Here is a 128770-nt window from a genome sequence, read left to right on the forward strand (position 1 = left end):
TTAATGAGAGTCGGCTGCTTTCATAGCTACGAGACTTCATTGTATAGGGGGCCGTCTACTATTCATGCCGCCTCTCTTACTGTCACACAAATAAGTGGAGGTAATCCCTGAAGGGAGACGGTCTTCAATTGGTTACTGACTATGCTGCCGGGTTTAATAACCTTAGGCAATTTTTTTTTTTTTGTCATGGGAAAACACACAATGGGCCCCGGCTTTTTAGTGTTCGTGTCGTATCCAGAAGACACAGTCGTCTGGCCGGCTGGTACCAGTTATGATGGCGCCTGCTTTGGCTGCTACGAGGCGGCCATCAAGGCTGGGCTGCGCTTCCCACTACATTCGGCTGTTCAGCGAATCTTGGATGGGTATGAGTTGGGGTTATGACAAAAAAAATTTTTGTCGAGGGAAAATCATAATAATGATAAGGACCAATGTAGTGTTATTTATCAATGCCAAACATTGAAGTGCCGACCACAAAAGTTCAGGCGTCTACGAGGTGGTACTTGATTTCATTGAGTCATCCGACCACTAAATGCCGACTGTTCTTGTGACCATAGAACTCTTGTTGCCATAAGAATTCCTAAAATTTATCATGCTTGGTTATAGGCCGGCTGTTACCATGATGTGCCGGTTGGAGTTTGAGCTGCCGCCTGCTAGCCTATTTGTGAGGACCAATGAAGGTGCCATCGAAGTGCCGGCTACCCAAGCTGAAGCGTCCACGAGAAGTTGCTAGATTTTATTGCGCATCCGTTCACTAAAATAAGAGCAATAAAGGTTCTGACTTAGCAAGAAATTGCCGGTTGTTCTCATGATGATTTGCTTGATGATCTCGGCCATCCATGCTTATTATGGCTTGTCTAACAAAATACGAAGGTTGCTCTGTTTTTCTCATATCCAACCAATAAGGGCTGCCCACTTTAGTTAACCACTGACTTTTAAGTGAGCATGTGCCACTTGCTTTGTAACATTGCTAGCTCCATTGCCGGTTAGTGGCTTTCTTGCTTTCCTTGCTTAGCCAAGTTCGAAGGTTAACCACCTTACCGCCTGTTTACATGTGAACAAAGGTGTCGTTTAATCATGGCTTTGTTCATTGCATCACAATACAATAAGCCATAATGTAAATGCCGGCTGAAGCTAGGTGATTAGCGCATGATGCCGGTTGCATGCTATTTACGTGCTTGGCATTATTTAGACAAAAATGATCATAAGACTCGGCCCCTATTTAAAAAGTATGAAGACCCACTTTTGCTCATGCCCTTTCAACCAAGTGCCGGTTGTTTAAGGTGAGTCTAGCTGGGACTGGGCTTGAGTCTTGAAGAGCACTTGTGGCCGCATGTTTTCATTAACAAGGGTGGCCGACTATTTGATTTTATTGAGCGTCTGAGCACTGAATGCCGGCTGAAATAAGAGCAATGAAGATTCCCTAACTTAGCAAGTTGAGTTATATACTCTTGGGCTCATAAATTTGGCTTGGATGATCACTTCATGCGGCTCTTCAAACACATGGATACACACTTGGTTGGACGAATGGATAGCTTAGCATCTACTTGGCATGTACTTGTACCCAGCATCAACGTCAAATCTCAGCATGATATTTGAACTTAACACGATAATTGTGTTTCATGTGCCGCATGTTTTACTATGGCTAGCTTCTTTGGTTGCAAGTGCCCCCTGCTAGCTTGAGCTACGACACCTAGATGCCGCCTTCTCTCGAATGCTTCGACCATCTGAACTCAGCCAAGCCGGATGTGTTTTAGAGCCGCCTCCTTGCTGTGTTGCTAGGACTAGGCCAGCTGTCTATAGACATACAAGGGACTTGCTGTTGCGTGCATACACATGGTGGATGTTTCTTTACAAACAATAGCAATGTGTCGTTTGATTCTTGATGTTTACCCATGATACTATGAAATTTCAAAAGACACTCATTTTGAGCTTACATGGTGCTTTGGTAAGGATGCCGAGCTGCTCTTCTCAATGGAGCTAACTTTCAAAATTTTATTCGGCCACATGATGCCGTATGATCAGCTTGCCGCTTGTTTTAATTATGTTTTGATCGTGTTGGGCATTATTTAGACCAAAGTGATTCAAGACTCGGCCCTCATTACAAAACATGAAGACCCATATCACCTCACGCATTGCTTGATGCGTTCGCTGTGGATGCCGCCTGCTTTCATGAAAGACAAGTGGTTTGTTGGATTTACTTGATGGCTAAACAGCCGGTTTCAATGCTTCCCATACATAAATACAGCTGCCTATTTTTTACATACACACGAACTCATTCGTCTCGACCTTTTGAGTTGCTTGTTCTTGAAGTGATCAATCCGGCTGTTTGGTGGCTCGGATTGGGATGGCTGCTCATTGAGTCATGATGCCGCTTGTTTGCATGGAGCTTCATACTCTCAGATTGAGCTCACTTGTGATTTCAAATGAGGGATGGCGGTTCTTCCCAAAACAATATATTATATTTACTAAATATATTGTATAATGTATACTTGAGTAAAGCTGCATGAAGCTTGACCGTCTGACTCTTTGCATTCGGCCGTATGACGCCTGCAGTAGTTGGCCGCCTGGCCGGATGCTCGGAGGCTGGTATATTGCCGGTTGTACCCAGTAGTTTCATGCGAGGCGCATGTAACTTTAATCGGGGTTGGTTAGACCTGGCCGACTGCTTATATTGCCGCCTGGTCTATTAATTTAGCATGGGCAAGAACTATGTCGGCTGTACCCTGTGAGTGTTAGCACACTTTTGTGAGGGTGAGTGCCGCCTGTCTGACTCTTATGGTTAGATTTTGAATACCTCATGGAGGTATGGTGGAGGCTGTCTTGAAAATCAGACGTAGAGGCCGACTCTGATAGTCGGTCATTCTTCTTCTGCTCCAGCAACATTCGAGCATCAGAGAATGTTCTCTTTGACTCGTCCGGTTGAACATAACGGATGGGCTTTCTCTTCCCTTGTGAAGGGAAGTGATACTTCGTTTAGTCGATCACTGGCGACTGCCTTACCCCAGGCTTTGGCTAGGGGGTCGCCACACGATCCTTAACAAGTCTAGTTCTCCCGGGGTAGGAGGACGTTCTGGCCGACTGTTCCTTTGCGGGAACAGGCGTTCTCTTTTTGATTAGCTCCTGGATTTCTCCCTTGAAACCTCTCATGAAAGACATGAGTTCGTTCCTGGTAACAGGAGCAGACCCCTCGATCGCCTGTTGATGCTCAGGCGGTGGGACGGGTACGTCGAGCTCTAAGGGACCCGTCGGGGGTCGTGTGAGTCTCGACATCGATTTCATTGTCGGTGTCCTGGTCCGACTGAACCAGGGGGTCGTCCATGGGACGCTTGTCACTTAGAATCGGTACAGACTGTGATGCCATCTCAAAAGTACTCTCCCCACAGATGGCGCCAAAATGTTTCGGGGTTTTCTGATGTCCTACGGGAGAGTTACAATTCCGGGACTGGTATCCTTGCGCCTGTACCTGCAAAACAACGGAGACTCCTTGTGGTGGGAGCTCCGCCTCCAACGGTCAAGTTAGTACTTGTTTGAGGAGTAATAAATGCAGAAAGTAAAGGTGGGAGATCTGGTTCCTCTAGGGGAGGAGTGATCAATGTGTTTAGACTTCTCTAGGTGAGAGTCATCAATTGCTGAATCCCCTTTAATGAGGATTAATTAAGTATTTATAGTCTTGAGAAGCGTGCCAATTTTAGGTTTAGGTTAACCAGGGAAAATTGGGCTTCTCTCGGACTTTGGGCCTTGGTGGCCATTTTTCCTATTTGGCATATGGGAGGCCACGTGGCGTGGCGTGATTAGTCCATGTTGGACCTCTTAGGGTGACAAATGGCGGACGCTGATTGGCCCACGTGGTGGACACGTGGCAGGTCCGGATTGGTCCATTTGTCATGGGTAATTTTTTACTTTCCGCATTTATTACTCCTCAAACAAGTACTAACTTGACCGTTGGAGGCGGAGCTCCCACCACAAGGAGTCTCCGTTGTTTTGCAGGTACAGGCGCAAGGATACCAGTTCCGGAATTGTAACTCTCCAGTAGGACATCAGAAAACCCCGAAACAAATAATAATAATAATAATAAAGATTCATGTCATTTGTATTATAGAAAATATGTAAAAATTATCACCAAAGATTATATTATTCCATATATTGCTAATATAATTTTTTAAAATACATATAAATTCTATACATAAAAATGACAATTATAATTTGTCAGCAAAATTTACTATCATCACCTTATAGAAAGATTATATCAAATATGATGATTAAAAAATAAATATCATTTCTAACAAAGTATATTACATGTTGGATCACATAGTGAAATACATACACCAAAAAGAACGTTGTAAAAGATGCATATGAAACTTTGCAATGCAAATATATAAGTAATGTTTTATTTTTATATTTATTTGACAATATAATTTGTACTTTTTACTTATAAACATTATTGAATCATTCAAAGTTTTAAAATTAACTGATGTAACAATCAAGATAATTTAATTTATTTAGCACTTTATTAATAAAATTCAAGGAAGTTTGACATACAAAATTGAGTACAAATCGAAAAAATTTATTATAAACTTTTTATTGTTGTATAAGGTTTATAATATATTTTTCAATTTTGTACTCAAATTTTTATGCATATTTTACATAAATAAAGCTTGATATATATTGCTATAATTTTTTTTTTATTATTTATGATTGAGATAACAATAAATAAAGTTTTAGTAATAACCGTGCATGACACAAGTTCTAAGCTAGTTTTCAATCAAAAAAGACATATAAATAAGAGTTAACTCAAGTGGTAAGCGAATTGGTGATGCATTTAAAAAAACAAAGAGAGTTATTTTTATTATTATTTTTTTTTTAATAAAAACCTAACAATCCTAACTTAACTACGGAGTAAAAGACCTCTAGTGAGGAATGAGGATCTTTCCAAAAGGCAAACTACAAAAACATCAAACCGAATCTATAAAACAACCCCAGTAAATTATCACGCAATCAAACATTCAAGCAACACCCTCCTAATTCCTAACCAACAATACAAATTCACAACAACAAACAGAGATTCTAATTTTAATTGAAGAAAGTTTAAATCTTTGATTTAGGGTTTTTGCTAAATTAGGTTGTTAGATAATATGAGAAAGAGGGAGAGAGAAAACCCATGTTTGATTTGTGGACATTACCACAAGTATGAAGAAGGTGAAGTTTGTGGGATTTGCGGGCATCGAATGCCGGAAACTTCTGATAAAAGTTCCGTTCAATCGGGTGCTTTTCCTTCTGAGATCTTGCCTGATTTTCTCTTTCTGGGTAGTTATGATAACGCTTCTAGGTCTGAACTTCTTAAGGCTCAAGGAATTTCCAGAATTCTCAATGTAAGTTTTTATTTTTTTGGATACCCTTTTGATAAATTTTCCCTTTTTTCATTGATTTTGTTTTTAATTGTATTTGTTTGCTTCTTGATTTGATGAGTAATTTGAATTTAGGGTATTATTGGTAAATAATTATTTTTGGTTTATTGTGTGTATGATTTAAGTGTTGTTATATAATGCTCTTGAAAATTCAATGCTAGAAAATAGACTGTACTTTATCTTGAGGTTGGGCCTTTACTCAAATTACAGGATTGGGGTTTGTATGTAGCATTTTGTAGGGCTCAGTGTTGAGGATGTAATCAATGGTGAAGGCGAAGTTTGACAAATGTTCATATTTTTGGTAGTTTGGGATAGAATTCAGTATTCGAATTGTTGCCGACATTCGTGATGGACTATGTTGTTAAGAGGGACAAAATTTTGGATGAAGATAGAGACCAAGATTTGGGGACATATATGGAAATTATTTATCTTTATAGTCATCTTGTTTTACTTCTTTGACCTAATTAATGCAATCTGTGAATTCTTTAGGCTTGTCATGTCTCAAAGGTTTCATCTTTTTGTTTCAAGGATGCATATGAATTCCTAAGTACGTTATGAGACTTATTGACAATGTAAACAGGGATTGGCTGAATTAGTTGTGATCCAAGGGTGCCTTGAAGGTGCCAATATTATTTGTGACGGGAAGGAGGTAATTATCCTAGAAGGGCGTAGGGTAAATAGGTTGATAAATTCAAATGCAGTATACAATAACAATGATTATGCAACTAATGAAGATGGACAGAGACAATAAAACACCTTTATCTGTTGAGGCAAATCTATTGTCTACCTTTGTACCTAAGGACCCCTCCTGTGGATTTTAGAAATTTTATGATGGTTGACCCTCGGGATATTATATTTGTACCCAAGTAAAGACATGCTCTTTGGCTGTCTGATAATTTTATCAATAATGCAAGTATTGAAATTAATAGTAAAGGCAATTGGATTTGGTGGCAATATGTAGCTCTCAAATGGATCTTCTACATTTTCCTTGATCTTATATAGCTGTATTTAGTATTGAATTACTTAAGCTAATGCAAACAGAGTGATTTGATTAAGGCTCTTTGATGATTGGCTTGAGTAACTAATCTGTGTGAAAGTTTAAGCTCAAAACTCAAGTGATGATTAGGTGCTGAACTTCAGCCCAATACCCAAAGGCTTCAGAAACACCTAGCCTGTGAAGGAAAATATTTGGGCCATTGTCTTTCAATTAAAAATAAGGATTTGTTAAACATCGCCCACAAATTACTACATAAAGCCCACAAAATTCACTTGGTTTGACAATATTGCCCTTGACCTAAAAAAAAAACACTCACACTCTCATCACTCACACTCTCATCGCTCATCTTCTTTCAACCTCTCTAAAAAAAAAAAATTTCAAACAACGGCAATGTCGAGGCGGCAAGGCAAGGAATTGGCGGCGGCGGCGGAGGGAAGGAGGTCCCAAGGAGGCAAGGTACAATTTGTAAAAAAAAAAAAAAAAAAAAAAAAAGGAAAAACCGCCGTGACGGAGGTGGGGCGCCCTGGCTGGACGCCCAGCCAGCGGTGGTGGCGCCAGCTGCAGACGCCGCCACCAGTAGGCTGGCGCCTGGGCTGGACGCCATAGCCACGGTTGTGGCGTTTATTCAAGGCGCCGCAGTCGTGGCTGTGGCGTCCTGCCCAGGCGCCAGCCCACTGGTGGCGGCGTCTGCAGCTGGCGCCACCACCGCTGGCTGGGCGTCCAGCCAAGGCGCCCCCCCCCCCCTTTTTTTTATATTTGTTTTAAAATATTGTTTTTTTTTTTTTTTTGTGTAATATCTTTTTGAATTGTTTTTATATTTTGTTGTTTATTTTTATAAATTTTTTCAATTTTGTTGTATTTTTTCTATGTTTATATTTTGTTTACAATTATTTGTTTGTTTTTTTTGTACATTTTTATTTTTATTCCCTATTTTGATTTGTTTTTAAATTTTTTTTGTGACTTTGATATTGTTTTTGGTTAGTTAATTTATTTTAAATTTTATTATTGATATTGTTTTTGGTTAGTTAATTTATTTTAATTGGGAATGAATTATTTATGTTTATATATATTCTTCTCTGTTGGTTTTATTCCCTTTCTAAGTGTATTTTTTATTCTATTATTTTTATTTAACTGTTTTGTTAATTTCTTTATTATGTTAATTTGTTAGTATGTTTTTAGTTTATTTGATTTGGGTAGTGGTAGCTATTTTTCGTATAAATTTTTGTATGTTTATATATTTTAAAATTTTGTGTAGAATTCACTGGGTCGTCATGATGCGGGGAAGAATGTAGAGTTTCTTAGTAGAAGCTATTCAGTGGAGAGGTCGGGGCATAGACATGTCAGATCCCGTGGTATTTCGGCCTCAGCTCGTAGAGAACGTATCCACCGTCGGGATGAGGATGACGATGATGATGCTGAGGAGGGTGACCAGGAGGAGGAGCAGGAGGAGGGCGCAGATGAGGATGAGGATGTGGACGATGGCAGTGGACCGTATGATGATTACGGTCCATTCAGTCAGAGGGTTGATGACATGTACGAGACGCATATGGTGGAGGTGCGTAAGGGTAGGGGTGGTAGGTTTGTTAGTAGATCTGACACATCATCTGCGTCCACTGTATCTGGGGCAAGCAGGAAACGGTCGAAGGCGGGTAATGATTCTTGGGTTGTTAGGAGTGAGGTGCCCGGTGGGCCTGTTGACGGGAGTGTGATTCCTAGCTTTCTAGGACACATAGCTGCCCGTATTTGGGAGGACCAGGAGAGGCCTTCAGTTACGGGGTTAATGAAATGTCATACCCGGGAAAAGACTTGTAGCTTTTTGCGTACATGGGCTGAGGCTTGGCCGGCGGAGAGCGAGATGTTCGAGCGACTGGAGGGCACTGGGGTGAATCACGTTCCTGCCACCATGCACGATAAGATTGACAGTACGCTGATCACGGCTTTCATTGAGCGATGGCAGCCGGATACAAACTCTTTCCACCTTCCGTTCGGTGAGATGACGATCATGTTACATGACGTCGAGGCCATTCTGGGGATTCGTGTTGAGGGTAAACGACTTTGTGCTGTGGCTGATGCGGATCAGGCAGATTTGCTGGCGGAGTTGTTGGCGGTGGACAGGGCTGCACTGTACACCGAGGCGCTAGGTGTTTGGGAACACGGAGGTGTGAAGATCGCATCCGTGTTGCAGCGGTGTTTGTACCCCAGTGCACGTAGGACGCACGACGCACAGCTGAGTGCTTATGTGTTTCTACTCCTCGGATGTACCTTGTTTCCGGATAAGAGCGGCGGAAACAAGCTCAGGCCACGCGACATAGTAGAGGCGTGTGACCCTGACAGTGTAGGCCAGTTTTCCTGGGGATCGGCTACCTTGGCGTATTTGTATCGCCAACTAGGATTTGCGAGTCGGGCTGACGCGGCAGGTATCACTGGGTGTCTGACTCTATTGCAGACCTGGATATACGAGTACTTTCCTGCATTGCGACCACATCGTGACCCAGTTCCTATTGATGAGGGGATGCCGCGTGCTTGTGCGTGGAGTCCGCGCTCGGAGAAGAAGTCCGTTGACCGCCTCCGATCGATACGATTATTGCTGGATAGGCTGTCCCCCTTAGAGGTAACGTTTATAAATTGTTTCTACATTTTATTATTTGCACATATTATATTCATGTTATTAAATTTTAAAACTATGTGCAGGTGAACTGGATGCCTTTCGGCCCGAACCCTAGTGTTAGGGTACCCAGGACCCTGTACACGGGACTCATTCAATATCGTGACATCGTCGAGGCGTACATGCCCCAGCGTTGTCTTCGCCAGCTTGGATTTGTCCAAGTTGTCCCTCCTCCCCCGGCGTGCCCGATGAAGGCGGTCCGACCTGCATCGTCGAGGGAGTACGTCGTGGAATGGCCGGATATCATGACCGGGACGTGGGACCAGTTTCCGATGGTGGCTCGATTATGGACAGCGGAGTTGCAGCGGCCGCCCTCTGGGGTTACTCCCATGTGTGACCATTACTACATGGAATGGTTCAACCGGTATTCGCACCCGAGGTTGATCGCTGATTTCGACCACAGCGATGATGATTATGTGCCACCGCCTACTGCCACGGAAGCGGTATGTCTTTTATTATATTTATCGTTGTCTTTTAATTAAGTTTTATTTGTTGTTATTGTATTTCTTCTTTTGTTTTTTGTTGTATGCAGTGGATGGGAAAGATAATGCAAGACGTTCAGAGACTCTCTCTTGAGAAGGACAGCATGAGTGCAACAGGGAGAGCTGTTGTTGATAGTCTGGAACAGACCCTTGCGCAGTGGGAGTCGTCGTCGAGGAGGGATTACTGATGGTTATTGTATTTTATTTATAGAGCACTTTAAATATCATCGTTTTAATTTATTAAATTGGACATTATGTTTTAAGTTTGTAACATTTTAGATTGTTGTTTTAGCTTTCAACTTTGACATATTATCATTGCTGTTTTTAAATTTTGATATAACCGTTCGTGGATCCGCGCAACTTACCCATGCAACATATAGAATGCAGTAAGCAATACAATATAAAAGATTAATGTTCTCATTAAAAGAGCAACGTACAAATAAGATTACAAGTGGTTCGATTCTGGAAACAGCTCTGCTATGGGGGCAAAGAGACCTCCCTCACAGTCGCTGACGATGGCTGCTGGATGAACATTAGGCCCGATGTAGTTTCTCAGCTTCTCCAACACCCAATAATAACTTGGAGCCGTTTCATCCTTGATGATTGCATGACTAATCAGAAAGTTCTGGTTCGTTGGAGTCATCCCTATGATCTCAACCAGTGGGAACTTGTACTTGTTTGTCTTGTACGTTGAGTCGATCAAAATCACAAATGGCCAAGACTTGATCATATCAGCACAATCAGGATGCACAAGGAAAAGATGAGTCACCTCCGCTGTATCTTCATCAGAATCAAACCAGAACAGGTAACCACGTGATTGTGCCTGGTGTAGCAGTTGCTGTATAGGGTTCCTTCCCTATGACCGTTCAAACCTGAGTTGTTGTCTGACGTTGTAGATGTGTCTTCGGTTTGGATGGTCTTCTAGAAATTTCTCTAACACAGATGCTAATATTTTAGCAGGCTTGACTTGAGCATCACTCATTTCTTTCACAACTAGTTTCGCAGCAGGACTTAAGCCGCTCAGCTGTCGATGACCCTCTTCATATACTATCATCTCATGGTTGTGATACCCCCATTTAGAGTAACCAATCACTTCCCAACCGTCACGACTCCGTAGTTGTCGAACCTTTACTCTGAACTCACACCCACAACCTTTCCGCTTTGTATCAAACCGAGTGGCTGTACGAAAATCTCTTTCTTCTCTTTTGCGATAACGGTCACATCTCAAAATGCGATCCATTCTACCATCCCGTTGAGATTTATGAGTTACTACTACCAAGCAAAATTCAGCTCCTATTGCAACCTGTTTTGCCCAATCAATCGCCTGTTGAGCTTCTTCGAACGGACCATCATGTCCAAATATCCCACTGTAATCATTTCCGTCTCCACCATAATCCTGCATCAATTATATATTACAATAAATACATTTAACGGATAATACATTTAATTTCTATATTTACACAGAATTAACACAAAAAAAAGCATAATTATATATAATCAAACTTAATTTTTATAAAAACCCAATTCGAATTTTCAAACTAAATTTAAAAATATACCATTTCGAATTTTCAAACTTAATTTTAAAAAAACCTATTTCGAATTTTCAAAATTAATTTAAAAAAAACCCATTTCGAATTTTTTTAAAAAATCATTTTCGATTTTTTTTTAAAAAAATAAATAAATAAAAAACAACAACAAAATCAAAAAAGAAAAAAAAAAATTAATTTATAAGGGTGGCGTCTGCCAGGGCTGCCACAGCTGGACTGGCGCCTTGCAGGGCCGCCTCAGCCAGTAGAGTGGCGCCTGGCCAGGACGCCAGTCTGGTGGTCTGGGCGTCTGGGCTGGACGCCACTCTGGTGGTTCTGGCGTCTGGCTTGGACGTTCAGGCTACGGTTTGGGCGTCCATCCTAGGCGCCGGAGCCACTCCGACGGTAAACCGTGAATTTTAACGGTGACTTACCTCGTTTTCCGTCGACGACGACGTACCTCCGGCGTCCCCCGCATCTCCGGCCTGCCCTCCGGTCTCCCTCGGCGAGCCAGTACGGCTCCACATTTTTTAAACCGAGATTATTTCAATTTTAGAAAATGGGCATAATGGTCACACCAAATCATATTTGTGGGCTTTATATGGTAATTTGCGGGCGACTTTTAGCGATTCACTAACTTAACTACGGAGTAAAAGACCTCTAGTGAGGAATGAGGATCTTTCCAAAAGGCAAACTACAAAAACATCAAACCGAATCTATAAAACAACCCCAGTAAATTATCACGCAATCAAACATTCAAGCAACACCCTCCTAATTCCTAACCAACAATACAAATTCACAACAACAAACAGAGATTCTAATTTTAATTGAAGAAAGTTTAAATCTTTGATTTAGGGTTTTTGCTAAATTAGGTTGTTAGATAATATGAGAAAGAGGGAGAGAGAAAACCCATGTTTGATTTGTGGACATTACCACAAGTATGAAGAAGGTGAAGTTTGTGGGATTTGCGGGCATCGAATGCCGGAAACTTCTGATAAAAGTTCCGTTCAATCGGGTGCTTTTCCTTCTGAGATCTTGCCTGATTTTCTCTTTCTGGGTAGTTATGATAACGCTTCTAGGTCTGAACTTCTTAAGGCTCAAGGAATTTCCAGAATTCTCAATGTAAGTTTTTATTTTTTTGGATACCCTTTTGATAAATTTTCCCTTTTTTCATTGATTTTGTTTTTAATTGTATTTGTTTGCTTCTTGATTTGATGAGTAATTTGAATTTAGGGTATTATTGGTAAATAATTATTTTTGGTTTATTGTGTGTATGATTTAAGTGTTGTTATATAATGCTCTTGAAAATTCAATGCTAGAAAATAGACTGTACTTTATCTTGAGGTTGGGCCTTTACTCAAATTACAGGATTGGGGTTTGTATGTAGCATTTTGTAGGGCTCAGTGTTGAGGATGTAATCAATGGTGAAGGCGAAGTTTGACAAATGTTCATATTTTTGGTAGTTTGGGATAGAATTCAGTATTCGAATTGTTGCCGACATTCGTGATGGACTATGTTGTTAAGAGGGACAAAATTTTGGATGAAGATAGAGACCAAGATTTGGGGACATATATGGAAATTATTTATCTTTATAGTCATCTTGTTTTACTTCTTTGACCTAATTAATGCAATCTGTGAATTCTTTAGGCTTGTCATGTCTCAAAGGTTTCATCTTTTTGTTTCAAGGATGCATATGAATTCCTAAGTACGTTATGAGACTTATTGACAATGTAAACAGGGATTGGCTGAATTAGTTGTGATCCAAGGGTGCCTTGAAGGTGCCAATATTATTTGTGACGGGAAGGAGGTAATTATCCTAGAAGGGCGTAGGGTAAATAGGTTGATAAATTCAAATGCAGTATACAATAACAATGATTATGCAACTAATGAAGATGGACAGAGACAATAAAACACCTTTATCTGTTGAGGCAAATCTATTGTCTACCTTTGTACCTAAGGACCCCTCCTGTGGATTTTAGAAATTTTATGATGGTTGACCCTCGGGATATTATATTTGTACCCAAGTAAAGACATGCTCTTTGGCTGTCTGATAATTTTATCAATAATGCAAGTATTGAAATTAATAGTAAAGGCAATTGGATTTGGTGGCAATATGTAGCTCTCAAATGGATCTTCTACATTTTCCTTGATCTTATATAGCTGTATTTAGTATTGAATTACTTAAGCTAATGCAAACAGAGTGATTTAATTAAGGCTCTTTGATGATTGGCTTGAGTAACTAATCTGTGTGAAAGTTTAAGCTCAAAACTCAAGTGATGATTAGGTGCTGAACTTCAGCCCAATACCCAAAGGCTTCAGAAACACCTAGCCTGTGAAGGAAAATATTTGGGCCATTGTCTTTCAATTAATAAGCTGTTACTTCTAAGTTTAAAAATAAGGAAATATTTTGCAGGCCATAGAAGCTCGTAGTTTTTTCTAATTTTTTTTTACAGTGTAAAAAAATGCTAATGTTCAAAGAATTAAGTCAAATTTTAAATCTAACATATATTATCTTTTTAGCATAATTTAGTACTTAGCCAAGCTAATTCAGTTTTTTTTTTTTTTTTTTTTTTTTTTTTTTTTTTTTTTTTTTTTTGTAAAAATTTTGTTGTGTATCTTTTGATCTGAAGTTGTTGTAGATAACCAGGACTTCCATCTCACTCAGAATCTGGTCTGACTCTTTTTCTACACACTATTTGTTTGATTCTGATGTTAATTTCAAAGTTTTTGCATTTGGTGATGGGTTTTCTGCTTTGTGGATGTAGACCGTCCCTTCGTGTCAGAATCTCTACAGAAATTCGTTTATTTATCATTCCCTTCAAGATGATAAAAGCTTACAGTTTGATGATGCTATCCAATTTTTAGGTGAGTATAATCGTATCGGCTGTATGTTGTTCCTTTAGAATTTTTATGGTCTATTCTGTTTTGTACATGCTTTAGTATGACATGAAGTGTTCATTGCCATTTTTGCTGTTTGCCTTTGTTTTATACTGAGAGGATTGAATGTTGTTCTATAATACATACCAAAAACATGTCAGAGAACTGCTAACCTTGGTAGTTTCAACATATATTGTGAACGTTTTGAAGAATGATGTTTTTAGCTGTTTATAGTCATTTCTATAGTAATGGTCTATCTTTCAAGCTAAATTTTTTACAATTTATCAGCTGTATCTTGCCATTTATGGGCATATGTGGGGGTCAAGATGTACCCAACTTTGTCTCTAAAACTGACTGAAAAATAGTCTAACTTTGTTGTTGTTGTTTTTTTTTTTTTTTTTAAATTTTTTTTTCTCTTTCTTTTTGTCAGCTTAATTGAATCACCCCAGTGGGAAAGCTTTTGACCACCCTTATAAGGCCCTAGTATTAATTCCTTCGGATGCTACTATAAGTTTTTAAGAATTTTGGAGGCATTTGGTAGTTCCCAATTCCTTCGGATGCTACTATAAGTTTTAAAGAATTTTGGAGGCATTTGGTAGTTCCCATGCCTATAATACGCTTGTTATCTTGTTTAAGCATCAAATACTTAGATTTCAACTTTGTAAATTGTTTTCTGGAGATTCTTTGATCTTAGAAGAATTATCCGTGATTTTTAGAGGTCATAACATGGCACATTTGGATATTCTATGTTGTCCTTGTTTTTACACATTTAAAATGTGGAAAGGGTCAGTATGAACGTCTATGCCTGTAAAAAATAAGATTGAGATTGGTGATTGACCAAATTGGAAGTGTTGAGGATATGGCTTTTTGTAAACAGCTAAGAGAAAAAAATTATCTATTGGGTGCTTCATTTTTTTCATCTTAAGTAGTCTCTTTCTTAGAACTTTTTAATAGCAAATCAGTTGCATTGTTAGATTGTAGTGGTCGAAATTACTGTCTTCCTCTCTGAGATTATTTGGAGGTTGAAAGATCCTTATGAAGATGTTTCTTTTGGGTAGCTGTGAAGGAAAAGATCCCTGCAGATGATGAACTCAAAGAAAGAGTTTTCTATATTTATGTGTTTTCTTTGTGGCACTTAAGTGAGGTTCCAACCGGCCAAGCGAAAGATGTTTCCGTGACTGTGAAAGTGCGAAGAGGAATTCAGAATCTAGTTCTTTTGACTACTTGGCCGCTTGCGTATATGAGAGGAATTAGGCCAAGCATTTATATATTATTAATTCAAGGTCTTATATATTTGGCGTGAAGTACCTTAGCGGCAAGGCTGGCAACATCCACCTTTCTTTGAATTTTCTTTGAGGATCAAGCTTGATTCCATAGATTGAGTGCTCTAATTATTGTCTGTACGTTTTATTTTTTTGCTTAAGAAATTTAATTGGCTTAGGAACATGATTTTCTTTGAACCCTAGATGGCCATCAATAGTGGGTTGGCAGGCACCCCTATGGCGACCTTTCAAATAATAACAATTAAGCAATGTTGTCTATCAAAAAGAAAAATTATAGAAGCTGCCTTTGAAATTTGGAAGTCTATAGCCTGATTTGTCCACCTGTCCATTATCCTTGCACTCTTGATAAAACTCAACATCAGGAATATGGGAACTGTCTGTCTACTCCTTAGGTGATTTTCCTGTCAAAGTTCAAATTCTTTATCAACTATGTACTATATAACCTTGATATGATTATAGTTTGGACAGATCATATGGCTATCTTTACTGCAGTAAGTGGTTGGAAAGTTATGCATGGTTCAGGGTAAGTTACTTGAACCCTTTTGATGTTCATTGTGGATTGATGTTCAACCTTAAGAGAGTAAATGGTGGTTCGCACTGATGGAAAGTTAAATAGTTTAGGTTTAATCTATACTATATACTTCCTCCATTTCCATTTGATATTTTTGCACAAATATTTAGAAAATATGAGTGGGTGGGTGGGGTGTAATTAAGGTGGTTAAAATAAGAATCGGAGTGTAGAAAAGTGGATGGTGTAAGAAAAAATGTGGATAAAATAAGAGTGGTATTGTGGGTAAGAGGGGGGTTAGGGGGTTTGCCAAAAATGAAATAAAAGGAAAGTGTTAAGAACTTTAAGAAATTGACCATATTGAAATTTGAAAAGTGTTAAGATCATTTAGATAAGGAGGTTGTTTTAAAAAGTGTTCTTAACCATGTGGCACATGAGCGCTCTTATTTAGGAGTCTTTCATTTCTTGTGTTAAAAAAATATGAATTGTTCACACTGATGGAAAGTTATTTTTTAAGCAATTTCCATGTTTCCTAGGGACTTCAACTAGTGAAAGTGATTACATGTTACTGGAGACTGGAGAATGTTTGGCTTCTACCCTAAATTATGTATCTTCTCAGGGTGTTAATGTGTCACAAGTTTTGCTTATTGACTTGTTTCTTTTCTTATTGTGATTCTAGTAAATTTCTCCTGACATGTCCATTCGGCCTTCTCCCAACACCTTCTTCCTTTTGCTGTACTAGATACTCCTTAGTTGATTTAGAAGAATAGACACTAATTCTTAGTAGTTGTTTCTTCTTGGGATTGATTTGGAGCATATGTTTTGAATGGTGAATGTAGATGGCCATGATATACTATGTTGCTCACATCTGAATGTGTCTTTTTAATTTCCTTTTCTTTTTTTATTTTATATTTTTAATAGTGTTAATATACTCTTGTTGAATTGCATGTAATGAAAGCTAATTATTCTGTTTATCTGGCAGAACAATGTGAAAGGGAGAAGGGTCGTGTTCTTGTACATTGCATGACGGGAAAGAGTAGGTGGGTTTTCAGAACTTGTAGTATTGTACTAAGATTGTATTAACCCTGTTTGCCTATGCCTGCCATACTGCACTAGAAATTATCAATAAGAGCATTTGATGAATAAGAATATGAACAATAAGATTTATGAAAATTGTGGTAACTTGCAATAAAAGTTCTGGTCATCAGTTCGGTCTCTCAGTTCCTCTGTTTGTACCTGGAGCTGATATCCAAATAAAATTTTAGAGGCTGACGAGGTGTCAATCCTCTTTTTTATGTTAATCAATTTAACTTTGTAGCATGCCAATGACTTCTATTTGTATTCTAGGCTGATTTATTATATCTGTATATAAGGACTGAAAAATCATGGACGTTCTCACCCCTATTGGTTCCGAATGAACGCAACCCCTTTGTCTCCCCATTTCATTACACGTGCTATGCACATATATGCGTTCCTAATTTTTGATTCGGATACTAGATTGTGAAGTTTCTCATATTGCAGGTCACCCGCTGTAGTTATTGCTTACTTGATGAAATGCAAAGGCTGGAGGCTTGCACAGAGTTACCAATGGGTGAAAGAGCGGAGGTCATCTGTTGAGCTTACTGAAGGTTAGTGCATATCCTGGTTTATTGTTTTGCTATTTTCTATTGACAGTATTACGTTTTTGTACTTGAACAGCGTATGAGCTACTTATTTATTTATTAGTTCATTTTAGCTCCCTGTGGCCTCCCACACTTCAGTTAATTTTTATAATACGCTGTACTGGACCGCTGAAAGTAAGTTCTATATAAATGTGGAATAAAGAATTCATTGTCAATGAGTTTTTAGTCTGCAACTCAGTATGCGTTTTTAATCTGAAACCATTGAACATCTACCCTCATTTCTTAAAGTGCGCCTTTTCTTTTATATTTTAGGGATGATTGTTATTATGAGGCAGTTTGGTTTTGTACGTACATTGCACACGTATGCGTGGTCTGTAGTTTAATGCTTTGTGCTGATAATATGCATTATATGGTTGACCTGCCATAATAATCTGGTTCAGGTGATGATTAATTTGTTGTAGATTCTGGTTGGGTTGAGTCTGGTCTATTGGGTGGGTCTCTGGTCACCTAACTTATTGGGTTGGGTTGGGTCTAAATCAGGTCATGTAATTTCGTTTACTATTCAGGTATGGGTCAATGCTAGGTCTATAGGAGATGGTCTTTACAACATGTGGTGTTACAATACTGACATGTTTTTTTAATTGTTTATTTAGCTATTTCGCAGCAATTGCAAGAGTACGAGCACAAGGTATTTGGGTCTAATGAGAATACAGTTCCAGCCGAGTCTTTCAGCTTTGGGTTTGCAAAGAATGATGCAGTTCCTATACCAGCTTTCAACACAGGAACTGGTTCCTCTATCTTTGACCGTCCTTTAGAAGTTCCTACTCAACAATTTGCCTTTGGAGCTGGTCAGGGTATGAATCAAGCCAATTCCAGTGTCAGTGATGTTTCAATGGGTGGTCCTTGATGCCAGAGCTAGGTTTACCTTTCTAGAACTTTTTTTTTTGTGATACAAAAGCTTCATTCAGTACATCAAATACATTTTGATGTTTTCTTACATTTGCTACCCCTTTTTTGTTGGCGTTGTTTGATGTCGAAACCTCCTGGTGTAAAGCTTGTGATTGGTTCACTGATGCCCTAATATTATATAGATATTACCAATGTCTGAAAAGGTTATTTTCATTCCTTTAACATTGTGGTGCTTGTATATTTAACATTTGTATGATAGGACATCCAATTAGTACAAGTATAATTATTCAAAAATAGGTGCTGATCCCCCATTCTACTGGACTAGAGGAGATGAACATGAGCATTGAGCCATTGAGTTCCATATGGATACTATCATTTAGTATATGCAAGCTCACTTAACATAAACTATGGAGGAATTGAGGGTTTTTTTTTTGGCCCAAAAGACACTCCATGATTGTACAAACTTTACTAGCTTACAATATTCTGCCTTTGGCCTTTACCTAATGTAATTTGACACACTTTGTATCGCTGATATGAGAGACATTCTCTTGTTTAACCAAATCTGTAGTGGTCAATGTACAACATCATGCTAAAAAGTTCACCTAAACCATAGCAGACACCAAGTCTTCTACTGATCCAACACCGACATCGGTAGCTCTTCTTGAGCTTAATGGTGTACAAATATCAACCTAATATTCAATGTTCTCGGTTTCATGTGTGAAAGCATAAAGCTCCTATTCAGACAACCAGCATCTTTGGGAATTAAAGACGATATACTTGTTAGACACACATTGCAAATTTCATTATCTGAGATCTGAATTACCGTGAAAGATTTGATGCAAATTAACGCTTTTACCATACAACTAATAAAAAAGGTGAAGAATGTTCAAGAGAACCGATCGTGATTGACGCTCATTTTATGCATTCTGATAGTTTCAATGTTTCGTAAGTAATCAGCTTTATTCACATCTCATGTAGCAATGAAAAAAATTATACTACATCCCTAGTTGATACATATTCATAGTTTTAAAGCAATGCTTCCTAAAAGGCTGTAAGAATTTTGTATGGAGGGAAGGCCATTCGACACAAGCTTTGATCGACTTATCGCATGGAATGTGCTTGGTGTGCATCTAGAAACGAGTTACTGTCAACACAGCATTTCATCATTGCCCCAGATTGTTCCCTGCATTACATTCTGATACAATTTTGGTATACGACAGCAGTTTTGTGTATTTGTAAAAGCCGACACAAAATCATTAGCATCTTCAGTCACTGTCGCTATCATACATAAGCATATGAAATTTGAAACATCTTGATGAACTGGAAGTTCGATCCTCCACAACTGCAAGAAGAGCTCCAACCTGAATGGAAGAACTTAATAGAAAAAAAGGAACCAGGGTTTAAACTCTTGATTGTAAGTTTAACAGGACCTTGACCCTTGCTCGCTTCTTAGAAGTTCAGTCAATGCTCCATCCTAAAATTCAAGAGATGTATCATCACCAAACTGAGAGATCAAGGACTATCTCCTCAAACAAAAGATAAAAGAGCTCCAACACAAAACAATGTTGTAGCATGTTGGACACCATAACTTTGTATCAGTTTACAAAAGGGTTGTAAGGCTATCCTCGGTCTGTATTCAAATTCAACACAATAATAAGTAAATGATTCAAACATATATGAAGTATACCAAAGTCACCAACCAAATAGTTATCTTTTATTAAAAGACTTAGGCATCTTACATACTCCATAGTGTTGCATCAGTTACAATAGACTCAGAAGAAACTCTGATAGCGGACAAGCAACTATATGAGAAATCAATAGTGAAAAAATTACAGGTACATATAGCTTTGCTTGTTAATAGATCAAATGTACAAGAACATGCAAGCAGGATATTTGCACAAACACTTGCCAGTATGTTTTGGAACTTGTTACAAATGCTGATGTATACATGTAGGCACGGCGCTCAACAATTACTTAGCAATGCTACTCTCAAGAGAGGATTTCGCAAGCCACAGCAAACCTGGATCATTCCTTTTCAACACCAAGTAATTTTCAGCCTTTCCCACTTCATCAGTGACAACTTCTTCACTGAAACCAACCAGTTTGAGAACTTCCATGGCAGCTGTATCCAAGACAATTACCAATTCAAATTTTAAGATTAACAGACAAACAATTCATTATAAACTTCATTGGGAAGCCAGGCCAATTTGATCAATAACAATCCATGACATGGAATCTTTCAATAGATGGACATAACCTCCAATAAGATATTTAAATTTTTTGGAGAACAAACCTTCATGATATGCAACGTTCCTTTGGAAAATAGGATTGGCCTGCAATATTGGGGGAGTGTGGCAAGGAAAAAAGATGGTTAAATAATTGGATTCAAAGTATTACAATCCAAACTAGTTTAACAATTTTATTGGGTGGAGGCTGGGTGATTTTATATCTCTAATCTGTCGTAATTTTGCATTGCTAGTTTTTCAGTCCAGTGACAACAGTTTGCATCGGACCTTCCTTTCTGATGATGTTCAGAAAGCAATAAAAAACTGTTTACATAAACATTGGGTAAATGTCAGTGCATGATCTTAGATAAAAATCACCCCCCGGCCCCCTCTCAAGAAAGGTAGCCTGTTGAAGATTGAGGTGGTGTAGTAGTGGAATCACTCCCTGCCTCAGATCCCTATGGTCTAGAGATCAAATCATGGGGCTCATTTAAGGGACTTCCTTTATTTCCCATTTATGGACAACATTATTAATCAACATATACACTTGCAGAAGCACCACATATGCAGATATCCAAAGGTCTCTAAGTCTATTAAATGTTATGTTTCAGCACCAATGGCCAATTGGCCACTGACAGGATAGGAAGAAAGAGGGGAGTAAAGAGAGAAAGAAGAAGAGGCAAATAGAAATGTTGGGTCATGGCAACTTAAACCCGCTCGAGTTTTTCCATTAGAGGGAGAAGTTGTAATATCACATGCTTAGATTTAATATATTTATGCATGGGCCTCAGAAATAAAATCTGGAATTTAAGTTCTTAAAGTTATCGACATAAGCCTCACTTATCTTATACAAAAGAGAAATCGTCAATGGTTCATACACATGACTTTCAAGGATTACACCAAAACTCAAAGTGCCTGAAAGGAAAAGGAAAGAGAAAAAGAATATTCGCAGTATGAAGGGACCATACCTTGCGAAGTTTTTTGTACTTCATTTCATTAGGATTTTCAGATACATTTCTGCAAATGAAAGGCATCATTCAGTCAGCATAATTCCTCTGCAAGCATGAAAACGAGTGAGTCAATATTAGTTTTGATTGACTCACTCGGTATCTTTTTTTACCAATAAATTAATTTGGATAAGATCCTTCCCATGTTCTACATTAAGGATATGGGGCCTATAGGGACATGGATGATATTCTTACAAATAAAAGACGTTACCTGATTATTTTAAACAGAGTCTGTAGGACTGCCACAGCCTCCAGGGGGTTCAGTTCAGTACGCAGCAACTCAATGGCTTTGTTAAGCCGATTGAAAAATACAGCGGCAGGGTCTTGGATCCTCCTTAATTCATCATCTGGATCTGGCTCATCAGCCGTGAGTTCTAAAGGTTGCAACAGATGGTCAACTTTATCATCAGATTCAGGTTGGGTTTGCCCTGTAATGTTTTTTAGACAATCATCTGGATCTGGTTCCATATGAACCTGGATTAGTTGTGATTGATTAGGTGTTATGACATTCCCTAAATCATGTTGTGCTTCAGAATCATCTGGATCAGGTTCATCAATATTCCTCACTATCCTATTTTCAATGTTATCTATCTGCATTGACGTGAGGGAAATAGTAGAAGCAGCCACTCCTTTTTCAGTAACTTCTGAATCATCAGGATCAGGCTCCTCACGTGGATTTGCATTATCAAAGCTTCTCCTTGCAGTAGATTGGGAGACAACTGCTTCCATTCTAGTATCATCAGGGTTGGGCTTCACCATAGGTATCCCTACCAACAACATTTCAGTATAAGGCTCTGAATTCACAGTTCCTCTCGCCTCAGAATCATCAGGATCAAGTTCCAGCTCATCTTGATGAGAATAATCATCATGTTGATTCCAAATAAACAGCTCTTCCTCATTCAAGGTATCAACTGGGCTTGAGAGCCCAGGAGCATCATCACCTGTATAATCATTAGAATTTTGCTGCCCATTTGCAGATCCATGAGAAATGGAAGAAGAATCTGTCAAACGATGTAAGGCGGCAGCCACAGAAGCCACACGAGCACCAGCAGACATAAGAGAAGCTTCTCCTCCAAGCTTGTGAGGCAAATTGCTATCCAAATCAAAGTCCACATCCATATCATCATGCCCAGAAAATCGAGAATCAGCCAAGGTATGACTCCTTGATTTTGTCCAGTCTAAAGCGAAAGCTTCTTGATTCAGCTGCAGAAATTAAATTTTTGCAAGAACAAATATCTTATGCGGAAGCTGTAGAGGACCACCAATTCAGCATATATATAAAATGCATTGAAGAAAGAATTTACCTGTCTATCAAGAGCATAAAAGTTTGCATCATGTTCAGAGTAGACCATATGAGCCTGTAACATGTAAAACACAGTAACAACTAAGTTCCGTGCATTAGGTAAGACAGCAAGTATGCAACTCCAATTCAAACTACACATGCAAAAGTTGCAGTGGAAAAATTCTTCTTACTGACGCATTGATCATAGTTAAAGGAGACATTGCACAATAAAAAAAAATAAAAAAATAAAAAACATCAGAAAAGCCACACTTCAAAAAAGACTACTGCAGCTAAAGCTCAATATGGAAGGCCAAAACAATCCAATGTCTGCACCTGTGATTACTAAACAAATGGTTTCTTGTACATGTACTCAAAATATTGGACTAAATTGCAGAAATAGAGCCTAATATGAAGCCAAGCCTTCAAGGCCCAGCAAACTCCAATTGATCATGAGCTTGCCAACCCAGGCTTACGCCTTTAGGCAGAATAATTGAGGTCTTTGCACCAACAAACTATTTCAGTAGAATGTTCTATGAAGTACTGTTATAGCCGAAGAGACTCCTAAGAAGGCAAATGGAAGGTCTTGAGATAAATACCTTAGGAAAGCAGAAAATAGTATAGGTGTATTTTAACTTATGAGGAAAAAGCCATTGACATCCATTGCATAAATAAAATAATCCACCTCTACGTAGTAAGGCTATATAAAACCCAAAGAATGTTGTCTCTATGTATCAACAAATAAAGTGAAAAGAACAAAAGGGGAACATCATACTTTAACCCCTTCATAGCCCCAAATGAACTTCAAGACTGCCTATTTCCAAAGACCAAAAAGCTAACCCACGACAAGCACCATGTACTAATTTTCTACATATAAACCAAAAGGTTTACATCATCTAAGAAGCATTGATTCATCATATTATAGGCTTTCTTGAAGTGTAACTTAACCTTATAACTCTAAACTCATATAGACATCTAACACTACAATCAGTCAATCACGATATTTAAAAAATTACATTATGAATTTCCAAAATATATCCAACTGTCACAAACAGACTCTAGGTCAATTGAAATGATCACCTGAAAACAATTAAATAAATTTCACACTAAAGAGCCTATCATAAACAGCAGTGAGGAAACTAATAGGCCTAAGATCCCAAAACTCTGAAGACATCTAATTAGAGACAATACAAGAGTAATGAAAAAGATGGTTCCATGCACTTCTGCCCACAATCCCAATCACAAAGAGTTATGAAAGACCTTGAGTAAATCAATCCTCACTCTCTAGACTCTACACTAAAGGAAAACTATTAATCAATGGTGACTCCTAATCTGAAATTTAAGTAAAACTATGGTAACTTATTGCCCACTACAATAAAGATAAAGTATAAATCTCCTACTCAAAGGTTTCTTATCAAGTGTTATTGACAACATAGTAGGAGAACTACTAAAGCCCCTCCACCATTAGCTTCCTTTACCTCAATAAAAAAACCTTCAAAGAAAGACATGGTCTCTAAAACAAAAATATCTTGGTGTCTAACAGCCATTCTATCACCTTCAATTAATATATGAAGCTCAGTCTTCCTCCTAACATTGACTAACTTGAAAAAGAGTTAACATTGTCCTTGCTTTCAATTTTTAATTCAATCTCCTTTCTGCAATACAACTCTACTAAATACTTACAAAGTTAATACAATCACAGTTCTTAAATAGTCAATAAGTTTTTCTTTCCAGGCCACCAGTCACTGTCATCGCTTCTCAAGGCTGTAATATCTCCAAAATCCAAAGACCTTTTGTACCAATACTTAAGCTAATCTTTCAAATTTCAACTTTTGGATAAACATTTTCTATCTTTACCATATAGGATATCAAACGTATTTCTTTAGGAAGGGAGCAAATTCTATCAACTTCATATAGATGAATAATCCACATGTTTTAGAAACAAAAGTGTGTAGGAACCAAAGAAAACATTACACCCACATATAACTGATAATTGACGAGGCAAGTCAGACAACCTTATCACCTATATTCTTCACCAAGCTAAAGACCTCCTTAGCCCAATCATAAAGTAAAAAGAGAATGGGTTAATCAAATATCTGCATACCTTGCCAGCCACCATTCAAATAAGCTGAGTATTCTCAAGAGGTTGATAAAGAAGGCGGCAAACAAAGAATCTAAGAGATAAAGTCTCTTACCCTTAAGCAGATGATAAAGAAGACCTAGATCACCCCTACTTTATCACCAAGCAAAATATCCCTTAAAACAAGCTAAGTAGAACACATGTCCTTCAAATCTAAGATCTTATTAAGGAGCTCTAATATTAACAATATTAGAACCACTAGTTCTTTACCATTGAAAGAAAATTGACAAAATATAACAAATAAATCATTAGAGCTTATGCATCCTTTCAAAAAAAAAAAAAATTAATGACATGGAGAAAAAAATTTAATCCTAGAAAAGCTTCTTCAATTCTTACAGCAGTGAATCCAAAATATAATACTGACGTATATGAGAAAAGAAAGTGTTCAGAAAACGGTAATTACTGCAACCTCTATGTCTACTTGCAGGATTGAATAAAGTGTTCAGAAAACGGTAATTACTGCAAATTTTAAAATTATAAATTTTTTATCAATGAAGTAATAATTCATGAGAAGAGTGCTTACAAGTTCGTGCAACAAAGTTTTCTTGATGCTTTGATATTTTCTGAAACCCTTTAGATCATCAGTGCGTAGACGAAGAGATATTTCCTCTCCTTGATTCTGCAATCAAATAAGCAACACATTAGAAACAAAAGAAAGACACAAGCTAACAAAAGCCAAGACTGTTTGATGATCAATTATCAACACATAATAAATTAGTTGAGGTGTTCATATACCTTGTTTAAACCAAGAACACATCTGGGGCTAACACCAACATAACCAACAGGCGCCATCTCTGTCATGATCCCCACTCGCCAACGATACTTCAAGGAATCACAATCACATGTGAAAATAAAGTCCAAAAAGATGAGAGCATTAGCAAAAATCTAACCTCATCACTAAATCACTACCTTGTTCATGATGGCAACAATTCCTGGGTCAGCTGCAAGCATATGCATTCTCTTCATAGCCTCTGAGGGAGGAGGATATAACTAGTAAAAGAAAAAACGGAAATAAGACATATTTGAAGTTCCTCAAAAGATATTCATTATATACTTCTTTGCATTTAAGACGACTTTTGCTGTTTGACCATTGAAAGTTGTTTTTTTAACTTAAAGTCTGTAACTACCGATACTTTATCTGCACGAAACAAGATAGTATAGGAAAAAATAAATACCTCAACTCCAGGCAGTTCAAGTGTACGAAAATTGCAGAAGATGTAAGGTCCTTGCGGGAGTTTCAATGAGGAATGGGATCCCCTGGACATCCGTTGTTTCATCCTCTTTTCCTCTTCTTCAAATCCAGCAATTCTTAGGTTTGCTTCGGCATCGTTAAGAACATGATCAATCTCATCCTTGGAGACTCCCATCATTCTTAAAGGCTTCCCCTGACAGCAAATATACATATGAGTCCAAGTCCTGCTCAAAATATTTTGCACCAATGCTTCATCCATGAAAGAAAATACTTCCTCTAATCTTTTATCATTGCAACATGTAGGGGATGAACAGTATTTAAGGAGCTCATGGGATGAGGAGAGGGATATAGAAAATTAAAAAAAAGGGGCCCATGTGATGAGAAGAGAATGAAAAAAAAAAAGAATTGCAAATAAAGTAATCAATTAATATTAAACTTCAACAAAAAGGAGAATACTGAAATTTATAAAAGGTGAAGGAGCCAGTCTAAGCACTAATATTCCAGACATCACCAATTAGCCATAATTGACATATTAAACAACATAAATTAATATATCTATCTAAGACAAGAAATTATCTATACACTTGTATAGTTGTATGAATAAAGGTATAAGAATCAAGATGTGAGTATAGACCTCTACGATTCCAGTATCTTGTAGCCTTAGACTGGAATGCTCGTCAGAGAAAGGCATCAACAATTTTGAGCTTTTGGTGGAAGGCAGAGAAATAATCAATCTAATTGTATCAGCTTTAACATCAGTCAAAGTCTGCAGTTCCTCCCCCAACTCCTTGAGAGAGGCCTCTGAATTTATTTTTACCTCAAACTTCTTTCCCCTCCATATAAAAGGAACAGTAATAACATTTTGATGCTGCACCATAGTTTTCTGTAAGGAGATGGAATAGTAAGTCAGTGAACAAAGCTTCCTATGACAGACACTTGATCAAGAAAAAAATAAAAGTAGTTAAGCACTAAGAATACTTTGAAGTGCATGTATGATAAACCAGCAAGCAGTCCTATTTTTCAGACAGCCAACACGCTGCGCTGAATGATATTTGGTTTCTTTCAATACAAAATCAAGAAAACATGATCCATTTAACACCAATGTCGATATATCCAACACCAATGTCAATATATCCCCATCTATAATGGAACAAGGACAACAAATTAACCAGTTCTCAATATATCAACAACAAAGCCTGGAGTTAATCGATTCCATCAATATAAAACAAACTTCCCATCAATTTAAACCTCATTTTCCATCATGTCCCTGGTTTCCTTTTTACATGCTATGTGTACTTAATGAGGGGTACGAGATAGAAATTAACCACACTGACAAATCTGTCATTCACTCATTAGGCATGACTGCAAGGGCTTTGACTCCAAGATGTGCCATCTAATAGTTGGTATCTTCTGGTTATAAATGGCAGTACATAAAATTACATAAATCCAATAACTTGTGGCTAGAATTAATGCAACTGCCACAGTTCTCCTCTATATTCCTGCAGTCCAGCATGTAAGGCAAACAAGTTTTCAATACTTGCACCAAGCACATGGAGGAAACACCAAAGTTCAAGACAAATAAATGCAATTGGGTTGCTTATCAGGTGCAATTGATCGTTTCAACCGCTCTTATCAGTGCATGCTTTACAGGAACTGAAAGCTTACTAGCATTCTAACAGGACTGTAAAAGCCTAACATTATGCTATGTACAAGTAAAGCATGGGAAAACGGCAGCACAAATTCACAGAGGAAAAGGGATCGGCAAAGTGCCACCCCATGGGCAAGACCGCATTAGAATTGCGTAACCCTTGTTTTACTTCTACATATATCAATTCAAGCACGGAACTAATTTCTACCTACAAACAACTATAAACAAACCAGGTGTCTACTCATTATGGTTTACTATGACAAATTGAGACGAAGTCGATTATACACCTGGGTGTACCATGCACACAGTTCCTAGCACCAAGAAGGTACCTCCCCAACCTATAGTTCTATACTTCCATTTATAGACTACAAAACAAATCAACAGTTCATAGGAATCCCAAATAAACTCAAACTCTCAAAATCCCTAATTCCCTTAATACCCCCACAAATTGCAATCTCAAAGGTTCATAATTCAAGAAACCTTGCACAAGAAGACACCCAAAATCACCCATTTCAAATTACGAAATGAAACCCACTAAACAATCATACCCACAAAACATAAAAGAAATTGAAACAGATGAAAAAGACAAAATTAAAAATACCCAACTGCAGAACAACAATTAAATTGCCCATAATTAACCGCAAAATCAAATTTTAAACAGCAGAAATCACAATTTATTCAATGATCATCATTTTTGAGAAAAAAGATTGGAATTTCGGAATAGAAATGAGATAATTGAGAGTGAAGGAGCAGATACCTGTAGAATTAAAGTCGGTGAGACTGAAGATTGAGACGTCGATAATTCTAAAGGTAATCAGAAAACTGAGAAATGAGAAATTTGAGAATTGAATTGAATTTTCCTACAATATATAGTGCTTGTTGTTTTACTTATTTTAAGTTGTTTAAATATTTGGGTTAGAATTAATTAGATAGGTGGTTAAGGTGGCGGTTATGGCGTATGAGTGATAGTCAGTTGTGATGTCATTGGTGTTGTTCTACAAAGTTCTGTTTTATTTGGTTGGTGCTCAAAATTCCAGATATACTTCCAACTTTCAACAATAAATTTGTGTCCTCGAGGATTACCGGGTTTATATTGGATCGGATTTAATAATCGGGAAGCTAACAGGGTTGTAGATTATGACATTGAGATTGTTTGGCGAACAACTTTTTATGTTTGGTTAATTGGCTCTTTGGTTGGCTAAAAAGCCAGCTTTCCCACCAAGCCAAAAGCTAGTGAGAGTAGCTTTTTTGGGTTGGCTTTTGGTTTAAATGATAACTATTATAATTTTATCCTGATTAACACCTATTACCATTCTTATCAATTACCTTTCTCTCTCCTAAAACAAAAAAACCCCAATCAATAATATACTAAAAGACACACCAGCAATGACACGTATAATTTTCTGGTGTGTCAAAAAAAAAAAAAAACTATTTAGGAAACAAATCTTATATATAAATAGAAGATTAAAAATATTTAATGTATCCTTCCACTCTATATATTGATACCATAAGCTAAAGTTAAAAAAAAAAAGAAAATCAATTTCTTAACATAATTTGTGACATACATAGTGCTATATACTACTCTAACCATTTTACAACAAGGATTATTTTTTAAAAAAATATTTGTGTATTTAATTATGTTTGAAAAGCTTGCTAAGAAAGATATGAATTTTTTTCTAAGCTAGTTGATTATTGAGAAGAAAAATAAATACCGCGTAAGAGGGAATGGATTAATAGTGTGTAAAAAGTAAATCTATTTACGAATTAGATACATAGTTGAAAGATATTCATTTGGTTAAAAGAAGAAATGATATAAATTAGTTAGTGAAATATATATAAATATACATATATGTGTATTTTAAATTATCTATTTTGCTAATAATAGACTCTTTCATAATTAATTCATTTTACAAAGTAGTAACTTAAATAGATTTTTTTTATAATTAAATATAGTGTTAATAATTATAGAGTAGTTATTGAAAATTATTGTGCATGGCACGGGACCTAACCTAGTATACTACTAATACACTACAGAGACAATTTGGGAGAAGTTCAGGTGAATGTGGAGCGGCGAAAGCAGTGAAGCATAAATTCATAATCAAGTTTCGGCAACTGCATGATTACATTATTCGGTAACTTTGATTTTTTTTTTTTTTTTTTGGTTATTAAGTTTTTTTAAATCTGTAGAAAAATGCCCATTTAATTTGGTTTAATTTGATGTAGAATTTACCATGAAGCTCTTCAATTTTCTTTTAATTAGAAAAGGATTAGCATAAATAAGAAGACTTATTGGTTAGTTTAAACAAAATTGCTGAGATCTCAATTTGTAGATGTATGGGTTCTGATTTTTTTTTTATATAAAAAAAATTAAAAAAAATAATCCAATCTCATCAAAAAAGTGAGATCCCAACTAGCTTAATGCATGAGAAAAATGAAGAGAAAGCAAAATGACGTCTTTATTAGTGTTTGCTCCCCAGAGTTACTACTATCACCCTTTTTCACCCAAAATTTAATATACAAAATTAATTTGTACAGTAGTTGCTAACATATATTATAACATTGAATTTATAATAGTATAACAAAATTGTTTAATATTGTGGATTTTTTTTTCATATATATAAGTATGATTGGTGGTTTGCTTAATTAATCTCCTAATTACTACATAATAGAAATATTAGTTTTTTTTTAGAAAAAAAAACATGTATTTGATAACTGATGGTGTTGTTACAATTTGAGCTTTTTTAGGAAAGAATTTGCAATTTACATCTTTCATATGTCCTGTCTCTGTGAGTATTTAATTTTAAGAGTTTGAGTTTTAAACTTTCTATTCTATACTTTAATTATCTTGTTGTATGTAATTGTTATTTACATCTTTCGTATCACAATTTGGTGTTTCATTTTGCTATGTAGTATATGAGCTGAAATAGTTGTGTAATGATGTTTTTACTTACTTATGTTAGATGGCCCCAAAGAAAAACAAAAGTAATCACATAGGGGAGAAGATAAATGACGGAGAAATCCAAGAATTGGTGAATGTAAATCGAATAACTTGGTCCAATGAATTAATCCACATACTTTTTTTTTTATCTTTGTATTAAAAACACATTGTGGAGTAAAGGAAAAAATGGTGCTATTACTTCACAAAAGTTATTGTGGAAAAAAGTGGTAGAAAATTGGGAAAATACCACAAACTTAGCATGGGATAAAGGTCGGCTTAAAAACAAATTGGATGGAATGAGGCCTAAATGGATACTTTGGAAACAATTGAAATCGAAGGAAACCGACTTAGGGTGGGATCATGAAAAAGGAACGGTTGCCGCAAGTGATGAGTGGTGGGCTTTAAAAATAAAGGTTAGTTTTTTAATGTTATCATAAGAGTGTTGTTTAATGATTAACAAGATGGGGGGAAGGTAAGAAAAATTTTAACTCATTCTTTTTTTGATAGGAAAATGCAAAATTTGAAATCTTTCGTGATGAAGGAATCGAACCTGAGCTTGAATACAAAATGGACCAAGTTTTTGGGGGATGTGCCCAAGGAGCCGAAAAGTTTACTCTAGTGGTCGATCCTCCTACAATAGATGATGAAGCATATGTTCCTTCTCCACCCATTAGTTCTCGTCACGCTCATTCTCCTTATGTTAATGATTATGATGAAGTAGGTTCTAATTTGGGAAATGAATGGGATGCAATGTGGAGGGAACAAAGCCCTTCATCCCCTAACCCCATATCCACCCCTAATGAGATAATGATTAAGGAAAAGGGAAAAGGGTAATAGAGAGTGGTTCCTTTCAAAGTAACAAAAGTGCAAGGTCTGAATAAAATAAAAAATCTCGAAGGAGTGCTGCCCTTAGCGATAAAATTGATGGAATGATGGAAATAATTGCTGAGAGGAATAGTTCCACAAAAGTGTTTCAAACTGCTATGGTGAATATGATGAATTCTATGAATGTTGCAACACCAAAATATAGTGTGGCAGATGCTATGGTTAAGTTGTGTTCCATGGATGATTTTGATTCCAGTTCTCCTGAATTTCACTATGCTTGTAAACTCATTGAAGATCTACAAAGAAGGATAATCTTTAGAATTTCCGGATGATAAGAAAAGACTTGAATACATAAGGTTTATGTATGCACAAAATGTGGGACACAAGTGATATGTGCTACTGACTTTACTAACTACTTAGAATTGCATATGGTAACTTTTGAATTAAATTAAGAATGTTACCATATGCACTTTTGGAGTTTTATGCCAGCTTTTGTTTGTTAGAACTTGCTCTAAAATGGCTCTTTAAGCCCATAATTTATATATATCTCATCGTAAAACAAAAAAAATAGGAAATGTTGTACGCATCCCCAACCCTTATATATGTTTTAGAGAAAAATTATATGGGTGTTAATGGGATTACTTTTGCTACTTTTGTTGGATGATTGAAATTCATCCTTGTTTTGTAAGTTTAAATCTTATATATATCATACTAATATTAGTTATGTTATGTAATTGATTTTGAAATTAAACTTGTTTGTTAGTAGGCATGGATTATAATATGCAACTTAAAATGCTCTTCTTATGCAAAGAGTACTTAGATGAAGAGGATAATTTTTGGGATTTGATTGCTTGCAACGCAGGTTACATTACAAAGTATTATTTGAACCATATATATAAGGAACCTTGTATGACCTCGTATTTAACCGGCCAAATGTGGATGATTGAGTTACTTAACGGTCATGAAACACGTTATGTTAATGCTCTTAGAATGTACCCTCCTTTATTTATGGAATTATGCGCAGATTTAGAAAGCAGGTATGGATTAAAACCATCGTTAAGAATGTCAATTATAGAAAAAGTGGGCATATTTGTGTATGTCCTTGCTCACGATGTCCCAAATAGATTAATTCTAGAACGTTTTCAACACTCTGGTGAAACAGGGAGTCGAGTATTCAAAGAAGTTTTATATGTTATGGATGGAATGTCAAGGGATATACTTGTACCTAGAGATCCTAGTTTTAAGGAGGTACCACGATATTTAGCAAATGATGCTAGATACATGCCATATTTCAAGGTAATACAATTTTCCTTTTGTTAAAACAAAAAAATGGAAATATTTTACAAGTTATCGTGGAATAATATAATGATAGCGTTTCATTTTAGGATTGTATTGGAGCTATAGATGGTACACATATATCAATAATTGTCCCCGAAGAAGACCAACTGCGTTACAAAGGAAAGAAAGGTATACCAACTATGAACATTTTAGCTGTATGTGACTTTGATTTGTTGTTTATATACGTGTTGACGGGATGGGAAGGCTTGGCTCATGATTCGCAAATATTTCTTGATACAATTGGTGATCCAAGACTCAAGTTTCCAAAACCCCCAGAAGATATTATGCATTATTATTCCTAATGCCCCAAATTTTTTAATGAATGTTAAAGCTAATTTTTTTTTATTAACTTTCTTTTAGGTAAATATTATATTGTTGACAAAGGCTATTCGGAAAAAAAGGGGTATTTGACTCCTTACCCTAAGACGAGGTACCATCAATTTGAATTTCGAGGTGCAAGTCCAAGGGGTACCAAAGAAGTTTTTAATCGTGCTAATTCGTCAATACGAAGTTGCATTGAACTGTCATTTGGTGTTCTTAAAGCCCGATGGAAGATCCTAGATAAAAATGCCTAGATACTCATTCAAAGATTAAAACAGAATAATATGCTCTTGCTTTGCATTACACAACTATATTAGACGAAGTAGTGTTGGTGATCCAGCTTTTAGACTTGTGGATAAAGATCCTAACTTTATATGATCTCCCGAGGGAGTTGAGGATATTGAAAGTAATGTCCCTCAATGTGTTCAAGAATCGTCAATTAGGGAGATGACAATTGTTCGTGATAGCATTGCTGCTTGCTTGATGGAAACTAGACGAGCAAAGCGAGTCAGAAGACAATATTAGATCATTAATATGCATGCTTAATTATGATTTATTTTTTCTAAGTTACTACCTATGTTCTATTATTCATTTTAGATTGTATTATTGAAATTCTTTTAAGCATTATTTACATGTGAGAAAAATATCATAAATCTTTTCTAAGTCGTTTACCTTAACACTAATTATTATTGTTGTTGTTGTATTGTTTATAGTAAATAAAGTATCTGATAAAAAGTTTAAAAGATCACTAATAATAATAATAATAATAATAATAATAACAATAGTCCTACTTAACAAAATAGAAAAATTATTACGGAAAAAATTATACAAAGTAACATTGATACTAGTTAGTAGTAGTTGTATATAATAATCCTATTTAAAAAAAAAAAAGGTTATTATGAAAAAAAATATTTTTGAAAAAAATACGGAGTAGTAGTGACACTACTTGGTAGTAGAAGTAAAAAAAAAATAAAAAAAAATATATTCAAATCATTATTATTAGAAGAAAGATAATAAAACATATCAATGCCCTTAAAGGTAATTTTAGTCCCAAACAGCCAACCGCTAATAACCAATTTTACCAAACATATTTTTTTAAAGCCAACAGTCAAACAACCAACATAAAAAGCCAATACAAACTACTTGTCAAACAAGCCAAGAGTAACAGCCAACAACCAATTGCCAAACAAGGCCATTATGTTAACTCACATCTCAATTGGTTATTCCGTATAAAGCAGATTGCCATCAATATATTGATCCAATTGTTGGTTGGTACACCCGGCAGTGGCGGACTTGGGCTTAGACCTGGTGGGTCAAGTGACTCACCAGGCCCAAAATTTTTTTTTAAGTTATTTAAAAAAAAAAAAAAATTAAAATCAGTTTTCCCCAAAAAAACCAAACACGAATTCAGTTCAAGACTTCAAGCCCTAGCCTTCTTCAGTTCTTCTCTTCGCCATTGCCAATTCGCCTCTTCCCTTCAATCCTTCATCAATCATCTGCAACTCCAGTTCTTCACTTCTTCATCAAAGAGTAAGTTTGTAATTTTTATTGTTAATTTCTAATCTTCAATTTAATTCATTCTAATTAGTTAATTTTATTAAACTACAATCGCAATCTTCAATTTAATTCAGCCAATTCGCTATTTCGCTGTGCGGGCTGTGCTGCTGGCTGCTCCGCTGCTCGCCGACGCCTAGTCGCCTCAATCAGCGCCTGCCGCCTCCGGCTCTGTCTCTGAAACAATTTAATTAACTTACCCCCCTCTGCTAAAATGCGCCCTTGATCCCAATTTTCTTTTCTTTGAAAGTTGAGATCTTTCAATTGAAGAAGAAGGAGAAGAACAAGAACAAGAAGAACCCCAGTAAAGCAATGGTTGCAGAGCCTTGGTTACTGAGAATGGGGAATCAGGTAAGTAGCAATCTGAAAAACTCCCTTCTTTTACACCCAACAAGCACAAGTAATAGTAGTAGTAGAAAGAAGAAAAGTAGCAGTAGTAGTAGTTGCTCTAATATTGGTATCTTGTCATTTGAGGTTGCTAATGTTATGTCAAAATTGGTCCATCTTCATAACTCAGCCTCTGATGAAGAGATCTCGAAACTGAAGCATGAATTGATTAAATCAGAGGGTGTTAAGAAATTGGTTTCTTGTGATGATTCTTACCTTTCAGAGCTTGCTTATTCTGAGAGGGTAGATGATTTGAATAGGGTTGCTGAGGTTGTCTCTAGGTTGGGGAAAAGATGTACTGAGCCAGCCTTGCTTGGTTTTGAGCATGTTTATGGGGATATTATTAGTGGTAGGATTAATGTCAAAGATTTGGGGTTTTTGGTTAAGGATATGGATAGTATGATTAGGAAGATGGAGAGGTATGTGGGTGCTACTGCTAATTTGTATGGTGAATTGGAGGTTTTGAATGAATTGGAGCTTGCTACCAACAAGTTCCATTTGAATCATAATCTTGATAGTCGTAGGGCTTTTGACCAGAAATTGTCTTGGCAAAGGCAGGATGTTAAGCATTTGAAGGATATTTCTCTTTAGAATCAGACTTATGATAAGGTAACTCCGGCACGGCAGTCCGGCAAGGTATGTTCATCAAATTTTTTTTTTTTTGTGAATTTTTTATCAAATTTGCATTACTTGTCTCTTAAAATTAGTATATACGGTGAATGTTCATTGAATTTTCATTATTTGTGTAAATTGTGTTTTGACTGTTAAATTGAACTTATTAGTTTATCTGTTTTACTGTTTATGTCATTATTTGAAATTGTGAATATGTGATGCCGGTATTGCCGGACATTGTGTTAGACAACAATTAGACTATTTAACTATTAGTGTAAGGAAGATTATAAATTTATAATTAGATTACAGTGTGGACTGGTTAGAGCTTAGTGGTGCTAGTCGCATATTCGGCTTGAAGTTCCGTATAGTCGTATAGATTAGTGGAGATATTAGTTTGTTGATTTTAGTCTTGTCAATTTTTTAAGCTTGTTAATTATTAGTTAGGATTGTAATTTTGTCAATTTTCTATTTGGATGATCTAATGATCTTTGTAAATAATTTTTCTGGGGAATATTGTTTGATTTAGTTGATTATTCATTCAATTTTCAGAATGAAGAGAAAACGCACTCCAAATGAAATGCAAAACATTACTAGCTTCTTTGCTAAAAAGAATCCTACTTCAACTTCTCTTCCACATCCAACACAAAATGAACAAACTATATCTCCGCCTCAACAAAGTGAACAAACTATATCTCCACCTCAACAAAGTGAACAACATTCATCTCCATCTAATTATTCAACTCAAAATTCCCCTCAAAATGAACAAGGCCAATGTTCTCCTAATGCCCCAATCTTTGGTGAAAGATTAAGTGAACATGAATTTGATAATCTTCCACAAGATCCAGGAAAGAGGAGAAAGATGAGTCAATTCCATAAAGATGATAGAGATTTAGTGAGAAGAATTTACATTCAAAGAAAGCCTTGTCAGCCCAAAGACTTTATATTTCCTCAAACTTCAATTTTTGGCAAAAACCGTCGCTTTTGTGCTAAGTGGTTTGATACTTGGACTTGGCTTGAGTATAGTGCTAAGTAGTATTATATGAACATTTGGTTGTATTTTGTACTGTTTGAATAATTGGATGTATTTTTTAGTACTATTATTTGGTTGTTCGGTAATTTTTTTTTTTTTACATACTTGATTATCGATTGTGACCCACCAGTCGGAAATTCCTGGGTCTGCCACTGACACCCGGGTGTGCGGGTGCACATGCGCATGGTACACCCGTATCAAAGCAGTTTTTTTTTTTTTAAAAAAAAGCGTAAAGAACATAACTTATATTTGTAATAGACATCATCACTTTATAAAAGAACACAACATTGAAATATGAAGAATGTGCTAATTTTGGTGAAACAGTTTTTAAAAAAGATAAATGATAATTACCAATTGATTTTTACCACGTATTTAATGTCAAATCATTTCAAAATATTTAGTTTTCTATAATTTCAAATTTCAAATTTTTCAAAATTTCAAATTACAATATTTTTTTATTCTGTAAGTTCTCTTTCTTTTTGTAAAAAAAAAACTCTAAATAACCAATTATATATTTTTATATTTTGTTATAATATTCATCTTGGCCATGTGTATTTATTATGATGTTCAATATATGATTTTTAAATGTCCATGTTTTTTTATTGTAATTTTAATATACCTTTATTGTCACACAATGTTCATTACTTAAAGTGAAATGTTATCTGAATTTTGTTTTAACCTGTTGGGTAAATATAAATAATGTTCTTTAAATAATATTATCATGTTCTTAACTAATATAACGAATGTTCTTTAGATCTATCAGAAAATCAATCATCAATAGAAGAGGTCCCAATAAAAGTATATCATCTTCTTCAACCTTTATGATCCCGATTTCAAAAAATACATATATACACAATTAGATGATTTTTTTTGAAAAAAAATAGGCAATAAGATTAACATAGTTTGTAATGAAAGAAAATATAGTTCAAATTCAAAAAACATAGTTTGTGATCATAAAGAACATATAGTTTAGACCCAAAGAACATATTAATTAAACTCAATGAACGTTTTCATTCCAATTAAAAAAAAGAATATGGATAAAAAAAACTGAAAAGAGGACATTCATGCCAATCCAAAAGAACTTCATCTTCAACCTCTGAAAATAACACAAAAAAAAAGAACTAAAATAATAAAATAAAATAAAAAAATTACATTTTTTTTCAGTGATGAATTCATTCACAATGATCCATGGACAAATATAATAATCTAAGAACATCATCATCAACAACAAAATTATGAAATATAAATTGAAAAAAATAATTAAAAACTACCTTCTCATTTGGTGACAAAATCTAACATTAAATATCATTTGTCAAAAACATCAATCTGTTGATCATCAAGTGCAAATCGACAATCATAGATCGTGACGAAATTCACCATGAGCCATCATTTTCTCTCTAAAAAATTTCTTTCTTTCTCTTGAAATTTTATTCTCTCTAAAAATCCTCTATTTTTTCAATGACTGATTATGAACAACTATGGATATGGGAAGCTAAAATTATGGAAAGGAAATAACAAAAATCTTTCAATTAAGGAGCATAAATTTAGGAAGCCGACTATTTTTATTTTTATTTATTTTTTTTTTTTTTTATGACAATTTTGATCCAAGTGTACCATGAGCATGGTACACCCTGGTGTACAATGTAAATTTCAATGTTGGTCCTTTTTGAACGGCAAATTTTTATTTTCATTATGATAGTCTTGAGAGAAGACATGTCTAATTGTAATTGTGTACTCTTGTTTCTTTCTTTCTATAAAAAAATGAGTACCAAATGTGACCATATTTTTGTTGCCGAGCGAGGAAGAAAGAAGAAGAACGCTTCGCCCTGGTTCATGCCCGACCAGGCGCGAGCGAGACTCCACTCAAGCAAAAAGGCGGGCCCGACCGGGCGCATGATTTTGAAGAGGATTTCAAAGATTTTTTACTTTGTTTTTAATTAGGATTTTTTTAAGCTTAAGTATAAATGCGCTTTGTTAAGTTAGATACGGGTACCTCTTCTCATTAGTTAATTTCTCAGATTTAGTTTTAGGCTTTGGATTATTACTATTATTCTCTCTCTACACTTTTGGTTTATGCAATTTATTATTTCCGTTTACTTTGGTAACAATTTCTTCCCCTTTTATTTTCAATAATTTAATTGCTTTTCTTAATCATGTCGTGTTTATTTGCTTTACTTAGTTTAGATTTTAATATGTGTGAGTAGATTTATTTCTAGGGTTGTGGGGATCTATAAATAATATGAAGGGGTGAATTATTATTGTTGATTTTCAATGCTTTGATTGATTTCCTATTGATTGATTTATGCTATGCAATTAGATTAGGCTTGGTTTAATTTTATGAGTTTTGCAATATTGATTCGAGATTCGAGAGATGAGAATTAATGTTTAAGCTTAGTTTCAATAGGCAGGTAAATTAATTTATAAATGGTTAAGTCAATGTTTTGAGAATTAATGTTTCGAAAGATGAGAATTAATGTTTAGGCTTAGTTTCAATAGACAGGTTAATTAATTTATTAATGGTTAAGTCAAGATTCGAAAGAAGCGTTTTAATACCGGTAGATTAATCCATGGTATTTTCATCTAAGATTTTAATTATTTGATTTATTGCATTTAATAATTTTAGACTAAATTACAAAAGTTTAATATTTTTTTTTTACTATAATTTATAATGAATTTATTAAATATAAATAAATTGGATATTTTTTCCGTTATATAAAATCTTTAATGTGAAATGATAAATTTTTAATAATTTAAATCCTAAATCATTATTCATTGTTTTACCATATCTTTTATTTCGATTGAATCACCAACCTCGTCTACAACCAACCTACTACATCAATGGATAAATTGAACCGTGAAATGTTAGTCAAATTGAAATTGATATAAATTAAATCTTTACATTTATATAAAATAAATCAATATATTTACCAGTAAATGAAAAATTGTTGCGATATAAAATCAAATCTATGCATTGGAATTTTTCCATCATCTCCAAAAATAACCAAAGCCATCCATATATTAAGTATACAACATCTAATCGTATGTCATTACATAAACAAATAATCGTTAAGTATCCTAAATAAATACAATGTAACTAATAATTACAAATATAAATTTAAACATAAGATTTTAAAAATTAGCCGGATATTGATGATCTAAAACTAACACAAAATTCGCTTGATGGGGTTTTGTATTGATACAAAATTTTAATTGTGTTGTATGATGTGTTAGATCTGCATGTAAAAAAACATTTAGTAAATAAAACATAAACATATAATCGTTGAGTATCCCAAATTAATACAATGTAACTAATAATTAGAAATACTAATTTAAACATAGGATTTTAAAAATTAAGCTAAAAATTACCCGGCCATTGATGACCAAAAATTAACACAAAATTACTAACACAAAATTCGCTTGATGGGGTTTTTTTTTATTGATACGAAATTCTATTTGTGCCGTATGATGTGTCAATTTATAATGGTAGGTATCACAAATTTTAATTTAATTATAATTAACAAATAATTTGTATTTCTTATCATAAATACTATCAAAATTTATCTTATAATGATAGGTATCAAAATTTATTATAAGCGTTTATCATTTAAATATTTTTTAGTATATTTTTTTTGGATTTCTTATACTCGTAGTATTGAATTAAAAAATTTATCTTTTCCTATATTTTTATTTTATTTTTTTCATTAAAATAATTTAATTCGTGGATTATAATCTACGTGGCATTAAAATTTTAGATATATCAAATCCAATTCGTTACTTTTATCTAGGTGGCGACATAATTTTTGAATTCAAAAATAAAATACAAATTTTTCTTCTTATTGGTCGAAATAAGTATTTTTCTTACGTAGCGCTCCGAATGCTCTCCAAAAATGTCTACTTTATATATATATATATATATATATATATATATATATATATATATTAGATTATGTTAATTAATTAGGAATAGAAAGACTTGTTTCCCTGTGGATTCGACCCTACTTTATTATCTGCTTTAGTTAGAGGACTTAGGTAATTCTTTTGATTAGGAGATACGACTTTAGCCTGTCAAAATTTGGCGTCGTTGCCGGGGACAGGGTTTTGTTTTATTTCTAATTATTATTAGAGTCTAGATTATTTTTTTTATTTTTTTTATGAGTTGAAAATATCCATGCTTACGCCACTACAAGAATTATATTTGTTTTATGCAAAACCTGACTACTGTTGTTGTCAATATCGTCTTTATCATGAAAATCCTGAATGCCCTTATAGTGGGTTTTTCGTGCGTGCTTCGGATGATTTTAGAGTCTTTCCATATACATATGATCATATTCGGAGACGAGTAGTTGCAAATGAGAGTTATTGGAAGGCTTTTGAAGAAAAAGTCTATGAACACTATAATAATACGAATGTGATTGAGGATGAAGAACCATCGGTTATAGAATTTGTGGTTGAAAAATCACTGGTTGACGAATCGGTGATTCAAAAATCATTAGTTGTAGAAACGGTGGTTGAAAATTCCTTTGTTGATGATAAGCTTATTCATGAGGGTACAATAATTAAGTCATTATTGGATGATAAAGACAAAGATTACCGCCATATTCGTTCTATTAAATCTAAATTTTTAGCGGAGGAAGTAGAAGGTTGTGGTATATTTTCATCTCTTTCTTTTGATTTTTCTTTTTTACCTTGAGTTTTCTATATGTCCTCCTAATTTTTTCAATGTAAAGATAAGTGTGCTTGCAATTAAGCCCTATCTAGTGCTTAATGAAATGTTTGCAGGAGCGTTTGATAAGTTACTCAAGACGTTAAATTCTTCCGATTGAGGAAGGAGATAACCCGTATCTTATTGTTTTTATTTTAGTTTTTTCTTATAGTTTGTATATATTAATTTATTTTTATTTATTTATTTATTTATTTTAGTTGCCATAGAGGTAATGAGAGTATATCTTATATTTGTGGGAGTGTGATTTTGTGCAGATATGACTAGAAAAGTTGAGAAAAGATCGAAGGGCCCCGTCAAATTAGTAGCACAGGCCCGGCCGGGCAGAGCTCGCCCGACCAGGCGCGGGTTCACGTTAGCATAATTGGTCAACTTCGACAGGCCGTAGCTTTTGCGTTTCTTATTGGATTTTTGCGTGTGACCTATCGTTGGGAAGATATTCAAGTATACATTCCAACCCAATTGGAATCACTACATTATCACTTATACATCAAAAGTTATGATTGAAAGAGTGCACTTGACTTGATTTTGATCTTTTTCCCACTAACACTTTGTTTCATTCTTGCCCAAATTTGTTCCAAAGAGATGCATTGCAATCCTCGAGGCTTTGGTGACATTGATGTGGTGATGATGACAAGTATTCACCTTGACTACTAGCTCCCCTTTAAGACAATGAGGACATTGTCTGATTTAGCTTGGGGGGAGGTTCTCGTGTTGTACGCATGGTATATCCTTCACTCCCTCTCTTTTTATTTTTATTTTTCTTTTGGTGTGCTTAGGTTAGTTTTTATTTCTTTCATAGTATAGATTTTATTGCTTTCTAGGTTAGTTTTTATTGCTTTTTAGGTTAGTTCTTATTGATTTAAAAAAAAAAAAAAATTCCAAAAATACGTTCCAATGAATTATGAATCAATGCTTCCTTGTGCCCCTTGATGAAATTTTTTTGAAATTGTTTTGATTCTTGGTTATTGATGATGAACATTGTGGATTAGTTGGTTATGATTTGATGTTTGATTGCCTTGAAATTTTAACATGCGCCAATTTTGCCCAACTACTTGTGAATATAGTGCTTGACTAGTTGATTTGGTAAGGAATGTGTGTTAGTTCCTGATATGTCAATGAAGTTGTGTATTGGTCTTTAAATATGAGTAATGTTTGTATGATTCACTATTATGCACAACGGGGAGGACGAAGGCGTTTGTTCTTTTAGGTGGCGTTCAGAAAATTTTAGATACATTTGTTCCCTTCTTGCTACCCATGTTGTTGCCTTGACTTTTCATTGTTTATTTAACCACATTACAAGCCTATTTTTCCCTATTGGTTACTAATCCCAAGCTTGGCTTGGGGGAGCTATTAGTTAGTGAGGTGAGGGAGTTGTAGTGTGCGCATAATTTGCACAATGTGGGTGAATAAGAGGAGTAGTTTGTTCTTTTGATATTGTGATTGGAAAAGATGAGAAATTTGTTGTTCAAAGTTGAAAATTTCCAATGTGAGATAAAAAGAAAAATAAAGAGCAAAAGAAAAAAGTTGTTTCAATGTTCAAGTATTCTAATTAAAGGCGCTCAAGAAAAAGAAAGAAAAATATTCAAAAGAAAAAAATCAAATTCAAAAAGAAAAAAAGAGAGTTCAAAGTTTGTTTGTTCACTCAAGTTCTATTATGTTATATTTTGTATATATGAGTGAAGTTGTAAGTATTGAAAAATGTTGTTAATATTGGATTGGTTGTTTTGGTGAATTTTTGTAGAGTTGAGTTGTGTTGGAGATGAATTGGTCATTATTTATTTTTGAGCTTGGTTTTATTTGTTAGGATTTTGGCTTCCTTAAGCATGGCTTTGCTCTCACATTTTCCCAAATAATTCCTACCCTTTACCTAAGCCTTACATTACAAGCTTTGAAGACCTTCCGACCTTTGTGCATAGAGTTCTATGGATGTGAAATTAGTTGTTTATCAATGCAAAGAATGATTTGATGTATTCCGAGTCAACTACTAGCTTGAGTGAATGTCTTTTAAACACACGAGTGTTGTGAGTTGGGAGGACGTTGTTCACATATAAGGGGTTAGGATGGAGAGCGATCGAGTACATCTTTTACTCGCCACATAAATGAGAGTTGAGTATATGAGCACTAGTCTTGAATTCTATATGCTCATGTGGTTTGCTCTATTTGACAATTTTTAGGAAGGATGAGTAGTTAAATGGATTTGTTTGGTTGACTTTGATGCATACTTGTTAGATTTGCTTTGAATTGGTTATACTTGGTTTTAATTGGTTTTGGGGTGAAGAATGTTTTATTTGTTCATTGATGAGCTCTTTGCTTTGGGACAAGCAAAGGTTTGGCTTGGGAGAGTTTGATATGTTCATTTTATATAGTGTTTCACCCCCGTCCCTTGCTCATATTTAGGAGTATTTTTGGCTCTTTAGAGCCACTTTTATTACTAATAGACGTTTTGTAGTGTTTTCGTAGATTTGGTATTGTTTTATAGGAAATTGCAGATTTGGAGCATTTTCCTCTATTAGAAAACAGGCAAATTCCGATAGACTAGTTCCGACGGACACAAAATTCTGTCGAAAAAATTGAAATTTCCGATGGATTTATGTTCCGTCGGATATTTCCGACGAATTAAACAAATCCGTCGGAAATTTCCGATGGAAATAAATTCCGTCGGAATATATGTGTTTTCCGACGGAATTTTTCGTCGGAATATAATTAAAAAAAATTAAAACGTTTTTTTACGAACTCAATAAAATGCATACCCATCCCCTTCTATTTCCGCCTCTCTTTCTTCACTCCTCTGCTCCTTCTCTTTCTCTCTCCTCTTCTCCTTCTCTTTCCCGTTCCTCTTTCTCCAACGTTCTCCTTCTTTCTCTGTTCCTCTTTCTCCTTCGTTCTCTTTCCTCTTTTCCTTCCCTTTATGTCTTCTCTTTGTCGTCGGCGTCTAGATCTAGAGGTCTTCTTTACCGCCGGCATTCTCTTTTTCTTCTTCATTTTTTCTTTTTCCTCGAATTTTCGACAACAAAGGAATTTGTGTGGGCTGGTGGTCGTCAACAAACGAATAATTATGGTGTTTATGGTCAAATTCGACCATAAAAATTCTAGATCTGGAGTTTTTATGGTCGAATGTAATCATATAATCCCAATTTCGAGGTTTTGGAGGTGGAATTGAAGGTATGTCTTCGTTTTCTTTCTATTAATTTGGTTTGATTTTTTTAATTTTTTATTATTATTTTGGGTTAATTTCGATTTTGTGTGGTTAATGTTTGATTTCGTTGATTAATTTGAGTTTATTTTTGTTGATTTCGTAATTTTTTTGTTAAATTTTTATAGGTTGATTTCGTTGTTTTTTGCTTGGTTGTTTTTGTGGGTTTTTTGTGTGATTTTTGTGGGGTTTTTTGTGTGACTTTTTGTGTAATTTTTATGGGTTTTTGGCGTTATTTTTGTGGGTTTTCGAATTGTTGGTGGTGGTAGGTGGTTTACGGGGTGGAGGTGGGTGACTGGGCGGCAGTCATGGGTTAGTATAGGGTAGGGGGGTATGGGTGGGTAGGGGGGCAGGGGGTGGGTACCGTGGGCTGGTGGTGGGGGTGGTGAGAGACATTTTTTTTTTGTTTTTTTTAAAACATTTTCCGACGGAAATTCCGTCGGAAATTTCCGACAGATTTTTCCGGTGTCGGAATTCCTCTTCCGATGGAACAATTTCGACGGTATTTTCGTCGAAAAAGTGTTTCCGACGGAAATTTCGTCGGAAAAGGTCATTTTTCCTATAAAAGGTTTTCCTACAACCTGTTCCGACAAAATTTCCGTCGGAAACGGGTTTTCTGACGGAATTCAGGGTGATTCCGACGGAATTTTTTCGTCGGAAATGGCTTATTTTCTAGTAGTGTTCCCGGACTTATGGGAGCCACTACGAGCATTAGAGATATATGATTATTTTCTGTAGCCCAAGAGCGGTTAGAGTTATCAAATCGGTGATTAAGGGCTCGACAAAGAAGAAACCGAGGCATTGGACCAAGCTATAAAGGCCCCAAAGAGGAAATCTTGATTGGGCCAAGAAAATGGCCCAATCGAACCCCTTTCCCGAGAGCTCGCCCGACCGGGTAGTGGCCTCGCCCTAAGGTGCGCCTGGCCAGGCAAGGAAGAAAGAAGAAGAACGCTACGCCCTGGTTCGTGCCCGACTGGGCGCGAGCGAGACTCCACTCAAGCAAAAAGGCGGGCTCGGTCATGCGAATCTCTGCCCGACCGGGCGCGTGATTTTGAAGAGGATTTCGAAGATTTTTTACTTTGTTTTTAATTAGGATTTTTTTTTATCTTAAGTATAAATACGTTTTTGTTAAGTTAGATACGAGTACCTTTTCTCATTAGTTGATTTCTCAGATTTAGCTTTAGGCTTTGGATTATTACTATTGTTCTCTCTCTACACTTTTGGTTTATGCAATTCATTATTTCCCTTTACTTTGGTAACAATTTCTTCCCCTTTTATTTTCAGTAATTTAATTGCTTTGTTTAATCATGTCTTGTTTATTTGCTTTGCTTAATTTAGATTTTAATATGTGTGAGTAGATTTATTTATAGGGTTGTGGGGATCCATAAATAATATGAAGGGGTAAATTATTATTGTTGATTTTCAATGCTTTGATTGATTTCCTATTGATTGATTTAATGCTATGCAATTAGATTAGGCTTGGTTTAATTGTATGAGTTTTGCAATATTGATTCGAGATTCAAGAGATGAGAATTAATGTTTAGGCTTAGTTTCAATAGGCAGGTTAATTAATTTATAAATGGTTAAGTCAAGATTCGAGAGATGCGTTTTAATACCGGTAGATTAATTCTGTGATTGTAATACGTAGCGAAAGCCCTTTATGATCTGATTAATTGATGCATTAATGATTGATTACTATGTTATGCCCTGGAATATTATTTATTGGTGAATCTATACCCTAGGCTTTGATTGTTATTTTAATAATTCTTAATCATGTTAATTTAATTAGTTCCTTTAGTTTAATTCCCCTAAAAAATAAATTGGTTACTTAATAGTTTAGATTATATTAATTAATTGGGAATAGAAAGACTTGTTTCCCTGTAGATTCGACCCTACTTCCCTATCTGCTTTAGTTAAAGGACTTAGGTAATTCTTTTGATTAAGAGATACGACTTTTTCTTGTCAACATGTGAGAGAATTTGGTTGGAGATACGAATCCTGTAGAGCACGCAAAACAAAGTTGGATGAAGAACACATGTGGAAAAAATGCCAACAAAAAGAAGAATTCCCTATTCAAAGGTACATACAATTAAAAGAAAAAATGCCAACAGAAAGAAGAATTCCCTATTCAAAGGTACATACAATTAAAAAATATTGTACATTATATAAGGCCTAGATATAAGTAATTAGATATTGCACAATGTAAAATTAAAGACTAAATGCAATTAACTGTTGTAGGTATCGAATCGGGGTAACTATTGAGGAAGAGATGAATATATGAGGATGATTCTTTTTGATAAAAGTGTCAGAAAAAATTGTTAATTTGCCAATATTGGCAATGATACAAATAACATAATAATGCAATAGATGCACGGATTTAAGACTAGTTTATATTTAAAATACTAGTATGTGATTGTATTTGCATTGTAGTCTCTCAAAAGTCCAATTCGAATTAATTTAACACCAAGGATTTATGATGAATACTCATGTGATTTTTGGTTATACTCCCTCCGTTTTTTTTATAAGCTAGAGTTACTATATATTTTCATCCGTTTTTTTTTATTTATTTATTTATTTTTTTTAAGCTAGAGTTTCATTTTTGGAAATATCTTACAATTTAATAATATATCTTTACCCACTAATGTCCCCACTCTTTCTTACTTTATCATTTCACTTCTCCAATGGTCCTCACTTCTCTCACACCACGTTACTTTTCAATAAAATAATAACTTTATCTACCTCAATAACATCTTATTTTAATTAAACCACCTAAACTCCGTGCAATCTCATTACTAGCCTATTAAAAAAAACGGAGGGAGTATCAGTTTGGCACTTCGGTCCAATTTCGGTCACGGCATAATTGGTCTAGTACTATGTAAAGTGAAATTCTGATTCTAGATCTAGTTTAGTCTGACTTTAGATCATTGAATAGCCAACACTGCTCCTATTTGTGCGCTTTAGGAGAGATTGTTATATACACCCGGGTGCACATGGTACACCTATGGGCATTTTGTTCTCATTTTGATGATTGTTTTTCATTTAATCATCAAATGAAAAACAATAATTAACTTTGGGTTAGTTGGGTGCATGGTACACTCGGGTGTTTATAAAATATTTCGGAATCGAAATTGATAGATCAAGAACATCAACAAATAAGTACATTATATATTACATGACCTGCTTAATAATTGTATGAGTCATTAGACCAAGATGAACTATTCAAGTAATTATGCAACTTCTTATAGTTTTAACAACAATGAGGGTCTTCATACTGCTTAAGCTTCTTTGAGAACAATATTTTCTTGTTGTTGGAGACTATCATGCCTGAAAATCAAATATGCTCAAATAAGTATATATAAAAATCCAAATCGCACATATAAGGAAGAGAAGTTAGTTTAGATTTTAGAGAAGCTAAGGGAAATGCTTGGAATTACACTATTCTAATTTTTAATGTATTACATTCATCTTTATACCACCATAAGTTTTCACAAGAACTTCTAAACCCTCCTCGCCAGCTAATGATATTAGGTCATTTTATTGTTAAATATTCATTTACATTATTATATTTAGGTGTAAAGAGAGTCAATTACATAAAGCAGTTATGTAGACTTCATTTTAAAAACAATAGTGATGTAATTAAATGAGATTTAATCTCACATCTTGAATTTCACCCCTAAACTTAGCTTTAACCAAATAATAGTTAACATGCACTTCTTGAACGTTTATTTATGGGCATAAATTTCCCATTTTCATAATAAGTTCGAGGTTTTAGTATAGGATCGATCTTTTACACTAGCTTATGTAAATTCGGTTTTGACATACAGTGTATATATATACATGTTTGTGCCTAGGTTAATCATAATCACCTTCCTTACAAGTTTATTAATTATTTTTGACATGCATGAATACCTTGTTTGTTTTTCCATTGCTAAGTTGTAAAACGCTTTTGAAGATAAAGTTGATGGTATGCCATATTTTTTTTTCTCCAATAATGTTCATGCTTTATAGAATTTGGTGTTTTAGGTTGCTCATCAATTCATCATCTTGCTTCAAAAATGAGCATATAGCTAATTGGGACATTGAAAATTGTGCTCGCTCTCAAAGGAAGTACTAGCAACAATTCAAGAGGTAATAAAAAAAAGGGTTTAATTTCACACGCACTATGACCCTTGTGATTTTTTAGTATCCTTGAATTAATTACCAAATTTTCAACACATGCATGACCAAAAAACCAACACTCGTTTACACATTGTAATAATTTATCAAAAACATTTTACTATAAAGCCAAGGTTGAGAGGTATATAGTAGAAAACATATAAGAGCATGTATATTTTTTTAAAAGGCAAAAGCTAACGACCGTCTCTAGAGCGTTAGATAAGAGAATTTAAAGTGGAAATATTAAAGTAAAATAAATATTAATTACACCAATATATGCGTGATTTTGGCATGCTTTCCTAACTTAATAATATTTTTAGTAATTAATTAGTTATCTAACGCCCTGAGGCACTCGTTAGCAATATTTCTTTATAAAAAAGAAATTAAGTTAAACTTACTCATATTTGCGAATTAGTTGATATGCTCCTGTTACCACCATTGCAACACTCACAGAAAATAGTGACCAATTTTTCTACAAATTTAAAAACAACAATGTAGCTTTTCAAATATTGTACTAATTTAATTAAAAACCCTCAAAATTCAAGAGATTTATAGCTAATCATCTACTCTAATTATGCTTACCGGTGTGATTACAGTGCTGTATTTAGCCCATATAGCTCCACTTGTAACTATGGCTAATCATTTTAAGATAAGATAATAATGGAGCAAACAAAAGAACAGTTAATTATTAGTCATGTAGCCTAATTCATAGACATGATAAACCATATAATTAGTCATATATATGAGTTCAAACTAAATCATACTCACCTGCTTGTTGTGGATAGGAAATTTGATCAGCTGGCTTTGCATAATCAACAACGTTAGCTATAGTTACCCCCCATTTAAAGGCAGGTGCCCAAAAATGAACTGCAATAAAGTAATTCTTAAAATCCACAATTGTCATATACTCCGTATTATCTAGTAGCTAGTTACAAAAAAATTGTCATACATACTTTTTTTTTTTTTTTTTTTTTTCTGGGTCTAATGAGTCACTAGGGTAATATAAATTACAAATAGGGGTGACGGATTCGAAACTGCGACTTATTGTTGGTACGCAAACTCTTAATCTTAACCGTTAGACCAATATGTCACATTGAATTGGTAATATAATACATCATATACTCCTTGTGTGACATGATATGCTAGCACGAAAAATTATGGCATGGCTTAATTATGGGTGAATTAACGAAAATATTTTTTTGGGAGTAAAACATATCTAATCAAATTCATTACAATTAAATAGCATGTAACATCATTATTAAAAATTTACCCTTAATCCAAATATGAATCAATTTCCCGTTCAAAAAAAAAAAAAGAATCAATTTCACATTTATGTTATCTCAGTATTATACTATGGTATCAAACATGCAATAAAGATATACATGTAATATTGGCACTCGGATCCAACAGCCAACACACTAATAAGTCATCCCCGAGGACATCTCTGATTCAAAATCTAAAACATTTATAATCATAAATAATAAACGATAATTGATTATTACAAATAATAATTGATCAAATGAAAACATTATATTAGCAACTTTTGATAATCGGATTAAAACATGATTATATAAGATGATAATCAAGGTTAATTAAAAGGCTTACTTGTTTTTGGACCAGCAGGGTGGTTCAAGAAAGCTTGAAACTTGGTTGCTGCCATGGAATTTCTCTTTCTTACCAGTTCTTAATTCTCCTTTCTTTGTATAATTATGTGATGCTTTATTATTTAATTATTTTACAATAGTAGACTTCTAATTTGATCACGTAAGATTATTATATGTACTTGTAGTTAACATTTTTTAATACCTAGCTAATATACTAGTAATTTCTTTTTTGGGATGATTCCTGGAAACTTTCATGCACAATCATACCTTCCTTGGAAGAGTACTTGATCAGTACGACTTTTTTTTTTATTTTTTTATTTTTTAACAACGGCCCTATGGTGGACCGAATCCTTTCACGGGTAAATAAGTTCGACTAGCTACATGGTCAGGTTATTGGGCATGGAGGGAGAAAATTGGTAAAGATAATCAGGTTCAAAAACTTCAATTGGTAGGATCAAATTAAATTCATGACGACAAGGTTACCAATTACACTAAGGGGGCGTTTGGTTGGGGTTAATAATCAAAGGGAAAGGGAATCAGCAGGCCTCATTTCCTTTGTTGGTGTTTGTTTGTCACTTTTAATCATTCCCTTTACCTATTTTTATTTTTGAGTTTACCCAAAATCAGTCTACATTGATTCCCCACCCCTAACCTTTTCCGTTCCCTTTCCTTAGCCACCATTACACCACCATGTCTACACCAGCAATCACCATTCTACCCTACCCCCACTTCCCAGCCACCTCGCCGCCCTTCCCCCGGCCATTGCCGTCCCTTCTCTGCCACTCGTCGACCTCCGGTAAGATCGCATCTCCCTCGAAAATCTTCCCCAACCCCTCGTCGAAACTTGTGCCCTTATTCGCATCTCCCCCACCCCTTGCCAGAGGTTGTCGCACCTCCCCCATCCCTCGAAAACCTTCCTTGACCTCTCGTCGACCAATGTTGCCCCTGTTTCGATTGAGCGAAGTTCGAATTGAAGAAAAACGAGAATTTGTTGGATTTCTTAATTGGGGTTTTCCGGGGTTTGAAGGGTATTGATGATGGATAGGGTTTATGAGCTTGGAATTGACGGTAATGGCTGGTTTAGAGGAGAAGGAAAGGAGAAAGGAATTAGGGGAAGATTTTGTGCGACGGGCTCCGGGGGATTCCGACGAGGTGGTGGCTGGGCGGTAAGGTGGCTAGAGAAGTGGGAAAGTGAAGGAAAAAGGGGTTGTGTGGTGGTGTTGGTGGTGGTGGTGATTCCCTTTGATTTTTTAAAACAAACAACACACTACATGGAATGATTTTTCATTCCATTCTCTTTCATTCCCTTTGTTCATTCCATTCCGTTTACCTTGTGCGAACCAAACGATCCCTAAGTACTACTTGCATGGTACGTAATGGTCTGACTAGTAAGCATGTAACTATGAATTATCAAAAAAAAATTATATTCTATAAAAAATCTTCTTCTTATGTAGGAATAATGAAAATATATTGATAAAATCATACTAATATTATACTTCAGATATCTTTGATTCTTTGTCCAAGTAGTAACATATTTTATTGAAATCTTTGTTTATGATATAGAATAAGAAAAACTAATCAAGTTGATGAAAATAAATACTTCCTCCGTTTCTTTATAGTTGCAAAACATATTTTATCACGGTATTTAAGAGAAATAGACCTCACATGATATAATACACTTAAAATAGGGTTAAAAGGTTGTTAGGAACATAATCAAGTGGGCCATGTGCTTTAAATAAAGATAATAGTACAATTTTCACCATAAAAACCTTTTAGAGGCCTTGTTCTAATATTAAAAAGTGAGTCCCTAATAATAAAAAATGTTTTTTAATATTTATAATTTATTGAAAAAAAATGTCAAAACCGTATTAAAATTACTACGTATAATCGTATATTCGTATCTATTCAATAAAAATCTTATATTACTAGTATATGAAACAAAAAAAAAAAAAAAAAAAAAAAAAAAAAAAAAATCAAACTTTATTCAAATTATGACTAAAGTCCCAATGCTGGATACAAAGCATAAGTAAATCTTATTATACTCCATATTTTTTAATAATAATAATTAAAAAAAAAAAAAAAGAATAACAGCAATGTCGCAGTACATGACTTCAAAGTTTCATCTCCTTTTTTCCTCAAAAAAAGTAAAAAAAATAAAAAAATAAAAAAAGGTTTCATCTCCTTCACCTCCCAAAAGCAACCAAAAATCAAAAATACCCGTATGTAAGAGGAGGTTGGAGCGTATATTAAAAATGGAGAATAGTGGAAATCGTTTGCGATGCCTGCGCACCACGCACTCGGCCAGCAGGCCTCAGCATGCCCACTCACGTGGCTTGCTGGGCTTGCGGTCAGTGCTAGGCTTGCGGCAGCATCAAGCTGGCCCTAGCCCTCGCACAGCTAGGCCGATGCGAGGCTAGGACTATACACTTTGACTTGTTGTTTGACTTATTTGCATGTCTCGTCGTTTCCTAGAATCGTGATGCGGAATATAAGGTAGGGCTAGGTGTTTCGGGTTATGGGTGAAGTGTTTAGGCTAGGTGTTTAAGTGGTTTAGTGTTTAGGCTAGGTGTTTACGTGGGAACAGGGTAAGGAACAAGAACTAGTTCCTGAGAGTGAGGAACTCAAGGTTTGACTAGCAAGGAACACTCACAATACTAATCAAGGATAGGTATGGTTAGAGTTGAACACTCACTCTACTAACCATAAGACAAGCTAACTCCGAACACTCCGAGTTAATCCCACAAACTCGAGTTCAAGTAACTTGAATCCACAAGTTAAAATTAGAAATAACACAGGGTATATTTCAAAATAGATATTTCATTCAAGGTAAGATAAGATGATTACAAAGCTAGACTAGACTTCCTTTTATAGACTAAGGAAGTAGTTACATAACTTACATTGATTAACTGACTTAGCTAATTTAATAAAAGGAACTTAAAAGTCGCCAACAAAAGGGAACTCAACAGTCGCCACAATGAGCAGTCCCTTAATGTAACAGTTCCATGCAAACCGTCATACATTGAAGACTAATAATTGCTGTTGTTCCTTAACGAGTTCCTTAATCAGTTCCTTGGGGAACTCGTTGTAGATGCGCCCAGCTTTCTCCCTTGTAACGCCTGACAGTTACAACTTTTATTACAGCAACTTAAACTAAGCTAATTACTACTATAAACTAAAAATAAAACATGCAAATAAGTAGTAATAAAAGGCAATTAAACTAAGGAGGTTATACTCCATGAATGGCGCCCAAACAAGTGAATAAAAACACACTTGAATGCTTACTTAAAGTGTGTAACCCCCTCTTTATTTCCCTTGTCTTGGCTGCCTTCAAATCAGAAAGGAACAAGGAATATTTTTCCCCCAATGCTCATGAAAATATCTAAGGCAAATTAATTCCATGCTTACTCATCCATCCAAGTCACGCATGACTTGTACAAAGATGAGGATATGTTAAAACCCATGCGTGAACCATGGTCAAGTTTGGGCCCTTGAATGAACAGCTCATGGACAATAGGAACTTGATTCTTTTGGACCCTTGAACGTGTGTTTGGACCACCTGGACCACTTGACTCATTGGCTTGCACGAACTCTTGATCAAGGACCAATTTCGGATCAAATTGACTTGACGTTTCGACGTTCGGCTTCAATGCTCTAAGTTTGGAATCCAACGCCGGAGTACATATCCTCTTGTTTAACGTATTAAGACCTTTGGCTTAATTCATCGCCTTAGTTTGGTTGCATGCTTGGGTGTGACCCGATGGGTTCAGTTAAAGGAAACCTGTGAGATTAATATAATTAATTTCACTGATCGGAGATGGCCTCTAGCCCGACTTTCCGATCACTTGACTTTACTGAATAATTAACTCCGTAATTGATTATGAAATCATGGAGGCAATAGAAGGATATTTATCTACCTTATTCTAATTAAAAAATCTTTTTTCATGAAATATTTATCTACCTTATTCTATTAAAAAATATTTCAAAATAAAATTCTAATTAAAAAAATATCAGTGTGTTTAAAAATTGATGAAATCATGTAGGCAATAGAAGGATATGGCTTCCCTAAAAATAAAAAAAAATAAAAAAATAGGTAGCTTTTAATTTTCTTTAATAAAGGATGGTATTTTTTTTTTTTATTGATGGTAGTTATTATTTTAAAAAATGAAGGTATTTTTTTTAAAAAAAAAATAAAATAAAAATTGAGAGGGGTATTTTGGGAAAGAAAAATTTATCACCATATAGACACCTGATAATGTCTCCCCGAAAACCAAACCCAGTGATAAGTACCTTTCACGTCTTTGATATCGAGTTCGGTGAAGAGTTGAAGAGTCTCGTGAATTCTTTTTAGCCTTGACCATTTATAACCTCAACTAAAGTGTTTTTAAACCAAAATCATTCATTTCGTGTCCCCTAAAATCATCTATTTCGTGTTCAAACCTTAAAAACATCCAAACCAGTTTATTTTGGTCTATAATCTTGGTCCAATTATTGTATAGTTGGATGGGGTTTGAAAAGAGCTTTTCAACGATATATTATAAGCCCAAATCCAACTTATAACGAAGAAGTTATGGCTAAAATACTAAACTGAGTCCAAAACGAGTCTTACCTGCGACCCAAAGATCATGTGGAGGGTCCATTAACCTTAATATCATTCCTAAACCAATATAAGCTTCTAGAATCCTCAAGAAGGTTGTTTTCGATCCTAAATCCCTTAGGATTTATTATTAGCTTCTAGAATCCTCTCGGAGGTTCTAATTTATCCTATTTTCGAAAAGATAAAGATTTAAGAATTTTACTTTGGGTAAAACATCTGTTTTTTAATGATCCTAATCCTGGTCAAATTAGAATACGTATGGAAATTTGATTAATCCAATGCAATTGGAAATCGGATTCCGTACGAATTTAGTCTTTTTAAAAAAACCATCGCCGAGCGACAGCACCATCGCACCGCGATAGGGCTGTCGAGCCATGATAAGCCTGTCGCGTCACGATAGAACCTGTTTTACTTTGATTTGAATTCTGACCCTTCGACCCTCTTTTTTCCCTATAAATAGAGGTCGTTTCACCCCGTTTTGATGAACCAAAATTCATCATCTAATTTTCTCTCTAAGCTAAAAGCTTTTCTCTCTCTCTTCTTTCTCGATTTCTAGCCTTAGCCTAAACAGGTCCTTATAAATCCTTGATACTTTTCCCAATCACACACCATACCTCCTTCACAAGCCTTGAATACTCCTAGCCAACCTTCGACGTGAAAGGTTGATAGTTCTGAGGGTTTGGTCCCAAATTTATATTTCAATTCTTATTTGATTTAATCTTTCTTGAAGTTACTAACGTGTGTGTTGTTTTGATAGAAAGAGATACGAGGCATCAAAGTAAGTAATTCGATTACTTAATTATTCATTTGATGTATTAATCATGCTTAGAATGCTTTATTAATTCCTAGTATCATGTTGGGATGTTTTATTAATTTCTAGTATCATGTTAGGATGTTATTTTGATTCCTAGTATCATGTTTAGGGTGTTAAATTAATATTTCTAATATCATGTTGGTTTCTAGTATTTTGTTTAGGTTAATGCTTTAATTATGATTATTATTAGTGACATGCTAGTATTTGTTATTAATCCGTTTAGTATCATGCCTAGGATCTTGCTAATAATGTTATGATGTTTTGATTATGATGATGGTTTGTTGTGTTAGTTAATTATGTTGCTTGATTATTCAAAAATTATTGTTATTGCTTGATCACGCCCCTTCTTGCCGGTTTAAAGGGAATTTGTACTTGAAATCATGCCTAATAAGATAATTAATAATTTGGTTTAGGCTTAATATGATTTTAATTCAAGTGGTCACCAATAATAGGTTTATTTGTGCATTTATAAGCAACCAACATAGATCAAACAGGTTTAAGATTAATTTGATGTGTGTATGTTGATCGGAAAGCGCACATGAATATCATAAGAATTAAGTAGAGGCCGATTTAGGGCGGGTTCAATCTCTTTTAGGTTGGATTCGTACCATCATCCCCGAATATCCAGTCATGGTTCCGGACCACTATAGAGTTAGCGATCTCCGTGATCGTGAATGGGGTGTAACCTTCACACCCGCACACCCGTGAACGGTTTACAAGTTCCTAAAACTTGTTGGCGACTCTTTTATCTCTAACTCTTTCCCTTTGGACGCCACCATGATTAAAAGCATGATCACAGTGGGGCTCAAAATTGAGTTTGAAAAATTCCCTACACACCCAAAACCCTTTTTCACTTTATATATTATTATAGATAATTGAAAGCTGATTTAATGGGGAAAAGAGAAAGAAGCAATGAAAAAAATAAAATAAAAAATCAATTGGGCTTCCAAATTCGGGGCCCTATGAATTTGGAGGCCCTGTGCTAAGGGTCTGTTTGCACAGGCCCTTAGTCGGCTCTTGACATTTTCCTTTTAGGGAAGTGTTGCAACTACTCCCTCCGTCTTATAATATAGTTCTTGTTTTCCTATTTTGGAGACCCAAAATATTGTTCTTATTTTTTGGATAGTATGTAATGACTAGTATACCCTCATTTTTTTAACTTTATTCATTGTACTTTCTACACTACCCTTGAATTTTGCTTTGTACTTTTTTCCATTTTCTCTCTCTACCTTTTGTCTAAAATTGTACTTTTCACTTTTATTAAAGCACTTCATCTACTTTCTCCTCCAATTTCTTAAATAACGTGAAAAACACAAACAGGAACTATATATTGGGAAGGAGGGAGTATAAAGAAAGTGGTTGCCTAGGTTTATCACCTTGATAAACGTAATGTGTTTATCTTATGGCATTATTGTAATTATTTTGCATTGAAAATTGTGCTATGTAATAAAAATCAATTTTTCTTCTGTTTACGTCAGTTGTCCCAAACGGCTTGATTTTAACGCGGTGAATAACTAGCTGGTCGAACAAAAGACACCCTAATAGCAAAATATGTAAAGTAGGGTCATATTAACCATTTAGGGGAAGGAATGACAAAGATGGCAGTGGTTAATCGCTGCTACTGTGGTTGCGCTGTTGAAGACGAAGAGCCGTAGACTACGGTGGGGTCAATCTGGTAGGAGCGGCGGGGTTGAATATGGTAGGAGTGGTGGGGTCGATCTGGTAGGAGCAGCGGGGTCGATGTGATAGGAGTGGTTGTGCGATAGGGTCGATCTGGTGAGAGCGGTGGGTCGTGTGGTGGTTGTGCGTTAGGGTCGATCTAATGGAAGAAGAAGACTGGTTTGTAGAGGAGAGAGAAGGAAGTGTAGTATTGTTTTTGGGGATGAATATGGTGAATGGTGAAGAACAGAGCCAAAGTTCAAGATTTAAAGCAGCCATAAAAAGAAAAGAAAAAGAAATTACCCTTAACAACACAAATAAAACTGTCAAAAGCAAAATAAGTAAAAGGCCAAAATTCTCCCTACTGTTTATAACGAAAATGTCAAAAACGCTCTTGTTTATCTAATGTTTATCTAGGTTATAAACTTGTATTTTTTCATAAAGAAAAGAAGGAAATAATGTTTTTGTGACTTGGACTAATGGACTTTATTTTACAATTATTATACTCATATAACTAAGTTAGCTAGTTTATGTAAATAACAATAGTTAGCTAGTTTATGTAAATAAACTTCCAGGCCTTAAAAAAAAAATTCAATCATAGTTTACCTTAGCTTCAATGTAACAGAAAATTAATTTAATATTTGTAGCACACCAAAAAGAAAATGCAAGAGATTAAGACAATAAGGATAACTCCTCAAAAAAAAATCAAAAATAGCATGAACATATTAAAACTACATACATTGGTGATTGCCCTATGTTCAAAGGGTATGAATAGTGAAATCATAAATGAATTAATGGTACAAGACGATATAATATATATATATATATATATATATATATATATATATATATATATATATATATATATATATATAGAAGAAACTTTCTTCGTAAAATACTTCGTACAATAATTAAATTCCTTATTCTAATAAAAGTAATTAATAATTCTTTTAAAAAAAATAAATTAATATTACTCAAGAACTCAACGACGCTATAAATTATGAATATTTTCTGTCAAAAATATCATACACAAACCTTTTTTTTTTTCCTTTTCTTCAATTGTAGTGATACAAAGACATGAGAAAATTCAAAACAAATTAATTAAAAAAAAAAAAAAAGGAGAGAGAGATAGTAGGATTAAATACAAACAAAGAAGGAAAAAAAAAAAAAAAAGCATGCAAGATTAGAAATATTTTAGTGTCCCATAACAATCGTCCTAGGGGTATCATCGGAGGCATCATCACCTTCAAATTTAGTCTCGGTACTTTCTTCATTTTCGTCCGATGAAGGGTCATCCGTAAGGTCTACATTCCACTGTTTCGCGCCATCGACAGCCGCCACCTTCTTTTCTTTCCCTGGAGCTTCAGCTTGATCAGATGCATCCATCCCTTTCATTAGGAGTGAGCATACTAAGAACAATCCTAAGCAAAAAACCATTGTTCTTCTTGTGATCGCCATTTTCGACGTAAGAATAATATTGAAGTTTTGGTAATGCTTAAATGGGAAAAATGATGGGTTGCTAATGTTTGTGATTATATACAACATAATAGCGATTTGGAAGGAGAGTTTTTAGTTACTTGACAAATAATTTTATTTTTTTAATTTCATTGGATGAGCTTATTTTGTGGAAGAAAATATTTATGGGAATAAGTTTTCTAATAATAAGCTAAATTTTCTAACAATTACAACAATGCATTTTTTTTAAGAGGTACAACAATGCAATTAAGATTACTTTTCACCTAGGAAGAAAATGATGAGTTAATTAGCATAGATGAGTACTTCATAATTTATCGTTTCTAAAATTTACAATGTTGAATTAGGTAAAGGAAATTTTATGAAAAATATTTATTGATCGGCGACAACCATTAATATATGTTGATCATGCGTGTTGTCAATGCGCTTTTTTTTTACCTTATATATATCTAATTGTATTTTAATAAAAATAATTAAAAAAAAATATTTATATATGTTTTTTCAAAAAAATTGAAATACTTGTATATACTTTATTTAATAATGAATCTTGTTTTTAAAAAAAATAATAATAATAATAAATGGATCTCGCTAACGAGCCTCCCGGACATTAGATAACTAAGTAATATATTATCTAAAATAGTATTTTGTTTTGAATGCCTGCCAAAATCGGTCACGAGTCGATCGGTGTAATTTATGTTTGTTAAACTTTAATATTCCCAATTTTAGTTTTTTTACTAACGCCCCGAGGCACTCAATAGCTTTTTCCAATAACAATTAAAGTAATGATTTTCATTAGTACATATTACTTGTATAGAGAAAGTTTATACATGTAATACCTAGGTACTTAAATTGTAACAATATCCGTTGGGTACTTAAATTGTGTTTAGACGGTAGTAGGGTACCACCTTGCTAATCATGGTATCAAAATACTTCTTCGTTAGTACCGGCATGAATTTTTGCTTTTGTTGGTATCAATATATTGTTTAGTTGGTATTAAAGTGGTATCATCTAAATTAAACTTTATATTAGCTAATTTTATTATAGGTTTTTTTTTTTTTTTCTTTCTCTCTCGAAACAAGTTTTATTATAGTTATTAACGTATACTTTTATATTATATTATTATATAGAATTTCTCGATTGTATATTTACCAAAAAAAAAAAAACCTCAAATGTTATCATGTAAAATTTCGTTTAAGTAGTGTTAATATATATTTTTTTCATAATACCAACTTTTATTAATTTTTAATATTGTATATTTTCATATATTAATGGTCAAATTTATACATATATGGACATCTTATATCAATATTTTTAACCTATAGAGTCTTTAAATGGTGTTTGTAAATCGTACATAACTGATTATCAATATGTTTTTCGAGCTATAATGAATTTAAGATTGTTATATGACTTGTATCCACATTATTGTCATTTCATTTAGAAAATATCTTCTCTATGTTCAAAAGTCTTGTTGTAGGAAATACAGAAAAATTGTTAAATATCTTCTCTATATTAAAATATTAGATTTATTTATATCCTATATTTCTTGGTATCGTATCTTGATTATTGTCATACCAAATATCATCATGCAAACATCTTAAATATTAGATTTAAATATCTTCTTTATATTAAAATATTAGATTTATTTATACAGTAAAACTGTTAGATATCTTCTCTATATTAAAACTGTTAAACATGAATTAAAATATCTTCTCTATATTAAAATATTAGATTTATTTATATCCAATGTCTATATTAATTCATCTTCTTAAAAATTCGAGTCTTGTTAAACTTGATCGGTCAATATATATTTTCAAATCATTAATTTTTTTATCATGAATAAATATGAAGTATTAATTATCAAAGTTTTGTATTTGCAAGTTGCAACAATGAAAGGTAACAAAATAGTAAATAATGAAAATATTCAATTTCAAAAATAAATAAATAAATAAATCATTAAAAGTTTAAATATAGGCATATCAAGAAAAAAAAAAGAAAAAAAGAAAAAAAGAAAAAAAAAAAAAAAGAAAGTTGAGCTCTTAAAGCATCATTTATATGTCACCATAAAATATATAAGCATCCTTTAATTTAACGGTGATCCACAGATCAAGTGATATACTCTCTCCAATTTTAAATACTTGCTCCATTTTTCCATAAGCGGAGTTTTAGGAGAAATTGGAGAAAGTAATAAAATATAGAAGTAGTAGGATAGGTGGAAGAATAAAAAATTATACAAAACAAAAATAGTTGACAGAGTTGGAGGAGAGAGAATAAAGAATTAATAAAATATGATTTATGTTGGGTCCACTAGTTGAGATAAATGAATTAAATATTGTAAAAACTTTCCAAATAAGGAAATTGAGCAAGTATTTAAAAACGGCAGAAAATGAAAATGGAGCAGGTATTTAAAAATGGAGGGAGTACTCTATACTCCCTCCGTCCCATAATACATGAGATGTTAGACTTTTTTTTCTCGTGCATTAGGTTTGACCATAATTTTTTACTAACATAATAAAAATATATTTTATCATAAAATATGTTGTTAGATGGGTTTTAATATAAAGTTTCATAATATATTTTTAAAAATAATTTTCATTAATATTTAATTATATAAAAATAAAGTCAGACTAGTGCATTGACATTTGTGCAATGTATGATTGTGTCATGTATTATGGGACAGAGGGAGTATATACTACTCTCAATGCACACATTTGATGATTTGATTATCAATCCATCACTAAAATTAATTATGTATAACGGGTATTAAGAAATTCATATAAATTAAAGCCTTCTTTCCAAAAAAAAAAAAAAAAAAAAAAAAAAAAAAAAAAAAAAAAAACTAAAAACTATCAATAAGATTTTAACAGGAAAACTTCTTGTGAATATGTTTTGCTGCCTATGCATGTATTAGTGAGTATTCGTGTTCAAAATTTTGGTTTTTTAACCGAAAAACTCCAGATGAGAACATACATAAAAACGTAGTGATCTTTAAATCAAGCACTTAAGTATTAAAGTTTGCCTATTATAAGAATTATAACTTGCGTTACAAAGAGTTCAATGCTCAATGACAATTGTTGTACTACTCATTTGGAACCCCTCCGTCCCTTGGAATGGTAGTAATGATCTAATTTCCCATGACATTGCCCATGGGAATAGGATCATCACCCCCGGTATCGGGACTTTCAGAACTACCACCTACATCTTCGTCTTCTAAAGATCTAGCAACGCCTAATGAATGATCTGCCATTGGCAACATCACCGGCCGTCAGTGTCTCTGCTTGATCAGCAGCGTCGATAACATTCATCAAGACCGAGCAAACAAAGATCATTACCAAGCAAACAGCCATTGTTCTTGTTGCCGCCATTTTGTTGTTTTTCCGAGGAAGAGAATTGTAAATAAAGCCAAGTTATGGACTTATGGTTAATGGTTAGATGGGAAAATTGTCATGTACATGAAACAGATGGCTTGCTGATGTTGGAGATTATATAAAGAACAGCAGCAACGTACTTGAAAGGAAAAGATTTTGTGGTATAAGGGATGTTTTTGCTTTCTTGGTAAATGCCATTTTTACTCTACCATTAGATTTTTTTTTTTTTCTTGACAAAAGATTATGTTAACGAAAAAATTATTACAACCTCAGAAGAATAAAAAACTAAGAAACATATCAAATCAAACACGCAAACAGGAATGAGATTCCTTATGAACCATAGCATAACACCAATGATGACAACCATAGCATAACCACCCGTGATGACCGCCATTTATAAAACACCATGGACTTCGGAGCCGAGAAAACCAACAAAAATATACTGGATCTGTAATTTGGCCCGAGCATTGCCAAACTAACCAAATAACTCGAGATGTATAGATATTGTAGCTTGAACGCAGTGAGGAGAGCTGAAACTTGCCAAAACACAAAAGCAAATTTGAAGTAGAAGCTGTTGAGAGTAGAACCAACCGAAAGATGAGTACCCCTGTTGAAGAAACAAGAACCCTTGACACCACTTCACTCCTAGGGAACACTAAGAATAACTACTTCCTAGGAGCTGGGAAGATAACCAAAAGAGTCATATTTTTTAATGACTCTATGCAGGTTCCCTTCCTGCAACTCTACTAACAGAGTGCAAGAAACTGGAGGACTTTGCTTACCCCAAACATTAAAGTTGGGGAGCCTCCTTCAAGATGTGGATTAACAGCGATGACTGGCTTTGTCATCACAAACACTAACAAAGGGATGATAGCAACTAGAAGAATACTCTTATCATCCCACAACCAAGACACGACAGGATAAGCGAACCCACCTTTTCCCTCAACAAAGAGAAATTGAGACTCACTAGAAGAAGAGTACCATAAAGAATTACCTTACCGTCGGAATCGAAACTTAACCCAAACAACAACCTTCAAAGACCAACGCAAGAAGACCCCTCACCGAAACCCAACCTTGGATTAAGGGAGAAAACCCTAGCCTTAACTTCACCTTTACCGCCGGAAACGCGATTATTAACGAATTTCCTTTCGACGGTGGCTTTAAGAATAGCCTTGGCTTCTTGTTTCGTTGGAAAATCAGAACCTCACCAACACCTTAACCAACCTCCAATGGTATTAACGGAAAATCAGTACTTCAATCTTCCTAGTCTTCTTTATTTAGATGATGAACTAACGGGCAAATTCAAGTTTATCTTTTCTGATTTTTCTTAATACAGTACATTGTAGTTTAGGATTTCATTGTTGATAGCTCTCTATAATTTGTTACACTCATCAAACAGTTGCACAGTCAAAGAATTGGGTAAAAGGAGTCGTTCCCTGATTGAAGAAAGCGTTGATTCAAAACAACTACCGAATATTAAATACATAATACCCCTAGAGGTCGTTACCGTGAATACAAGTCCGTCGTTAGCATAGCTGGCAACACGTGTAATGCGGAAGACTGAACCCGCATTACCTGTACTTACTAATCTGAGCTGGCAAAAAAGATTAACAAAGTTTGTTAATCAATAAGATTAACTGGGCAGCGCCCATGAACTAATATTATAGGAGTAAGTTTTCTAAAAATAACCATAAGTTCCATCCTAACAATGGAAGAGACGAGCATGAACAATGCCAAATCAAGGAGCACAAAACAGGTCAAGCCTAGAAGAAGAAACAAAAAAATTAAATTAACCCTGCATATATATATATATACAGAGCCACAATGAACCGCGACGGAATTACCAAACAAAACATACCCAAGGAAACATTAGATTTTTTTTTTTTTATTACTGATATCTCTCAGAAATTTCAAATGGGACTAAGTATAAAATTGGAGTAATATATTCATCTTTAATCAACTAAACCTTTTATTTAATCAATTAAATCCCACTATCTATTTTAATTCATCTTTTTAAAAATACGAGTCTTGTTAAAATTGACTCAATATATGAAGTATATTTTTATATCATTAATTTTTTTTATCATTAATAAATATGAAATGTTAATGATCAAAGTTTTATATTTGCAATCTTGAAAGGTAACAAAATACAGATAGTAAACAATGAAAATGTTCAATATCAAAATGTTTTTACATTAAAAGTTTATATATAAGCACATCGATTGAGCTAGCTCTTCAAATCAAGTGATATACTCCCCTTGTTTATTTAAATATTCATTTGCTTATTTACAACTCTCAATGCACACATTTGATTATCATTTCATCACTAAAATTAATTATGTATTACGAGAATTAAAAAATCATATAAATTAAAGTCTTCTTTCAAAAAAAAAAAAAAAAAAAAAAAAAAATCATATTGAGCCATTATTTTAAAACTATCAATAAGATTTAATTGGAAACTTCTTGTGTAAAATGAGAGAATAGCTTGAATTGTATGGATGATCTTGGCTAATATGTATAGCCTACAAAAGATAACCTACACAATATAAAACTCTATCATATAAACTTCCATAAATCTGTCTTAGAATATTACTAAGATATATTATCTTGTGAATATGTTTTTCCTGCCTATGCATGCATTAGTGAGTATTCATGTTCAAAATTTTGGTTATTTCTTTAACAGAGAAACTCCAGATGAGAACATATATAAGAACATAGGGGTTTTTGAATCAAATCCACTTTATATTTCAACTATTAAAGTTTGCCTATAAAAAGATTCACAACTCGTGTTACAAAGAGTTCAATGCACAATAACAATAGTTGTACCACTCATTTGGAATCCCTCCTACTGGTAAAACGGTCTTAATAAAAAAAATTGTAATAAATCAACTAATAGAATTAATGATTAGAAAAGATATTATCAAAGATGTTTGCATGATGATATTTGGTATGACAATAATCAAGATACGATACCAAGAAATATATGATAGCACTCAATAGTCAATATATGTTATTAGAGAAATTTTTTTTTTTTTTTTTTTCTTCCAGAAAAATATCTCTAATTACATACTATGTATGTTGTCTAAAAAACTTGTGTCAACCCTGGTTAGTACAAAGATTTGTGATAGGAAAAAAAATCTCATTTTTACAACTTTTTGTAATGAAATAAGAGGATACGAGAGTAAGCTTTATTTATTTGAGAGTAAAAATACAACTAGGTCATCTCATACTCAACAAAATACATGAGTATTTATAGATACAAGAAAAACTATGCACTACATAGCCATATAAACTAGGTGGCAAGAAAATTTCTACCTTGCATGAAATGGTGATGTAACAAATTATATTTGTGGCATTCACCTACCATAAAATTTCACCTCAACACTTTTAAATTTTATATTTTAGGATAATGGTATTTTCCAACTATACAAAATTAAATTATAATTACATTTTTTTTTTCACTCTAAGATGGGATTCACTTTCAGGGAGTGGTACTATGTGACAACGTCCCTTGGAATGGTAGTAATGATCTAATATCCCATGACATTGCCCTTGGGAATAGGATCATCACCAGTATCGGGAGTTTCATATTCACCATCTTCTTCTAAAGATCTAGCAACGCCTAATAATCTGCCATTGGCATGATCACCGACAGTCAGTGTTGCTACCCCTGCATCTACTTGATCAGCATCGATAACATTTATCAAGATCGAGCAAACTAAGATCATTCCCAAGCGAACAGCCATTGTTCTTGTTGCCGCCATTTTGTTGCTTTTTTGAGGACAGAAAGTAAAGCCAGGTTATGGTTGATGGTAAGATGGGGAAATTGTCATGTACATGAAACAGATGATTTGCTGATGTTGGAGATTATATAGAGAACAGTCAACGGCAACTTGAAAGGAAAAAATTTGTGGTCCAAGGGATGATTTGCTTTCTTGGTAAATGCCATTTTTTTCTACCATTAGATATTTAGCTGATGAACTAATATTCTAGGATAAAGTTTTCTAAGAATAACCACAAATTCCTATCGAGGCAAATATAACAATGGAAGAGAAAAGCATGAACAATGGCAAATCAAGGAGCACAAAAGAGGGAAAGCCGAAAAGGAAAAAATAATTAACCCTGCATATTTGTGTTTAGAGAGTCACAATGAACAGCAATTATAGAAAGAAAAAAAAAAAAAAAAAAAAGATATTAAGCGAAATTACCAAAGAAAACACCCCTAAAGAAAAATTACTATGAGACGTTTAAAGTGAAATATTATAGAGGCATAAAGGCTTAAAGCCATAGAAATCAGAAACTTTTCAATCGAACACAACGACAAAGGGACCAGATATATAGGGGTAGAGTACGTAGATTTGAATATTACAGCTAATGGCACCTTCTGTAATGCAATAAAGTAGATGCAGCAATCATACTAGGTTGTGAAGTATATCCTGATTCATCTTGTAGATAACTGTTTGCCGGAGGACTTAAAAGCCTGATAACAGTTCCAGCAGACTTGATTTGTTGTTCTCTTAGGCCCTTGTCTTGGATTAGTTTTCTGCAAAAAGAGATTAAACAGCTCTATCAAATGCTTTGTAAACTATGTAGAATCTTCTCAAAAGTAACAATTTTGAGAGTTTTGCCTATACGGAATACATCACAAGGATAATAAGCCCATGTTTGGCAATCAACAGTCAGAATAAACCTCTAATCTCCGATTTCAGAACCCTACATACTCTGTATCAAAAACTGTAACTGCAACTGCAAATGTGCATGATAAATGGCTCTCTAACACCTAGATAATCCGTGCAAAGGAAAGTTTTGATAACATCAAAATCAAACGAAATAAGTAGATCACTACTACCAGAGATCGAAATAATCACTTCAGAAATTATAGTTAGCAAAAGGTTTATAATTCAATTTAGCCACCAATTAATTACATAGTAGTTACAAAAATAGAAATATCACTGACATGACAGTGTTCAAGAACCTTACGTAAGAGTAGATGCCAAATTTTTGGGAGTACATTTGTCGAAGAGAGCTTCAGGAATGACAGGTGAGTCCAAGAGGATGTTAGGAAGGGATACGTATGGCACTTTGGCTTTGTACCGGATTAACCATTCTGTTAAGATATGGGCTCTGTAAGCAACAAGGCATGGCAATCTAGCAAGTTGCAGCTCCACAGCAACAGTTCCAGAAGTGCATAATGCAGCCGTGCTCGCCTGTGAAATGAAATCATAAACATTGTAAACCAATCAATCAATCAATCAATCAAAAGCCTTAATCCCATGAATGGGGTCGGCTACATGAAACAAAAATGATTATTCCGTTTGGTCGTCCACAAAAATCTTCCTCCTCCATCCCTTAAGATCCAATACCTCACCTTCATGCAAGTCCATATACTTCATATCCTTCCTAACTCCTTCCAACCAAGCCATTTTCGGTCTCCCTCTCCCTCGTTTAACCCCTCTATGGGCCCACCCTTCCACTCTTCGTACCGGTGCACCCTCGGGTCTCTGTCTTACATGCCCAAACCAACGCAAACGATTTTCCCTTAGTTTGTCTGCAATGCCTGCCACATCTACTTTCTTGCGGATAACCTCATTTCTAATTCTATCTCTTAGAGTGTTCCCACACATCCACCTTAACATGCGAATTTCTATAACCTCCATCTTTTTAATGTGCTCCTTAGAAGCCCAACATTCTGTACCATAGAGCAACACTGGTCTAATGGCAGTCTTATAGAATTTTCCCTTCAACTGTAAGGGAATGCTTCGGTCACATAACACTCCCGTGGCCGCTCTACATTTAAGCCACCCTGACTTAATCCTGTGAGCCACGTCTTGATCAATGTCCCAATTTTTCTGGATGATCCCAAGATATTTAAAACATTCACTCATGGTCAAGTCTTTTCCATCCAAACTTACCACATCATTGCTTGTCCCCCTCTGAGTGCCAAATCGCCATACCAAATATTCAGTGTTACTCCGACTTATGGAAGTGGAGAGATAGGGGGGGAAGGGGGGGGGGCACATAGCTAAGGCTACTGTTGCCAATATATGGTAGTTGTTGAACCAAATATGACAAGATCCTAATATCCTATATCCACAACATGAGAACATGTATACAATATAAATGAATTCAGGATAGTTGTCCATGCAGATGCTCTTCCCATCATTCATTCCAAGTAGGGTAATCATTAATCATGACAATCTTACAAAAGGAGAAAAGTTACTTTGGACACCCCAGATTAGTATATATGACTATTATTTCCAACGGAGGTAGTAGTAGAATAATGACCCAGCTAAGTTTCCACAACAATAAAAGTTAAGCATACTTACATTGAATGCATCATATTTTTGGTCTATTGAACTCCCAGGAATCAGTATGACAGGCACAGGCCAATGGTCGATCAATCTAACAAGGTAATCTTCCACGTGCTGATTAGAAGCGGCAAGCATGACTGTTCTCAACTCAGGAAATGAGCCCTTCAAAAGCTCCATGGTCTTCAAGAAGATTGGAACCATACGTTGTACCTCTTGTAATCTGCTACCAGGAAGCAGTGTTATAACCTTGGCTCCTTTGGAGACAAAAACAAATGTTGCCAACAGTCACTGACATTGATTACAAAGCCATTCCAGTAAAACAGATTACACAAGATAATATAGCAAATAGCAAAGATTTATTATTTCGGTTTTAAAGATGTAAAAAATAAAGAAATGCATATGGAAAAGGCGAATCCCATAAATAAGGAGATTTTCAAACAATGCATTAATCTTAATCAGGTGATTAATAAACATCGGCAACAACTATTACCACCAAGATTAATACCTGAAGGAATTTCAAATTTACTTCTGAAGTCTTGACTATTTGTGTGAATCTTCCAGTCAATAGTGTCTTCCCCCTGAAATTCTACCACTATATTAAAACTAATAGAGCAGTAGCTGCAACAGGTTGGTGCAAAAAGGAATATACATTATTTTTATTAGAACAAAAAAATTAAGGAAAAAAAAAAGACCTTCACAGATCATTTAAAGCTCAAAACACCAGATGTTAAGTTCTTGAAAGAACAGAAACAGAATCATATAAAAGCACAAGACACCAATATTGGATTTCAATCAAGTAAATGAACACTGTTGGGCTATTGCCTAACATATTCAAGGCTTCCCTGTTGGGAGGACCTACACTTCAGCAAGGAAAGAAAATAGTTCTGCCCAGAAGGTTTTGATGTGAATCATGGAAACTTTCTATTATGAGCAGAAATATTCTTCATCGTAGAATATCACATGGAACAATTCCATGAATTTAATCCCAAATAAAAATCCGTGAGAAGGATTTCCCCTGTGACTTGAACAAAGTAGAGCTGTTGTCTCTATAGTCTATACCAAATAGAAAACTTAATAACGTATTCTAAACCTAGGAGGAAAGAGAATGAAGAGGGAAAAATAAGGGAGTATACAAATGGGCAAGCATACAAACACAGAAAGAGATAAAAAAGACAAACCGTATATAGTACCACTTTGGAAGTTAAAGCTTAGCAGCTAATTACAGAAACCAACCAACAAGATCCCAATAAAGTTGCCTACTCAAAATCTGGAATAGGTTTTATTCATTTTAAGTAAATCCTCTACATCAATATAGAGCACTAGGGAGGAAACAAGGATAGGCTCATTAAATAAATGCATCCACAATACAGAGAGGTCAAAAGACGTACTAAATTCAGCTCCAAACAATCTTCCAGCACAGGATGTCCCACAAAAGTCGCTGCTAACCCATTTAGCTTGCAAACTTCTTCCTCAAATGGCAAAATACATAAAATGTGGTCTATAAATTGAGAAAGGCCCTTGAGTCTTGCTTCACCACCTCTCCAAGCCCAGAATGATGGTGCAACATAATGGAAATGCATAGGACTATCTACATGTTGCAGAATATAGAAAGCTGCAAAAGGCATTTGTATATTTTTCTATTACAACGGTTATTAGGAGAAAAAAATTAGAAAATTTGAACTCCAAGTGACTGGTCAATACCTCTTAGCTCTTTGAGGAAACGGAAAGAGAAACCCTTTGCGTCCACTGTTACAACAACATGTGGTTTAAACAAGAAAGCAGCTTCCACTGTTTCCTTCAACCTTACCTGAATTTGATAACCAAAACTTCAGAACAATATCAAAAACCCACAAAGTGAGTTGATTTTCATTTGCTGAGCAGACACAACAACATAAAAAGTATTAATATCAAAAACCCACAAAGTGAGTTGATTTTCATTTGCTGAGCAGACACAACAACATAAAAAGTATTATATACATACTCTAATCTTATAAAGATGTGGCAACAATTCCCAAATTCCCATTACAGCGAGATCTTCCATAGGAAACAGAGATCGCAATCCATGTTGAGACATCATTGAACTGGATAAAAGAAAGCTGTATAAGCTAGAATCAAGATGGAAAGCATAAGGCAGACCAGCTGCTGGAAAAACTCTAAAAGCAATTTTAACAACATATTTATGGGAATATAGACCATGGTTCATCATAGAAATTAAGAAGTATTATAAAATGCACACATACAAACACAAGAATGAGGATGAGATTGAAAACATAACTGAGCCAACAAAGCATTTTTAAAGACTTTTTTTTTTTTTTTTTTTTTTAATATAACTTAAATACGAAAGTGTAACAATTAGTTCTTCACTTCTCATCATAGCAAAATGACTTAAAGAAAAACATTTAAAAAAAAAATAATAAGTCCCTCGCCTGGTAAAGAATAGATCATGCAAATATAGGTGTTATAACGGTAACTGAAAGATCATAGACTTACCCACCTACACCAGAAAACTTGACTGGAAACGGTGATAACCTCTTCAATGAAGTCATTAGGCGCGCACCTATTATATCCCCAGAAACCTCGCCAGCAACTACAAACACTCTGAGCTCCCCATCTTTAGCAGCAGAATCAACAACAGCCCTACTTGAACCAGACATAAATCTCCTAATCAAGCCAGTGTTCCAAAGCACTACTTCCCTGCTCAAAACTTGGCTTGCCTTCGCCAACATCAACGACATTCTGTATAACATGATAATAGAGAAAAAAATAAAATAAAATAAAAAATAAAAAATCATAAACCAAATAAAGTACAAGCCACTGTCCCTATTATGAATATAGAATTCTATAGAATTCGAAAAGAAAAAAAATCATCCCCCCTCCCACCCACACACACACACTCAAAACACATTAAACTAATAAAACACCAATTCTAGCAAATTGAACAATGATAATTTGCCATGTGAGAAGACCAGAAGAACAAAAATACAGCTCAAGCACGGAAAATATTGCAAGGCCGAATAGGAGAAAACAATTCCCATCAACAAACACGTGTCAGAACTCACCATTTTACAATCAAACAGTGAGGGAGAAAAATTATGTAAGATTCAACACTTAAAAGTATTGAATACGTTCAACTATCAAGAGTATAACGACTATAGCCTAAATTAATCTAATACAAACCTGCATAGAAGAATACAAAATAGCAATAGACTATAATTAATCATCATTTCAACATTTTATTGACTAATTACTATCGTTGATGCATCAAATTGTGCAAATTCCAACCAATATTGTTATGAACTACAACAAAATTGACAATTTTATCATTGCATACAATAAAAATTTAGAGCAAAACCTAAAGAAGTTTTGATATTCAAACATAAATAGGTAATCAAGTTCAGAAAAAAAAAATGCACAAATTAGGGTCACATGTTTTGAAAAAATCAAACAAATGCCATTTTAAAGTAGTAGCAAAATGAATGAAAATTTGAAGAAAAAAGCTGAAGAAATTGTACCTTCAATGGCTGGATTGGAATTGAATGATTGAAGCATCTATTTATTCGATTTTCTCTTACCAATTAGTTCAGCGTTTGAAATTAGTGAAGTTTTAGGGGTTAGGGTTTAAACTTTGGTCGGGTACTCGGGTGATTTCAGGCGGGATATGATTTATATGAATATCGTTAATTGTTCCGCGAAATCAAAAATTAGAATTAGACGTTGTTATTTCCACCTTCGTTTTGCTAAATGTTACTCCCTCTGTCCCTATGTTTACTTTGCCTTATTTGACTGTGCACTGTCCCTAAAACGCGTCTTAAAACCTCTATATCTTTATTTTCATACACGTAAAAATCATAAAAATGTAATATTAATAAAATATACAATGAGACGAATCTAACAAGACCACTCATGATTATATTATCTTTTATAGATTAACGGTAATTTATAGTTAAAGTTTTTAAAATTTGACCCAAAAAATGACAATGGGGCAAAAATAAAGGGACAGAGGGAGTATTATTAAGTTAGGTCCTGTTCACTTCAATTTAAAATAATAATATTTAGTAAAAATAATTTTAATTTAGTAAAAATAATTTAATTCAGTAAAAATAAGTTCAGTTGAGCAAAAATAATTTCAGTTCAGTAAAAATCAGTAACTTTAAAGAAAAAATATAAAAGAGAATCAATAGAAATAATTTCAGTTCAGCAAAAATACTTTTAGTTCAGTAAAATTAATTTTAGTTCAGCAAAAATAATTTCAATTCAGTAAAAATAATTTCAGTTCAGCAAAAATAAGGTGAAGTGAACGGGGCCTTACTGTACGTCTGTACCAAGCAAAAGTGAAAATGAGATCATGTAGTCCTTCCATATTTATTAAAGCTAGAGTTGGGATTGCGCGGAGTATTATGAAGTTTAATAAAATAAGATGTTAGTGGAATATATAAGATAATACTCCCTCCGTATTTTATTACTTCTCCATTTCTTTATGTGCGGAGTTTTAGGAGAAATAGTAGAAAGTAATAAAATAAGAAGGAAGTGGTGTTGGTGGAAGAATAAAGTGTGATAGTTGGGATGAAAGAGAATTTGAAATTATTAAAATATAATAGTTAGGGGTCCATTAGGATTAGGAGAAAAAAAATTAGTACGTAAAATATCATGAAGGTTTCCAAAAAAGAAAATGGAGCAAGTAATAGAATACGGCCGCAAAAGGAAAGTAAAACAAGTAATAAAATACGGAGGGGGTAAAAAATTGTAAGGATTTTCCATTTGATACCACTGTACTTTTGGCTTTTTCAAATGATACCATTTTTTTATCTTTCTTCCAAATAGTAACATTAAACAATTACAATAGTCTTTATAGTAAACCTACCGTTAAACAAATGTTAAATTATGCTTTAGGGTCGAGCTTCATTTAACATTTTTCATAAAAAAAATTAACAAATTATTTACCCCACCCAGCAATAGAATCTTCCACTCACTTCGAGCACTCCCAGCAGTGAGGAGAAAAGCCCTCACGAGTAAAAATAAGGGTGTAAAAAAAAAATCCGAACACTACATCAGTGAGTGAAAAAACACTCACCGATGGGTGAAAATAAAAACCCTCAAGAGTTGAGGGCTTTTGGTGATGAACAGTAACATGTGGCCCCCACTGCTTTTGTTGTTTTTTTACAACGGTTATATTTTGTATTTGAAATATAACCGTTGTAATTATTTTTAAAAAAAATAAAAAATTCACCAACGACCATAAAATTTTTTTCTCTATAAATAGACATGCATTTTGATATACTTTCAAAAAAACCCATAAATTAGAGAAATTAACATATTTTCCCAATTTCTTCTTGTTATTATTATTATTATAATTATTTCTTATAAAAAAAATTTCCAGTTAGTATTATTAATATTTTTAAACGTAATTATAAATTTTTATTAAATTATTTTTAAACGTAATTAAAAAATAAATTAAAAAATAGTGGAGGAGAAAGTGATGAGAGGTTTTTTTTCTCCTCATTGCTGTGGTGAAAAAAACATTTGATGAGAGAAATTGTATGGGAGGAGTGAGAAAGTGGGTAGAGAGAGATTGAGGGGTTTTTTTTTCCTCACTGCTGAGAATGGTCTTCCCTCCTTTGAGTTGTGCATTCCCATAATTACCCCCACCCATTAATATACTGATTTCATGTTTTTCGATGCTCTATTATTATCCTTTTTCACCTTTTCAAGTTAAAAAAAAGTTTGCTAATTTTTTTACTTGGGCTCAATGTTATGTATGGTTCGTGTTTGTTCATTTCACATGCAATTAACTACTCCCTCCATTTTTAAATTACCTACTCCATTTCTTCATACGCGGAGTTTTAAAAAAAAATTAAGAAAGTAATAAAATATGGAGATAACGGGATTGGTGGAAAAATAAAAATTTATAAAAAACAAAAATTGTTGAGATCCGGTGGGAAACTGTGTTGAGGAGAGAGAAGAGAGGTTTTGGGTTTTATTTTTATTTTTTTTTTTGTAGAAGAGAAACTTTTATCGCTTCACATCCATCCCTCGATATGTTTCTATAACGTAATATTGAATGAGTAAAAAATATATTGTTAATAAATTGTATATTTAACTAGTGGAAGTATAGAAAAACACTTTTTTGAGGAAGTAATAAGTCGTAATCATCAATTTGAGTTGTTAAAAGATAATTTGATAAACTAATTTCAAGTCTGATTAGTACAAATATGTCAATTAATGAAGTTGATGATTTGTTAGCTAGTTCGTAAAAATGAAGTTGACGTTGATTACAGGAACCAAAGTTCAATTAGTACTATCTACAAAGTGCAACTAATTGCTTATAAAGCATCATAACAACAGCTGGGGGTTATTCCAATATGACAGTGTTGTACAATGTAGATGAATTACATCTTGCATCCTTGTAAAAAAATGAATATAGTAAACATAAAAATTCTAATTAGAATAGTGAAGCTAATACCTTTAACAATAATTTATCTCTTTCATCGTTATTGAGTTGATAAACAAACCAAATAGTATACAGTAAATCATCTCCTCTAAACACGCCCAAAACAAAAATTATGGGAAAAATTACCAAAGTGAGTTTCGTTAAAAAACTATTCTTCAAAGTAGACGCGTGGCAAAACTATTTACCAAACTAAGCTTCCACGATAAAACGCCATCCAGGGTGGCATTTTTACCATGGCCATTTTTTTTAAAAAAATCAGTCTAGGAAAAAACGCCAGTCTGGTTGGCATTTTACCTTGACTGAAATTTTCTAAAAAAATTTGGCGTTGGCGGTTTACCGTTGTACCATAAATGCCAACCTGGTTAGCGTTTTTGTATCGGGTATTTCAGGCAGTATATAGTTATTTTGTTCATTGTTCTTCAACAAAACGCAAAACCCCCAAATTCCAAACCCTAACCCGCGCCTCACTGCTCGCCCAATCCTCCATATTTGCAGCAAATTCATCACATCCCATTGCTTAGATCTTCATCATAGTTACTAAAAGTTATTCCTCCTTCTTTGTTCAACACTTTTACGCAGTACATTGATCGAATTTGAGGTATGTATTGAATCTAACTATTTTACTTGTTTATGATGTTTTTTGGGAATTTATGTTTGTAACTTACAATGTATGTACTATATTGTTGTTCAAGTATGCGAAATAAGTATAACTACATAATACATTGTTGTTTAATTGTTGAAATTAAGTATACTTATATGTATGTTGTTTAATTTCAAATCATATATATGAAGCATACATTATTCTTCATACTTAGTGTGTAAAATTCAAGTATGTTTACGAACTACATTGTTGAATTAGGTACATTTAAATATATACTACGTTGTTGATTAACTAGGTAAATAAGTACATTGTTGAACACTAAGTTGTATATACGCTTAGCTTGAGGATTTAATGGAATCGTTGTGGTTTTAGTTGTGTTATGTATTTGTGTCATCTAATATGTGTTTTATTTGTTATGTAGAACATGGCTTCACAATTGATTGTTTTGTTATGCCGTTGGGGGGGGTGAAATTTTGTGTGTCGGATCGAACGTCGAGTATAGAGGAGGAAAAATGGAACCGTTGGCATTGAAACCTTGTATGACTTATAATGATTTGTTGAAGAAGGTTTATACTATAACTGGTTCAAACCCAACGAATGTTGAACTGAACATTAAAATGAGGTTTGAGAGTGTCAGTGGGGTTCAAATCTTACTTGTTTTGAATGACGACCATTTAGAGGTTTTGAGGGGTGTCGTTGCAATGAGGTCTCTTCCCACTGATTTGTATGTGGAAATGATGCCTATATGTACTCAACAGACTATTCGCTTAATAGAGCAACAACCTACATATCTTCCCTTATACAATACAAGCTCGTTACAAATGCCCTCATACAACATTCTGTCATTTGAATATGGAATGGGATCTTTCAGTAGAATGTTACACGACGATCAATTTGACATTCCATTTAGTTCACATTTTACTGCACCTGTACATGAAGGGGCGTCGGTGTCAATGTTGCAGCAACCTGGTCCATCTACCTCAAACAATGACATTTCATCACCGATGCAGTTGCACAGTTACTCTCCTACGCACGAACATGTTCAAGCAACATCGTCTCAAACTTTGGTGAATGCCGAACCTGTTGTAAACAACAAATTCTCTGTTCTTGATATGTATGATGATACAAACGACGAGGGTGAAGGCGGAGATGAGGAAGATGTTATAAACAACGAATTATCTGTTGATGATGTTGTGGCTAGAACTCCGTTACCTTGGTTCACTCAAATAAACGAGAACTATGAGGTGGACATGTATTGGGCTGATTTGGGGAGCCAGACTTCATTTGTTGTCGGGGGAGAATTTGAGAAGGGCATGATTTTCGACAGTAAGAAAGTGCTCCAGGAAATGGTGAAATTGTATTCCACAGAACGGAATCAGTTCTACACCACGGTGACGTCGAATGAGAATGTCCTTCATCTTAAATGCAAGAAGGAGTGTGGTTGGTCGCTACGTGGTACAAAAATAAATCTGACCACACATGCCTTTAAGATCGTATCTTACAAGGTCCCACATCGTGAAAACTACATGAATGAAGTTCCGTCGAGCGATCACCGACACTTGGACTCCTCCATAATATGTGACTATGTGAAGTCGTTTGTGTAGAAAGATCCATGTTTGAGAGTTGAATTCATACAACATCTCATCTCCAACAAATTTCAATTTGATGTTCCCTATCAAAGAGCATGGTATGCCAAACAAAAAGCTATTGCGGAAATTTTTGGGGATTGGGAGAGTTCGTACAACAGACTTCCTTTTTTCATGCAAGCCCTCCAAGAGTCAAACCCGGGCACCGTAGTTTTATGGAAATACAAAGCTATTGCTGAAGGCTTTTACTACAACAATATAGAGGTGTTTGAACGAGTGTTTTGGGCCTTCAAGCCTTGCATCGATAGGTTTAAACATTGCATGCTTGTTCTCTCTATTGATGGGACACACTTGTACGGGAAATACAAAGGCACACTTTGGTTGCTACAAGTGTTGATGCTAATTTTCAGGTATTTCCTCTAGCATTTGCAATAGTTGAAGGGGAAAACACCTCCAGTTGGTCTTGGTTTCTAAGATGCATTCGGGTTCATGTTATTGATCGAGATGGCCTATGTGTTATATCTGACCGACATGCTGGGATTATTGCTGCAATGACTGACCCGAATGTTGGATTTCATGAGCCACGGGCCTTTCACGGGTTTTGCGTTCGACACATGGCCTCTAACTTGAGGACTCATGTGAAGAACAACAACATGAGAGATAGGTTCAAGGCTGCTGCTTACCAACGCCAAAAAAGAAAATTTGATGAAGATATGCGTTCTATCGGTGAATCTTGTGTCAAGATATGTCTTTTTGCAGATGGTCCTTGTTTCATGACGCTGGTCATAGGTATGGAATATGTACTTCAAATTTCTCAGAAACATTTAACAATGTGTTGAAGGGAGCTCGTTTTCTGCCAATCATGTCCCTAGTCGAGTTAACTTTCCACAGAGTTAACAAGTATTTTAATATAAGAAGGGATAGTTCACTTTCTAGGCGTGCCGACGGATATGCATACTCACCTAAGGTCACTTCCATTTTGGAGAAGAATAATGGAAAGGCAAAATGCCATACAGTAGATGTTTATAGCCGTCAGTTTGGTATATACCAAGTAAAAACACACCGGGGAGACATTATAGGCAGAAAAGGAGGTCATAAGCATACCGTTAACTTCAATTTGAGAACATGTACATGCAACAAGCCTATGATATTTCACATACTGTGTTCTCATGTTCTAGTCGTGTGTCTTAAGTATTCAGTTTCTAAGGAACCATGGGTGGATAGTTTCCTACAATTAGAGGCGTATGCGAATACTTATGCCCCACAGTTCTGGCCTATTCCTTGTGAGACGGCGTGGAGGACATACAGTGGACCTAAAATCATTCCTGGTGAGAGCATGGTCCGAGGACATGGTCGGCCAAAGTTGAAGCGTATACGAAATGAAATGGATGAGACTAACCGTCCACCAAGCAAATGTGGTTGTTGTCATCAGGAAGGACACAATAAGAGAACTTGTCCGTTACGAACGGGCGGTGACTGGTATTGGTCTTAGTTTATGTCTTAGTTTAATAACATGTTGTGTGTATATTTCACTTAGGATGTAGCTGATTTCTTATTTACATTGTGTAGTGAACAGTGATCATGGAGGGACACAAACAGGGACCGCCACAATCTGACCCAAGACCAGCTGACCCTTCTGTCCTGACACTTCAAGGCACCCATCGGAGCCGTGACATATGGGAGCAGTCAGTAAGTTTTCATTTACCAAATCTTTAATGTTTTTTGGCAATTTTTATGTTAATTGATCTAACAATGTAATTTTGTTGGTTGTACAGGTTGATCCAGCACGGTGCTTGCTTTGAAGGCACCACGTTGGCAGGGCGGTGGAAGATTGGGTCGTCGACCCGCGTGTACTACATTACATCGATTTTGTGGGTTTTCGCAGATTTCATAGGATGACCTTCACACCTATAGATCGAGCGCTAATTACTGCGCTTGTTAGGGTGGCCACCGTCACACTCCGAGATGTAGCGATACTGACACGACTCCCGATACGTGGTAGGACAGTGACAGGTCCCATTATATAGGACCCTCGTGGCCTTGTTGAGAGGGTGTAGGGGTGAGGCCTGAGGACGCCGATATTAGAGGCACAGGGCTGAGACACATGTGGTGAAGAGAAACATTTAGGGTGTTGCCTCTTGATGTTGATGATAGAGTCGTTTAGAGATACGCTCGAGCGTACCTGTTCATGTTGATAGGATCGTTATTCAGTAACAAGAATGGTAGTCACATACAGTTGATCTACCTAGAGCTGTTAGAGAACATCTGGGAGCGGATACGTGACTACAGCTGGGGTAGTGCGTGTCTGGCGACCTTGTATCGCCATCTTTGTAGAGCATCCCAACGAGATAGATGGGAAATCGGCGGTCCCTTGATTGTGCTTCAGGTAGCCATTTAATTTCATACCATTTTTTAACTATTACGTACTTAATGGTGACTAAACTTAAGTTTTGTTTTTTATTACAGTTATGGGCTTGGGAGCACATCCACGTTGGTAGGCCAGCTATGGCTGCTAGCTGTTGACGGCAAGATGGCCAGGAGGAGGAAAACGATCAAGAGCATGCATATGAGGCTCCGCCACTCCCTTCACCAGACGTAACATACGGTTGTAGGTATGTATGACTTACTGTTAAGTTTTCCACATACCTCTTTATTTTTCTAATAATTTCTCATGAACGCTGTTAATATATATAATTAGGTGGCTGGTGCGGAGACTTACTCGTGTGCATGCAGCGAGGGGTCTACCGTATTACAGAGACGCATTCGACAGACTAAGCGAGTCTCAAGTGATCAATTACACTATAAAAACTAATTTAACACCTCGTTCATTGTTTCAATAACTTAATTATGATGTTACTGACGACGTGTTAATGAAGATGACGTGGAATCTGTACGTCACTGGCTTAGTCGATGTCATACCCCCATATCTTCATGATCATCAGATGGAGTGGCGTGCCATGACAGTCCTCATCTGTTTTGAGGTAGTGGAAGCTCACCTCCTCGATAGAGTCACGCGACAGTTCGGCCTTCGTCAGGCCGTCCCCGCCACGTGTGATACGAGTGTCCACTTGCACAGGACAAACCGACGAGGAAAAGGGGACGTGAACTGGGCAGTTCAGCATGCCCCTTTCATTGACATGTGGGATCAGCGGTAGCAGCACGTCGTGGATGGTGCGCCTTTTCAAGGCCGGATGGAGTATCACGATCCATACATGGTATGGTATAGGAGCATTACCCGACGCTTCATCAACCCTAACTACACCCCACCCTCAACTCATTATCAGCCAGCTTTTGGTGACATCAATGGATATGTGAGTTTTAGATGGATTTTTTTTTTATCAATTTATAATTTTTGATATTATTAAATTGACTGATTGTTGACTTATGCAAGCGTTTGATATGCTGGCTATATACATGATGCACTGGGAGTCTTGAGCATATCATATCCCAACATACCGCAGATAGATGAAATTCAGGCAATGACTATGAGTAGCTTACAGAGACATGGTCATGGTCATCTTATCTAGGGGCAAGACCAATCACAACAGCGTTCACACCGTGAGGTAGGCGAGAGTAGTAGGGGACAGACTCACACGTCCCCTACAGCGTCCTCGCAGTTTTTTGACATGGAGGAGGATTTCGCCGTACCCTTGTCCGCGCCATACTCATCACAAGAGGGACAATCATCTAGCCAACAGTCTCCTCCCCAAACTTTGGCCCCAGATCCTTTCACAACGGTATCTCAGTACTATCGTCGTCGGAGACCGCAAGTTGATAGACGACAATTACGTCGAATAGATGAATCAGAATCTTAGAATTCCTTTTGTTAGTTTGTTGTAATCGGATTCTCTAATACGCTGTATCCAAACAAATATTATCAATATTACTGACTTTTTTAATTGATTCTTTGTCCATTATCAACTTCACCATACGCATTCATTCTTTTCATTAAACTGGTTGTTGTTTGCTGTGGTTGTAGTTGTGGTGGTGGTTGTTGTTGTGGTTGTTGTTATTGTTGTGGTTGTTTTTATTGATGTTGTTGTTGTTGTGGTTGTTTCTTTTGTTGTTGTTGTTGATGTTGTTGCTACTGTTGCTGTGTTTGTGGCTGGTGTGGTGTTGTTGCTGCTGTGTTTGTGGCTGGTGTGGTGCCTGCAGTTTGCAGGTTGGGTGTTGTAGGAAAAACACCAACCAGGTTGGCGCTTTATGTTTGAGAGTAAAACGCCAGCCTGGTTAGCGTTTTTACCTTGGCCGAATTTTTTTAGAAAAATTCAGTCAAGGTAAAATGCCAACCAGGCTAGCGTTTTTTCCTAGGCTGAATTTTTTTTAAAAAAAATGGCCAGGATAAAAACGCCACCCTGGATGGAGTTTTACCTTGGAAGCTTAGTTTGGTAAATAGTTTTGCCACGCGTTTACTTTGGAGTATAGTATCTTAAAGAAACTCACTTTGGTAATTTTTCCAAAATTATGACACTAACATTTGACAATGACAGAAAACAAGTCTAAGCAAAACAGAACCTAGTGATAGGTTTCCTAAATCCACTTCTTGCCTTCAATCACAGTAGGGACTAGAGAGATACTTGAGAAGAAAATCAAAAATATTAAGATTAGCCACCGAGATCATCAACTTCCTATCGATCATCCTCCTCACCTCTGCAACCCTCGCTCTTTGGTGACTTGTTCACAAAATTTGCAGTGAACAATACTTCTTTTGCAGCAGCTAAATCATCCTCGTCCATGGCCGTGAACTCAAGCTTCTTGAGCTCCTCGGGTTCTAAAGCATTATCAGCAACGTCTAAATGGATCTACCTGATCCCCAACCACTTAATGTCAAGATCAACGCAAGCTAACTCCGATGGCATCTTCTCACTCTTCCATGTCTCGTAGAAGGATAAAAGCTTCAAAGACATGGGATCATAATCCACCAAAGCAAGGATTGGAATTTGGTTGCCAGCTCCCCTTTTTTTTTTTTTTTGAAAACCCCATCAAAGGAGACACTTAAATTAATGAATAAGACCGAGCTACATCAAGAAATCGACTCGGAAAATCGATGAACCACACTCTTTGTCCCAATTCCCAAGGTTGAAAATGGGTCAAATCATGCGTGACCTTATTACCACTACGCTTCACAAACGACCAAACTACGCTATCAAAAGAAGAACAAAAGTTGAGAATATCATCTAAAATAAGGTGAAAGGAACTAGTTCCTTGATAAGAGCCCCGTAGTGCATGGATAACAGCAAGACAATCACTGATCTCAATAACCACCTTCCTCTTCCCCGCATCCGCAACCAACTTCAAGCCGCACTGCACCATCGAGCAACCCAGCAGACTTCCCTCACAGTCCCTCATTGCATCCCCTAGACCGCAACTAAGGCGACTCACAACCCTGACATTTGTGTGTACTTTAACCCACCCAACCTCAGGCAGTTTCCAACTAGAAACCGAAGTACTCACCTGTTGTACCGAAGACTTCCTACCTGACTTACTCTCCTCCTTCGCTTCACTGCTGATGTGCATAGCATAAGCCACAGTGTTCTCCGACTCCAACTTCTTGCCTTCAATTAGAGCTGAATTTCGCCCCCCCCCCAAATAGCCCAACACAAAGTAATCATATTCGCAAGGTCCTCTTCCGCCAACTCGGTAATGCACCATTCCCACCAATCCACCAAACTTCTAAACCTCTGTGAAAAAACATACCCATATAAGCTCTTACCCCAGATTTCTCGTGCTAAAGCACACTCTTTTAATGCGAGAACGACTGACTATTTAGAGAAATTACACAATCCACACGACGCATCAAACTCGCGCAGCCTGTAACTCAAAGCAACACAAGTAGGCAGAGCATCCTGGCATGCTCTCTAAGGAAAAACCTTCACCCTGTGCAGCACTTTCAGGTTCCAAAGCTTCTTCCAAATGTGGCGAAAATTCGAAGTTGCTTCCTCCAATTTAGCCCACTCATCATCAAACAACGCCCTGTAAGACCAAACCGAGCAATTACAATCCTTTTCTAAGTCCCAACAAAAACAATCATTTGGAAGTCGGCCACTCAAAGGAAGGCTAAGAATTCGATTGAATTCAAGAGATAGAATTTGTTCGAAACCGCCACACAATCCCAGAACTTCTTATTGGCATCAATTTAATCCATCCCCTCCAAATCCACACTAGCTTTACCCCTACAAGAAAGCACCATCCGAGTCTGAGTATTAAGAATCCATGGGTCTCCCCCAAACCTTAATCTTTGCCCCATTCCCAACTCTCCATCTCATGCCCCTCTTGAGTACCCATGTAGACTCCCAAATACCCCTCCATGTGTAAGATGGAGTAGTACCCAAATTAGATTCCAGAAAGGAACCCGTTGGATAGTACTTACCTCTAAAAATCTGCTCAATAAGACTACCCGGCTTAGTCACGAGCCAACATGCCTGCTTCCCCAAAAGAGCTCAATTAAAAGTTTGAAGTCCCGAAACCCCAACCCTCCCTCTTCCTTCCTCCTACACAACTTCTTCCAAGCAACCCAATGTATTTTTCTTTCTCCTTGTTTTTGCCCCCATTAAAATCGAGCCACAAGAGACCGGAGTTCATCACAAAATGAAGATGGAAATTTAAACATACTAATCGCGTAGATAGGGAGAGATTAGGCTACCGCTTTCATCATAACCTCCCTACCCGCTCTTAATAATAATAACATCCCCTTCTAACCTTGCAACTTCTTCCAAAGCTTCTCCTTAACACCCCTAGTGATCACCTTTTTTGACCTCCCTACAACAGTTGGAAGGCCCAAGTAACGATCATGAACATCTACTAACCAAACTCTAAGACTATCAGTAAGCTCAACTCAACGTTTTGCACAACACCCTTGCTAAAAGAGATAGTAGTCTTATCGAAATTAACCTTCTGCCGCGACGACATCTCATACAAATCAAGGACATTATAATACAATTGTCAGCAAACAAAAGATGATTTATTGAAGGAGCAGCCGGAGCAATTTTGATACCCCGCAGACTACCACACTCTTCCGCCCTTCGTAATAAATGGGAAAAACCTCCGAACATAAAATAAAAAGATATGGAGACAACGGGTCACCCCTGTCGAATCCCTTTTTCCGGCACAAAATCATCTGTAGGTCTCCTATTTATCAAAATAAAGAAAGAAACCGATCGTACACAATCCATAACTCTATCAATCCATTCGCTATCAAAAACGAACTTACGCAAAGTAGCCTCCAAAAAATCTCATTCTACTCTATCATAGTCCTTAGACATGTCAAGCTTCATAGCCATCGAACCTTCCACATGAGTCAAATTTTTCATAAAGTGAAATAACTAAAAAGCCACAAGAATATTATCTATTATCAACCGCCCCGAGGTAAAAGCACTTTGATTAACAACAATAATTTAATCAAGGAAAACTTTAAGCCTATTTGCAAGCACCTTCGACACAAGTTTATATATTACATTGCAGAGTGAAATAGGTCTAAAATTCGACAGCCCAACTCCTTCTTAATGTGCCTCAGAAAAAAGCAAGTGGCAGTATTAACGCTGCCCCTCACCACGAGGTAGTTATATTTACAATCGACATAGTTGGCAACCAAAACAAGAAATATGTCATCAGAATCAGTCAGCAAAACAAAATTTGGCTTACATTCGACGGGAACTGGAAGCGACATTAGACCACACCAAGGAATAGACGTTACTTGATTTCCCTTGAAGACAGCAGTGCAACAGCCTGGTTCTGTAGTGTTATATTCTTGTAAATTGATGAAATCATAGTACTTTTGAGGCCTGGAAGAGCGAGAATTGACGATGAGTCCATCTTTGTTAACAGTAGTATAAGGGGAAGTAATGACACGCCCATTTTGCGTGAAGAAAGTGAATTTTCTTTACCCTCGAAGGTAGAAGATTCAGATGCCTGGTTTTTCTTTTTCTTTTTGGCTTTTCCTCGACGGTACTCATGCAAAAGGGTTGGATATGATACTAATGACATTTTGAATTTTCAAATACTCTTGTACAAGAATATCAACATGAGATAATTATAAGCACAAAAAAGGGCAACAAATATAAGCCATGAAAGAACAGACCAGCAGAACACAGAAGACAGGATATCAACATTTTAGAAACATGAAGGTGCACTATAAGCACGACACTAAGTCTCAAAAAGCCCAATGCTCAAAGAGTGATTGCCTCGGGGACGCCTACGACCACCTGGTTAATACTACCCTTAGTACTAATTTGATGTTCCCCTTAGGCTCGAGATGTAATGCATCATATAAGAATTATCTACAAATGACCTTGCATAATAATGAACCATAAAGCCATAGCAATAAGCCTGTAAAAAAGAAGTAGGTAGCAGCACCATAGAAATGATCGAGGTTAAATCTCATAGCTTCAAACTCCAAATGAAGATGTTAGCAGCAGGTGTTGGCATCATCAAGTATAGTATAATAACCAAGCCTTAAGTTATTACATGAACATATTAAAGGGTTTTGCAATAATCTAGTGCGTTCTTATTGATTAATAGTGTGTGTAAGTTCTTGATTGCTGGAATAATATAGTGTTTATTGGATTAATTTAGTGTGACAACTAAATAAATTGTTTACAATTCTTTTAGCTTAGGAAATGGTAGCGAAAAGGCAAAGTAAGAGGACCAAAGGCAGTGGCGGATCCAGGATTTCTAGGATGGTGGGTCACCAAAATATTTTAGGGTCTAGTTCTTAATTGATTTTTATTCCATTTATTAAAAATTCGTATTAAAGTACAATAGTACACATGAATATATGTTGCAACCAAATAGTACTTAAAAATTTATATTACAATCCAAAAGTAGTACAATTTTTATCAAATTAATCCAACTTAAACAATTCAATTCTATTCAATCCAACTCAAAAAATTCAATTCAATTCAATCCAAGTACAACAACATTACCAAGACCATCAAACAACAATTCGAACAACAACAATCCAACAACAACAATCCAACAACAACAATCCAACAACACCTCAAAACCAATTCGAACAACAAGTAAACAACAACCCAACACCAATTCGAATAACAACAAGTAAACAACATCCCCACCCGTACACCAATTCAAACAACAAGTAAACAACATCCGAACACCAATTCTAACAACAACAAGTAAACAATACCCCAACAATAACAACTCGAACATCAACTCCCAAAACTGATTTCATCCTAATTTCATCGAATTACCATTAAAAAACTGATTTCATCCAATCTCAATTACATAAAATTACAAATAAATAAAATTTAAATTCAAACTAAATATTAAATTGCTTACTTCATTTGATTTGAATTCAAAAATCTCTAAAATCCAATATATTAACTTCGATAATACAACAATGAAACCCCAAAATCTAAAATAAATTCATTTATCCGATTAAAATTCAAAAACCCTAAAATCAAACATAATAACTTGATAAATAAAAAAAAATAAAAAATCAAAGATTCAAAGTTGTAAAACACTAAAACTTACCTAGACTCAGTTGGGACTGGCTCGTCGGACGGACGAACGAACTATGTTTAGGCCTTCAGCGCAGCAGTAGAGCAGGCGTGGAGCAGACTGATTTAACATGGCGCTGGAACGAGAACACTTCAGAAGTTCCTCTAGCAAGCATTCCACCAACGAGCCCAGATCAAGGTGAAGGCCCAAGTCAATCACCAACACAATTAACATCAAGTACATCATCACCAAGTAGTCCAAGACCTTCATCAAGGAGTCCAAGTTCACCGTCAAGCTCAAGTCAACTCAAGAATCAAGTCCAACTCAAGAATCAAGTCCAACACAAGAAGTTTGAAGATCATATCGAGACCGGCGCCGCCCAAGCTATTTAGAAAACTACGAGTGCAATCATGACGCTCTTCACAAGTGAACCACAAAACTTTCAAGAAGCTGCCCGAGAAGAAAAATGGATTGAATCCATGGACGAAGAACTCAGAATGATCGAGAAAAACAAGACTTGGGAGCTTGTAGACAAGCCTCAAGACAAGGATGTAATCGACCTCAAATGGGTCTACAAGATCAAGTACCATGAAGATGGCTCCATCCAAAAACACAAGGCACGTCTCGTAGCAAAAGGATACTCACAACAACCAGAAATCGACTACAACGAGGCATATGCCCTTGTAGTCCGCATGGAGACAATCAAGTTAGTTCTCGCTCTTGCTGCACAATTCAAGTTACAAGTTTTTTCAATTAGATTTCAAGTTAGCATTTCTCAACGGGGAGCTAAAAGAAGAGGTGTATGTTGAGAAACCTCAAGGATACCTTATCAAAGGAAAAGAAGATAAAGTATATCGCCTTCAAAAAGCTCAGTATGGGCTCAAGCAAACTCCTCGAGCATGGAATAGCAAAATAGATGGCTATCTTCTTTAAAACGGATTTACAAAAAGCCCAAGTGAGCCATCACTCTACATTAAGACCCATGGGCCAAGAGATTTTCTCATCTTATGTCTATATGTAGATGATCTCATCTACATGGGCACTAATCTGAGGTTAATAGAAGAATTCAAGAAGGCTATGATGTCAGAATTTGAAATGACCATACCTCGGAGAAATGAAGTACTTCCTAGGCATGCAAGTGAAGCAAAGCCCAGGAAGGATTTTTCTCTCACAAGAGAAATATACAGAAGATATGCTTATGACATTCAACATGAGAGATTGTAAGCCAATGGCTACACCAATGGCTACAAATGAGAAGCTCTCCAAGAATGATGGCAAAGAAAAAGTGGATGCATCACTCTACCGAAGTTTGGTCGGATCTCTCATTTATCTTACAAACACAAGACCCGACATTGTTCATGTAGTCAGCATCATTTCAAGGTTTATGAGTGAGCCAAGCAAAGCTCACTTAGCAGCAGCAATAAGGATTCTCCAGTATATCAAAGGAACGAAAAGCCATGGAATCATGTACAAGTCCGAAATCGACTACAAACTCGCAGGTTACACAGACAGTGACTGGGCTGGAAGCATCGATGATCGAAGAAGCACGAGTGGGTACGTGTTCCAGTTAGGATCCAAGTCTGTTTCATGGACATCAAAGAAACAAGCAACATTAGCACTATCTTCATCGGAAGCAGAATACATATCAGCTACAAGTGCGGCATGTGAAGCAGTGTGGCTAAGGAGAATTCTAAAAGATCTACAACAAGACACAGAAGATCCAACCACCATCTACTGTGACAATATGTTCGCCATAGCAATGACAAAGAATCCAGTCTTCCATAGTCGTCTGAAGCATATCGAGATATGACACCACTTCATCAAAGAGTTGGTCGAAAAACAAGAGATCGAGCGACAATTTTGCAAGACAAGAGAGCAACTCGTAAATATCTTTACCAAGGCACTTCCAACGGTTAAATTCCTCCATTTTCGAAGAGAACTCGTTGTTCAAGTTTTTCAAGATTAAGGGGGAGTGTTAAAAAATTTAATCTTGGAAAAACGTAGAATATTTTGTAAAATAAATATCTAAAGGGTAGTCTAGAAAAATCTAGGAAGTATTATGTAAAAATATCTATGTAAAAATATCTATGTAAAAATGTAGGAGCTACCTAAGAAAAATCTAGGAGAAAATATCTTAGAAAAATCTAGACTAACCTAAGCTAGAAATCTCTATAGAGTTGTAAGACATCTATAAATACCATGACATGTAACATGTTGAGAATAATAAAACACGTCAAATAAAATCATCATATTATCACATTATCACTCTCTCTTTTTGTCTCCCAATATTATCAAGCATAAATCCATCTCTAAACCAAAAACCCACTACTACTTCCGCACATAAAATTCCAGCATATGTGGCATTGTTTTTATGAGCATCAACAATGCTATTATGATCTTCACAGTCATGATGAGCAACACTATCAATGGAGATTTTACGGAGAGGAGTGAGAAAGTGGAGAGAGAACTTTTGCAGGGAAATGATTTTTTTTATTTATTTGTAATTGGGTTTTTATATACTACGTATATACTTTGTAAAATGTGGTCACATATATATGGTTAGGGATTATTTTTATTTTATTTTTTTTACCAAATTGTCGCATATGGTTAGCTTTTTTTATCAAATTATCGCCGACATAAATTTTTTTACCAAATTGTCGCTAGAGGTATTTTTTTATTTACCAATCTGGTCAATTGGTCTTTTCATATATATGCTTCCTATATCATATTTAAATGATTGATCATTTTGTGATAGTTTGTGGCAATTAGTGACACATGCATGCAATAATATTTACAAATAAATTACATGTAATGTTCTTCCTCATGTACTAGCTGTGAGAAATATGAGTTTCTACTTGAAAGGTCCTCCTAACTTCCTAACAGGCATATATCCAGACAATCATCATTCGTTTGCTTGAATCTAATAGTGTTGAAATTAAACTGTTGAATGTTGATCATTACTCTCCCTCCAACTATGTTGAATCTGAATGTTGGTGAACAGGTACTCTATGCACTCCATAATATAATTGATATTCTTTACCTTTTTTTGTATTTTCCATAGTTATGACCATATTATTTTTCTATTAAATTAAATAAATTGTTTAATCAAATATATTGATAGACAAAGTTGTTGAGGAGGAAAAAAAAAAAGAAAAAAAAAAGTCAAATATGTCAATTATATATTATGGAAGGAAAGGAGTAATACTTAGAGCTATTTAAAGTAAACACGATTGAGTAATCGACCTGAAATCAATTATCATGACCCAATCAGATTGAATCCAAGACAATGGTGACTTTGTGAAGCGGATGATCGAAGTATATAATCAAAATTTTCATTTTTTATTATAAAAACGAATAAATGGCCACACAATAACTTTTATGATTTTATCTTATTTCCAAAAAAATCCATGAATGTTTGTTTTTATTTAATCATCAACTTTTCCTCAATTAGCTTAAATAAACAAAATAAATACATTATGAAAAGAAGATAATTATTATTTAATCAAGTTTTCCTTAACTTTTTATCACACCACCTAGCATTCTTATAAAATAGTGTAGCATAATAACGGAAGTTATTAGAATGTGACACTAGGTTAGATTGTTAGTCAATCTCCATGCCATAAGCCATCTTCTTAGAGGAGGGAGTTTATTTATGCATCTTTTCTAGCTAGCCGCAACAAACCCTATCTCATAGTGTACATGTTGTGTCTTGTGTACGTGTTATATATTCTCATGGTCCTCTCTATACCTAGGCGTTGATTATACTTGGCTATCCAAAATAAATTTATTGAGAGCCTAATTAGTAATTACTAGTACTACCATCCAAAAGTAGTGTGTGCCACAATCATTCAATATTGTGCCAAAATTATCATACAAACTCTCCTATTTATTATGAAGTAGCTACTACTTGTATATAATGATATGCATTCATTATTCACTTATTAGATCCATATTACTCCCTCCATTTCGTCTCATTTGAAATATTTTATTAGAATAGAGAGAAACTATCTATGATCATAAATATTTATAGCTATATAAGTAATTAGAAAAAAAAAAAAAAGAAATGTAAGTTCTCGTGAGATTCATTTTAATGTGTAGTTTTAAAACATTAATTTTTTATTGTGCATAATTGAAGATGTTGTATATGGATGTGCAATAATATAAAGTCAAACAAAACAAACATTAAAAACAGATAGGGAGTAAAAGCATACACTCTATAATAAATTGTAGACTACCATATGGATCGGACGGAGACAAAGAGGAAACATTATACGGTTACTATGTATAAACTGACCAAATTGTAAGATAAGTAAGAATAGAATGAATGTTGTCTACATTAAAAATTGACATGGAATATAAATAAACTCTGCCAAATTGTAACATTTTCTTTGACCATAAGTTGTACCTACATTTTTTTTTGCTGTTGTTGATACTGCTATCATCAGTCCTATGTTCACATGACTAGCTAACTATCTAACATGTTGCAAACCAAATAAAGTACATACACCAAACATTATTCTTTAGAAATTATTATACGGCTAATTAGTTGGAGAATTTACACGTGTTATACTGTATAAGCTTAGCTTGCTGATCATCAATAAGCCTAGTCTAGTCTTAATTATGAGATGGAGGGTTTTTTTTTTTTTTTATAAGAGTCATAATAATTAATGCTGTAGTTGGGATTCAATCTAAGTCTTGTTCGACTGGATGATTTTGCTAGCTAGTCAATTAAGGAATTTGTAATTAACTTCATTAAAAAAAATATATATCAATCTTATTGCATTATATACCTTTAATTAATCACATATACTATTATACTGTACATTTTTTAAGAAAAAATTGTGATTGAAAAACTTGTATATGAAATAGTGATGATTTATGATTGGATTCCCAACCCCTAGATTCTCTTTACAAAACGAGTAATGAGTAGTATGGTATGTCAGTATGTGGCTATGTGAGTATGATGCCACTAAGTTTCTAATTATCAAGCATCCATGATCACACAATAAGAAAACAGATCTCATATTAATTAGGTAGCAATATAATTATTACTATGTTTTTTAGATATTTGATTTTCGTAATTTGGTAGTAGCTAGTATAGGTGTATTTATGAAGGGAGGTATAATTATATTAGCAATATCCATTCCTATCAATATTTGATATATATGGAGTATAATTTTATAAGCAAAGTCTTGTGTGTGGTTAGCTACACGGTGTGGCCACATTAATTTACAAATTTTATTCATTAATAAAAGTAAGACCCTGTTCTTTTAAGCTTCTGGATAAGCAAAGTAAAACAGAGCAAATTTCAGTAGACAGAGCAGGTGTTAGCACAGCAGAGCAGATTTCAGATTTTCAGCATATTTCAACATAGCAGAGCAAAGCAGCTCATAAGAATAGGACTTAACATCGTTTATTTACAAGAATAACCCTATTGTGTCCATAAATGTAACCCGAATTTATTATATGAGTAGTATTAATTAATTAAAAAAGTAATTCATTTGTTATTACGAGTAAGTAGTAGCCCTTAATTCTTTTGTTTTAGCTTTTTTAACTAATAAAAAAGGGTAATGTTATATATATGTAGCCCTTAGGGCTAAAAATAAACATTTAGTATATTTCTTAATTTAGTATTAATTTAGGAATGCATGACAAAATCAAGCGCAAATCAATATAACAAATGTTATGTTTTCATGTATTTTTTTTTTCAATTCCATTTTTAGCTCCTTATATACATGTTATGTATAGCATTTTCCATAAATACACTTAGTTATGAAAGTAATCCCATTTTCTCATTGGAGTAACACCACACTCGTCAAGGTAACCTTTAAAAAAAAAGTGACTTCATTTATTTGCCCATCACAGTTGTTTCGGGGTTTTCTGATGTCCTGCGGGAGAGTTACAATTCCGAGACTGGAACCGGACGCCTGTACCTGCAAAACAAACGGATGCTCCGGATGATTGGAGATCCGCCTCCGACGGTCAAGTTAGTACTTGATTAAGGAGTAATTAATGCGGAAATTAAAGTGATTGGGTCTCTCTAGGTGAGAGAGTTTAATGTGTGTAATCTGCGTAATCTCCCTTAATGAGGATTAAGGGAGGTATTTATAACCTCGGGAAACGTGCCAATCTAGGTTTAGGTTAACCTTGGGCTGATTGGGCTTCCCACGGAAGTTGGGCCTAGGTGACCGGTTATCCCAGGTGTCATGGGAAGGACACGTGTCGTGTCGTAATTGGTCCATAGTGGACGGTTCATTGCTTGACACGTGGCAGGCGCCTATCGGCCCATGTGACGGACACATGGCGGAACCTGATTGGTCCACTTGTCAGATGGTGATTGGAAGGGAAAAATCCCCTAATCATTTGCCCCTCACAGGTGGCACGTGACTGGTCGCGTGTTACCTGTGACAGGTATCACCCTGTAACAGGCGACGGCCTGCTACAGGTGTCACTCGGCGAGAGGCCGAGAGATTCTCCCGCCAAAATTTTGAATTCTGGAAGTGACCCTTCGCCTTCTCACTTCGCCTATATAAAGGAGTGTTGACTTCGGTCATTTTCACACTTGAAAACTTTGTGAGAGAACATTCGGACCCCTGAACTTGCTCTGACATTTTGGACCCTTTCTGCCTACCGCCTGCTCTGACAAGCCGACTGCAAAGGATTTTCAGAACTTCATCAATCGTCACTCGTTCAGGTAACCGTCGGTTCTCTTACTCTTAATTTTCTCTTTACTTTATTCTTTTTTGAAATGGCACCACGGAAGCACACGACACGACCTAGGTTAGTGATCAGCCGGTCACCGGGGACGGCTGAATCTAGGACTAGGAGTGCCGCCTGCCCTTTTCTGGACCCATCTTTTCCCTTTATACAAAGTCCGACTGTATCTGTGTCTATGCAGATCATGATGGCCAGAACAAAAAAGACTGCTAGGATCTCAAACTCAGACAGCTCCTCCCACATGGTGCCGATTAGTGAAACATCTGACCAAGCGCCAGATGTGGAAGTGAAACAAAGCGGCTTGAAAGCCGGCAGTTCTGAGGGAGGAGTCAAAGTGACCCCTTCCCATTTTACAGTTGACAATTCTACATTCTCTCCTGCTCCTTTTAAAGGAGAGGAGGCGGGCCCCTCCGGGAGAGGGGAGGAGTCGTCCTCTTCGGACTCGTCAGAGGACGATTCCGAGTCTAGCTCTTCTGGCCATGCTTCTCTGGACACTGAAGAGAAAAACAGTCGCCTGCAAGAGGCGAGGCTTTCTCACGCAGTTGAGAAGGGGGACGATTGGGCGGAGCCATCCGCCTCTCACCGAGAGCAAAATACCCCCTACTATGCACGGTACCTCGGGGCCGGATCACAGCCATGCAAGAGAAATTGGAGAGCTTTATCGCAAACCACACAATGGGCCCCGGCTTTTTAGTGTTCGTGCCGGATCCAGAAGACACAGTCGTCTGGCCGGCTGGTACCAGTTATGATGGCGCCTGCTTTGGCTGCTACGAGGCGGCCATCAAGGCTGGGCTGCGCTTCCCACTACATCCGGCTGTTCAGCGGATCTTGGATGGGTATGAGTTGGGGTTATGGCAGTTAGCCCCGAACTCTTGGGTCAACGTACTCGGCTATGTGGCCGGGTGCGAACTGCACGGGGTGGAGCCGAACTTCGAGGCTTTCGCCCACATGAACTACCTCAGCCGGACCCCTAAGGCAGGCGGTACCGGCTGGTATCAATTGACGAGCCACAGGGGCTACCTCATGACGAGAGGTAAAGCAAACAAATGGAAGGACTGGCGGAGCACCTTCCTTATCATTGAGAGTTCAGACACAGAGCTGAACAAGCGCTTCAATAGGTGGAATAGGAATCCGCCCCTTCTTGCAGGCGGCCGCAGCATGCCGCCTGTTCCCCCCAAGGCTAAGAAAGAGATCCTAGATAAAGGACTCTTCAAAGTAGAGTCGAAGGTGAACTCTACTTCAGGGGTACGAGAGCAAGTACCCCTGCACTGCGTCCCGAGCTTCAAATGGCTCTACGACGAGTACTTTTTGGCCGCATGTGGCCTCAGCAGTCGGTGCTCAAGAGGTAGCCGGCCTGTCGAATACTCTGTTGTTCCATGCATTTCTTGTTATGACTTTTATTAACTTTGCTATTTGTTTTTGCAGCGGACGCCATGAGCAAAATTACCGCCTCCAAGACTGCGGCGGCCATGTTGCGGGCCTCCATCATGCAACAGTCTTCAACCGACTCCCACTACAAGGGGGCACCCTTGGTGGGCTTCAAACCTTTCACCCTCTTTGTGGAGTTGTGTTTATGCATATACTGACTCTTTTCTTCTTTTTTAGACGGGCGCTCCAAGAGCTTCTTCTTCCCAACAGCCGGACCCCAAGGCCCGGAGGACGACTGTTGCGAGCTCTCCTGGTTCTGCCAGGAAACATGTGGCGGCTGAGAAACAGCCGGCCACTTCTTCTAAAACTCTAGCTGGGCCACCTAGAAGTATGAAATTATCCTTGTAAATTTTAGACTTGCTCCCTTCTTTACTAGGTCTAATCCGTTTGTTTATGCTTGATGCAGCCGACCCTCAAGAGCCTGACTTGGTCGAGGTGGCCAAGTCTATGATCAAGGCCGTTCCTCCAGCTGAAAGGGAGGCGGTCAGGGGTGTCGGCACCCTTGACCTAGACGGGATTGCAGGGGTCCTTGCTGAGGTATACTTAGCACATTTTTGAGTATTTGAATTCCAGGACGCCTGTTTTCTTTTTTGTTTGGAAACTGACGCATGTTCCCCTTTTTACTTAGGCCCTGCTCCGAGTGAACGGCCTTCGTAAGCCGCTTGACCGGAAGAACAAAGAGGTAAAGGCTGCAAAAGCTATGGCCGCCTCTGACTGTGATAAGGAAATGTTTCAAATTGCCCAAAATGAAGTTCTGACCATTGATATTCTTTATTATCAGGCGCAGTCTACCGCCGCTATCCGGGCTCAGTTAGAGGCGGCCCAGAAGAGGAATAGCGAGCTGGAGGCGACCATCAACAACCTCAAGGCCGAGCTGAGACCTCTTCGCCAAAAGATGTCCTCATACGAAACCTTGGAGAAATCCTTGGCGAGCGTAAAGGTACGCCTGGTGACCCAGGAGAAGAGTCTTACTCAGGAGCTCTTGGAAAAGGCCGAGGAAGAAAAGAAAGAGCTGGTCCGGGAGATGATGGAAGACTCTGCTCAAATCCAGTGCATGACTTGGGGCCGCCTCTTCCCCAATGCCGACTTTGCCTCATGGGAAAAAACGTACCGCCAGTGTTCTAATAGAAATAATCAAGAGATCCTGGCGGCTGCTGAGGAAGAGGCGTTGGAGGAGGAGGATCAGCCGGTAGTGGCGCTTGTGCCACTTGGGGGTAATGCATCAAAGAAGGATGCAGCTGAAGCCGAGTCCAGCAAGAAGAGTGCTGACCAGGCGGCAGCTGCTAATATTGAAGATCTTCCCCCTTCTTAAGCTTTATGTCTTCTTTCCACGGCCTGCGTGCCGTTTGTTTGTATTTACCCAGCCAGGGGGCCGGGGCTCTGAATATTTTGCCGGTCTTTGATGACCGGCTTCTTTTTAATGAATTTTTTTTTGTTTTGCTTCAAATTTGTTTAAGTATTGAATATTCTGATATCCAATTGTACACTATACCGACTGTTTTACATGGCCGATAGTTGCAAACAGGTACGGATAGTTAGTCACGCCGCCTATGCCCCTGGACGACTGGTTGTCTGTTTCCAGGCTAGACGATCAGTCGGCCATTTATCCAATCGGTATTCAAACCATTTTAAAGACTGGATCCCCTTTAGGCAGGCGGTCCTGTCATTTGTAAAATTTAACCAAGTAGGAAAGTTGTTTCCTACTTTTCATGCTTTTAGGCTAGAGACTTTAGGCCGTCTAGGCCGACTGTTTCCCGCCATATTTAATCTAGTGTGAACAGGTGCTGTATGAACACCTTTTTAGTTTCATACTAAATTTTTAAGGAGTGACCAAGTAAACATGATTGTTACCTAGTCGCCAAGTAACTGAGTAGTAGAGGTATCAAGCGGTGGGTACCGGTTGTTCCCCTTTATTCGCCAATGTTTGTTGGCTTTTAACTCATAGGTTGTTAACCTAGCAGGAGTAGTGGTTGAGAGCCCCTGTTTGCTAAAAACAGGCGGACGACTCATACCTTTTAGGCTCCATACTAAGTTTGAGAGAGTGACTATGAGTTAACTTTGGTGTTACTCAGTCTCCGTCACTCCTGCTTGAGTAGTAAAGGTACCAGGCGGCGGAGGCCGGCTGAACCTTTTGATTCGCCAATGTTTGTTGGCTATTAACTCAAGAGGTACCCCTTGCAATTATCCCAAGTAATACAGGCGGTCATCTGACTCAGATGCCAACTGCTACCACTGGTTTGGTTAGTGATAGAGTTATCCTTGTCTCAAAAACGGCTACGTGGTTGCCCTTGGGGACAGTCGTATAGGTGCCGTGTAATTAGTTTATAGAGCAATGTTCCACCCAAAAGGGAGCTGCTCTCTGCGACGAATTTCATCCGGAGGGATGCCGCCAGACGCCTGCTATGATGTTGGGACAGGTCGTATTAGTTTAAAGATTGGATCAGTTGGCTTGGCGCCTGGACTGATCATTCGGCTTGTGGAATTGGTTAGTTCTTGGTGAACGTAGGTGCTAAGTAAGAGGAGGGTAGCCGATAAGAATAAAAATTAAACATGGAGAGTGGTCGACTGTTTGTCAGTAGGCATGCCCCTCTTAGGTAAAAATGAAAACTGAGTATGGAGAGTAGCCGACTGTTTGTTAGTAGGCGTGCCCCTCTTAGTACAAAATTGAATATTAAGTATGCAAACTTTTATTAAGTAGCCCTTGACTATTTATATCATTCAAAAGAAATATTTCTTAAGATTATCTGCATTCCAAGTTCGAGGCAACGGTTGGCCGTCTGGTGTTTCCAGACGGTAGGTACCGTCCCTGACCTCTTCACAGATTCGGTAGGGTCCTTCCCAGTTGGGAGTTAGTTTGCCAGACTCATTAGCCCTTCCAACTGCTTCCATTTTTCTAAGTACAAAGTCCCCCACTTTGAGTGGACGCCTGTGTACTTTTTTGTTGTATGATCTAGTCATTCTCAGACGGTAAATTTCATGGCGCAAGACAGCATTACCCCTCCTTTCAGGAAGTGAGTCTAATGCCAGGCGCATGGCTTCCCAGTTTTCCTCTTCGTCATATAGCATTACTCGAAGAGTCGGCTCGTAGTGTTCTATTGGAAGAACAGCTTCCGCACCATAAGTTAGGAGGAATGGAGTTTCTCCATTCGCCCCTTTTTCAGTCGTCCTAATGGCCCAGAGAACATGTGGTAATTCATCCGCCCATAGGCCGCCTGCTCGTTCAATATTTTTCTTGAGACCGTCTGAGATGATTTTATTAAAGGCTTCTACCTGACCGTTTGCTTATGGACGGCCGACAGATGCAAAGTAGTGTGCAATTCCTTGGTCACCCAACCAACTTTTGAGAACAGGCGTCTCAAATTGGGGACCATTATCAAAAACCATAGACATGGGAACCCCGAACCGAGTGATGACATTTTTCCAAATGACTGAAATTACATCCTTCGTCTTGATTCCCTTTACAGCCTCCGCCTCTACCCATTTAGTGAAGTAGTCGACGGCAACAAGTATGTACCTCCTTCCGCCTGTAGCAGGCGTATATGGACCCATAATATCCATGCCCCACTTAGCAAACGGTAGTGGGCTACGAATGGTAGTGAGGTCAGTAGCCGGACGGTGAATTAGTTTGCCAAACCTTTGGCACTTGTCACATTTTTTCACCATCTCCATCGCATCTGCTTCTAAAGTAGGCCAAAAGTAGCCCTGCCGCCTTGCCCGTTGAGCAAGCGTCCTACCGCCTATATGGGAAGCACAGTAACCAGAGTGAAGATCGTCTAGTATCTCTCGTCCCTTTTCTGGAGTAACACACTTTAAGAAGGGTTTAAGGTACCCCCATTTGTGAAGTTCTCCCTTTATTATTTCAAAACTGGTTACTCGTTTTTTCAGGGCTGCCGCCTGTTGATGATCATCCGGCAGGGTACCCTTTGTCAGATATGCCCTGATTGGATCCATCCAGGTTGAGCTTCTGTCTAAGATTCCAATAGGTTCTTCCTCAATTCTTCTCCTCTCCATTACTTCCCAAAAAACAGTTCGAGGAGTATCACAGGAGGCGGATGATGCTAATTTTGAAAGTGCATCCGCCTGGTTGTTTTCTGATCTCGGCACTTGGGTCAGATGGAAATCCTCAAGGGAGCCGACTGCTTGTCGGACCGCCTATAAATACTTGATCATGGCCGGATGGGTTGCTTCGTATTCTCCATTGTACTGACTCACTATCAATTGTGAATCGGAACAGGCGTCTATTTTTCTTGCTCCTGCCGCCTTGCACATGCGGATTCCGGCTAGTAAAGCTTCATATTCTGCCTCATTGTTTGAGGCCTGAAAACTGAAGCGTAAAGCATACTCGTACCTGTCGCCCTCTGGCGACTGACATATGACTCCTCCTCCACAACCATTTGAAGTAGAGCTTCCATCCACATATACCTTCCAGACTTGGTCTGTAACTTGAGAGTCAGGAGGACGAGTCATCTCAACAATAAAGTCAGCAAAGGCTTGCCCCTTCACTGCTTTTCTAGGCTCGAAAGTAACTTCGAGGCTCTGTATTTCTATGGCCCATTTGATCATTCGGCCTGACGACTCCATGATGGTCAGTGGCCGCTTGATAGGTTGGTCTGTATACACGACGACTGCATGTGCCAAAAAGTAGGGCTTCAATTTTTTAATAGCCATGAAGAGTGCAAGACCAAATTTCTCCACTAAGGGATACCTCAACTCGGCATTTTTCAGTACATGACTGACAAAGTAGACCGGGAGCTGACAGCCGTCTCTTTCAGCAAGGAGAACAGCGCTTAACGCATGATCAGAGACGGCCAGGTACATGTAGAGTACTTCTTTGGGCAAAGGGCTGACCAGCCTCGGCAAGGAATGCAAGTGAACTTTCAATTTCTGGAAGGCCGCCTCAGCATCCGGCCCCCATTCAAACCTTGCCTTTTTCTTAATTGCCTGGAAAAAGTATAGGCATTTGTCGCCTGATCGGCTTAGAAATCTTCCCAAGGTCGCCAGACAACCTGTTAACTTCTGAACCTCTCGGATGGTACGAGGCGACTACATGTCGATGACCGCCTGCACCTTCTCAGGGTTCGCCTCTATTCCTCTCTGATTGATAAGGAATCCGAGAAATTTCCCAGACTCAACTCCAAAGACACATTTCTTGGGATTGAGCATGACATGGTGCCGCCTGAGTGTGGCGAAAGTTTCTCGGAGGTCCGACAGATGATCTTTCTGAAGTTTAGTCTTGACAATCATATCATCAATGTATGCCTTGACGTTTCTCCCAATCTGATCAAAGAACACAGTGTTTATCATTCGCTGGAAGGTAGCCGGGGCATTCTTAAGACCAAACGGCATGACCGTGTAACAGTATAACCCCTGATCAGTGACGAAGGTCGTCTTCTCCTGATCTTTCTTCCATAAAGGAATTTGATGGAAACCAGAATAGGCGTCCATAAAGCTCATCAAAGCATGGCCGGCTGTTGAGTCGACCAGGTTATCAATTTTAGGCAGAGGGTAACTGTCTTTGGGGCACGCCTTGTTTAAGTCTGTGTAGTCTACACACATTCGCCAGGTGCCATTCGGCTTTTTAACAAGCACCACATTTGCAACCCAGTCTGGGAAGTAACATTGCCGAATGAACCCTGCATCAAGTAATTTTTTAACTTCGGCGGCTGCCGCCTGACTTCTTTCTTCGCCATGGTTCCGCTTCTTCTGCCGTACCGGCTTCTTTTTCGGATCCACGGCCAGTTTATGTACCACCAGATCAGGACTAATTCCTGGCATTTCATGGACTTCGAATGCAAAGATGTACTTGTATTCTTTCAATAGTTTGTGAAAGTCGTCACCCAGGTCCTTTAGAGCAGTCGTCCCAACCTTGATTGTTCTGTCAGGACACGAGTCATCTAAGATCAGGTCCGTATGCTCACCAGCTGGCTGAGGGCGGAATTCATCCGACCGCTCCTCTGTCAATGATTGTTATTTTCTGTCTTTTCTTGCGGCCCCTGTCTGGGATGCCTTTCTCTTCTTGCCGCCTGCTTCTTGAATAGGCGCACTCTCCTTGACATTGTCAAGGTCTATTTTTCCACCGCTCGACCCAGTGGCCATAACAGTGGGCTTGACATCCGAGAGATAGCACTCACGGGCCATCCTCTGATCTCCCCTTAGGGACCCGACTGTTCCATTATCCCTCTCAAACTTGAGCAACATAAGAGATGGGATTATAACAGCCTTGGAATTATTCAGGGTTGGTCGTCCCAGAATCATGTTGTAGGCCGAGAGTTCTTCTACTACCAAGAACCGGACTACCATGTGTCGTCCTTCCCCTTTTTCGCCCAGGCGGATGGGTAAATCCACTCGTCCCACTGGGTGGACGACTCCTCCTCCAAAACCTACTAAAGGGTGGGATGCCGGATGTATGCAATCAGTCTGATATTTTAGTTTCGACAGACATTTGCTACTGATGAGATCTGAGGAGCTTCCGGTATCTATGAGGATTCGGCCAACTCTCTGGTTGGCCACTTTACATTCAATAACGATAGGGTCGTCATGCGGCCCTCTTACCCCTCCTAGATCTTCTTCAGTGATGACAATCTCAGGAAATGAATATTTGGAGGGCCGTTCTTGGTGAACGGAATTTACACCTAACCGTCTGATATTGTCTTTGTTGCCCCTAATAGTGGGGCCGCCTCCTGAGAAGCCGCCTGCAATGGTGTAGACGACTGCATCATCTGTATCGGAACTGTCAGCCTGTTGATTCTTTTTGGCCGACTGCTTTTTCGAGGAAGTGTTCCCCGTAGATTTCTTGACATAAGTGTCAAGATCACCTTGCTCAGCCAGGCGGTCCAGATACCGCATGAGACTGATGCATTCATTGGTGTGATGACCAACATCTTCATGATAATCACAGAATTTTTCTTGGTTCCGGTTGTTTGCAGAACCCTTCATGGGGACCGACTTCTCAATTGAGATCCGTCCCTTGATTTCCTTTAGGATAAATTGGCTATCCTTGTTAAACGCATACTTTGGGGAGTATGGTTTGAATTCTTTTTTCTTTTTCTGGGCCGGCTGTTTAGAGGAATCAGCCGCCCAGACCTCTTTTCTCTTCTCGTCTTTGTTTGACGACTGTTTCTGTCGTCCTTCTCTTTTGTCGGACCTTCTCCCGTCTGACTGTTTTACCGTACTACAAAGATCAGTCGCCTGTATATAAGCTTCCGCTTCAATCAAGGCCTCTTGAAGAGTCGCCACCCTCTTTCGGACCAAATCAAATTTGAAGGTCGACCCGTCTTTGAGACCTCTGAAAAAGTCAGTATAGGCTACTTCATCCGGTAACCCTTGAATCTGTATTCTCATCAGGTTAAACCGCCTGATGTAAGAACGATGCCCCTCCTTCTCGCCCTGCTGAATTGTTCCTAAATCAAGGGTCGTCTTCTTCGCAGGGATGTTCATGGCGAAGTTGGAGGTGAATAAGTAAGCAAGCGTCTTGAAGTTATTTACACAACCAGTCGGCAGGTTGCCGAACCATTGTTGTGCGATTCCTTTGAGAGTCGCTGGGAAACACTTGCACCAAGTGGGATCATCCAACCCTTGAAGGTACATCAGGTTGGTGAATGCCATCAGATGGTCTTCTGGGTTAGTAGTGCCGTCATAGGTGCCTACTAATACATTTTTCACTTTGACCGGCTGAGCGGCTTCAGTAATTTCCTTGGAGAAGGCCGACGGCTGTTCACCAAGTCTAAGCCACCGTAGCTGCCAGTCCATAGGTTGGACATTTTTTGCTGCATGTCCACCAAACGGAGGTGGCTGTAAAAAATAATGTTGTCGCGGTACAAACGGTAAGTTTGGTACCGCCTGGTCGCTATGAAAGCCGGACTGACGGGAGGTGCCGCTTGACTGACTCTCATGATACGACTGAGTATGCCTCATCGAGGTATTTCGCAGACTGTCTTGGAAGTTTGAAGTAGAGGCCGACTCTGACAATCGGTCACTCTTCTTCTGCTCTAGCAGTAGCCGAGCGTCTGTGTATGTTTTCCTTGACCCGTCCGCCTGAATATGACGAACAGGTTTCCTATTTCCTGGAGTAGGAAAACGGTATGTTGTGAAATCAAGGGCAGGTGGCTCCCACTTCCTAGATTTAGGATGAGGGGTCGCCTCTCGCCCTTGAACTGGCTTCCTCTTCCGTGAAGTGGAGGGTTTCTTAGCCGACTTCTCATTGTCCAGAGCAGGCGGCTTCTTGTTGATCAATTCTTGAATTTCTCCCTTGAAGTCCCTCATGAAGGTCATGAGTTCGTTCCTTGTGATGAGAGCAGACCCATCAGTCGGCTGCTGCCGAACAGGCGGTGCGCCTGCTGGCTTGCTTCCAGTTTGAAGATGTTCCCGCTCCCTCCTTTCGGTATGACGGGTACGTCGGGCCCTTAGGGTCCCGTCTGAAGCTATGTGAGCTTCAACTTCAAATTCATTCTCAGTATCGTGGTTCGATTGAACTAGAGGGTCGTCCAGGGGACGTCTCTCTTCAGGAGCCGGTACAAACGTGGATGCCATCTCAGAAGTACTCTCCCCACAGACGGCGCCAAGATGTTTCGGGGTTTTCTGATGTCCTGCGGGAGAGTTACAATTCCGAGACTGGAACCGGACGCCTGTACCTGCAAAACAAACGGATGCTCCGGATGATTGGAGATCCGCCTCCGACGGTCAAGTTAGTACTTGATTAAGGAGTAATTAATGCGGAAATTAAAGTGATTGGGTCTCTCTAGGTGAGAGAGTTTAATGTGTGTAATCTGCGTAATCTCCCTTAATGAGGATTAAGGGAGGTATTTATAACCTCGGGAAACGTGCCAATCTAGGTTTAGGTTAACCTTGGGCTGATTGGGCTTCCCACGGAAGTTGGGCCTAGGTGACCGGTTATCCCAGGTGTCTTGTATAAATACGTACTCAACCTATTAATGAAGAACAATCAAGCAATACAAAGCCATTCTATTCTCTCTATCTCTATTTTGTCAAAACCTCTTAAACCATTCTTTCTCCAAAAAATCTACTCCCTACAATTGTTACATGTAAAAGTATTATATTTTCCTATTAATAAAGTTCAAAATAAAAAAAGAATTTACCTATTCTAAAATTTAATTCCTGATTCCTACACCCGGTTGCACCATGAGCATGGTGCACCCGGCGCAAAACAACACCCTTTTCTTAATTAAACGCAGGCCGCATTAAAACCTCAAAATAAAAAAATAAAAACAATGAACATTGTGTAGAAATAGGAAAAACGCGAGATTTTTAGGTATATTCATTAAATTTCGAAAAGGAATCAACCGAATCCCACATTAATTGATACAATCTTTTCAAAAAAAATTAAGATTCCAGAATAATTTTTTTTTCCAAATTATTTTCTTCAAAATATTTCAAGATTTTATTTTTAAAATTCAAATTCAAAATTCAAATACAAAAATTCATTTTCATATTTAAAATTTCAGTTACCAATTTTTTATTTGATTTTCTTAAATTTAAAATCTCTACCAAAATCAATCATATTCTTTCAACAATTTTTTTTTTATGTAATTATAATAATATTCGTTATAATAATAATGGTCATGTGTAATTCTTGTAATGTTCTTTATATATATTTTTATAATGTTCTTTATCAGAAAATATGATATACTTTATTTTTGTATGTAAAGTACAATTGATTATTAGCACTATTTTTCTTCCATATGTCCACTATTAATTATGATCTTTATTAGATCTTTTGATAAAATATTTTAAATGTCCATGTTCTCTAACTGTAATTGTAATGTACATTTATTGTCACATAATATCCATTGCTTATTGTGAAAATGTTCTTTAAATTTTTGTTTGCACCATCCTTGTTAAATTTAAATATTTTAATTAAGTAGTGCTTATTACATAATATAATCATGTTCTTTATAAATGGTATAGATGTTCTTTGGATCTGAAAACCAATCATCAATATATGATGTCCAAAAAGAATATCCCCATCGACCATCGTGATCCTAAAAAAAAATGTACACACTTATTTAATGTTATTAACATAAAAAAATATAAATTTAATAAATAATATTGAAGATGGATAGTTTAATAATTAAAAATGACGTAAAAACTAATTTTAAAATAATATGTGCTATATCACTCAATACCCAAAAGAACATAAGAGTTAAAACAAACGAACATGAACATAGAAGAACATATTATTCAAGTAAAAAGAACATAGTTTATATTATTAAAAGACAAAGAACAGTATACCTTAAATTAAAGAACATGATTTGTAATGTAAAGAAATATAGTTTAGATTCAAAGAATATATTAATCGGGCTTAAGAACATATTCCATTACAATTAACAAATTGAATGTGTGATAAAGGAACATTCATCATAATCAGAAGAACATACATCATCTTTAACCTTTGAAAAAAAAAAAACAAAAACACCAATTTTCTTTGATTACAAAATAATCCACAAATTAACAAATGAAAAGATAATCGATTAACCAATTTACCTTCATTTTCGTTTACGATATCCTCGAATTCACCTTCATTGTTGATATCATCATCATCATCACCAACAAATCTAGCATCAGAATCATGGCGAAATTTGGATTGATAAACCATTATTAACTTCTTCTACAGAGAATTCTATCGATCAGTCGACAAATTCTCTCAGTATTTTTCTCTCTCTGTAATTTTCTCTCTCTAAAATTTTAGGATCTCTGTAGTTTTCTCTCTCTAAAATGTTTAAAAAATGGAAAATGTCAATTAAGAATAATTATAAAAAACTGAAAGATATTTAAACGGAAAAAACTCCCTGTAATTAAGCTAGAATTTTTTATTTTTTCCAAAAATTTGATTCCAACAATTTAGTTACGCCACATCATTAGGTGCACCATGAGCATGGTGCACCCTAGTATATTATACAAATTTCACTAAAATTCAATATTCTATACTTGAAAAAAAAAAATACAATGATAATGGATAAAACTATAAAAGTGATATAAGCATAAAATGCAGTCCCTTTCTTATTCCATGAAAATTATTAGTGCCCTACAAAAATTTAGAAGGTAACTTAGCTTACATATACTTTTCTTACATATACTACTCGCTCTTTTCCTTTAACTGGTTACGTTAGTTCAGTTTTTTGACACTATTCATATGAGAGAATCTTCTAATTTATTTTCAAAATATAAGACATAATATAGTATGTGGGAGGGTTTGTTTATTAATATTTAATTGTTATTAGTTTTACAAGTATATGAAACTAACGATATTACTCCTCCGTCTCAGAATAACTTAGACGTTGGCCTTTTTTCTTTACTATTCATATATTATTTTGACTATAGTTTTTTACTAACATAATAAAAATATTATTTTTCACAAAATATGTTGTTAGATAGGTATTAATATAAAGTTTAATAATATAACTTTTATTATATTATAATTTTTATTAATATTTAATTATATAAAAATAAGGTCCAACTAGTGCATCGGCATGTGTGCAAAAGTTGATTGTGTCAGTTATTTTGGGACAGAGGGAGTAATGGTCAAATAAGTGCATTGACAAACGTGTAAAGTCAAAATGTAACCAATAAAAAGGAAAAGAGGGAGTAGTAGATATTTTTTCTTTGATGCATGTGTTTTGTTTTGGGTAAAAATATCCAAGGCCACATGGCCCAATAAGATGGTGACACGTTAGAGAGGTTCAAAATGAACCTCTCCTCTGCTGACACGTGGCATCCCCAATGATTGGGAAAAAGACGGTCTTCAAGGCCCAATTCCCGAGATAGCCCACAATTCCTAGGTTTCTGTAACCTAGAAAAACGACGCAATTTCCAAGACCTTATAAATAGGGAGATATTCCCACCAGGGGAGGATATTCACAAACATTCACAAAAAACAGAGCAATCATTAATTGCAGATATTTACCTCTCACCTCAGAGAATACCCTCGATCTTGGAATCCGAGAAGAAACTTTACTTTCCGCACTTCTTACATTATCCGAACACGTTCTAATTTTATCGTCGGAGGCGGAATTCCACCCAACCGGAGTCTCTGTTGTTTTGCAGGTACAGGCGCTCGGAATCCAGTCTAGGAATAGTAACTCTCCCGAGGGACACAAAAAACCCCAAAACATGTGTTGTTTTCTTGTTACCCTTATCAGTTTATAAAAATCAAATGTTCATACATACTAGTTTTTATAGGTGTACTTCATTAAGCAAATTACCATCCTTTTTCTTATACTATTATTACATGTTCTAAGAAAATTATGTGCACCCATCGCTTGCATATGAATTGAATTATTAGTTAGACTTGAATAAAACCAAAATTTGTCTTCAAGTACTGTACAAGTTCAATCTAAATCAAACCCGACGAATATGTCAGGTCATTTGAATTGGATCAATTATATTATTCAGGCTATTGTTAATTAGTTTTCATATCATGATAATTAATGAAATTAACCAAATCAATGTTCAACTCATTAAATTTGAATCAGGTTATTTGTCATTTAATTTGTTGTGAGGTCGGGCTTTGAGAAACATAATTGTCAATATTATTGTTCAATTCGTGTTTTTGTTAAGTAATTTCAACTCGAGTAAATAATTATGATTCATTTTCGTGATGTCTAGACGAAATGCTCCTCTTGGTACAACCTTCCTCAAAGAAAAATTGGATTGCAAAAAAGTAAAAAATCAATACAATTAATACCAACCCAACCAACAGACTTTTTATCAACTCCTATCAAACACTTCCAACTCTTTAATTAATTTCAATCACATTAACACAATATCCCCACGTTATAATAGTATATATATATATATATATATATATATATATATATACACCAAGCTTCAATTCATTTCGTGTTCACTTTGTTCCCATTTTTTAATCCTTAAACTTCACGTACTATTAAACGTACGTACTTACATTATATATTACTACCAAAAGAAAAAAAAAAAAACAACAAAAAAACATTACAATGGCCAAGACCATATGCCACATTTGGTACCTCTCTTTCTTCTTCTTCTTCTTGGGACGAGTTTACGTCGTAGCCGGTGGTAAGGTACCGGCCGTGATAGTATTCGGAGACTCCTCAGTTGACACGGGGAACAACAATGGGATAAAAACATTGCTTAAGAGCAACTTTGCCCCGTATGGTCGGGACTTCGATGGCGGTCGACCCACGGGTCGATTCTCTAATGGGCGGGTGCCTGTGGATTTCTTCTCCGAATACTTTGGACTCAAGAAAACTGTCCCGGCCTACTTGGATCCGAATTACAATATATCGGATTTTGCTACTGGAGTCAATTTTGCTTCTGCTGGTACCGGGTATGATAATACCACTTCTTCGGTGCTTGTAAGTACCATTACTAATCCTTTCTTTTTATCATAACATCAATCTTTCAATTTTTATTTTTATTTATTTTGTACAATTCTTATAAAAACAATCCTTCTATTTCATATTAAATGTCATGTAATAAATTACGTAGTAAATTACATAGTATACGTACGTATTTTTAGAAGGCTTAAAAATATCGTATCTCAGTACTTTAACTCAACTACGTGTGTATATATAAAATTACAGAATGATACAGAATATCGAATATAAGATAATATGAAATCAGAAAGTCCAGATTAAATGATGATTGATGAAATGATAATAAATTAAGAAAAAAAAGTCATAAGTACACAATAATAAATAATGTAAAATCTCTCTCTCTTTTTTTTAAAAAAAAAAATTTATGTTAGCAATTATTTATTCTGATTCATAAACTTACAAGTAAGTTACACCATATTAAATGTTGTAATAATATGGACTTTTGTTTTCAGGGTCCCCCACGGTTTTCTCGTGGGTAATTGTACGGCTATTTTGTATTTAACGGATAGTTTTAGTAACTATGTGATCTTCTTGCTTCTACGTTGTAGGTTCATTAAAAGTATAAGCATGAATAAAATGATTTATGACCATAGCCTATATGAGTAATATAGCCAACTTTATTTGGTGCATAGGTAGTAGAGCCAATATGAGTAGTTGAAACATCTATTTTGGGCCGCCTTTTAATTTAAAGCCGAAAGTTGCATAATTTAAAAGTATGGTGTATATATATTTGTCTGTCTCTATTTGTTCTTCTTATTTGAAAGCTTTTGATAGATTGATAAATAAAAAGTAATAGATAGGAAGGATAAATAAAGACAGAGGAAATAATAATAATAATCATTAACAACATCTAATGATCTCATGTCACAATTTTAGGAATCAATAAATGAATTACCTTATTAAGTAATGAAAAAAAAGAGATTTAGTATAATGTAAGATGAAACCTTTTTATTTTTATAAAGTAAACAATAAGAAGAGTGTTTTTTCTCGAATAAAAAGAGTGGTCGTAAATATTATTATTTATGTTTTTATATTTCTATGATATTAAAAACTTGTTGGATTAAAACTTAGGTAGGTTTGTCTATTTTCTTTTTTATTTACAAGTGTTGTGGACCCACTTTCGAAGGTTCCAACAAACTATTTGAAGTTATTGGCATTCAACGTTCACCTATCTATCACCGCTTATAGTCATAAGACTAATAACTCAACTTGGAGTGTACATAAAAACTTTACCCTGCCAAATATTAGAGTTCCCAAATGTCACTAACTTAATTTTACTTTATCTTGTTTCTCATTAAATTGTTTGCTTTTTGTTACAACAAATTTATTGGGTGTGCAGTCTCTCCTACCTTTTGACTATATTTTTCGTGATTTAGTATACTTTCATCTTGTAATCCTACAACTTTTTTGTGTATTGATTAATTGCTATCACAAAGTACTAAAATTGGACTGATGACCTTTTTTATTGTTGTAAAAAAAGTGAAAAACTTTCATATGTAGCATTGGTGAATATTTTCTACGTACACGTTTTGTGCAAAATGTAGTTGGACTCTTATAAAGACGACATTGACATATTCTTATCCTTTAATTTGTTACCTAAGTGACTGTTAGGCAATTACTAAATTTGCGATGCGATGAAGTAAAAATGGACTCATGTTTTGCTTACTTAATGCAAACTTGTTTTCATCACAGAATGTGATACCATTGTGGAAGGAAGTTGATTATTACAAGGAGTACCAAGAAAGATTACGAAGCTATCTTGGAGTGCAAAAGGCAAATGAGATCATATCCGAGGCAATGTACTTAACAAGCATGGGAACAAATGATTTCCTAGAGAATTACTACTTACTACCCACGACGAGGTTGTGCTACACGATTCAAGCGTTTGAGGATCACCTCATAGACATCGCGAAGCAATTTGTGGGGGAGATTTATAATCTTGGTGCTCGAAAGATCTCGTTGGCCGGCATTCCTCCCATGGGTTGCTTGCCACTAGAGAGAACCATGAATTTTGGGGCAATAGCACAATGCAACGAAGAGTACAACAATGTGGCCGCTGAATTTAATGTTAAAATGAACAACTTGGTAAACCAACTCAACAAGGAATTGCCTGGAATACAAGTTGTTTTTTCTAACCCTTATAACGTCCTTCGCCAAATGATTAAAAGGCCTACAATATTTGGTAAGATTACTTTTAGCTAGGATTTCATTTCCTTATTACATTTTTAATTAGAATTCTTTATGATTATTTAATTAATTTTATTAGCCTACTTATTTTTGATGGGGTTTTTTTCCTACTTTTGGATGCGTATAAATGACCTTGTTAGGATTAGATTTTAATGATTTTTCGAGTAGGTATAGTTTAGTTGAGTGTTAATAGTGTTTTTATGACATTGCACCCAAAGAAATAAGAAAATAATAATTAAGAAAAGTCTATATAGGGCCAATTTTCTTTTATGGGGAGACAAATGACAATAATGTCTAAGTGGGTGGATTGAATTGCCAAATGAAATATGTCCCCTAAGTATTATAGAAAGATATCTTATCATTTTCAAAATATTAAATATGGTCTATTATTTCAATTTTAATTTTGGATAGTCTTAAAACGAAGTTTATACAGAATATAAAAGTCAAATTCACAAAAGAAAAAAAAAACAAAGAAAAACTTCAATTCTTATGGAAAAGAGTGGTGACTAGTAAGTTATTATACACTCTTACAGTCTTACGTAGTACTTTGTATTTTAATCTCAGCTCTATGTTTCTATAAAGGTTAGACTGCCCCAAAAGACCCTTCCAAATATTTAAAATATCGACAGATCAGATGATACTAAATACATCAATGGGATTGAAAAAGTTGTCAAATCGGGTAGATTTTCTTAATTATCATTCCTTCTACTACAAGTAGCTATTGCTAGAGTGATTGCTTTCAAAAATGCTCATTAATATAATGATTTTGAAATGTATGATAGCATTTGTTGTAGTGAATATTAATAGGGTAGTTGATTGACAAAATGAGAGTTGATTAAATGACAGGGATGGATGAGACATCTAAAGCATGCTGTGGCACTGGATTGGTGGAGATGAGTTATCTTTGTGTTCTAGATAGTTCATACTCCTGCTCTAATGCTGACAAATATGTTTTCTGGGATTCTTTCCACCCAACTGAGAAAACTAACCAAGTTATTGCTCAACATCTCTTCAAAAGTGTCTTGTGCAAATTTCTTTGATGCCGTACAAATATGTACTTATATTTTTTCCGATTTGAAAGTCACAGAAATTAAATATGGGGGAGGGGGATTTGAACGTGTGACCTATTGGTTTTCAAGACTGAATTGGTTGCCGTTATTTATTTTCAATTTACAGATTGAATCTTCTGATTTATATGGAGATTCAACATTTTTTTCCTATTTTGGGAAGGGGAGAGGGCAATTGGAATTTATAGTGCCATGCATCCTGTTATAAGTGATAGTTTTATTTGATTTTCAATATGTAACTTTGATATAGATGTTACTCATTGTACATCATTAATAAAACAATACAAAGTATTATTTATGTATTTATAAAAGTTTTTTTTGGATACAAACTTAATGATATTATAAAATTTTTATAGTAAGCTTGTGAAGTTAACTGTATGGATGAAAGTAAGGGGATCTCACAAGAGCCCAAGGAACGAATATGGCCCAATGAGAGCTAGCTCATACCTTAGTGTGTGGGGGCTAGTTAGGTGGCATTCACTTAATGTGTTACTCCCCAATCCTAATAGTTGTTATCAAATTAAAAGATACTTTGTATTAGTTTACAAATTATTAAACGACAAATTGTGAACACCGACCCACAAATGATACTATATAATGAAGAAGATCTGAACCCATCTCTAGAAGAACCGCTAAAAGAAGATTAAACATGAGAGAGGATCCATATGAATTATGCTTTTCTTTCCTTTGTGTGTGGGAACTAGGTCGAAGATCACTCGATGGTCCTTTCTCGAGTTCCTCAGCAAGTATTTTCAATCAAACTATTATTCATATTTATAAACTCAAATGATATAAAGTAACACCATTACGCCTAGTATAAGAGGTAAAACTAAAAAAGAACCATTGTACTCTCGTAATGCTAAGTAGAATAAAAAAAATGTCAACCTCCAAACTTGGTCAAACAAGCTAAGTAATCTCTAATACAATCAATATTTTTGATATATTAAGTTATGGAGAAATTTATTGACCCCATGAACAAACCCACATGTGAGTCAAAGTGTTGTCCCACATTAAAAGAGTGTAAAGTATTGGAAAGTGTATCCCACATTAAGGAAACAAGAAAGTTATGTACACTTTATATGGCTAGGGGGCTACTCCTCTCATTGCCAAATGGTTTTGAAGTGGAACCTCCTTGGTCGTATAAAGTGGACACTCGTGACGGGTGTCGTTTAGGCCCGTTTATCAAAACTTTGAAAGGAATGGCAATAATAATAAGTTTGGAAAACAAAAAAAATCCAAACTTCATAAAAGATGAGATTTGAATTCATGATCTAAAGTTTAAAGTATAAAGAAGACTCTAATACTACTTACTACCTAGTCATATGGGATCTTGTTAGATTCGTCATGATATATATTTTCAAAATATCAACTTTTCATAATTTTTGTTTATCTTTAATTAAAGATATTAATGGTTAAAGTTGTGCATTGGCACACGTGGCTAAAGAAACGTGTCAAATATCAACTAAAAAGAAACGGACGAAGTACCTTTTATAAGTAAAAAAAAAAAAAAAAAAATTGCCCGGAATAATCTCACCTTTGGGGCGTCCACTAAAAATAATCCCACCATTGGGTTATTTTTAAATAATCCGTCCTTTATACCCAATCCGCTCAAAAATGGTCCTAACCGATCATGTAACTTATTGGCGATATGTGATTGGCCAAAAAAAATAAAAATAATAAATTTTTTAAAAAAGTTAAAATTTTTGTTTAAAGAAAAAATAAAAATAAAAAAATTAATATTCAAAAAACCACCCACCGCCAAAGCCACCGTCGTCCCCGCCACCAAAGTCTCCTGCCACGTGACTCCGGCCAACCAACCCCCAACCCCAGCGCTAGCTACGACACGCGACCGACCCCCCTCCCCCTCCCCTGAACCACCAACCCCCTCCCTCCCCCACGAAAACCCAGGCATTGGAAAGCACCGGCCTTGCTGACCACCACTATCCCCCGATTTCGACCTCGCTGACCACCCCCATCCCCCGATTCCGGTCTCGTCGACCTCCCCATCTTCCGTTCCCCAATTCCGACCGCGCCGACCTCCCCCGTCCCTCGATTCCAGCTACGTCGAAATCCCCTGCCCCAATTCTGTGTCGAACCCAGTTTCGGAATTGGTTTGGTGGGTTTTCCAATGGTCTTGAGTTAATGGGTTAATGGGGTTTTGGGGTTGGGTTAGCAGGGTGGGATTTCAGTTAGCGTTGTGGTGGTGGTTTTGGGGTCTGGGTGGGATGGTGGTTCTAGGGTTTGGGTTTGGGTGGTGGTGGGGATGGTGGTGGCTGAATTGGTGTGGCTTAGGTGGTGGTGGTGGTTTTTTTACTACTTTTTTTTTAGTTTTTGACCAATCAAGTAGCGACACATGTAAATTAAACTTTAAAAAAAAAATTACCTACTCAACCGGTTCCAAATAAAATGGGACCATTGATAAAGATCGGCGGGTAAAGATGGGATTATTTTAAAATAATCCAAAGATGGGATTATTTTTAGCGGACGCTCCAAAAATAGGATTATTTTGGACAATTTTTCCAAAAAATAAATAGAGAAAGTATGATTGTTGGAAACCCCTCACCGGAGGGAATTGAATAAGAAGTCCTAATACTTTAGAAGAAATTATGGTGTAGAATTATGAATTTTTATAAAGCGTAACGTCTAAATCTATCTATCACTAATAATTAATACGGAATATTGGGTAAATCAGTTTTTGAAAAACACAGCCTCTAATTATTGTACCCCGCAGCTTAGGTCCTTTAGTTTTTGGCACCTCACATATTTTTTTTTTGACCCAGGCACCCCACATAATTAGATGTGTGCAATTGCAGGTGATGATCAACGTGTCATTCTAATATGTGTAGCTGAGAATATTACAATTAAAGATACAACCACTCTACAAATTGGAGGTTTCTTTTATAAAGGTGGTTTTGTACTACCATCAAATTGGAGGTTTCTTTAATAAAATTGGAGAGGTTTCTTTAATAAAATTGGAGAGGTTTCTTAATACTTTCTTTGTGATAATTAATCTAAGTTAGATCAAATCAGATTGAAATAAATCAAATAATAATGTATATGTCCCTTTCATATTATAAGGATAGCTTTATGAAGAAAGCAATGCAAGAGGTTAAATGATTGGCAATGTATAGAAGAAATGTTAGTTATAAGCTATAAGTTATAGCACAGCAAAGTGGTTAGGTTTAGGGGTGAAAGTTCGGTTTTCAGTTTGGTTTTTTGCCCAAACCGAAACCGAACCACTTTAATTCGGTTTCTGTATTTGTTAAAACCACACCGCACCACTTTACTTTAGAATCCGAACCAAACCAAACCATATTCATTTCGGTTTCATAATAAGAAACCGAACCAAACCGAATTTTTTGGGCCTAATTTATTTGGGCCAATAATCTGCAATTTTTTTGGCCTCATTCATCAACAAAGCAGTATTGTAGTAGCATAATATCATTAACAAGTTCTAAAACTTCTAATTCAACAAGTTTCAACTTTTAACAAAATCAAATCAAAACCAATCCATACACATAATTACACAATTTTTAACAACAAAGTAACAAAATCAAACCAACCAATTCATACAAACAAGTTTTAACAACATAATTGAACAAGTTTTTAACAAGAACAGCAGCAGAATTGCAAAAGAGCAGTCATACCAAACCCCTACACAACGGCCCTTTCCTCAAATTTGGGTTTCAAAGTCTAATTAGACCATGAAAACACTAGATCTAGTGTTTTCATGGTCGAATTTGACATGAAAGCCCTTTAGTTGATGCCCTTGATGGAGTTCGAAAATCCTCGAAAGGTTAGTCGATGGTGATGCGAATGGAAGGTGGAGAAGTGAGAAGAGAAAAGGAGAAAGAGTGAAGGGGGAGAAGTGAGAACTAAGAACTGAGAACTTGAGAAGAGGAAAGGAGAGTGAGTGAGAAGACTGAGAAGATCAGAAGAGGAGAGAAGGGTGAAGCGTGGAGCCGCGGAGAAGAGAGAAGAGGAAATGAGAGAATTAGGGTTTTTTTTTCATTTATATACTTAGGGTAAATCTGTTGGGCTAGGGTTATTTTTTGGGTTTGGGCCTATATTTCGGTTTGGCTCGGTTTTTTCGGTTTTTCACTTTCTCAAACCGAAACCGAACCAAAAACCGATTTTTTTTTTTTTTCAAAACCGAAACCAAACCACCTTAAAAAAAAACCAAACCATATTTGTTATTCGGTTAGGTTTTCGGTTCGGTTTGGTTTTAAACCGAATTTGTTTCACCCCTAGTTAGGTTTATTTGCAAACAAAATAAGAAAATCAAAAAAGAAAAACATAATGCCATAAAATATTTGACTTTTGTGGTTAAACTCTAATATCATTATATTTAGGGTTTGTTTTATCAACCTAATTTTAACTTACTTGAATTAATTTATCAGAATTTACCTGAACTTACTTGAATTTATTTGAACTTATTAAATCTTATTTTGGTTGTAATTTAAACTTGAGTAGCCCTTATCAATCTTTATCAAATTTTTCCTTATCTTATTTGAATTTACGATATTAAATATGAAATAATTGAAACTAAGGTGAACAAGATAGGACCTTAATAAAGGTCAAAATTGCCGACCTTTGATCTTGCACAATATGTTCACTTCATCTAAGCTATATAAAGAAAATAATAATAAGTTTACATAAGAATCAATAAGTTCAAATAAGATTCACCAAAAAAAATTCAAATAATAATAATAATAATAATAATAATAATAATAATAATAATGTTGTTGGCGGAATTTCAAAATGCCTTCAATTTAGTTGATCGTGCGGTCATGTTACGTGAAGTTGATCTTCGTTGTCCGGGCATTTCACGATGGGTTGAATTATGCTATCCTAATCCAGCCAGATTGTATTATGGGGAGCACACCTTATGGTCGTCTCAGTGGATGCAGCAAGGTGATCCCCTTGGTCCACTGCTTTTTGCTTTGGTTTTACAATCCCTGGTGTGTAAAATCAGAGACGCTTTTGATGTCTGTCTTCAGGCGTGGTATGTGGATGACGACACTATTATTGGTGACACTTTGGTGGTGGGGAAAGTTTTGCAGTTGATTATGGAGGAAGGGCCTCGTTTTGGGTTACATCTCAACGTGGAAAAAGCTGAGGTTTTCTGGCCTACAGAAGACCCTCGAAGCAGGTTTGTGGGTGTCTTTCCCCCTAATATTGCTCGACCTTTGCATGGTGTGAAATTGCTTGGTGGTTCTGCTACTTCCAATTTAGTTTTTAGTGGTAAGCTTGTGATGCAAAGGGTGACCAAGACCATTGTACTTATAATAAGGTTACTAAGCTTGATGATCCTCAGTGTGAGTTGTTGTTGCTTAGGGCATGGATCGAAGTTTCTATGCTCTACTTTGCTTTGCGTAGTTGTCCTCCTAACACTTTTGAGGCGGCTCAGTGCACATTCGATGGGGCTTTTCGATCTTCCTTGGAGCGTATTGTTACTGCTTCGAGGCCTGAGTTTGGCGATTGGTAGTGGCAACTAGCCAACTTACCTTTTGCATTTAGAGGGCTTGCTGTTTATTTTGCAGGTGATGTTCATCATTATGCTTTTCTTGCTTCTCGTTTACAGTCTACTGGTTTGCAAACAAAGCTTCTACGGCGAGCTAACATTGTTGGTCTTGGTCAATCCTTTGAAGATGTGTTGAGCTGCCGACTTATCCTCGCGATTAGGCTAGAGCTGCGAACCAAACGACACAGGCCAAAAGCGTGGGCTCTAGGGCCAGTTTAAGAAACTGAGGTAAGAAAGTTCATGGTCAATCATATAGCATTGATATTCTCTATTTAATGGAACTGTGGAGTCTGACTTTTTAAGTAACCCTAGTGAGGTCGCTGCCTCTAAACTCATGAAAAAATTGGCAGATATATATTTCACAAAGGTTACCACTTCTATAGAGTCCACTTTTTCTTTATCTCCTCAACAGTCTGTGGAAGTCACGGCAGGGCGATCACACTTCGGCTTGGCTTCGGGCAATCCCTATTTCAAGGTTGGGTTAGACAATGAACGCAAAGACTTACTGATGTGTGTTGTGCTACAAGTTGGGTGTTCCTTTGTTCTTTATCTCGACGTCGTGCTCTGCTTATTCGAGGGTTTCGACTGGGGAAATTTTCAGTGATCACGCGGTGTCATGTACAGGTATTGTGGGTATTATACATCGGCATAATAATGTTGTTCGATATCCTTGTTGATGTTTGCTATCGGTCTGGGATTTTAGCAAGAAAAGAGGTTGGCATTGGGTTGTCTAGAAGGAACGACGGGGCCCTCAGACCTACAGATATGTTACTTTATTCATGGGATCATGGTCGCGATGTGTGTGTTGACTTGACAGGATCTTCTCTTTTGACACGGTCTGAGCTATCTGACTTTGTTCCTAGACGGGTTGTGCTGATGTGGCTCATCGAAAGTGGGTCAAGTATAAATCTAGCTGTGAGGTAATTGGATATGGTTTCCTTTCCTTCTCCTTTTGTTCTCTTGGGGAATTAGGGAAGGAGGCTATTGCATTGTTAAAGCGAGTTCAGAAGTTCTCGACGACTTACGACTTTAGGGCGCGTGCTGCTGCTCATAATTTTACTAGGATAAGCTTTGTTATAGCTAGAGGAGTGGGGGCTCATATTGTATCTCGGCTTTTTTACAAAATGCCCTTCTCAATTTGCAAAATTACCTCTCTTATCTACAATTAAAAATTAAAAAAAAAAAAAATTAAAAATTACCTATTATAACTACTCTATAATAACTGCTCCATTTCTTACACATAAACTCCTTCTAAGTTTGCTCATTTATGTTTTTTTTTTGTTCTTCTTTCTTTCTCATGCTTTTAGTAAATATTTTATCTGTATTATTAGTTTCACAACTCTTAATAAACATGACTGTTTTTTTTTTCGAGAAATGATTCTAGTTTGATGGCGGGCGTTGGTTATTTTTTTTTTTTCATTCTAATTTCTTATATGGTACACACATAGCGTGTACATCTTAGCTTGTTATAATAATAATAATAATAATAATAATAATAATAATAATAATAATAATAAGTTTAAATGAGAGTTAGCAACATCAACTTCAATTAATATTTTAAATAATAAATTCAAATAAGTTTAGCTAAGTTAAATCACGTTAATAAGATGTATCTTTAGTACAAGTGTATGTAGAACAAATATATAGATGGTGCAAGTTGTGGCTAAAGCATACTAAATTATCATTTTATGTACTTCGTAATTAAAATTTTTTAAATCCACCCCTAAGATTATTGCAGTATTCCACAATTGACAAAAAGATTATTGTAGCCGTTGTAGGAAACTCCTCTTTACATCTGTTTTTTTTTTTTTTTTTTTTTTTTTTTTTTGAACGACTCTTTACATCCGTTTATCACCTGCTAAGTTGCTAACACATATGGACTATAGAGTACAAGCTTAATTAGTACTATTATCTCGTTGACTTATGCAATTGGCCTTGGAATCTTGTGTTAGTAGCTTTTTTGCATTGAGTGTGTTGGACTACATGGACCAGGCCCAATCAATGCAGTCCAGACTCTGGCCCAATATTGTTAGGAGTTCTGTATAGTCGTTTTTATTTTTATTTTATTTTATTTTTGCTGGGAAAAAAGTTATGAAGTGATCAGCATATTCAGCAATATTAAAGGAACAATTCATCGACCACATATAACAAATACTTTGTATGAGTCAAGGAATGGCTTCTAGCCTTTTCGGCACGTACAAGTAAGCCCCTTAGCTTAGCGGTATCAAGGCTTGTAAATAGGTCTTCGGGAGACAAAGAGAACTAATAGCACTAACGATTAAGGGTCACTAGGTATCAGGAAGATCAAGCATGCCATACATTCTTTGCAACACAATTTTAACTTCGAGGTATATAAGAGATTGGGTTTGTTATCCAATAGGAGAGGAGGGAACAATTATCATTTGAAAACTTTCCAATATTATCTACCCATTAAACATGTCATGCGTTCTTTGCAACACAATTAATCTCGTGTTCATGCCCGTACCAAATTTTAAGACTAGCCCACTTACACAAAATCCTCGGATCGTTTAATCCCATATCACAACCTAATGACCTATGTATAAGATCGAGTATTCGAGTGGCTTCGAAACTCTTTGAATAAAGACTGCCAAGTAACCTTAGTAGCCATTATATGTTTTCATGTTTTGCATTTGCCATTGGAATCGTCAACAAAAGGAATCAGATTAATGCAAAACATGTTTGCTTACTAATTTATAAAAGGAATCATTGTTCATGAAAATTGTTTGCCTTCTAATTAAGGACATTCACATTTATATGCACTAGCTAAAACAACCATGATAAGATTCTAATTAAAAGTTAAATAATGTTGAAATATCTAATCACTAATCAATCATTAATTTCTTTGTACACTTAATTCATTTTGGTCAACAAAAGTGCCATGGAAACCATAAGGAACCCTTGAAGGCATGCATACACTTGCAATTTGCTTCATATCCTTTGCCCTCAATATTACCAATTCCGACCTCTCCACATTTTCATCCCTCACAAAGCTCATTATCCACCCTTCATCTTCACAATCATCATCGCTAACACAATCAACTTCACCTAAATCAACATTAACATCACCTAAATTGTAATTAACTTCTCCTAACTCGTGATTATTAGAAGATGTACTCGTTTTCTTAGCGGGTACAAAGCATGGTTCCCCACCATATCTCTCATATCCATAGATAAACTTAGTCATTTCACCGGTTGTAACATCAACCTTGGCTATGCCACCACATTTAGGCCACGGCTCTGCGATTGCCATGTACACGTACCGCGTCTTTTTCCCTAACAAACGCTTATTTACTTGTCCTATTTCTAAATTTACACCCGAAACTATCACCCGTCGGGTTGATTTACCCGTCTCAAGGTCTAGTCGAATCTCGGATAGTTCAATTTGGATCGGGTCATTACTATCGTTGAAGATCGAATCGGGTGGGCTCATGCATGACCCAAGTATGACCACATGTTTTCCCTCATTTTCCTCCCATGCATTCATAAAATGGAAACAAAAGCTATTTGGAACCTCAATCCATTGGATCTTTGACCCGGTGGTATCGTCCTTCGGGAGGACCCCGAACCGAGCCCTCTTATTCGGATCGAACATTAGGGGCGACCCGCCCCGAACCATCTCGGATAATTTAAACACAACTTGATTATCCGGTATGACTACGAAATTTTGAGTCAAGGCAAAGTCATGAATCATAGTAGGTTGAGGAAGCGACACGGGTACTTCACGTAACTTCTGGCCCCGCTTATCAAACCTAAAGTACTTCAAATACGGCTTACTTAGGACGTCGTAGCTAAGTGTATGAAGATCACCCGTGTCAGGGTCCACCTTAGGGTGTGCAATCAACGGGCGATTCACCTGCCCGTCGAAATCGAACCGTCCGACCGTCTCCAAATCATCACCACCGTTGATTTTCACGTGGTATGGCAAGTCATCCTCCGACATAGCAAGTAATCTCCCATTAAAATACACAAGACCAGCATTAGCCACTCCAACTCCACGTGCCGGGTCAACTAAACCAAGACCCCCACGTGCATAAAATAAACCGAGCCGGACCAATCCGGTCCGACCGTGTAACTCGCCAATCGGTTTAGGAAATAAATTTCTCCCGGCCACATATTCTTGAACCAACCGGTTCGTTTGAGTGAACCGGCAGCAATAAGCTGCTTGGTTTCCTGGTCCAAGTTTGACGGCGTGGATCATTCCATCGCCGTCGAACAAGTGATGAGCACCTGATGGTGGGAGCATAGGATTAGCTCCATTCCTCACATAAACTCCTTTTAAACCGGATGGAATTTCACCCATTATTTCTAAACCGATCTGAACCGGATGTTCCTGAACCGGTGCATAATTACCCGATAATTGAATTTCCGGGTCGACCGTTTTAGGCAAAGGGTGTTTTTTTTCTTGGTCTAGGACAAGTGATTTCTCTATTTTGTTCAAGGCCGATGCTGCCAGCCTTTGGAGCGGGTTAAGGGTAGGTTGGCAATGCGGCGGCAACATCGTCTGTGACGGCCGCTGCGGAGGAATGGGATCAAATGTAGAAGGAGAAATAATCTTGGTAGTGTATTTGGAGGGGTTTATTAGGATGTTACAATAAGTAACTTTTGAAGGTGATGAAGAATTGTGAGGATTATGAAATGGTAGATTTGTTTTGTTTTTTGGTGTAATAGTAGTAGTAGTATTACTAAGGAATTGGGTGGTAACATGCATGGCTCTTTGAAGAATGAGATACTACTACAAGAATAAGGTGTAATTTTGAAGTTATGGATTAAAGGGGGATTATATAGGGGGAAATATTTTATGTTGCATGGTCGTATTATACTCGTATATCCGAGTATGTATTTAATTGTTTTGACATGTAGTGTAGTTAGATGCCAATTGAACCTATAAGCTGGCTAACCAAGTCGTGTCATTCTAGTAGCGGCGTTGCTTTTGGGTGTCTCATTTAGACCTTTCTCATTTGAATGTAATTTAGAACTCCAGACGACTTTAGTAAAAAAAAAATATACTTAATCCGTACTTTAAGTATTGTATGTTCGATTTTGAATTTATCGTAATATTTGCATTTTATTTGTCACTCTTCTTAAATTCTTAATTATTTCTTCTCTTTTTTTTTTTTTTGAACAGCTCATAAAATATGGTACATTCCTAATACGAAGTGATAGAATAATAGAAAAAAAAAAAAAAAAAAAAATTGCGATAAACATGTGTCGATGTGCCATGTGAACAGAAGATGATTTGAGTTGCGGATCCTCATAAGCTACACGTGCCACAACATCAATAGAGATGATCCTATTACACTCTTAGACGAATAGTAGTACAGGACATCAGTTTGATGTATTCCGTTACAATACCTCATTGCGTTTCGAATACGTGTACATTTAAGCTTCACTCGCTTGAGAAATCATCCATACATCACCATTTTTGAAGTGTTGGCACTGTAGCATGGCAAACAATTTAATTTGGTCTAAACTCTAAAGGGATATCGAATATCCATTCCTTTTAATTTTGTTGATCATTATATTTCGATCTTGTGCTCCTTTCACGTTATAGATATATATGTTTTTAGATGTGTTTTGAATCTTAAGGACTGAACAAATAGAAGGTTGTAGTGTCTTTATTACTTTACTAAACTAAATAAAGCGGAGTCCACTATGTCCGATTTCCCTCACTTTTTTACACGTTTATAAGCATATATATATATTTGAAATCAAAGGCTAAGTTATGTTTGAACTTGGAAGTTACTGTAATTAATTGATAGTATAAAACAGTGGGCAAATGGAGCACAAAGCGGGACTTTGATACTACTCCTGCATGTCGCATGCGCCAGTATAAAATACTCCTTGCATGCTGACATGCATGCGCTAAAGCTAAATACTACTCCTGCATGTTCATGCATATAATGTATCCGCTAAAGATAATAAATAACCCTCCCTCTGTTTTTTAGTGCGCCACTGTATGTAATTGGCATATATGTCAATGTGAAACTTTGATTAACACGATATATTGAAACTATATATTTTAATAAATACCTACATAACTATATTTAATTTTATATATAAAGTACAAATATTGATTAAAACGGTATATCTGTAAATGCATGTAAATATATAGTACAAAAGTCAAAGTGATGAGTCACTTACAAAAAACAACGGGAGTACTTCCACTGTGTTATTTTTCTACTTGAAATCATCATACTTTCCATATTATGCTTGTCAATGGATTTTTTTTTACTTTTTTTGACATCAGTAAATTTATTACTTATTATTCCATTTGTTTCAAAGTAATGTTCCAGTTTGACGTTTTCACATACACCTCTTTGACCTTCATTGGTGCTTTATACATAAGATTAAAAATAGTAGACATATGGGTACATATTATAATCATCTCGATGTATAGTTTCTGAATATCAACTTTTTATAATTTATATATCTATTAATAATTATTGGTATAATTGGTCAAAGCTTCACATTGGTAAATGTGCCGGTCAAAATTAAACCGAGGGAGTATTATCGATGGGTAAAAAAAAAATTAATACTTTGTATTACAAAAGCTATCAAGGTGAATCTAACAAAACCTCAATGAGTATATTTTTTTCTTAACTATAAATCATTAAAGATAGTCAAAGTACTCATATGTGAATAACGCTAAATTCAAAGTGTTGAAAGTAAAAAGAAATAGAGGGAAGTAGTTTATACAATTGATATTAATGAATTGATTATTTCAAAAAGAAAAAAAAAAGTTTATACAATTGATACAAGCATATATACATATATATATATATATATATATATATATATATATATATTAGAGTTTAAATGTACAGTACAGTCTAACTCTATGTCGGGGGATTTTTCAGTAACCCCTAGTCGAGTAATCCCTGACCGAATAACTCGAGTAATCCCTATCGAGTAAATCCTCAAGTAACCCCTGACCAAGTAACCTCTGACCATACCCATCAAGTAACCCCTGACCGAGTAACCTCTCGAGTGACCCCTGACCGAACTCTTCAAGTAACCCCTAACCGAAAAAACTCAAGTAACCCTTGCCACACGGTGTGACCAGCCACATATAAAAATCTATCCTCGATGTCTGTCTTATTTCTTTTTATATAATTTTTAGTGAAAATCTATGACTAAGATATTTTAATATGATCTCAATTAATATCTTGAATCTCACATTAAGGTGAATTTAAGGCCCTATATTACTAATATATTAACATTATGTTTGGACATAGAGAATAAATTGAAAAGATTTAAAGGAAGAGAAGAAAAAGGAATGAAGGCTGGAGAGTTGCCACCCCTTAGTTGGATAACGTATGGAAAGAGGGAATTAGATAGAGAAATTAAAATATATATTCTCCTTCTTCTATAATAAATCAAATCCTTCCTACATTTGAAAATTTGATGAATCTGGAAGTTCTATCCCCATCCCCTTCATTTCCTTTAATTTCCCTTCTTTAATTTTATACTTCCCATGCTCCTCTTATTCTTCATTGCTATTGAAATATAGTGTAATACTCCAAAAAAAAATGAAATAGAAAATGATCACTTCAAAAATTGATTTTGCACATCTATTGTGAAAACATGCACAATTACAATTTTCAGTGTTTTCCTCACGAGGTGTGCTAGTATTAATCAAAGGTGTAGTGTTTTGATGAATCATATTTATATAGGATTTATAGGCATGTTTATGCTACTTTTATAGTTACTTTTTAGGTCTTTTAGTCGCTTTTTATGTCATATTTGCATTTATTGTCCATTTTGTGCTCTATTACACTTCGTTTGTGTTTTCTTAACGTCGCAGGTAGGACTGGCAAAAACTGACCCGACCCGAAAATAGCGGGTTTGGGTTGAGATTTTCGACCCGAAAACTTAAATGAGTTGACACGAACCCGACCCGAAATTAAATGGGTTAGGTTAAGGTTGAAAATTTCAACCCAAAATGACCCACTTAACCCGAAAATATTTTCGGGTCAAAATCAGGTCGGGTCAACCCAAACCCGACCTTAAAAAAAGTCTTTAAAAAAAATTAAAAAAAAAAAAAAATTAAGACTACTACCAGCCCAAAGCCCCAAACCCCAAGCCCAAAACTTTAAATAGAAACTCTAACTCACTCTCACTCTCTCATCTCAGCCTTCTCATAATCTCACTTTCTCAACCAGTCAGTCGTTTTCACATTTTCTCTCTCTTTCTCTCTCTTCATCCGTTATCTTCTCCTTCTGTATCTCTCTTCATCCATTCTCTTCTCCTTCTCTATCTTCATCCGAAAAGCTTCATTTCATCAAGCAAATTCGAATTTGAACTTCTCTTCTCTGATTTTTGTGATTTTGTTCTTTATATTCGAATAATCCTTTCTTAATTCATGCGGAAAGCTCCTCTTTCTCTCTCTTCATGCGAGCAAGTCAGCAATGTCACGTGAGTAAGCTAGCCACCGTCACTGTCACAGCAAGCCCAACCGACCACTGTCACTGTCATCGTCTATTGTTGAGGTTTTTTGTACTTTAGATCTAGTTTAAATTTAGGTTAGATTGTAAATCTAGTTTTATTTTTCTCAAATTTCTGATTATAATTATTTTTTGATGAAATTATAATGTAAGAATATAAATTTTGTTAGTGATAATTGCCTATTCTTCATCATCTAGTTGTTTTGATTTTTTCACATATTTTTTTGTGATTTTTTTTTTTTTTTTTTTTTTGCAATTTTTTTGTATTGTTTTCTAGGTTTTTTGTTTGAATTTTTTTTCTAGGTTTTATGTTTGATAGATTCTGAAGAATTCAAGGAATGTTGTGTATAATATGTTAAAAAAAATCGAACATAAACCCAAAAAAAAAAAACAGGTCAAATCAGGTCATTCGGGTTGGGATTTTCAACCCGAAAACTTAAATGGATCAGGTTAGGGTTGGGAATCACCTGACCCGAAACTAGGTGACCCGAACACGAACCCGACCCGACCTGATCCGTTTGCCACCCCTAGTTTCAGGTATTTTATAATAATTTGGATGCTTTCGAAGTGTTTAGAGTTGATTCGAATGATATTTGGACTAAAGAGTATATGTTCATGGATGTGGATTTTGAGGATTTTATGCACGAATAATAAAAATAGCATCCATCAAGGTTGCTATGCACCTTTTGGGAACGATTGTGAGTTAAGAATGAAGTTAAGCGATGTTTTACGAAGCAGAAAAACTGACTTTTGTCCACTCTTTTGATCATAATTTGTGTTCTACATATCGGATAAAGATGATTCAAGTTGGGCTAGAAACTAGAATTGAAGAGATTTCCAATAATAGGTTGCACGCCTCTATACAATTCTTAGATCTTGAGTTATAGCCCTCCAAAGTCGACCCTGCGAAGCTGCCAACCCATCGCCCTGCCATTGGGCGATGGTCGTGTTGTGCGTTAGGGACGTAGCTACTGGTTTGGGCGATGGAAAACCAGCGCCCGCTGATCGAACCCCCCCTTACAGCTCGTCCGACCATCGCCCACCCATCGCCCGATTGGTGGGGTGTGCGCGCATACGATGAGGAATCCTATGTGGACTACAACTCTTTAATTCGACCAATCATTAAACGTCTATCTTTTACTACTTTTATTTTCCTATATTATTTAGGATTAGGAATAATATAAATACTCAAGGATTATTATTTTTCCCTTATGCCTTTTATTATTTTACGTTCATTGTAGTTTTCACTTGAATTTAGTTTCTCATGGCATGTCCATGGATTCTTCTGATTCTTGGGTTTATTATATCAATTTATTGAGATATTTCGCGATCTATTTATCGCTTTCAATTATGCTTTCTTTATTAGATCTAGGTTTAATTATTTATTTCATGCTTGAGTAGTTTTATATTTAGGGTTTGGGAATCCATGTTTATATAATGAATCTTGATTGATATTTTGATTATTGATTCATCTAATTGATACATATTGTTAATCTTCCAATTCAACCTGATCAATTGTTGGTTTAATTCATGTTAATAAAAGTTTGAATCGAAAATCTTACGTTTAGTGGCTTGCCTACAATTAGCAATTCTTATTATGTTAACGACCGTACTACATATGTTGAATTGAGAGCATTAAGACCCGACCGTAGGCTTAACAATTGTTCTAGATACTTGAGTAATTGAATTGTAATGGTATTTTAATAGATTTAGAACTATAAACATGTTGAACCATAACCCTAGACCTTTTTATTAATTTTATTCTTATATTAATTTAGGCTACCTTTGTATCTTGATCTCGTGACATAATACCATCTGCTTGTGGATTCGACCCTATTTATCCTATTACATTATTAGAAGGTTTTGTTAGGAATTTATTTTTGACAGATGTACGACAACCTATCATGTTTCAAAATCAGTTTCCATATTAAGCCTATGAACCCCTCCCACGCTCCTCCCCGAAATCAAACCCATACTTTATAAGTTTGAATTGAACTTATATATATTATCTTATTGTAAGATCGATAAGTTGGAAGCCATGTATTGACACCTCCTATGATCTCCATAAGCTAGAAGTGAGTAAGCTAGCTAGTGTGTCATCACTAAGTTTCACGAGTTAGAAGTGACTTATTGTTGATTTAGTTGAGCCAATTGAGCAACACGTACAATTAAGCCTAGGCCGAGAATGTCAAGGCACTATTACCTCGCTTTGCCACGTGAATACGTGATCTTCCAATCTCCCATACATGCTAGCTAGACTCAGAAAACAATGTCCAACTTTTAGTCAGTAACTCAACATTTATTTGTTTTGTTTTTTTGTTTTAAATGAGTTTGAATTATACTCAACCAATATTTTGTTTTAGAAATTAGAATGACAAACCATGTCCGTATGTTATAGAATATTTCGTACTACGTATGTGTATCTATATACTACTGTAATTATCCTATAGTCATCCTCAAAATATGTAAGATATTATTTAAGTTGTTAATAATTAAAATAAAGCATGAAAGCCTTTATATTTTATAACGAACATGTCACTTGATATGATAACTTTTTTTTAAAACCAATATTTCGGTCATTATATAGGCATGTTGTATATATTGGATTGAATCTAATAAGCTACTTCTCTAAAGTTATTTTAATTATTATATCCTTTTTTTCTTCAACTCGTTCTATTCAATTCATGCATCTTAGTTTTAAAAAAGGTTTACCACTTTGATCACAAACTAAAATTGCAAATTAAATAGATTATCTTGTAAATAAATTAGTAAAGTACCCGGTTTGTATGACATTTTTTGTAATTAAATCAACAAGTGTGAGCGTCACCTTCCTATTAGTGAAAACTACTTGTTGATTCATTTATAAGATTGTAATTTGATTTGTATTTTAAGTTCCAAGGTGATCAATAGGATTTTGTCTTAAAAAAGTGTACAAATTATGGTTGTTGTTTGAGTCTTTGGGTTTGTTTCTATTGCAATATTGACCCATACAATATTAGTTCAACCCAAGCTACAACAGCAAATTCAAGCCCAAGAAATATTGAGACACATATTAATAATTTGTTAAAACTTTAAAGTTGTACCAAATCAGGGAGCTATTAGATTTTTTATAATAACAATCTTAAACGGAAGCTATAACACGCCTACATTCACTTACTTGCATTAAATGCAGTGGCAATTCAGGAATGTAGGGATGGGGGTACGAAATTCGGCTCATTAATAAAAAAAAATACAAAATTTGACAAACTAAAATTTTAATT

The 128770-nt window shown here is 36.0% G+C and overlaps 8 protein-coding genes across 11 annotated transcripts; 4 read left to right on the forward strand and 4 right to left on the reverse strand.

Moving 5' to 3' along the window:
• Positions 1-11723: 11723 nt before the first annotated feature.
• On the forward strand, positions 11724-18568 carry LOC110691888 (protein-tyrosine-phosphatase IBR5-like). The gene is made up of 5 exons (XM_021868857.1): positions 11724-12197; positions 13841-13940; positions 16726-16783; positions 17265-17371; positions 18019-18568. Exons 1-5 carry the CDS (start codon positions 11961-11963, stop codon positions 18270-18272), a joined length of 756 nt encoding a protein of 251 aa, XP_021724549.1. The 5' UTR covers positions 11724-11960; the 3' UTR covers positions 18273-18568.
• Positions 18569-19958: 1390 nt separating this feature from the next.
• LOC110691889 lies at positions 19959-28851 on the reverse strand. Of its 3 annotated transcripts, XM_021868858.1 has the most exons (11): positions 28523-28841; positions 26752-27000; positions 26101-26310; positions 25835-25915; positions 25661-25747; positions 25449-25544; positions 22811-22864; positions 21718-22709; positions 21468-21516; positions 20568-20607; positions 19959-20396 (listed from the first exon to the last, which is right to left on the reverse strand). In XM_021868858.1, the coding sequence occupies exons 2-11, from the start codon at positions 26992-26994 to the stop codon at positions 20245-20247; spliced, it is 2004 nt and encodes a 667-aa protein (XP_021724550.1). In that variant the 5' UTR covers positions 26995-27000; positions 28523-28841; the 3' UTR covers positions 19959-20244. The 3 variants fall into 3 exon arrangements, with proteins under 3 accessions (XP_021724550.1, XP_021724551.1, XP_021724552.1); XM_021868859.1 differs by lacking the exon at positions 20568-20607 and having other exon boundaries at positions 28523-28849; XM_021868860.1 differs by lacking the exons at positions 19959-20396; positions 20568-20607 and having other exon boundaries at positions 21467-21554; positions 28523-28851.
• Positions 28852-31635: 2784 nt separating this feature from the next.
• Positions 31636-33441, forward strand: LOC110692032. Its single transcript, XM_021869025.1, has 4 exons — positions 31636-31807; positions 32553-32824; positions 32914-33109; positions 33227-33441. Exons 1-4 carry the CDS (start codon positions 31636-31638, stop codon positions 33439-33441), a joined length of 855 nt encoding a protein of 284 aa, XP_021724717.1.
• Positions 33442-35053: 1612 nt separating this feature from the next.
• On the forward strand, positions 35054-35719 carry LOC110692033. Its single transcript, XM_021869026.1, has one exon. The coding sequence runs from the start codon at positions 35054-35056 to the stop codon at positions 35717-35719; it is 666 nt and encodes a 221-aa protein (XP_021724718.1).
• Positions 35720-47789: 12070 nt separating this feature from the next.
• Positions 47790-50593, reverse strand: LOC110692066 (mitochondrial pyruvate carrier 3-like). Its single transcript, XM_021869055.1, has 5 exons — positions 50447-50593; positions 49610-49708; positions 49424-49476; positions 49240-49313; positions 47790-48010 (listed from the first exon to the last, which is right to left on the reverse strand). Exons 1-5 carry the CDS (start codon positions 50499-50501, stop codon positions 47962-47964), a joined length of 330 nt encoding a protein of 109 aa, XP_021724747.1. The 5' UTR covers positions 50502-50593; the 3' UTR covers positions 47790-47961.
• Positions 50594-65531: 14938 nt separating this feature from the next.
• LOC110691891 (probable lipid-A-disaccharide synthase, mitochondrial) lies at positions 65532-72361 on the reverse strand. 2 transcript variants are annotated; one of them, XM_021868862.1, is made up of 9 exons: positions 72174-72361; positions 71152-71397; positions 70643-70742; positions 70363-70468; positions 70050-70273; positions 69167-69239; positions 68677-68915; positions 67331-67557; positions 65532-66893 (listed from the first exon to the last, which is right to left on the reverse strand). In XM_021868862.1, exons 2-9 carry the CDS (start codon positions 71394-71396, stop codon positions 66722-66724), a joined length of 1386 nt encoding a protein of 461 aa, XP_021724554.1. In that variant the 5' UTR covers position 71397; positions 72174-72361; the 3' UTR covers positions 65532-66721. The 2 variants fall into 2 exon arrangements, with proteins under 2 accessions (XP_021724554.1, XP_021724553.1); XM_021868861.1 differs by lacking the exon at positions 72174-72361 and having other exon boundaries at positions 71152-71788.
• A 35386-nt stretch (positions 72362-107747) lies between these two features.
• On the forward strand, positions 107748-111841 carry LOC110691892 (GDSL esterase/lipase At4g26790-like). Its single transcript, XM_021868863.1, has 3 exons — positions 107748-108246; positions 109960-110449; positions 111301-111841. The coding sequence occupies exons 1-3, from the start codon at positions 107869-107871 to the stop codon at positions 111492-111494; spliced, it is 1062 nt and encodes a 353-aa protein (XP_021724555.1). The 5' UTR covers positions 107748-107868; the 3' UTR covers positions 111495-111841.
• An 8017-nt stretch (positions 111842-119858) lies between these two features.
• LOC110692067 (9-cis-epoxycarotenoid dioxygenase NCED6, chloroplastic) lies at positions 119859-122132 on the reverse strand. Its single transcript, XM_021869056.1, has one exon. The coding sequence runs from the start codon at positions 121772-121774 to the stop codon at positions 119900-119902; it is 1875 nt and encodes a 624-aa protein (XP_021724748.1). The 5' UTR covers positions 121775-122132; the 3' UTR covers positions 119859-119899.
• Positions 122133-128770: the final 6638 nt, after the last annotated feature.

This window comes from Chenopodium quinoa, unplaced genomic scaffold, assembly GCF_001683475.1.
Source record: "Chenopodium quinoa cultivar QQ74 unplaced genomic scaffold, ASM168347v1, whole genome shotgun sequence".
In the NCBI taxonomy this organism is placed as follows: Eukaryota; Viridiplantae; Streptophyta; class Magnoliopsida; order Caryophyllales; family Amaranthaceae; genus Chenopodium; species Chenopodium quinoa.

What these genes read in the sequence shown, in the direction of transcription:
- LOC110691892 (XM_021868863.1), top strand. Translation starts at nt 107,869, where the DNA reads ATGGCCAAGACCATATGCCACATTTGGTACCTCTCTTTCTTCTTCTTC. An exon ending in ATACCACTTCTTCGGTGCTT is followed by an intron (nt 108,247 to 109,959) that starts GTAAGTACCATT and finishes TTTTCATCACAG; the next exon opens with AATGTGATACCATTGTGGAA. An exon ending in TAAAAGGCCTACAATATTTG is followed by an intron (nt 110,450 to 111,300) that starts GTAAGATTACTT and finishes ATTAAATGACAG; the next exon opens with GGATGGATGAGACATCTAAA.
- LOC110692067 (XM_021869056.1), bottom strand. Translation starts at nt 121,774, where the DNA reads ATGCATGTTACCACCCAATTCCTTAGTAATACTACTACTACTATTACA.
- LOC110692032 (XM_021869025.1), top strand. Translation starts at nt 31,636, where the DNA reads ATGGAAATAATTGCTGAGAGGAATAGTTCCACAAAAGTGTTTCAAACT. An exon ending in TCCTGAATTTCACTATGCTT is followed by an intron (nt 31,808 to 32,552) that starts GTAAACTCATTG and finishes AATTATGCGCAG; the next exon opens with ATTTAGAAAGCAGGTATGGA. An exon ending in GATACATGCCATATTTCAAG is followed by an intron (nt 32,825 to 32,913) that starts GTAATACAATTT and finishes GTTTCATTTTAG; the next exon opens with GATTGTATTGGAGCTATAGA.
- LOC110692066 (XM_021869055.1), bottom strand. Translation starts at nt 50,501, where the DNA reads ATGGCAGCAACCAAGTTTCAAGCTTTCTTGAACCACCCTGCTGGTCCA. An exon ending in CCCTGCTGGTCCAAAAACAA is followed by an intron (nt 49,709 to 50,446) that starts GTAAGCCTTTTA and finishes ACTTTATTGCAG; the next exon opens with TTCATTTTTGGGCACCTGCC. An exon ending in TTCCTATCCACAACAAGCAG is followed by an intron (nt 49,477 to 49,609) that starts GTGAGTATGATT and finishes TAAAATGATTAG; the next exon opens with CCATAGTTACAAGTGGAGCT.
- LOC110691889 (XM_021868858.1), bottom strand. Translation starts at nt 26,994, where the DNA reads ATGGTGCAGCATCAAAATGTTATTACTGTTCCTTTTATATGGAGGGGA. An exon ending in TTGAACTGCCTGGAGTTGAG is followed by an intron (nt 25,916 to 26,100) that starts GTATTTATTTTT and finishes TTCTTTTACTAG; the next exon opens with TTATATCCTCCTCCCTCAGA. An exon ending in AGTACAAAAAACTTCGCAAG is followed by an intron (nt 20,608 to 21,467) that starts GTATGGTCCCTT and finishes CCAATATTGCAG; the next exon opens with GCCAATCCTATTTTCCAAAG.
- LOC110691891 (XM_021868861.1), bottom strand. Translation starts at nt 71,453, where the DNA reads ATGATTTTTTATTTTTTATTTTATTTTATTTTTTTCTCTATTATCATG. An exon ending in TAAATTTGAAATTCCTTCAG is followed by an intron (nt 68,916 to 69,166) that starts GTATTAATCTTG and finishes TTGTCTCCAAAG; the next exon opens with GAGCCAAGGTTATAACACTG. An exon ending in AAAAATATGATGCATTCAAT is followed by an intron (nt 67,558 to 68,676) that starts GTAAGTATGCTT and finishes TTCATTTCACAG; the next exon opens with GCGAGCACGGCTGCATTATG.
- LOC110692033 (XM_021869026.1), top strand. Translation starts at nt 35,054, where the DNA reads ATGGTTGCAGAGCCTTGGTTACTGAGAATGGGGAATCAGGTAAGTAGC.
- LOC110691888 (XM_021868857.1), top strand. Translation starts at nt 11,961, where the DNA reads ATGAGAAAGAGGGAGAGAGAAAACCCATGTTTGATTTGTGGACATTAC. An exon ending in TGATGCTATCCAATTTTTAG is followed by an intron (nt 13,941 to 16,725) that starts GTGAGTATAATC and finishes TTTATCTGGCAG; the next exon opens with AACAATGTGAAAGGGAGAAG. An exon ending in TGCATGACGGGAAAGAGTAG is followed by an intron (nt 16,784 to 17,264) that starts GTGGGTTTTCAG and finishes CTCATATTGCAG; the next exon opens with GTCACCCGCTGTAGTTATTG.